This window comes from Rutilus rutilus (assembly GCF_951802725.1).
Source record: "Rutilus rutilus genome assembly, chromosome: 11".
Lineage (NCBI taxonomy): Eukaryota > Metazoa > Chordata > Actinopteri > Cypriniformes > Leuciscidae > Rutilus > Rutilus rutilus.
This window is the reverse complement of record NC_140216.1, coordinates 37,347,352-37,482,351: the sequence shown is the minus strand read 5'-3', so window position 1 is coordinate 37,482,351 and position 135,000 is coordinate 37,347,352. Positions and strand designations below refer to the sequence as shown.

General features: G+C 39.5%; 6 protein-coding genes and 1 pseudogene across 10 annotated transcripts in view; 5 read left to right on the top strand and 2 right to left on the bottom strand.

Annotated features, from left to right (window-relative positions):
* LOC311299504 (hyccin-like) overlaps positions 1 to 3,469 on the top strand; it is a 37,835-nt gene extending 34,366 nt beyond the window's left edge. For all 3 annotated transcript variants that reach the window (XM_084423095.1, XM_084423096.1, XM_084423094.1), the window contains exon 12: positions 1,858 to 3,469. The gene's annotated coding sequence lies outside the window, so the exon portion shown is untranslated. The remainder of the gene's footprint in view (positions 1 to 1,857) is intronic.
* On the top strand, positions 185 to 3,469 carry LOC311299510 (hyccin-like). Its single transcript, XM_084423107.1, has one exon. The coding sequence runs from the start codon at positions 1,707 to 1,709 to the stop codon at positions 2,421 to 2,423; it is 717 nt and encodes a 238-aa protein (XP_084279233.1). The 5' UTR covers positions 185 to 1,706; the 3' UTR covers positions 2,424 to 3,469.
* An 899-nt stretch (positions 3,470 to 4,368) lies between these two features.
* On the top strand, positions 4,369 to 15,363 carry tomm7 (translocase of outer mitochondrial membrane 7 homolog (yeast)). Its single transcript, XM_084423118.1, has 3 exons — positions 4,369 to 4,568; positions 13,467 to 13,515; positions 13,596 to 15,363. Exons 1-3 carry the CDS (start codon positions 4,466 to 4,468, stop codon positions 13,609 to 13,611), a joined length of 168 nt encoding a protein of 55 aa, XP_084279244.1. The 5' UTR covers positions 4,369 to 4,465; the 3' UTR covers positions 13,612 to 15,363.
* Positions 14,086 to 17,749, bottom strand: il6 (interleukin 6 (interferon, beta 2); the record flags this gene model as incomplete). Its single annotated transcript, XM_084423108.1, has 5 exons — positions 16,564 to 17,749; positions 16,279 to 16,475; positions 16,085 to 16,195; positions 14,485 to 14,628; positions 14,086 to 14,304 (listed from the first exon to the last, which is right to left on the bottom strand). Exons 1-5 carry the CDS (start codon positions 16,577 to 16,579, stop codon positions 14,086 to 14,088), a joined length of 687 nt encoding a protein of 228 aa, XP_084279234.1. The 5' UTR covers positions 16,580 to 17,749.
* A 12,117-nt stretch (positions 17,750 to 29,866) lies between these two features.
* Positions 29,867 to 102,039, top strand: LOC311299488 (rap guanine nucleotide exchange factor 5-like). Of its 2 annotated transcripts, XM_084423067.1 has the most exons (26): positions 29,867 to 30,157; positions 38,930 to 38,983; positions 41,861 to 41,967; positions 43,923 to 44,044; positions 45,937 to 46,099; positions 50,525 to 50,606; positions 52,403 to 52,451; positions 52,994 to 53,070; positions 66,365 to 66,493; positions 78,580 to 78,710; positions 79,316 to 79,416; positions 86,622 to 86,700; positions 86,920 to 87,064; positions 89,919 to 90,010; positions 91,946 to 91,976; positions 92,082 to 92,160; positions 93,095 to 93,244; positions 93,341 to 93,438; positions 93,958 to 94,080; positions 95,051 to 95,229; positions 96,568 to 96,658; positions 97,309 to 97,359; positions 97,467 to 97,554; positions 97,685 to 97,749; positions 97,850 to 97,904; positions 99,257 to 102,039. In XM_084423067.1, exons 1-26 carry the CDS (start codon positions 29,999 to 30,001, stop codon positions 99,373 to 99,375), a joined length of 2,619 nt encoding a protein of 872 aa, XP_084279193.1. In that variant the 5' UTR covers positions 29,867 to 29,998; the 3' UTR covers positions 99,376 to 102,039. The 2 variants fall into 2 exon arrangements, with proteins under 2 accessions (XP_084279193.1, XP_084279194.1); XM_084423068.1 differs by lacking the exons at positions 96,568 to 96,658; positions 97,309 to 97,359; positions 97,467 to 97,554; ... (1 more) ...; positions 97,850 to 97,904; positions 99,257 to 102,039 and adding an exon at positions 96,414 to 96,518.
* Positions 102,040 to 109,570: 7,531 nt separating this feature from the next.
* On the bottom strand, positions 109,571 to 120,691 carry LOC311299521 (E3 ubiquitin-protein ligase TRIM39-like; annotated as a pseudogene). The gene is made up of 7 exons (XR_014630312.1): positions 120,606 to 120,691; positions 119,914 to 120,449; positions 119,703 to 119,802; positions 119,344 to 119,567; positions 119,114 to 119,252; positions 110,553 to 110,579; positions 109,571 to 110,395 (listed from the first exon to the last, which is right to left on the bottom strand). The product of XR_014630312.1 is annotated as an E3 ubiquitin-protein ligase TRIM39-like (transcript).
* A 9,126-nt stretch (positions 120,692 to 129,817) lies between these two features.
* LOC311299513 (rap guanine nucleotide exchange factor 5-like) overlaps positions 129,818 to 135,000 on the top strand; it is a 10,241-nt gene continuing 5,058 nt past the window's right edge. The window contains exons 1-6 of the mRNA XM_084423111.1: positions 129,818 to 130,003; positions 131,181 to 131,271; positions 131,922 to 131,972; positions 132,080 to 132,167; positions 132,298 to 132,362; positions 132,465 to 132,519. Of these exons, the coding sequence (XP_084279237.1) occupies positions 129,927 to 130,003; positions 131,181 to 131,271; positions 131,922 to 131,972; positions 132,080 to 132,167; positions 132,298 to 132,362; positions 132,465 to 132,519 (427 nt within the window). The 5' untranslated portion in view covers positions 129,818 to 129,926. The remainder of the gene's footprint in view (positions 130,004 to 131,180; positions 131,272 to 131,921; positions 131,973 to 132,079; positions 132,168 to 132,297; positions 132,363 to 132,464; positions 132,520 to 135,000) is intronic.

Genomic DNA, 135,000 nt, shown 5'->3' with positions numbered 1-135,000 from the left:
ATTTAAATATGTATTTCTTACATATTACATTATATATTGTAAAGAGATACAATTATACTTGTTTATTATAATAATGAATTATTTAAATAAAAATGTATTTATTTATTATTCATCAAATTAAATGTTGTAATTCTATACAAGTATATTATTATTCATTAATTTTTTTAAATAAATATTTATTTTTGATTTATTAAAAAAAAATTCACATAGGGACAAATTAAAATGTGTTATTGTGGTGATTGACATTATATCACAAGCGTTGTGGCTCGTGCTTCTCCTGATCCTGGAATATTCCTGAAATCCTCTCCTTAACTTTGTGAATGTCCCTGTTATGTCTTAACACTCTTTAACACTCTTGCGTCTATTTCTGTCTAACTCGTTCCATATCTCTGTCTTATTCTCCATCCGATCAAACCTCCCGAACTCACAGCTAACCAATCATGGAAATGACCCGCACCGCTTCAGTCCCCGGCTCACTCAATCTCTGCTGCATTCAGAAAAGCCATTTATGAAACCTCCTTTTCCCACTTATCCACTGGGTTGCCAAGGGAAACGACCTCCCTTTAGATGCCCGAGAAACGAGACAAGACTGACAGGAAATGATGTGGTATGGACCTATAAAATAGGTTTCATGGACATTAGAGCTGATAAGTGTGTCAATTACCAGTATGGTTGCAATATATTGTGCATCCCAACAGAAAACATCAGAACTTCCTGTCAGTCTGTTCCTTCTCTTCTAGTCTGAGCTTCTGGTTTGTGATGTTGCACACTTCCTTCCTTCTCCCTAAAAACACCGGCCCTGCCGACAGCTCCCTCTGCTGAAACACCTGCTCTTGTTTCCCTGAAGACTCTTGAAGAAGGACATGTGTAGAGTTTGAGCTCTAGTGTTGTGTTTTCTCATCCGTCTGTCCCGATAACGCTCTGAAATCTGATGTTCTGGGAACATTCATGTGCTTTCTACATCCCTAATATCTAATGCTATGTGATGTCTGATGATGATTACAAAGATTTTTTAATCTCCACGAACTCCACTTTAGGACACCGTAATGTGAGTTTTAGGGGAAAATGAACTTAACTCTGATATATAAGTATGTACTGTATGTTAGATTACATTTTTTGATTTTCCTTTTGATTTTTGGGGTGAAATATGACCTAGATATTTCTTTGTGAGATTCAACCTATTATATATTGATAATATAACATGTATTATATAAAAATATAACATATATGTTAGTGTCAGCCCTGCATCTTAAAAAAATTAATTCTGCTGATTTGCAAAAAAGGCCTAAAATTATAGTTTAAAAAATCAATAAAAATGTTCCATCACAGTTTAATATTGTAAAATATGTAAAATATTAGTTTTACAAAACAAGTTTTTAGGGTAAACAATAAGGTTTCATTTGTTAACGTTAGTTAATGTATTACCTAACATGAACTAACCATGAGCAATACATTTGTTACTGTATTTCTTCATCTTTGTTAACGTTAGGTCATAAAAATATAACTGTTCATTGTTTGTTCATGTTAATATAACTAATTTTAACACATACAACTTTTAATTTTATTAGTAAATGTTGAAATTAACATTAACAGATGTCAAAAATCAGCTGCGAATTGAACAAATAGTTGTAGCTTGACTCATTTTTCTGGTAAATAAGAGATAATCCAAGACGACTTCACTTCACAAATGCTAGTCGGAAGCAAAAATGCATATATTTTGTTATATAGAGCGAAAACACAACACTTTTTGCAATCAGCAGCACCTCAAAACGAGTAAGAAACGGTTGGGTTGCGTGTATGAGATGCAGGGCGACTCTGGGAAGTGCTCTTCTAAAAGTGTGTTGTGTTGCGGCGCAGACGCAGTGGATCTGGGTTCCCCGGATGAGCTGACGGAGATCGCGGAGGTGGACGAGGGAATCTGCACCCAGGCGGCGGGAGCTCAGGGCCAGGCCAGCCCCCCCACCATCGTCATCAGCAACAGCGTGGGCGGAGCCTCGGTCGCCAAGCCCACGGGGAAGGGTCTGCGTCGTCTGACGGGCAGATCCAGCAAAGACAAGGAGAAAGAGAAGGACATGGATCAGCTCACGCGCAAGCAGGCGGCCGTCCGCGCCATGAGCGAGAACCTGGAGCTCCTGTCACTCAAACGCCTGACGCTGACGGCCAGCCAATCGGTGCCCAAGAGCGGCTCGCTCAGCCTGTCGCGCACCGCCAGCGCCGTCTTCTCGCGCTCGTTCGAGCAGGTCAGCAACGTGTTCTCCGGCGGAAACCAGTCGTCCAGCCGCGCGTCCAGTCCCACGGCCAATCACGCTCCTGACGGGGGCCTGCAGGACGAGGGCGTGGCCTATTCTGAGCACTTAAGCCCCGCCCACCAGCATCGGCAGCGCTCGCCCACCATCAGTATCCACGTGACCTCTGACCTGTGACCCTCTGACTACAGTAATGCGACTCTAACACACACAGGCACAAAACTGCACCTTACGGGAAAGTCGGTCTGTTTCTAGGTTTTATTTAGTTGTTTTCTGTCAGTTGTGTGTAATTACCAAAGTCATGTATTTTTGAAGTAAGTGTTTTTAAAGCAAACTTTAACTTTTTTCCCAGTTTGTTCTTCAAGGTATGAAGTCGATCCATGAAGTTTACATGCGATTACGAGCTGTGTTGTGTATTTTTTTTTTTTTAGATGCGTTCGAGAAAAGATCACACACACTGAACCGTGTGTGGTTTGAATTTACGTGTGCGTTCGCAGCTCACACGTCTTCTGCAGTTTCCCCCTGCTCTTTGTATCCCAGCATGCACTGGGCTTGAACCGAAGCCATCATTTCACACTGTTTCCATGGGAATTTGGACGCTCGATCACAAAAACCCAGAGTGGAATAAGACACCGAAACAAAACTGTGGTCGTCTTCGTTTACATTGTTTTTCATGCGCTATTTGAAAAGCAATATGCTTTGAATTGCTGTGTGTGAGGATGCGCGAGGCCATAAGAGATGCATTATGGGAGTTCAGCAACTGATGTCATGCTTTCAATGCAAAGCACTACGGCAGAGACCCATGAAACAGTGTGATTATAAGCCAGAAACCATTTCTTGATATAAAAATGAAAGAGAAATCAGTGTTTTTTTTTCTCGTTTTTTCTTGGACTAATTATAGCTTCTTTCTTTTCTCATTGGTGCATCACTGTGAGGTTGCATCAATATTTGTCTGGTTTTATCATGATTATATTTTGGAAGACATCTCATTGGAAGTGTTTTTGAAGAATTTTTTTCTGGTCATAATGGTTTGTGCTTTTAATTTGAAGTGGGTCCTCAATAACAGTGGTCGTGTCCGTATTCAGATTATTTTGAGAATGTGAATATTTTCTTGTGAACTGTAAATATTATTGTACTAAAGTCCTTTTTTTTCTTTTTTTGCCTTTCATCAACAAAATAACATGGTTACAGTCTCTGAAAATAAAGATTTCTATTTCAGCATGCCTCTAGATTTTTATATAGTTAATAATGTTTTTCGAATCAACTTTTAATGACAATAGATTTATTCCTTCTGAACAGTTTTGGAGATTAAACGATTGAACAAAAGTGATGTGTGAATTTATTTTGTATTCAAATTAAATGTCTGTTTGGTAACAACGGCTTGTGTACATAATTAATTACAGTTTTTAGGGTTGTAAAGTTCATGTTTTGATTATTTAATTTGATACTAATTTGATAATTCATGCAGTTATTTAGTTCTTTGTATTTTTCCCCAAACATCTTAATCTTTCATCATAAATATATAGTCCAATTGAGCTGAAACATTCAATATATTGTCAATTAATCTTAAAAGCTTGTATATGTCATATTATTATATAGTGTAATGTGTAATTATAAGAAGTGATAATCTGACTGGGATTCTGTTATTTTATTTATCTGTCATCAGTCAGTAATAGTAAACTAAATGATCAAAATGCATATATTTACATACATTATAAAATTTAATGTTAATGATGACTTTTTAAAATAAATATGCCTAATGAAATCTCTAAACTCTCTTTATTGAAGACCAATTTGTCAAACTGAAACACAAATTAACTATATTGAAATAATATCTCTTACTTCACGTAGCTCAAAACAATTAATGTAAGCTGCATATAATTCACTTAGAACATGTCGATGTTAAGATAAATAAACAATCTAGCATCACAATTATGTCCCCTCGAGTTACATTTAGCATGTCACATGTAAATAGTTCTCAAACGTGTGTATAACTGATCAAAATGCACATTATCTCGTCTCTGTCGGGTGTCTCGATGTCCCTTGTGTGGCCACTAGGTGTCACTGTGCCGCCTTTTTGCGACTGTCGCAAATCAGTTACCACAGAAACGCCACCGCCGCACACTTTACGGCATACACGTGGTTCCTGCGGTCTTCCGTGCCCTTCACTGCTCCACATCGGATCCAGAGACGATATTTGATCAAATCTGAGTGAAATCATGACCAAACTGAGCAAAGAGAGCAAGCAGCGGCTGCAGCAGGTGTTCCAGTGCGGCCAGTTCGTCATCCGCTGGGGCTTCATCCCCACTGTGCTTTATCTGGGTCAGTAAACCGAACAAATCATGTGTGTTTAACTCACATACTGTATGTTAAGGGTTTATGCATGATTTGTGTTTGTTTGAGGCGTATGAGTTTGTGATACACACACACACGTCTGGTTTACTATCTTTGTGGGGACTCTCCATAGACTTAATGGTTTTTATACTGTACAAACTGTATATTTTATCTCCTTACACTAAACCTACCCATCACAGAAAACTTTCTGCATTTTTACATTTCCAAAAAACTCATTCTGTATGATTTATAAGCTTGTTTACCCATGGGGACCTCAGTTAGGTCCCCACTGTGACACGAGTCCCCATGAGTCTGTGTGCATTCAGGTTGAAGTCCCCACCGGGATGCGATATTTTTTTTCCCAGGATGGTAGGGGAAGACTCATGAATATTCATTAGGGAAGTCATCCCTGATTGGTCTGATGACCTACCCCTAACCCCACCCCTAAACCTACCTGCCACTGGGGGTCTGATGACCTACTCCTAACCCCGCCCTAAACCTACCCGTCTTTGGGGTTAAGACCAATCAGGGATGACTACCCTAATGAATATTCATGAGTCTTCCCCTACCATCCTGGGAAAAACAATATCGCCACCGGGATAGAAAAACATGAACACACACACACACAGTATGAAGACTGGAGTAATGAACTCTTTTATCACAAGTTCTAATTGTTATGTTTTAATAAACGATTAGATTTTACTTTACGGACCCTCTTCATATCTAGAAAAGATAAAGATTTGACGGTGACTTGGACTAGCAGACAACACTGATCTCCCTAGCAACCTGCTGGAAAACCATAGCAACGCTCCCAGCACCTTAGCAACCTCCTAGCAACGCCCTACAAACTATTATACAACCTAGCAACCACATATCAACGCTCTGACCACAACCCCTGCGTTGTGGTGTTGAGTTGTAAGAAAGTCTTCATTGGGATTAATGTTTAATATTAAATGTGGGTAAATTAAATGCTTATTTTCACATTATTTATGCAAATTGAAACGTTTGAAAACAGATGATGTGCATTTTACATTGACAAAACTGATTGTAAATTTAAGGTGATTACAAAACACCACTTCTGTTGGCCAATCAGGTGTAATTACGGGCCAGGGATGATAATCCAAAAGTATATGATATATACTTCCATTTACATATAAATCCAAATGTAATATGATAATTATATTTCTATATTGACCTATTAATTGGCCTTGCTGATATATAATTTTATTTTTTCATGCTATTTTTCTGTTTTGAAAGCATTTGAGACGCTTTTGACATTTGACATCCCGATATCCCAGATAGACCAATTAATGGCTTGATTTTTGTCGGGTTTGAGATGATCGGCATTGGCAGGTTTGGAAAGACGTGACTTTTTGGGTTGAATCGTATCATATCTTGGGTGTACACCATCCTACAATTTCCTGGAAATGTCATTAAGAAAGGTTTCACGTCACTGTCCGAAGTCGCTGCAGGACGGTTCAGTTCCTCAGAATAAAGGGCTTCTGGGATGCGTGTGTTTATAATACAGAGTGACTGCATCATTTCTGATAATAATGATGTGTTTTTTTCATGTGCGGGGTCATGGAGTGCCAGAACACGCATCACTTCCTGCAGCTGTGATTTACAGTGTGTGATGCTCCGTCGTGATTGTGTTCTTCAGCAGACGTGACGGGCGTTTGGGTCAGCAGGGTTCAGAGGGCGTCTTCGTCCTACAGCTTCATCACGGTTAAATGTAAAATGAGGAAATGTTGATGAGGCTTTAGGGACTTGATAGGGATTTATTTGTGCGCTTCTTGTTCTACAAAAATTTGCGTCTATTTTTGGCATGATGGGAGACGTTTAGAGACAAATGAGATGCAAAAGGAAGTTGTAGATTTCTGCGTGTCGGCTAAACTGCCTCGCACGGAAAAGCCCCTCGAGTCTGAACATTAGCATTTCCAGAGGACATCATAAGCCTGCTAGATGAGACAGATTATTATACATAATATTACATATAATGGAATAAATACATTTAGAATAAACAGCTATTGTAAAAAAAATAGTACCTTCACTTAAATGGCAATGAAAATTACCTATTAATTGTCATTTAAGTGAAATTACTGAACTTAAATATACGAGCTTGATAAAAATGATCATTCTAGAAGAAAATTTCAGATGGCACTCAGAGGCTTTTGCATCTAAACTCTTCATATATAAAGGTAACACTTTGTTTTACAGTGTCCTTGTTACATATGTTACATGTACTTACCATAGTAATAACAGTAAATTATGCATAATTACATGCAACTAACCCTCATCCAAACCCCAATCCTACCCTAACCCTATAGTAAGTACATGTACTTGCTTAAAATGACTCCGCACTTAAAAATATAATTGCACTGTAACAATGACACCTTAAAATAAAGAGTAGCCTCACACACACACACACACACACACACACACAGGGGTTGGACAGTGAAACTAAAACACCTGGTTTTAGACCTCAGTCATGTATTAGTACGGTGTAGGGTTTCCTTTTGCGGCCGGTACAGCCTCAGCTCGTCTCTGGAATGACAGACACAAGTCCTTCACAGCGTCTAGAGGGATTTTGAGCCGTTCCTCTTGCAGAACAGTGTCCGGGTCAGGGGGAACCCGTTTTCTGATCGCTCCTCCAAAAGAGTGGCTCAGTAATATCGAGATCTGGTGAGGGTGCGGGACACGGGAGATGTTCAACTTCACTCTCATGTTCATCAAACCATTGTCACCAGTCTTGCTGTGTGTATTGGTGCATTATCATCCTGATACACGGACCAGTGTTTGAACCATCAGGTGCTCATGGTCCTCCAGAATGGTTCGGTAGTCCTTGGCACTGAGCTTGGCAGCACAGTCGGGAACGGCACAGCCTAAACCGTCACTGATCCACCGTGTGCTTCACTCTGGACAGTCCAGGTGTTGAGCCTCTTTGGGGCGTCTCTAACTCACACAGATGTGGGAAGGACAGTGAAGGTGGACTCATCAGAGAACAATACATGTTTCACATTTACCCCTTTTCCACCAAAAAAGAACTGGTGCGGATCTGGTGCTGGTTTAAAGTTGGTTCAACTTGCGAACTTTCTCAGAACCTGTTTGTTTTTCCACTGACTAGAGAGCCCAGCGAACGACGTCGTTACGTCACTGTGTACGTTGCCATACGTCTTAGCTTTCCCAGAAACGCTTGCGGCAACTTCAAGCATAACAATTGCAATGTTGGACTACATCGTCTTTCTGCAAATGTTTCTCCTGGCTTTGCGATCCTATACTGGGGTCAGAAGAAGACGTTTAGAACGCATTTGTGCCGCTCGTCTGGATTACTATAGACGGAGATGACGTTCGAGAAGAAGTTCGACAATAACCCCGTCCCCGACATAAGCATGACGTGGTAAAAGAACGGTTCTAGTCCAGCAAAGAGTTGGTGCCTCTGTGGAACCAATTTTCCTGGCCGAGAACCGGTTCTTTGGCTGTCGAAACACAAAGAACTGGTTCGCGAGTAGGCACCGGCTCCGAACCGGCACCAGCACTGCCTTGGTGGAAAAGGGGTAATTGTCCACAGCCCAAGATTTGCACTGTTGGCACCAATGAAACGGGCGTTTGGCATTGGCACGAGTGACCGCAGGTTTGGCTATAGCAGGCCGGCCGCCAATATTGACTCTCTCAACCAGACGAACAGGAGAGTCGAGGTGTTCGTTTAATTCTGCGGTGAGTTGGGCTGCTGGGGTTTTATGGGTTTTTTTTGGACACAATCCGGTTTAGTACCCGTACATCCCTTTCAGACGGATCCCTAGTGCGTCGACATTTACTCCTGTTGGATGTGATTCGTCCTTCGTCAACATTACCCTGGATCGATTATCTCTCGATACACCACAAAGACCTGCTGTCCTGGTCACAGATGAGCCAGCGACACACACACCAACAATTCACCCTCTTTTAAGCTGATATGTCTCCCATTATGTTGTGTGGATTGCAATCTCTTCTGTACGGCTGTGCTGTCGCTCCGCTAATTCAGCGTTCACACTCGGCTCTTACTGATGGAATGAAGATTGGTGCATGAAACCTCCAACACTATATTGGCTAGAGTTTCAGTTTTTTCCCAACCCCTGTATGTGTGTGTGTGTGTATATATAATCATAAAGCCACAATTAGGTCTCTTTTCTCATAATAGTTTCAACTAAAATCAAAATTATTTAGCAAAATAAACCACTTCACGATAACATAAGAGGTTCTTAAATACCTCACAGTTGACGGCTAAAAAACGGCTAATAAAGCAGACTGCGCCAGTTATCGTACATGTAGACTCGAGTCAGCGTATGATTATCATGTTTATATTGTTTCACGTTAATGTTGATAAAAACAATAGGCCTAATATCCACAATCCACATGCTCGAGTGAGAAAACTCGGAGATTACTCGCGACTGCCGGCAGATTTTAAGTAATACGGCCACCGTAGGAGTTGAAGCGCCCTCGGAACGGGAGGGGCTAGAAAGCATAGATATCATATAATAAAGGCTAGATGTCTCGTCCGCGCTGCTGGCCAACGGCGGCCATCTTACCGCAGGGTGCTCGCTCACTCGTAACATGGTGCATGTACTTTTAAATAACCATAACTTGCTCAATTTTCAACCGATTTTCAAACGGTTTGGTTTGTTATCAACGTCAGAGATGTAGTTATGACACTGCATACATATGAATAATTATAACAATGGACTTCCATATGAAAGAATTATAGCCACGTTAATAACGTTTGTAAGAAACCAAACCGTTTGTAAATCCGTCAAGATTCCAGCGAGATAAGAGGATTTGTGTGCGTGCTGATCACTCACCTTAATTCACAGCTTCCCTGTGGCAAGATGGCCGCCGGTGATGCCGAAAGTGACTCCGCCATAAGACATCTAGCCTTTATTATATGATCTCTATGCTAGAAAGTAATATTCAGTTGGTAGTCATAAACAATTTCACCGCTAGATGGGAGAAGATCCTACACAGTGTAGCTTTAAAGGAAGCATATGTCTCAATTATTTTGCTATCAGATAATAATCATCTCCGCTCACTCGGGATACAGCGCTTGCCTGCAGTCATGAACGCAGTGATGGACAAGCTGTCTTTCCTCAACGACTGGTGTTTGGATTTCATGTGATTTCTCATCGTGGTGATGATATTATAACTCAGATTCATTAATTCATTTGATCAAAAGTAATTCCATTTTGTCAGATAATTTAGTAAGATAATTTTCATCATTTTTAAGTAATTCCAAACTTCGCGAGGCAGAAGACAACATTATGTGATCAACTACAGACAAGTTGTTAAACACGCTCCACAGCGCCACCCAGTGCATTTACTTATAACTGCGAGCTAGCGCTTTGGATCCACATGGATTTACTGCATTTACGACCAGCAAAACAATGTAGTAAAATTTTATTTTTCGAATAATAATTAAAGATCGAAAATTCGTGCACACCCTTAAAAGACTGCAGTGAAGACTGTGTGCAGAAGTTCTGTCAAACAGCTATTTCAAAGCGTGTTGCACAATAAAAGAAATGGAGATGAATCAGCTCTGACGTCTGAATTCTTTGGGATCGCGTATGTTTGGATGATGCTTTTGTTGTGTCAGTCAGACCAGTGTTGAATGAAAACGGGAAGAAAGTTCCTGCAACCCAGGACTTTTAGTTCTGTCCACTCCGGATCTCAGACGGATGTGAGGCGGTTTCATGAGGCCACTCGAGTCGACTCACTGAAGAGCTTCTCTGCAAGTTTCTGAGAACTGAGGAATCCAGACTTGCAAGAGAGAGAGTGCTGATGTCATCCTCAAACTCTAATGTAATGCCTTGAATATTGCCAAATATAGTCCTATATATCAGCCTGCATTCTGTCATTTGATTTTTGCCATATACTCAGTGTGCCTATACATGATGATACTGGCCACATCTTATGGTTGAATAGCAAGTGTGTCGAATCTGAAATCTACTGACCGTCCACCTTGATAATGTATATTATTTTAATGTTTTTAAATTGATAAATTATTGAATATACCATATACCCCCCCCCCCCCCCCAGCTATTTTGTGTATCTTTTATCATTAACATTTGTTTTTCATATATCAAATGTCATCTGCTCTATAGATCAGTGATCTCACAAAAGCTGTCACATTTTTTTATATTTCACCCCTAAATTCTAAATAAATTGCTTTAAGATTTTTTTTTCCCTTTTTTTTATTGCATTGCAAAAAAATAAAACATTCAATTGTAAATGATTCATACGTAATCGTATAATTTTCTGCTTAATTGGTCTATATTAGTTTTGCTTTTGCTGATTTAAAAAAAAAAGAAAACTATTTCAGTTATGAGAATTATTATTGATGATAAAGGGAATTGCAAAAACTAATTTTATGTTGTGTGTGTGTGTGTGTGTGTGTGTGTGTGTGTGTGTGTATATACAGTACCAGTCAAAAGTTTGGAAACATTACTATTTTTAATGTTTTTGAAAGAAGTCTCTTATGCTCATCAAGCCTGCAGTTAAAAAAAAAAAAAAAAATGTAATATTATGAAATATTATTACAATTTAAAATAATGGTTCTCTTTTTTAATATACTTTAAAATGTAATTTATTTTTGTGATGCAAAGCTGAATTTTCATCAGCAAGTACTCCAGTCTTTGGTGTCTTATGATCCTTCAGAAATCAGTCTAATATGATGATTTGATACTCAGTTATTATCAATGATGGAAACAGTTGTGCTGTTTAATATATTTTTTGGAATACTTTTTTCAGGATTCATTGATGAGTAAAACGTTAACAGCATTTATTCATAAAAACATTTCTAACAATATAAATCGTTACCATCACCTTTTATCAATTTAACGCATCCTTGTTGAATTAAAGTACTAATTTCTTTAAAGGAACACTCCACCGTTTTTTGAAATAGGGCTTATTCACTTTCTTTCCTACATTTAGATAGGTGGGCAAATGCATTTTTGTCTCAGTGCATGCATTGTTTTAGTTTGACAGGGTCGGCGCTAGCTTAGCTTAGCATAATGAATGGAATCCTTTGTTGCCAGCTAGCATGTCCTGAGTAAAAGTGAAATAAAAAATAAAAAAACCCCACCTAATTACTTCTTGTGGCCTGCGTATTCACAACAAGTACAAATAGTGATGCAGATTAACACTAGGCGATTTCCTAGGCAGATATTGACTTATATATTAAGGACTATATTAGGGGGAAGGACAGGCGAAGCACTGCTACTTGGGCGTGATATCTCTGCGCCCAAGTAGCAGTGCTTCGCCTGTGCTTCCCCCTAATATAGTCCCAAGTCAATATCTGCCTAGGAAATCGCCTAGTGTTAATCTGCATCACTATTTGTACTTGTTGTGAATACGCAGGCCACAAGAAGTAATTAGGTGGTTTATTTTTATTTTTTATATCACTTTTACTCAGGACATGCTAGCTGGCAACAAAGGATTCCATTCATTATGCTAAGCTAAGCTAGCGCCGACCCTGTCAAACTAAAACAATGCATGCACTGAGACAAAAATGCATTTGCCCACCTATCTAAATGTAGGAAAGAAGGTGAATAAGCCCTATTTCAAAAAATGGTGGAGTGTTCCTTTAAAAAAAAAAAAATATTGTTCCCAAACTTTTGAACGGTAGTGTATATTGTTACAAAAGATTTCTATTCTAAATAAATAGTTCTTTTTAACTTTTTATTCATCAAATAATCCTGAAAAAAGTATCTCAGGTTATAAAAAAAATATTAAGCAGCACAACTGTTTCCAACATTGATCATAAATCATCATATTAGAATGATTTCTGAAGGATCATAAGACACCAAAGACTGGAGTACTTGCTGATGAAAATTCAGCTTTGCATCCCAAAAATAAATTACATTTTAAAGTATATTAAAAAAGAGAACCATTATTTTAAATTGTAATAATATTTCATAATATTACTGTTTTTTGTTTATTTTTTTTATTTTTTTAACTGCAGGCTTGATGAGCATAAGAGACTTCTTTCAAAAACATTAAAAATAGTAATGTTTCCAAACTTTTGACTGGTACTGTATATACACTGCCGTTCACAAGTTTGGGGTTGCTAAGATTTTTTATGTTTTTAGTCTCTTCTGCTCAGCAAAGCTGCGTTTATTTGATTAAAAATACAGCAAATATTGTGAAATATTATTCCAGTGTAAATCAGCTGTTTTCTATGTGAATATATAGTAAATTGTAATTTATTCCTGAGATCAAAGCTGAGTTTTCAGCATCATTACTCCAGTCTTCAGTGTCACATGACCCTTCAGAAATCATTCTAATATGATGATTTGATGCTCAAGAAACATTTCTGATTATCATCTGTGTTGAAAACAGTTCATATTTCTGTGGAAACCGCCATACATTTTATTTTTCAGGATTCTTTGATGAATAGAAAGTTCAAAAGAACATAATTTATATGAAATAGAATCTTTTGTAACATTATAAATGTCTTTACTGCCACTTTTGATCAATTTAATGTGTCCTTGATGAATAAAAGTGTTAATTTCTTTAACTTCTTTACAAAAAAAATAAACATTCTTACTGACCCCAAACTTGTGAACGGTAGTGTGTATATATGTATGTATATATATATATATATATATATATATATATATATATATATATATAATTGGTAAGATTTTTTTTTTAATGTTTTCGAAAGAGTCTCTTCTGCTCAACAAGGCTGCATTTTGTTCAATGAAAAATACAGTAAAACAGTAATATTGTGAGACAATTTCAAAAATAACTTTTTATATTGTAATATATTTTAAGAGTGTTTACGCTAATGAATCTCTTCCATATTTCCATGGACACTTATTTACAGTTATTTCCCGGCATTTCTTTATTTCCCAGGATTCAAACGGGGAGCCGATCCAGGGATGCCTGAACCCACAGTCCTGAGGTGAGTTGTGTGAGTCGCACACGTGAAGCTCGCAGTGTTTCGCCACAGAGAGCTGAAGAAGATGTCGCTGTTTCTTTCAGTTTGCTTTGGGGATGAAGACGCTCCCGACGGCCACTACAGACCGACCCGGATCCTCTCACTGGAGTCTCGGGACACTGACTGCTTTGGATCAGGACGTAATGCTGGGATGTAAATACTCGGCTGTCTCATCCACCCCTCTATTTTTCCTTTTTATTTTGTTTTGCTTCTTCTAAAGCATTGTCTTGAGAAACACACACACAAATGTGACTGGATTGTCTTTGTTGTTTTTAATTTGAACAATCATTGTAAACAATCACAGGATGCGCTCAACGTTCAGTTTCAAATAAATTAAACTTGTAATAAATATTTATCAGCACAGATTTTCAGTGTTGTACAAATAAAAGTACAGGAACATAAATATTGCATTTATAAATATCAGTGTTGCACAAACAAGAATGCATAAACATTTACTTTCAATAAGTTAAAAAGTACAGACTCATAAATAATAAATTATCGTTCCCTGAATCGTATACTGCGATGGTCAATAAATCAGTTCTTGTCTGAGGTCCAGGGGCCGGCTCTCTTGCTGTCTTTCCCCCGGTGTCCACCCTTCCTTTTGCTCATGTAACTGATGGCTCTGCATGTGTCGATCATGACGTTGGTGTAGTTGAACAGGATGGAGTGGACGGTGGCCTTGCGTGTCCACGCGGATCTGACCGACAGAGGAGCGCTGGAGATCGGGTCCACCTGTCCTTCACCCACCTGGAGCTGGAGGTGGAAAGAAACGTTAAATACGAGTAAATGCATGTGCGTATTGTAAAGTGTTACCAAAACCTCAACTTTTATCAGTCATTTTAAAACTGTAAACTGTAAATGATGTCTAAAATAACGTCTAAGCCTCTTGGATAGGACGTGCGGACCGCAGATGTTGAGTTCAAGTGTGTGTACCTGGCTGTTAATGGCCTCCAGCAGTCGTTTGGTCCCGTGTTTGATGTCGTTCACCAGGGCTGAGGTCAGGTTTTCCTTCTCGATGTAGTTCCAGTTCTCTTTATACCACGTCAGGACACTGTAAATGCGCCCCAGACACCTTTCCTGAAACATTCAATCAAAACATTTCTGTCATGACAACTCTCTGAGTGTTCGGCATGTTAATGGATATGAAAATGTTGATATGTGGAGTAGATCTGCTACGCTAATACACACACGACACGCTGCTGTGAGCAAGTAAGACGGGTAATTCATGTATGCTATATTGTACGGCGTACATGAATTACCCGTAGCAGATCTATACAGGTGGAGCTGGGGAAGGGGGAGGGTTTCTGAAGCTGCTAAGGCAAATGCTGACCACGTACTTGAAGGTCGAGCAGCGAGCTCATTGGCTACTGATACAGCAGCAACCAATCAGATTGAGTTAGGGACCGATCGGCCTGCGTCATCTAGAGTTTCATGACAGAACTTATTTATTATTATACTTAGAAGAATTTATTACATGTGCTGAATAAAAAGATCTGACCAGCATCTTAATTTTTAACCGCATTTAGTTTGTGTAACGATATCAACTCGATTTTGTACGTTACTGTTTCACAAGGTGGCGATTTTGCATTGCGATTTTTCGGAAACGTACAGTTTTTAGAAGAAATAAAAGTTTAATTAGTGTGGCTTATGCTGATTTTATGAATTAGATCACACTGATTTGCCAAAATGTAAAATAGTTACGAATTGCCGTGAGAGTGTGTTGAACGATAATGGCCGTTTTTGTAGGGAAGGTGAGATCGGCTTTGTATATATTTGTAATAAAGCTACTCAGATCATGAAAATATGTTTAAGTTTTAGAAAAGAAAAATAACATTTTTAATTCCGTTATTTAAAAACATCTCCCGTTTTAATCTCATTATAGCCAATCATAAATGTTTGTGGAAAAATTCTGTTCTATAAAATACTTGGCTTGATCGTAATGATGATGGACTCGTTACAAATGCCATCAAGGTAACGCAAAGTACCAGTCAAACTTTTGAACGCATCTACTCATTTATTTTCCACAGTTATGACCAAAACTATGAAATAACACACTAAAAATTGTTATGGTCGATAAGTTATGACAAAATGTTTTTTTTTTTACATCGCTTTAACTTATTAAAGTTAAGCAAGTTTCAACTTTTTATAAGTTATACAAGATCCAACTCATTTTTAAAGTCAGTTTAACATAATTTAAGTTGAAATGACTTAAACATCCAAGATGATTGTACTTAAAAAGTGAAGGTAGTAACTTTATTTTATTTATTTTTTTACAGTGGGCTCATAGAAATACTAGAATTATATAGTGACTAAAAAAAGAGACATTCTAGCAAATGAAACTTAAATCTTCCTAAATCTGAAAACAAAAATATATTTACAAAGAATAAAAAAATTTTTTAAATTGTTTTTGTTAGAAACTACTTTTTTGTTATTATTATAATATGTTTTTTTTTTAAATGATGCTAGGGGACAGAACAGTTTCCCTAATGAAAGAATCAGCCCTGATAAATCACAAGCATGATAATGTTCTTACTGTGCTGAAGTTTCTGGACAGACAGCCGTCAGAAGGTTTGAGGAGAGGCGTGCTGGTCCTGACTCCTTCATACGCCGTCATATTCTCAGTTTCTCTGAAATCTCTCTCAAACTGCGGGTGGAAGAACACAAGGTTAGGGGTAAAGACAGTCAGCAGTACAACACACCTTTGTTTAATTCTGTATTCTAAAGCACCTGTTCGTCTCGAAGCGTCTTCACGTCCTTGTGTAGATCTCTTGCCATCAGATTCCACTTCTGCCGGTCGTTCAGAAGACTCTTCACGTCCACGTCCTGAACCTCATCTCCAGAAGTTTCAGATAATTCCCCCATGCTGCTGTACGCAGGCACTGCGTCCACGAGACGCATGAGAAGAGACAGGAAGAGCGCTTTGTCTGCAGAGAAAAGTGAGAGAGAGAGAAAGTGAGAAAAGATGTGTGACGGCACATGAGGATGTCCGACCGGTCTAACGCTTCCACTTACTCAGAGCTGACGGCATAGTGATTGCGAAAGTTTGTGTGATGTCTTCAAGCCAACTCGGGAGACTTCTCAACAGCACTTCTCAAGTGGTTTTTATACACAGGCTTTCAGGAGTTTCCACTTTTCAACCCGCCTTTTAAACAGATTTTTCATCATTTTGGAACGGGGAAAATCTGCCCTGATTTTCATAAAATGCACATTTTTATTTTGACTTTTTCCACCTCTAAACTTATAGGTTTCCACAAGTTTTTTTTTAAAACGATTGATAAAAAGCTTTTTCTGAATATCTGTATAGGTACAGAGACCTGGACAATGGGGCATGTTGTCACAATGATAACCTGCTGTTTATTGACACTCACTTTTAGTCATTTCAACTTAAATGACATTAAACTGACTAAAAAAATAATATTTCAATCTTGTATAACTTATAAAAAAAAGAAAATTGCTTAACTTATTTTGATGAGTTAAAGCAATGCACAAACATATGTTGTCATAACTTATTGATCATATAATATTTCACAGTGCTGATATAAGAATTTTTAAAAGCACAATTAGAGTAATTAAGATCTATTATGCATTATCAGCAATTAAAAATTTGGGAATCCATAAAGTGACACAAATTATAATAATAAAGTGACTATTTTGAACAAACAACTGTTAGAGAAATCAAGCATTTGTGACTAAACGTCTTAGTTACTGAGATACAGACATTGTGACAACTTGCCCCAGGCTCTGCTCACACTCTCTTAAATACATCAAGCTGCTTGACTGGAATCGATGGTTCCATGAAGAACCTTTAAAGGATCAGTTCACTTTCAAAAAAGTTTTTGCTGATAATTTACTCACCCCGATGTCATTCAAGATATCCATGTCTTTCTTTCTTCAGTCGAAAAGACATTTTTTTGAGAAAAAAGGGAAAACATTCCAGGATTTTTCTACACAGAATGGACTTCAATGGCAACCAACTATACCACTGTTCAAAGAAGGTTCAAATGTCCGTCTCAATGCAGCTTCAAAGTCTCTATACGATCCCAGTACAGAAATAAAGGTCTTATCTAGGGTGATGACGCAATGCGTGGCACATCTCAGAGATGGTACATGACGAGCATTTGTGGTTAAAAAGTATATATATATATGTATTTAGAAAATGGCTGATCGTGTACCGTAGAGACTTTGAAGCTACATTGAGACGGACATTTGAACCTTCTTTGAACAGTGGTATAGTTGGTTGCCATTGAAGTCCATTAAATGGAGAAAAATTCTGGGATGTTTTCCTCAAAAACCTTAATTCATTTTCAACTGAAGAAAGAAAGACATGGATATCTTGGATGACATCGGGGTGAGTCAATTATTGGCAAAACATTTTTTGAAAGTGAACTAATCCTTTAACATCCATGGAATCTTTCCATTCCACAAAATATTCTTTAGTTTTATTAAAGATGTTCTTCACACTAAGAAAAAAATATTCTTTTAAGGATTTTGGAACCTTTTATTTTTATCTTCGTAAATGGGTCACACTTAGCTTCCTCCCGGTCAAAAACGGACGAAGCCTTAAAATTTAACTTAATTTTTTCCCAGGATAACCAATCAAATATATTTTTGTTCTATAATATTTTCTGATTATTATTTAGAATTTTTAGAGTTTTTTATGATACTTTGCATTAATTATATAATTTTTATGAGCTATTTTTTCAATAAGAATTAATACATATATATATATATATATATATATATATATATATATTTTATAAATGCAACATTTCACATCAAAATAGAGTGCAGGCCTAAAAAAAGAAATGTTCAAGTGAGAAGAGCGCCATCTAGTGGCTTCAAAATATAGAAATATGTGTCATGTCCTATAACCGCCTATAGGCTGCCTATAGCTTTTTTATGTATTTATTTATTTTATTTATTTATTTGTTTTGCCATTCGGAAAGAAAAAAATTAATTACTAAGTAACCACTGTATGGAACAACACAAATTATATATCATTTTAAAGCTTATGATCTCAGCTTTTTAATGCATCTAATTACATTTATTTACTCCTAACGAGTGCTGAGTAATCCCTCTAAAACCGAGTGTACCGCCAGCACGCGCCAACTAGGTCATATTTGCACTCTTGATGTTTTAGAGTGTCACCCCTTTATTGCTGTGCACTTTTTTTCTGCACAGTGGCTGATTTGTAGTTTGTACCACCAAAAGTTTGTCTGAGTTTTCGTATTTTTTCGTATTTCCCATTCATTTCCTATGGCGGTCATTTCTGACCCGGAGAAAGCTAAGTGTGACTATTTTTTTACGACCCTTTAACATATCCGAATCATGTCCATGATTTTTTTTTTTGTGTGTTCACATAGCTAATACAACAAAAGTTACCAAGTGTCATCCCATTCCGATGAAGCAAAAAAAAAATACAAATTAAAAATGTAAAAGTTTTCGTCCGTTTTTGACCGAAGAAGCCCAGAGGGTTAAAAGTGTTTCTTAATTCTCTCTGGTTGTTTTTTTAAGTTTGCAGCTGTATGTCATAATTTATGTCATCCAGCAGCTGAGTTTGAATTAATATTTATATTATATAGTTTCAGATTATTTTAGTTTCTTTTATTGTAATTTTAAGGAAGTGACTATCCATCACAAATGAATGGGTTTGCAAATAAAAGAAATGAAAGTAAACAGTAGCGTGTCTCGGTCTTTTCCTTCTTTCCTTCTTCCTTCTTCATTTTGAATTCTGCTTTTTTAAGTGATCTCATTCTGTAATCTATTGGTTGTATATATTAGTTTAATGTGGTGGGGTTTGATTGGGCCTCGACGCCTCCGGTTAATATGCATGATGGTAGTGGCTTGTGAAACAGAGGATTCCCCTTCAGAAGGAGGGAAAAACAGTGTGAAGCTGAGGAGATGTTAAGACTGAGAGTGGGTGAGGATATTTCAAGTAATGGTGGAAGTTTCCTGGGTTTGCTTCGGCAAGGGGGGACAAAAAAATATGCCCTACTTTTATTAAATACTCTTATTTCTGGGTCTGTGGGGTTTTGGTGAAATTTAAATAGGTTGGATATTTGCTTTGTTAAACTTGAAACTATGCTACTTTTTTTTATACAGTTTCCCAAAATGTTTACGGGGCCAGTTAAGCTTTTATTTGTATTATTTTCAGTTTTCATTTTCACTTTAGTTTAAGTTTTAGTAATTTTGTTTTTATTTTAATATTTCTATATAGCTTTATATTTATTTAAATTTTAGTACTTTTCAACATTTCTCATTTTCATGAAATATTTTTTCTCTAATATTTATATTTTATTCAACTTTTTTTTCAATTACTGAAATGATTTAACAGTTAACATTAACATTGATGTAGGCCTACTTATACTATATATGTGTATCTATCTATCTATCACTGTAAAAAATGTTCATGATTTTAACAGTAAAAGACTGTAAAAATGCTACAGTGAAAAACTGTTAATTGGTTAACAGAAAGTTTCCTTACTATACACGGAAAATAACTGTGATAGGTCTAACGGTACATTTAATGTAAAATACCGTTAAATTTACAGTTTTTGGAAGTAAAAACGAACAAGTCACAAGTTACAGTGGAAAAACGTAAATTGACATTCCCACAATTCCCTGCGTGACACTTCACATTTGATGTATTTTTGTTGAAATAACTGTTTTCTTAGTTTTTTTATAATCAGTCATGTACATTAGGGTTTTGTGTTACATTTAATGTTGTTAAATGAATGTTTATTGTATTTTAAAATTTCATGTGTGTTACCATGATGGTGTTTAATGTGTGTGTGAATGACACTGTGCAGCTTCTGTGTAAATTAATATTAACTTTCTTGTGGAAGAACTAGGCTACTTGTGAAGGGCTTTGATTAATCATGTGACTCTCATTACTGCTGAGATTGTTGGTTTGTCAGTGTAATACTATGGTACAAAACAGATATCAACACTCAAACAAAAATGTTGAATTCACATGTTTAAAATGTTAAATTCACATGTTACTCCGTAAGTATGTTTACGGTTTGATGTGCTTTTTACAGTATTGTTCTGGTAACCACAGCTGCCAGTTTTTTTCCGTAAAAACAACGGGATTTTTTTTACAGTAATAAATGTGTTAAACAGGCCGAAATAAATATTTTTTTATTTTTATTATTATTATTATTGTTTTTAACTCGTCTCTCAGGTAATATTCCTTGTACCATTTCCTGTGTTGGCATTTTACTGTGTTTATTTCCATCATTGGTGCCAGTATCAGTGGGTGGTAATAGATGAGAAATGTGCAGTTTTGTACCATCAAGCAGTCAACATTTCTTTTCATAGTTCGTTTACCACAGTAGTAAAAACGTCCTGCAGCGGAAACCACTATTTCATGTTGTTGAGGTGTGATCAGTGATTCTGCAGAGATAACACGGGTCTTTGCATTACGATAATTCCACGAATGTTTGTGTTCTCAACGGATGAAAAGTGTTTCTTTTCTGAGAATTACTATCAGAATATTCTCCCTTGACCTTGCATTCCTCACAACCAATTTATCGGGTACTGGATCTGAATATTAATTCAGTTTATATAATGACTTAAACAGATCTTCAGATGTGGAGATTTTGCTCTTACACTTGATTTAGTTTTTCCAAGTCCTGTTAAAAATACTAGTGCAGCATAAACTTCCCAGCTTGTTGGTGCTGGTTGATGTCGTTTACTAACGAAACCAAACTGGTGGCGCTGGTTGACCAACCTAAAGAGCAACAGGATCTTGTTGGTAAAGATGATTATCTTATGTGGTCTTGATGGTTTAGGAGGTTGTGGAGGCAAAAGTATTTGTACAAGCCTGGCACACCCAAAACGCAACATACACTGGCCTTTTCAGGAGAGAGAATGAGTAAAAACCTATTTATTGAGGTTATTTCCCTCAAAATCTGACACATTCTTTGCTCTCTTAGGAGTCGGCATTTGTTGTGAGGTTGCTGTGAACTCAAACAAAAGGGTTTTCACAGAAATGCTTATGAAACTATAGATGTGCACTAGAGATATTTTCACATTTATGCTAAGACCTTTTTCCACAGAAATTCAGCATCTGATATGTGATTGTGTGGGTGTTTTTGAGATGCTTTTTGGTTTGTGAAACTCTGGGTTTTTTATTACTGCCATAGGTGATCACTGACAACACCGAATGTAACTCAAGAGTGCCATGCCACCACCACCACCACAAACACTGAGGAAAGTGAATCAGACCGCAATACTCCAAAACTAGACCACCAATTACACTTTATATGAGGGCTTTTAAACTGAGCAACTTTAGATTTTCCGGCTTGAGCAAATACCAGCTTCATCCTGCCTCCATGAGTTACACATGTGTCATGTCAAAGAGCTTATGATCTCTTCCGGTGCTATGAAGAAACAGTTTAAAGGTCAAGCCACGATGTCTAAGTTTTGCTGAGCTAAGCATTTTCTCCATTTATTGCCACAGCAGAAACTCTCTGTCACTTTCACTCATATTCATGCTGCATTTTACATCTGCAAGTCATCAATACAGGGTAGTGCAATCGGTGCTCATTCATTCTGCTGAAAGGGATAGTTCACCCGAAATTATCAATGTTTATTTGTGAATAAAAGCCTAAATTCAATCGGTTCATCATATAAAGTGATCAAGTCTTTTCAGAAAATTTGGACTAAACCACTCTATTCGAATGGATTAGTTTTACTGTCACTTTATGAACTTTCTGAAGTGTCAAAGTGTCAGTTTCGTGAACTGTCAATGGAGGGTCGGAAAGATTTCATCAAAAAGATCTTCATTTGTGTTCTGAAGATGAATGAAAGACTTACGGGTTTGGAACGATACGAGGATGAGTAATTAATGACAGAATTTTCTGTGAATTTTTGGGTGAACTATCCCTTTAATGAGGACTACAGCTAGAAAGATGTGAGGTGATTGAGGAATCGGACATTTGTAGTCCTATATAGCAAAGTTTTTAGCAACTTTTGTAAAAAAAAAAAAAATTTGACTTCTAAATTCACATTTGAGGATTGTTGTAATGTATAACAAAATGTGACAGACTTTTTACTCGTAATTCAAAACCCATTACTGAGAGAACCAAATTGTTGCAAAACAGCACTGTTAGCACTGTTAAAATTTTACATAAATGTGTTGAAAATTTAGTTTTTTCGTCTTACATAAGGATCGTTTCATCAAACATTTCAAACAGCAAGAACCCGCCAAAAAAGAAAGCGCGGTAGGTCAAAAAAAGTATTCACGCGCAGTAAAGGAGGTAACCATAGCAACAGCAGATCAACCGTTGGAGCGCTTGCCTTTTGGATCAGTATCTGACAGGTAACTTACATCGATAAAAAATTATAAGTAGGTTATTTTAGGCTAATTTTAAATCTAAAAAGTGTAAAACATCTTTAAGATAAGCAACTTTGGGCGTGAAAAGACGATTTGGGCTCTGCAAAACGAGTTTGAAAAGCTAAGACGTAGGCCGAAGGTCGATGTTCACTCGCCGAGCCAGATCACTAATCGTCAAGGGCTGGACAAAACCAGCGTGGGGAAAATACGACATTTTGCCAAATATTTTGCCAAATCTTTAGGACAAGATTGGGGAGATTTTCTCTGGTTTTGGTGGGTTCCCCTCAGATCTGCTCCACAGAGAAAATTCGGTGGATTCTCCCTCCCTGAAGAAGGGTATATTAGTAAATATCTAGGTTTGTCTGGTGGGTAATTGACTTTCAAATTACATATACCACAATTTCTTTCTTTATTCCAAGAACTTTAATTCTGGAACTTCTTTATTCCATTATTTCTTTGTGACTACAAAACCATATGTATATTGTAAATGATGGCATACTTACGGAAAGTTTTGGTACGGTTTTGTATGCTATTTTAGATTTAATGCAGAGAATGGATTCTTGTGTTTGTCTGAACAGGACATTTTACCTTCTGAGTCCGAATAAACGTAAGTTCTCTAAAGTAACCACTAGATGCCAGTAAAACGTCTCTTTACAGCAGTGGTTCTCCAACTTTTTTGGTAATTCTCCACTTCTGCCTCAACATGCTAAAGAAATAAAATGTTCAAATTTATTGAATTAACAAGTAGTATCAGTATAGTAACAAGTTATATCTAAATACAAAATAACTATCTACATCAACAGAAAGTTAAAAAATACACAGTGCAGCTGTGTCATAATTTGCATGAAATTCAAAAATAGAGAAAATAAAAGTGCAGCTGTGTCAAAATTTGTATCAAGTTCAAAAATAGAAAAGCAATAAAAGTGCCACTTTGCAATCTGTTAAAAAAAAAAAAGAAGATAAATCCATTTGGCAAGACAGGTCTATTTATCCCTGCATTAGTGGCTGCAATGAGCCTGTTTTGCATTGCACAATTTATTTATTGCCCACACTAGCCTACTACCCATCGGCGCGAAACATAGATATAGCTACACATATATCTATGGGCGCGAAAGTTTGTTCCGCTAATATTAATATGCCTTTATAGTCACACAAACACACACACACACATGCGCGCGCAGTCACTCTCTAGCGCACGATTCCGGGAGATTGGATCTCATTTGCGGGCGTCAAGGAGCCGCTATCAATATGTGGGAGACTCCTGGAACTTCCGGGACAGTTGGGATGTCTGGATAAAGATATAAAGGCATAAAAAGGAAAATTTCCTCCCGTTTGGCGCGCCCCACCTGTCACGTCTCTATTCCCCACCAGTTTGAGAACCACTGCTTTACAGTAATGTCCAGTTCAGCTTCCAGATTGTTTTAAACATAATTACACTTATTATGCTTTTTAAAGTTTAAAACCTGACTTTAATTTTACCTTTGACCTTTTGTTGGTCCTGGAACAATATTTTTGTCACAACATCAACTAAAATCAGCTCTAAGCAAAATCCGTCTGATTCATGGCAAAGATGCTGACCCGGAACATTTTCTGTGTGTTGGTACCAAAACTCCTCTCCTCTCCTTTTTGTAAGTTCTGGAGGTTGTGTTCTGTTCGAGAGCCATGGGCATTCTTCAATATTTAATCAAGGGTGTGTTTGAAGATCTCTGTCTGTGTGTGAGAGCAGTAACTGGAGAGGAGACGGTTTAAGATGAAAGGCTTTCTTCACTCTCTTATTCTCAGTCTTGCTTCCACACATGCAGACGTCTCAGCATCACACAGGCCTCCCACAGTTTGTTCGCTGACTGCGGCATGTTTCGCATGAAACTAGAGCACTTTCTCAATCTAGTAAGTTCTAATGTGATTGGATGACTGCACACAGCTTCCAAGAGCGAAGGCCCATGGGGTTTTTCCTTCAGTCTGTCTGGGGGAAAAAAAGTTGTGTTTACCCAGGATGAAATCTTTCGAGGACGAAATGGTTCCTGGATTTGCCAAGGTTAGTGACGTCAAATCACTGAAAGATACGTTTTTTTATGAAATATTTTGTGATCAATAAACTAGAAATACATGATCAGAACTGTATATCTTACTGAACTATTCTCCATGTTTGTACTAACATAACCTATTTAAATATATATAAAATATATCATGTGACGGGGTCACACAGGGATCGCTGAGAACATCGTCATGCTTTTACTGACTAAAAGATGCATTTAACAATATCATTAGCTGTAAAAGTATACCCCTATACATTTTAAGCTAACTTAAAAAAAAAAAATGTGTAGGATATATTATAGTTAAAAATGATGTGCCGTATTGTAAATATAACATTATTTGATATTGTATGGACAGTTGATGTGATTTTTTTTTTTTTTACTGTTTTCATGAAAAAATATTTTAATATTTTTAAAATAAGTAAGTTTTTGAGGAATATCATGGAATAGGCAAACTATATTCTAGACATTAATACATATATATATATATATGTGTGTCCTTTTCAAATATATACATTTTAACCTATAGTTTCTTTTTCAGGTCCATTTGTCATAAGGTAACTTACAGTTTTTCCATTTACAGTAATTTGTGATGATGTTTTACAGTGTAGATCGCAGCGGTCTCCTCCCATCAGGACTCTGAACACACACCGTGTAACAGCGTGGCATTAAACGGCCCTGCCATCACACACTCGGAGCTCGTGTCATTAGATCACATGATATCAGCGCTGAGGAGATGTGTAAATACTTCAACGGAGGGATTACACTGAGTATTTTTAATCATGATAAGCGTTTTCTAAGAATAGACTCTAGCTGTGTCTGAATGCAGTCGAACATAACAGCAGAATAACATGCAGATTATTCTCCCATAAGGGACATTGATTTTGTTAACAAATACGTTCTGGATCAAATGCAAATCCGACAAAATGATTCTATAATAGGATATACTGTAGGAGAAATATTAAAAGTCTATATTTTAGGGCTGTAAAATCGATTAATCGCATCTAACATAAAAGTCTGTGTTTACATAATATATGTGTGTATATAATATTACATATATAGCCTATATTATATATATTTCTCTGTGTGCGTGCCTGTGTATATATACATATACGCATATATATATATATACACACACACACAGGATATATGTATAAATATAGGTGTGTGTGTGTATACAGTGCACCCACACACATGCACAGATATATATATATATATATATATATATATAATATTATATATGCACACACACATATTATGTAAACTTTTCTGGTAGATCCGATTAATCGATTTTACAGTCCTAATATATTTGAATATATAATATTTAATATGAATACTTTAATATAAAAATATAATAAATTATATTTTAACATAATATTTATAAAACATATTTTATAATAATATCACTTTTGTTCCCATCAGGACCGTTTAGTTCACATATTATGAGTTTTAAACCATAATGGAGGCAGATCCAGTGTGATACTGTAGGTATGTTAGTATATTTATTATAATTAATAATTAAGTTTTATTAATAGTTTGAGTTTCTGTTAAAGTTTTAGTAATTTTGTCTTTTTTATTAGTTTTTTTTTTTCTTTTTTTTTTTCTATTATTCCTTGGCAAGAAATTATTCCTTGGCAACTAGCTGAAAATAAAATAAAACCTTTTTTTTTTTTTTTATGGTTTTCGTTGTCTGTAATAACCCTGGTCAGACCTGATTGAACACTTTTGATGAGGCTTTTTGTCTGGAGATCAAAAGCTGGAGATCAAGTTCAGCATCCAGAGCATCTCCACGTATCCCAATGGTAACAATTCTTTTTCCAATTTATTCCAGATTTCCTTTTTATTCTTTATGTTACAAATTCCCATAGAATTTCCAGTGGAATCCTGTACATAATCCTTAGAGGGTTTTTTTACCTCCATGTCATCAGATTGTTAATGTCTGTCTCTCTCTGCAGACCTTCGAGACTGAACACCTGCTTTGAATGTGCTGCCCAGCTTCCCATGTGGCTTTCTTGTCATCTAACACCTCTGTGTTACACCTGAAATTAGAGCACAGAGAGACACACCCACAACACACACATCACCCCCCAATGAACTCCACTGGGACACACACACACACGTGTCCTCCAGGCATATGCTCCATTCAGCCGTATAGAGGTGATCTTTCATTTTGACAGATCATCAGCTATTCTTTCATGCGAGATGTGGAGATACTGGTTTGCCGAGCACGACCATTCGCTTTTAACGTCTTCATAAGTCGACAGTGAGGAACAGGCCTCTGCTTTGCTGGCGAGTCTAATCTCGGATTAGACGACGGCTTTTTTTTCCAAAGTTGCGCTTCTGGATTGTGAAAGGTTTGCTTATTCTGAGAGCGTCCTGAAGATTTTATCTGGCTAAAGGGGGTGGCGCTGTTTCTGGCCCATCATGCATCTGTGAGCAGCGAGGACGCCTGCCAACTTGTGTCACGCTGGCTGTGGGTGTTGATGGATAACAACCTCAGGTGTCCGTCATCAAATACATGCCAAAGCACACTGCAAAATCAAAGCCCGACTTCTGATCTGACCTCAACGAAAAAAATGGCCTCAACATCCAAATAATTATTCTATCAATATCTATCAACAACTCCATCACACGATGCAGGAGAAACACCATGGGCCAGAGTTACTTAACAGGGCAAATTAGCATGAGAGCGCAACTCCAAAAAAAGCTCAGATGGAAGTGGAAAATTCTGCTGGTGATTTACAGACGACGTGCAAATTAAAGAGCAGCTGGAGCATTTCCATAATGACCAACACAATTTACAAATTAGCATCTGGTTTAATACATGCTTTTTTGGCCAGTAAATAATAGCGGAAATACCAGTAAATTGACCAGCGCAAACCTTAGTAAATCACATTTAAATACTCTGAAAGGGAAACTCCTACAAATGCATATGTAATAAGGTCAGCCGCAGAAATAACCCTGTCCACATGTTTCACTGTGTGTCTGAAGTAAATCCTGACAGTGTTTTTTTAACACCAAATGAGGGTTTGCATTGGCACAAGCTGTTGGTAAATCTGGCCTCTAGTGTTTTGCACAGAATCAGGGACTGTATGAACACCAGTCTTAAGAGACAAACAGCCTGATCAATACTTTAACACGCCGTAATGTACCGTCGCAAGAAACAGCACAGACCTGAAAATCAAATCAGATCTATTGATGTGAACTTCTGAACATTGATATTGATTTCACACTGATTCATTTATTCAGACAAATGGGTCATAGAAGACTCTAAGGACACAATGTCCCTCTGAATGTGCAATAATACAGTCAATCTGGAGCAAAATTCATGTTTATTCAAATATAAAACTGATCATTTAGAAGATTTCAGTTTGTCACACAGAAACGCAAAACAATGAGCCTTACAAAATAATACTAGTAATCTCTGCTGTATTGATTAATTGAATTGTTAACCCTGGATTTATAACTTAAAACTAAAGATTAGAGATGATACAAATGCAGTGAATTCCCAGTGATTGTTAACACGTGCGAATGGAAGTCTGATATTTACTGTGGGCCAGTCAGAAGATTTTAAATGATTCTGAGCGTCTCATTGATTTGGACCAGCTGGGAAAAAAAAATCGTTTTTTGGCTCGACTGTCTCTTAGAAAACACTGGGTAAGAATTATGCTAATGAGGACTATTTGAGGCCGCCCAATCAGTAAACTGCAGCACAAAATAATATTAATTACAATGACACACTGATCAATGGATCTTTAGTGCTAAAGTTTCATATCGGTGCAATAAAAGATGGGATATGTTTCCAGTACATGTGCATATTCATCTTCAGTGTTTTTACATTTTAATGAATGGGTATTCATATTTGACAAAATTGCCCCTCAAAATTAAATTGGATCAAAAAAGATCAATGGATAAACTAAATTATTATTTTTTTCATTACTAAATAACTTTTTAATATTATTAATTGTTATTAGTCCTGAAACCAATGCAACTCATGAGTGATGTCATGTATGGTTGAGTTGTCATTGGTCTTTAAGATTTAATGTCCAATCTATGCAAACTACTGTATTAAAACAGTTCTTGACATGCATGAATGATTTGATTGGTGGGAAGGACAAACTCCCTGACATGCCAATTACTTATAAATGCTAAGGTGTAAGTTTTATACAGCTATTGAACATCTAAATGTATAAGGTATCATGAATGATATTGTGATGATGGGGAAAATGTTGAGATTTCCAAAATCGCATAACTTTTATCTCCAACGTCAGCTAAAATGGCCCAATTTATGACAGTAGGTTATATATGTTTATGGTTCTTTTCATTATTTCTCAATTACATAGGAAAGAAATGATGGTTTAGAATATTTATATTATCAATAACCCAACGTAGAGACACTCATGCCTTCATGGCCATTTTATTATCAGTTAAAATGAGGCATAAAATTACAATTTAAAATAAAAGTCTAATTCCTGACCATTGGGAAAGCCACACATTGCCAATGTCTGTCTTAAGACAGGCTTGATTTTGGTGACATATTTCCAGTCAGAATGTTAAAAGACCACAGACAGAGCAGTTGGGAAAATACAAGTTTAATGCTTATATATTTCAAAAGTGGCACTTGTTACCTAATTTCTCAGTAGCCATATGTCCTCATAACGCGTGTTTACTTCGGAAGCGATTATCCTCAGAAGTTGGCTATAATGCAACCTGCCTTTAGGCATGTTCCTCTTCCATGATTCTCACGTGAAGTAAATATGGCCTAATGCATTTTAGTCCAAGTTTTCTTTTAGGTGCATGTTTCATATTAATGCAGATGTGTTTTTGAGTGTCCTTGTTTAGCCAGCGATGTGAGTGCATTTGTATGTGAGTGTATCCAGAACGTGTGTGTGTGTGTGTGTGTGTGTTAGTGCACGAGCGTGTGTGTGTGTGATCGCTGGGTGGAGCAGCAGTGTTCGGCAGGTCTCTCGTCTCCTCTCTCGGTTGAGCGGCTCATTGCGGCGGCTGGAGATCCATCGAGCGGCGGCAGAATGGGGTTCCGGTGTCCGTGCGCGTAAAGAGCAGGTGGAGGAGGATGATGGAGGAATCCGACAGCCTCCCCTGTCCCGCGGAGGACGGGCTCCTGTCGAGCTGGAGATGGAACAGAACCGCCAGGGATCAGGTCCAGATCAAGCAGAAGATCAGAGATCTGCCCGGATTATTAAAACACGGACTGAACCTGCGCAAAAAGAGCGTGAGTTACCAATGCATGATGAAGGATGTGTGTTTTCAGCATCCATACACCACCCATATCCACCACCATCACTAATATTATAATGTGAATGCACATTGCACAACCTGACGTTATGAGAAAACGTGATTGATGCGTCTTGTCAATGCATTAATTCGTTTATCCAAATGTCATTGATTATGAAGGAGAGGCTGGAATGTTTTTCTGTTTTTTTTTTTTTTTTCAGTCGTGGTATCTAAGGAAACAGAGATCCACATACACACAGTCAGGTACACAAACACACACCGGCTGGAACTTCCAAAAATAAAAAAGGAAAATGTTCAGCTGTTCGTATTTGCTGAATTTGATTAATAATATTTGCAATATTGCACTTATCAATAGTTTCAGCCTAAGTACAAATACATACGCTTTGCTACTGCTGTAAATTAATGCATGATCATTGAGAAAATGGTCATTTCTGTTTTTCACATTGGTGACTCATATCAATTTACCACAATTTTACTGTGGTAACAATAACAGGTAGAAACTGGTTACCATAGTAAATGTTGTAATGGCAGAATGATATTTTTAAAGCCTGCATAATATGTCAATGAGGGTGTTGACAAAAAAAAAAGAAAAAAAAAAGGATGATGTTTTTTTGTTGTTTTTTTGGACATGCTGCTATGGTATTACTGTGGTTTTTGGACACTGCCATGTATTTCTTGAAATACATTGTGTACCGTGTAAATACCATGCTGTATCTTGTAAGAGTGAACTGTAGGAAAATAGGCAGCTGATCGGCTATTTGTTGTATGAATATTGTTATGCAGTTGTGTAATATAGTCTGAATTTTGCATAATGTGATATTTTTAAAGGTTGTTGTTATTTAAAAAATACTCACTTTACAAAGGTTCTATTATGACATCACAATGCCTATGATTCTAATTAGAACCTTTATTTTTTTAAGAGTGACCATGTAAATATATGGTATTTATTCAAGTACATTGAACATTAGGTGCCATGGTCTCAGATACCATCATTTAACCATACCATCACAGTAGGTTTTTGTGGACTGTAAGGAAAGAGCTGATATATATTCTGTTTATACACTCCTGGCATGACAGAGGGGCTATTCAGAGCTTCAGAGGGTTGAAGACAGGAATTGTTTTGCTGGTTTGTGTGTGTGGGTGAATATCTCTCATTTGTATAAGGCCTGATTAATCATGAGGATGAGAGGAAAATCCACAGTGATCAATGAAGACTTTTGTAACTCTAACATTTTAAGAAATGTAGCTTTTGAATTATATTCAGTAACTTCTATTGTTGTTAAACATCGCTTGGTTCTACAGTGTTTCATCTCTTCGTCTCTGATGTGTTTTACCGTGAGGGCTTTTACGCCTTCGAACAGAATGTTTGGTTCGGGCTCATTTGACTCAAGTCATGCGCCCCGGGGTGATTAGAGAATTAAAAAATGAAAGCCTCATTAGCACTAAATGAGAAACAAATATTACACTCGTGACATTTGTTTCGTTGTGTGCTGCACTGACAACAGCTACTGGAGCATCAGTTCACCAGGTTCTTCTGCGGTAACATACGAAATACAATAAAAAAATAAAGGTTTCTTGAAGGCTTTAACAGCTGATGCTAAAGGAAGACCTTTTAGGCTGTGTTTGCACTTGTAGTTCGGTTTGCTTGGTTTGTTTAGTCTGGACCAACACATTTTTGGGGGGATTTTTAACACCAAACCTAAAGATGCCGAACCTAAAGGCATAGGGACACGTTCACAACCTGATTGGTCGGCTTTTATGACATATATATTGAGACGGAACTTACCAAACATCCAAAACAATGCTGCGTTCTGGGTTAAATGTGCTCGTTGTATGTGCATATGACAGTATTTTGACCAGCTGAGAACTCGTGAAGAGATTATAAAATGTGTAAAGGAGTCAAAACAGCGGCAGGAATCCCTCCGTCACACACACAAACACAGATCTGCTGTGAGGAGACGCGGTTCTGAAGTCTGTACTGTAACTGAGATGAAAATTGTGAGAATGTGAACAAACGTGAACGACGCTCGGGATGGTTGACAGTGCAGTGTTGCATCGTCGCGATAGTTTAATCCTTGCTAATTTAAGAATTCAAGTGCAAGAAGATGCGAAAGGGAACTCAATTCGTTTCTCGTGCGCTGTGTGAGAAGTTTTCCGTGTGCAAACATCCGAAGCGTGCGCCCAGAAAGCCGCGTCTCAGACAGCACATGAATACTGTAAAACTTCAAATAATAACCCGGGCTTTTATTTTCCCAAATCGCCGAACTGCACCGGCTTGTATTTGAGACAGGCGTCTATATGAGACAGGCCTTTAATTTAGTGTTGAGATGAGCATGACAGTAGGAGGTTACCAAATCTGTGTTTGTGTTTAACAAATCAGTTAATGTAAGAATTAGCCTACTATATTTCCGAATGTCTAAAGGGGGTCGCACACCAGACGAGAAGCGCAGCGCCACGTCTTTAAAATCCGAACACATTATTCTCTATGAGTGTACATTGTCTCAAATCGTCATTAATGTATATACTGACTTCACCCTGTGCTGCAATATACATTCAGTTTTACATTCATTTTCAGAAATCAGCTGCTTGAATGAAAATTGCTGATGTTATCGGATTTTCAGGTAATATTCTCAATTCATTCAGTTAACGGACGCTCTGAGGTAAAGTGAATTCAGACTGCAGACTAAGCAACGATTGTATTTAATTTTACAGTGCAATCACATGATCTTAATTCCATAATATCCTTAAACATAACTATATTGCTGGCCATAAATTGACAAAGTGCGCGTCCGGTGTGCGATACCTCGAGTTGTCATAGACGCGACGCGGCGCTGCGCTTCTCGTACGCCGTGTGCGACCCCCCTTTAGATTATTGGCAGCATAAAAAAACGAAACGATGTGACAGCCATGGGCTGAACAATACAAGTTACCGGTAATATCCATCGAGCCTATGAACTAGTTGCCCGAAACACATTAACAAGAAAGAATGAAGGCTACCCTGTAAAACAACTGCAATCATCTGATACAAAAGGACCCTTCATCACTATCATCATCACCGCGATCCTCAACTACAAGTTCATTGGCGAATTCCTCCTCCTCGTCGCTCTCCTCCACTTCTCCCTCTCCGGCCTCCGCTAACTCTGCCTGCCTAGCTTGTGCTAACAGCTCCCGCCCAGATGCGCAGGGCTCTCTTGCGTGCGCAATCTGCTTCATAGAACTGGCTTAAACAGACGATCTGACGGGTTTTAGAAGATTAAATACAACCCGAAACTAAAAAACAGACCGGGCCTCTATTTGAGACCGGCCTTTATTTATCCAAACCTGTAGCCACACCAGGCGTGTAAAAGAGACAGGTGTCTATTTGGGACTGGTACTGAATTGAGCTCTGCTTCACGTCTTCTTGTGCTTGAACAGATATATTCAAACTAAATTCTTGGCAAGTATCCTTGTAAACATAGTCAGGTGTATCTTAACTGAACGTAAACAGAAATTGAGAAATAAAACGCAAGTGTAACAGGTCCTTGGATTAGCTCTTAAAGTGACAGCAGCCTAATATTCCTGATGTTGTTTGTGTTGTAAATGTTAATGCCTTGAACAGAGGAATGGCTTTTTAAAACCAGCTCTGGTGATGTGACAATTCTCTGATGGGGAAGCTGCTCTTAATTTCATAGTCCTCATGCTGTGTGTGTGTGTGTGTGTCTCTGTGTGTGAGTGCTTCTGGATGTAATGAAATCTTAACGAGAAAGACAAGGCTTGTTTGATGTCTCCATCTTGCAGTGCACTCATCCAGAGCGACAGATTTATCCACACCATGCAAGAGAGAGGTGCATGAGCATGAGCGTGTGTGTGTGTGTGTGTGTGTGTGTGTGTGTGTGTGTGTGTGTGTGTGAGCGCTCTAATCTGAGAGTAATCCATTTCTGACACATAATGACACACAGACTCACTGCACTCTGGATCAGTGTGCACTACATCGTGAGTCAGGATGCTTGCATCCTTTCCCGTGTTTTGTTTCCCGTCTGTTCTCTTTCCCTCTCTTCATCTTACTCACCTTCTGTATTACATTTCTCCTCTGTCTTCTTCTTCAGACCCTCTCCTTCATGCATTTGTAAATACTCTCCCTCATCTCTCTCTCTCCCTCCCTCACTCTCCCTCTCTTCTAGAAGGAGATTGAAATGTGTCTGATGAATAAAAGTGTTTGTGAGTGTATGTGTGATACAGAACTAAACTGCATGCATGTTCTTTAGGAAATGTAAAATGTAAGTGTTTGCATAATTCGCCACCACAATCCTAGCGTGCTATAAGTGGCTGTCAGGGTGTTGCTAGGGGGCTCTAGAGTCTAGAGGGTTGCTAGGGAGTTGTGTGGTCTGGGAAGTTACTAGGTTGTTGCTAGCTTGTTGCATTGTAGGTGGTTGCATGAGTTTTTTTTGTTTTTTTGTTTTGTTTTTTGGAGGGCTTGTATTCTGGCAAGGCAAGTGTACCATATAACATATTTCATACACAGTGGTAAATTAAAGTGCTGCTTTAAGTAGACATGATAAAGTGAAATAAAATGCACATACATATTTTCAAGTATACAGAATAAAAAAATATATAAAAAAAAATAATACAGTTCAGTAAAGAGTAGAACAGTGCTCATTCAAGGACTGTAGTTAGGATGTCCCGGGTGTTCTAAGACTAAGTGGTTGCTAGGGTGATTTGGGTGGTTGCTAGGGTGTCCTTGGTGGGCGCTAGGGTGGTTGTGTATTTAATCAGTTGCTGGGGTGTTCTGGGTGGTTGCTTGGGTGGTCTGGATATTCTAAGTGGTTGCTAAGGTGATTGTGTTCTAATTGGTTGCTGGGGTGTTCTGGGTGGTTTCTATGGTGTTCTAGGTTTTCTAATTGGTTGCTGGGGTGTTCTGGGTGGTTGCTAGGGTATTCGTGTTCTAATTGGTTGCTGGGGTGTCCTGGGTGGTTGCTAGCGTGTTCGTGTTCTAATTGGTTACTGGGATGTCCTGGGTGGTTGCTAGCATGTTCGTGTTCTAATTGGCTGCTGGGATGTAGGTCGCTAGGTTGTTCGTTTTCTAATAGGTTCCTGGGGGTGGTTGCTAGGGTGTTCTAAGTGGTTTTTGGGATGTCCTGCCCTGGGTGGTTGCTTGGGTGTTTGTGTTCTATTTGGTTGCTAGGATGGTTTGGGTGTCCTGGGTGGTTGCTAGGGTATTTGTGTTCTAATTGGTTGCTGGGGTGTTCTAATTGGTTACCTGGGTAGTTGATAGGTCATTGTAAGGTGATTGCATAAAAAGTAATTCACGTCTTGAGCACAAATGGTGTGAGGCGAGCTGTGCACAAAAGTTTAATACTTCAGGTTAAGGGTTTGTTCAAATGACATTGAGAAGATAGGGATCATTTTGTGATTTATGAGCCGCAAAGGATGAGAAAGGTGATTTCATTGAAAGATTTTAAGTATGCATGAAGGACAAGAACGTCCCTTTTTATCTAAAAAACCTTTTCCACCTCATGCGTTTTCTTATCTCTGTGGCCCGTCTGCTCCATCTCCTATCCGAGCCAAACAGAGTTCAGCTCCTAGATCTCCAACAGCAAATCAATACAGTAAATCTGATACACACGCCGTCTTCAGAGCCCAGTCAAAACAAAGCCAACAAGCGTGCGCTCGGCCCCTGGAGAGATTCGTCTGCAGAGAGACAAACGCTTGCTGATAGCAGTCTGTCTGTGGACACCTGCAGGTCAGCTCGCGTCACGGAAAGCCACAGTCTCGGCCGATACCATCATCACAGGCATTCTCAGGAATTTCAAACAATATTCAGCCAAATCAACAGATGAATCTGTTTCTAGTATTTTCTATTAAGTTCTTTGATGTTAAACATGATAGCAGAATGGTAATGTTGTATCTTCCTGATCTGTTACGGCCTGGTTTGAGTGTTTGTGAAACCTGTTTAGAAATATTAATTTGTGGTCGAACAGACTTCTAACACTGAGTGTTGAAGTTAAGCGTTTGAATGATTCCTCAAATCTCTTGTCTTGTTGAGGAGAGGTGTGCTGTTACTTTACCAAGCTCTTAGACTTCTGACTTGTGACTGATGGATTGTAAAACAGGCTGAAGATTCCCATAGACTTGCATAGATATGTATATTTTAAAACATTGCACAGATGCATCACTAATTTATTGTGATACGCTTACCTTCAGAGTTGCATTGCCATATGATTTTAATGCATTTTAATGCTTTTTAAGATTTCTTTACTCAGGAGACTCATTGACGCTATTCAATGTGTCCTTATTCTATGACTTACATTTTTTATTGAGATTTAAATCGAATCTTAAAGGGATGGTTGATTATGATTTAACTTTTCTAACTTTAGTGAGTGTGTAATGTTGCTGTTTGAGCATAAACAACATCTGCAAAGTTACAATGCTCAAAGGTCAAAGCATATTTGCTTATTTCCATATTTGCTTTTAAAGAAATCACTTTTTAAGGACTACAACCAACGGCTGGTAGGGACTACACGACATTCCTCCCGGGTTAGTGACATCACTAACACTAAAATGTACATAAGCCCCGCCCCAGAACACGATTGATTGGTTATCAAGACAGAATATGCTAATCAATGACTAGAAGATAACTACACAAGCTACATAAATTCATCAACTAACCATTCAGAAATGTTGTCTACATGTTGTCACTTCTTCTTGAGTCTCTCCATCATTGTCTGACTCCAGTTTGAACATAAAAAGCTAAAAGTTTTTGAGATTTTAAGTGCATGTCTGGTTGAGTGCAAGCTGTTGAAGCTCCGCCCCCTGTGCCGGGAGCAGCAGCTCATTTGCATTTAAAGGAACAGAAACAATGCAAATGATAAAACTCCTATTATTTATGTTTTTGCTCATAAATAATAATACCAGTCCCGTGTTTCTTTGGAATATCCCGGACGAGCCCCCAAGTCTGTATATAGACGCATTATCCAGAGAAACTCATTTAATTTGGACCAGTAAGCAACCACCTAGAAAACCCGAAACCACAAGCATAATGTTTATTTTTGGAAGGTTAAAATGTTCTGCTGTGACGTCAGGCTGTAAACCCCTTCTTGATCTAGTTGAAATGTTTATTTTTAATGTTTTAAAGTTTAGCTTTATTGCTCAACAGATCTGAGATTGGACCAACCACTAGACCCGAGTGACCCAGATTACACAATGAAATTAAAGATATAATATGACTGTGACTACATGCAATTAACTTAAATAAGACAATACACACATGTAGAAGAGAAAAATTACCACGCAATCTGAAATATCTTTATGTATTCTGTTGAGCTCTTGTATAATGAGACAATGGAGACACAAGATAAAAGATTGGCTTGTAAAAGAATATGACACACAGAAGAGCGAATGTGGGCCACTCTAGACCGATAAAACTCCTTCTGATCAAAGTTCTGATCGTTATAATGAGGATCAAAGTCTTTGTTCCAGCTCTGTCCACTGATCCGGCTCTTCCTCGTTTAAGGAGCTCTCGATATGAAGGCCCGACACTGAGAGTTTGTCCAAATAAAACCTAACAAGCCTTCTTTCTAACAGAACGTCACTTTACCGAAGTCCGTTCCAGGCTGACATGATCACATGACTGCGCATGTTTGATATAAACTTATGTCATGCTGAGAGAGCATTATTAAGAAGAAGTGGAATGTCATTAAGTCCCTCATGTCATACACTGTGTGCCTGCAAAGTTTCTGCAAAGATGTTGCATTCACAATCAAAAAAGTACCATGGTATTACCCTGGGTCAATGTTATTTTAGTATTTTTTAAATGCTATTATAATATTTATTAATATTTAGTGCTTTCGAATTGATTAATCACAATTAATAGCATCTAACATAAATGTTTATGTAATGTGTGTATATATATATATATATATATATATATATATATATATATATACACACACACAAATTGATTTGACAGTAGTATTAATATTTTCAGTTAGCTTTCATTTTAAAGGTTTAATTTTAGTAATTGTTTTTTTTTTGTGTGCAATTGTTATTAGTTTTTTTTACTATTTCTATTTAGCCTTAATAAAATTTTTTTATAACATATTATTTACAATCTATTTTTAAATTATACTTTTTTTTAAATTTAAGTTAGTTGCCAAGGCAACTTTTTTATTCTAATTTAATTTTATGTTATTTTATTTACAGAAAATGTTGTAGTGACACGTTGTCGGTGCATTACCATGTTTTTTCTGGATGTCCATTATGGCAATAGCATGTTTGTTTGTTTTTTGCATAATATGAGATTGTACTGTAGTATTCTTTCAAGTACCATGGAGTAAACACAATGGTATATGCATGTGGAAGTAATTTAGTACCGTAGTATATTTCAAAATACCCAAAGGTTTGAACCCATTCACCTTTCAACGCACATCTAAAGGTTACCACACAATTTGCATGATGTATCGTTGTGCAGAGTCAAAACGAAACATGAAGAAATATGCATCTAGTTGTACAACATCAAAGGCACATCATGACATCCAGAAACATGGCACAATGTCACGTTTGAGATGGGATTACCTTGTAAAATCGCATTTCTGTGACTGTCTGCAGTGCTTTTCATGTGAAGGTCACGCCAGTGTTTGAACATTCAGAACATTTCGGCTGTGTTTGAAGGTTGTGAACATGTGGCGAAAGGTTCATAATGTTCAAGTGTTGAGTTTAACCTATTTCTTTTTTAATTGAGACACCTCTCGTTTCTCTCTTTATGATTGTGTAGCAGTCACCTGACACCATCCCGGGACCCAGCGCCGGCGTCACACCCAAACCCAAGGTAAGAAACGGCAACTGGGACAGTTTTCCATGGTCCACCCTGAATATAATTATTGAGAATCATATTCCATATGAAAGAAAAATGTTTCTCCTAAGACAGTAATGAGATTAAATGGAGTGCAAAAGGAGACTTTTGCTTCAATTTCCTTTAGGAATTTCAGAAGATATGTCTCAGCCTGAAGTCAGAGTTCTCGAAATAAATATTTCTAATCAAATTCATCCAAGACCAAGAATGTCAATGCATCATTTGAAGGGTCCTTATGTGCATTTCACACAGGCAAGCACATCATTTTCTGCAGAAAATCTAGTTTGCTCCTATTTTTTTCTTGTAGGAAATGTTTGGAGACACGTTTGAGATTAAATTTATACAGTAAACCAGTGTTATTTTTTATAATCTTATATACTTTTATATTTGAGATACTATTATTAATATTTTAATTAGCTTTTATTTTCAAGTTTAAGTTTTAGTAATTTTGTTGTGTTTTGGCATTTTTATTCGTTTTGGATTTTTCAATATTTCTGATTAACATGAATTAATTTTCATTTCAGCTTTCGTTTGAGAAATTTTAGTACTATCTATCCATCCATCGTGTTATCTGTCTATCTACCATATTATTTATATACTATTATAATATTTATTCATATTTTGTATTAGATTTTTATATATTTCACTTTTCATCTTGATTTAAGTTTTAGTAATTTTGTTTTGTGCTTTTGCCATTTTTACTAGTTTTTTAATATTTGTATGCAGCTTCAAATTTTTTTATTTCAGTTTTAATTTGAGTAATTTAAGTACTTTTAAGCCAATTGTTTCACTTTTAATTTTGGTTAACAACACTGCAGTAAACATCTGAGCATTACATTCCCCTTGAAAGCGTCTCTCTCACACACACACATGATGTTGTCGGTGGTGTGAGTTCTGTGATGTTAATCTGTGGATTTTCTCATGTGATTGTTCTCATCTCATTAGAATGGCTGAAGCTTCTTTTAATCCGCGCTTGAGCTCTGCTAAATGCTCAAGCTAACGTCTAATCGCCCGTGTGCAGCGCTGATGGGGTGTGTGTACAAAAGAACATACATCAGATACGGGATCAAACACATGAACGAGACAAAGCGCCTCTATAGGCCCTTCTGCTTTACAGATCACCACAGAACAATGAAAAAGTTATGAATATAGATGATTATCACTGAATAGAGATCATGATCTTTATCTGTTTTGTTTTTTTCAGTGAGCCCAGAATTTTTTAATAAAGCAATAAGCCACGAGAGAACGAGCATTACCCTGTAACATAATCCACCGCAGTTAAATCAAAAATCTTTTGATGTTTAATGTAGAGTTTTGACCAATGAGATTCCACTGTGGGCGGGACTATCTTGTATGACATCATATAAATGGAAACCAAGCGACTAGCCAATGTACAAGTTGTGTTAGGACCAATAATGAGATAATGAGCTAAGAATGAGAGCTTGTTGCTTTATCCCACCTGGTTTTACAGTGATTTTACCTCATCAATGGGTGTGCCAGGTCCCTATAATTGAGATATTTTGGTCAAATTAATATAAAGCACAGCCTTATTGCTTTAATAAAGTTCAAGAAATGTTCAATAAATAGCTAAATGTATTAATACTAATAATCTAACTGTTTTTTATTATCCATTTCGAATTTAGACTCTTTTGGTGTCGGTTGCTCTATGGGTGAAATGTCACGACCTGTGGTCATGACCTCTGACCTCATACGGGGCATCTGTGTGCTGAAGGTGTCGCTATGGATTCTGACAGTGTTATTAAACACGATCAATAATGCTGAAGGTGCTTTTGAGTGGATCAGAGAGGCCAGTGTTGTATTGATTAAAGTGAGTCGAGAGAGAGAGAGAGACAGATGGAACGAGAGGTTTAGGAGGAAGCGTTATGATATCAGATATGCAAACTGTGGATGTCAGCAGAAATACACACACATGCACACGGCAGTCACTGTGTCACTGTGTATATGTAGGTCAAATGTGGCTGAGGTTGTATTGCACTGTATTCTACTTATGTATTTTTAGTAATCAAGCTAAACACACACAGACACGCACACACACACACACACACACACACACTGGTTTCCATTTTTTATGGGGACTTTCCATAGACATAATGATTTTTGTACTGTACAAAATGTATATTCTATCCCCTAACCCTAAACCAACCCAACACAGAAAACTTTCTGCATTTTTTAATTTTCAAAAACCATAAAAAAAAATCACTTAGTATTGATTTATAAGCTGTTTTCCCCCAAAAAATGTCCCCACAAGGACAAGGATTTTGGACATTTTTGTGGGGACATTTTGTCCTCATAACGTAGAGTTTAACAGGACACACACACACACACACACACACACACATGCACGTATGTTTAATCTACGTAAACTTTATCAAAACACACTAACATTAATAAAAACATCCCACGGGACAAATATATTGCTCAATTATTATTCTTATTGCTCAACAGGCTTGCGTTTTCAATTATGATTCATTTAAGTAACTTAGTCTCAGATAATTCCTCATTGCATTTCTTGTGCAGTAATATCTACAAAATCAATCTGGACAGAAGCTTAGATCATTCGTGGAAATATAGATTTTAAACACAGTTAGAGACATCATTGATCAGATCTATTCTGCATCTCTAGAGGAGACACTTGTGAGATTTTGTCAGGAAAAACATCTAAAAAGCAGGAGCCTCTTCTATTGCTGTCTAGCTGAGATTTTAAAGAGATTTTATTTGTGCATTTTTCATTCCTGTGGATCTCATTATATTTCTGATTATTTGATAGCACCAAGCATCCACGCTACACCACGTCAACTCTTCATAATAATGTGAAATCTCTCTGTCTGTCAGACGTGTTCACAGAGCTTTCCCTGCGCTGGACGAGCTCTGAGAAACGTGTTTCTGTCTCACGGACCGTATCCAGCGAAAGACAAGATCCACCTCGCTCGCATCATCAGGTGACACTTTTATACACACTTTATTCAAAGATTTAATCAAGCTTTACATTTGATTAGAAACTGTATTCAGCAATGACCCGGTAAAAATGATCAAAAGTGACAGTGAAGACATTTATAATGTAACAAAATATAATTCAAATAAATGCTGTTTTGAACTTTCTGTCCATCAAGAAAAAGGTTTCCACAAAAATATGAAGCAGCACGACTGATTTCAACACGGATAATAATCATAAATGTTTCTTGATCAGCAAATCATCATATTAGAGGATCATGTGACACTGACGACTGGAGTAATGATGCTGAAAATTCAGCTTTGATCACTGGAATAAATGACATTTGACTATATATTCGCATAGAAAACACTTATTTTAAATTGTAATAATATTTCACAATATTACAGTTTTACTGTATTTTCGAGCAGAAGACTTCATTCAAAAACATTAAACAATCCTAAACTTCATCAATGCTGTACCAGTTGAACTGTGATATAACTTGTGTGACGTTGCAATCATGTTCATAAAACGCAGGATCAATGTAAAAGAGGGTTAAAGAGTGTTTGAGGGTCATCGTGTGTGTGTGTGTGTGTGTGGACGGTTGGGCTGAATCATCAGATGTCCATTATCGCTCTGGCAGATGGCCGCTGTCCAAACTTCACTCTGATTGGATAAAATCGTCCCGTCTGAAGGTGGAGTGTGAATGTGTGACAGAAAAACACAGAATCAGGGAGCTTTACATGCTTTTGAAGAACACACTCCAGATGAAGCCAATGGAAATGAGCTTGACTTAAAAATGCAAATCAGCGACGGCGTGATAATGTTACGCGGCATATCATATCAAAGCAAACGCAGTGAGAGTGTTGCAGTGATTTTGACACAATCTAAAAATGTGTTTTGCATTTTCTTCTTTTTAGTTTTAACCCCCTCCATTCACTAGAGACCGCCTTTCATGATCAGCCTTTTATTTGGAAATACTGTACTTCACATTACAGAAGTAAAATGAGTTGCAAACACTGCTTTATGTGGATTTTAACGGATGCACAAAGCAAAACAGCGACAGCAGCAATATGATTAAAACACTCAATACTCAAAAAATAATTGTAATAATTAAATCCCAATGAGCAATATTTTGTCCGCAAAGTGATGTAGTTCATTTAGCATATCTGCAGGCCGTTTATGGACGTCATGCAACATTGCAAAGCATTTTTTATTGGATTGCGATATTTCTGCTCCTCTGAGAAAATTGATTTATTGTGTTGATTCCCTTCAAAAGGTTTTTAATCAGTTGCATTCGTTTTTAGACTATTTAGGAAAAATGGATCATAAATATGTTATTTCGTTTTTATTTTATATTTTAATAACTCAAGTATGATTTTCTACATGAATAGCTAAAGAATCTTTTATAGCATTAAAAAACTGTGTGTGTGTGTGTGTGTGTGTGTGTGAGTGTCGGCTTTAATGCTGCTCATCCAGTTGGAATTTAGAGTCGTTTTATAATACTGTCTTGTGTTTTATTCTGCTAATGAAGGGACACTACCGTGCAAAAGTTTGGGGTTTTGAAAGAAGTCTCTTCTGCTCACCAAGGCTGATTAAAAAACAGTAAAAACAGCAATAATGTGAAATATTGCAATTTAAAATAACTGTTTTCTATAGTAGTAAAATGTAATCTATTCCTGTAATCAAAGCATGATTTCAGCATCATAACTCCAGTCTTCAGTCAGTCACATGATCCTTCAGAAATCATTCTAATATGATGATTTGCTGCTCAAGAAACATTTCTGATTATTATCAATATTGAAAACAGTCAAAACAGCTGCCTCATATTTTTGTGAAAACAAATTTTTTTTTTTTTTTTTGTGTCTGAATGAAAGTATTACATTATTTAAGCATTCTTCCTGACCGCACACTTTTGAGCAGCGAGAGTTACGTGTGTGTGTGTGTGTGTGTGTGTGCATGCAGGAGGAGTTATGTTGGAGTGGAGCTAGTCCAGTGGCTTCTGGAACAGTGTGTGTCGGTTCAGTGCCGCTTAATGGCGTCCCGTGTCTGGCAGGTGCTTCTGGAGCTGGGGATCCTGCACTCAGGTAACACACACCACTATAGACTATTATAGGGCTCGCTAATATGTTGAATTTGATTCGATTTTTATTTGTTTTCATTTTAATTTTCGTTAAAGATTTAGCCATTTTGTTGTGTTTAAAATTTTTTTTTGGTCCCACTTTATATTATGTGCCTTTAACTACTATGTACTTACATTTAAATGAAACATTTAATGCAATGCATGAATAATGCATAATACTATTTTTATTTTATTTTATATGAAATATATATTATCCAAAACATGTTCTATTCTAAAACGTCAAGGAAAATCAAAGCCATAAATCTAAACAAGTTGATATCTCAAAAAATGAGCTAAGTATTCAGTCAGATTTTGTTTGGGTGCAGTACCAAACGTTTCCACTTGATGAAATTCGTTTCCCATTCATTTCCAATGCAGCCATTTTTGACCATGAACAGTACAAGTGTGACTTTCTTTTTTTCAGGACTATTTAACCTTTTCGAATCATGTCCATGATCGATCAAAAATGACCGAACAGCACCATTGGGTTATTTCTTTTTTAATTTTAATTACATTTTATGAATTAAGCAGCTTGTAAACATACTTTATCAGTAGAATTTTTTTTTTAAATTGCCTATTAAAAATGATGGTATTAAGCAATCATTTAAGACATTTTCCTTATATACCGACCGTACAATCTTTTTTGCATAAAGGGTTCTATAAAATGTAGTCAAGAACTCTAGGGTTTTATAATGAACCCTACTGAAACTTCCTCTCTAAGAATGTATAGAATTGAACATGGCATAGAGTGCAATATAGAGCACACTGCGTGAAGTACTGTATCCCCAACACTGTAAAGTGTGAAGAATCAACTTTGATAGCAAATTGAGTTGTTCAGCCGTGATGTAAATTTGTAGGTCACCCCAGAAGGCTCATTCACCGTGGATTCCCTCTGGAATTTCTAATGGGTTTTTTAGGGAATCATTTTACAAATTCCACTGGGAAAATTGTAATTCCGTTGGACTATAAACTTGGAACGGCTCTATATCAACCACACACACATCACATCATACTCGCACATGGTTGAAGGAAGAACAAGAAGATGAGCAAGTTTCAAAAGTCTTTAATAATCCACTTTGAAGGGCAAACAAAACACAACCTCTAACATAGACGTGACCGGACAGATGAACACTGAAAAGACTGCAACTTAAATACAAAGCAAATGAGGGAAATAATGACACCTGTGATGATAAATTAATCTCCCTGACAACTAAAGAGTGGCGGGAAACTGACCAAAAGAACACGTGACTGAAAATAACAAAAACTGCACAGTTTTCAGCTAAAAACGTAAATCTTTGTATGTGTTTTGGCCGTTCATTTACACGACAACAGCGTTTTTGGTCCCTGAAAATGCGAACTTTTGAAAACAGGTTTCAAAGTGCACGTTTTTTGAAAACGGTCTCCGTGTAAACAACAAAAACGCGAATCTCTGAAGACCATGACGTCATGCACATGCGTATTACGTGTTCAGTCTATAGTGTTTCATCGCCATCTACTGGCCTGGCAGCAGAATACAGCGTTTTTTGTCGTTTTCGCGGATCCGTGTGAATGTGGATCGTTTTGACAATGTGCGCGGAAAACTCAAAGGAAAAACTTCTCAGTTTTAAGCATATCGTTGTCGTGTAAACGTACCCTGAAAGTCCATGAAAATTAAACTAACTAAACAGAACTAAATTCTGGATGCAGAAACAATTTTCACTTTCTTAATTTTCACAGAAATGGCTAGTAAATGTAACAATTAATTACAAAAAATAATTGAAATTCTGAAGTAGAATATAAAACGTATAGTTTTATTTGCAATTTCAAAAATATATTTTTGCACTGCCTGCTGAAAATCCCTGTCTGTCTTCCCTTCAGTGGACCAGCGGCTGGTCTTTGAAGACTCGAACACGTACTATCAGTTCTCGTTTGAGGAGTGCGACGCTCAGGGCTGTGAGTTTCGCAACGAGGAGGAATGGCAGAACGGTGTCCGTCTTCTTCTGCAGCTCGTCCCCTACGTCCAGTTCAGGGTCGTCAGTCCGTAAGTACAGCCATCATGCATGTGACATGCTAACTCTGTCTGTTAATGTGCTCAGTCAGTCAATATGTACAGAATGCTACTGTACTACTCATGTTAATTTTGCCATATGTACTGTATATTGTGTGCAGTATGTAAACTTTCTATATGCACAGAAATCCAGGATTAACGTGCAGTATTCAGATAGTTGTCATTGTCTCATATCATGTATTATTTATAGAAATAGTATGCAGTATATACTGTGCAGCGCACTAGTCTCCATGTGTCCGTCTGTTTGATTTGGATGCATCAGGAAACCGATTGTTCTCTTGACCTTTTGATTTGGTTTTTCCTTGTTAATCCTGTTTAACCACAAATCCTTCTCAGGAAGCAGGAAATAAAATATGTTGGTGTTTGCTTTGTGTGAGAGTATATAGGCTCATGTATATGAGCTTTAGAGGGGTTTTCATCTTTGCTAATCATTTGTTTGATTTTGTTATACGACTGATCAAAAGTTTGGGTTCAGTAAGATTATTTTTTAAAAACCTTTCTTATTATCAATGTTGAAAACACTCACTCTTATTCATCAAGGATGCATCAAATTGATCAAAAGTGACATTTATAATGTTACAAAAGATTATATTTCAAATAAATGCTGCTCTTTTGAACTTTCTATTCATCAAAGATGCCTGAAAAATGGGTTTCCACAAAAATAAATGAAGCGGCACGTCTGTTTTCAACATTGATAATAATCTGAAATGTTTCTTGAGCATCAAATCATCATATTAGATCATGTGACACTGAAGTCTGGTGTAATATTTCTTAATATTACTATTTTTGCTGTTTTTTTTATAAATACAGCCTTGATGAGCATAAGAGACTTCTTTAAAAAATAAAACATTAAAGAATCTTATCGACCCCAAACTTTTGAATGGTGTTGTATTTCTGTATATTACTATCATAAAAGAGTTTCCACAGGTGATGATTTTATTAAAGAGGTTCAGGTGGATGATTTCCGTTCCCCTCCTCCTCTCAAAATCCCAGTTTAGCTCCAGGACTCGAGGCCTTTGACATCAAAAACAAAAAGATGTGTATCCTTTTTTAGAAGAAGATAAGCTCAAGTTCAACATTGTTTTCCCCTGTAGTCCACGACCAGCGTTTGGGTCATTCACTCAACCTCAATTCGATTGAACTAAGCTGTGTGTAGATTAAAGCTTTTGATTGGCTTAAACATGTCTTTGCGAAAGATGATGGGATTGAGAACGTGTCCATCCTCTAATGCCTTCATCGCTTCAAGTGTGTCCGCGGCGAGATTTGATTCAGGCCGTTCTGTTAGCAGTGAAGGACGAGGTTGATATCGCAGAGAGATGTGAACCGCAAGATTCAATTTGAACGGACAGCTGATGTCATTTTCAGGAAGGTGAACATGGGATGGCGTCCCGTGTCCACGGCAGCGTTTTCCCCCTCGCTGACGGAATTGGAAGTGACACGGTTTGGCCTCGGTGACACCAGACGGGCGAGCTGTTTGATCCCGTTCGGCTTCACAGAGCTTCGCTTCGACCCCAATCAGCCAGAATCTCTTCGCCCCCTCGTTCCTCATCCGAGAGTGTATTAAACCAGAAATGAGATCCTCACGCAATAGCCAACCAAATGAGATCAAACGAAAAAAAGAAACTCATGCAAGTTTGCTGATATTACCCCGTACAGCCTCACGGCAAAAGAAAAGTTCTAGTTTGCCCGAGTTTCTGACTGAGATTGCTTTCTGAACTGAACGTGATGAGGAAAAAATACTGGATGCTGCAGAATAATGAGAAAGAAAAATGAATAGACAACATGTCTTTTTATTGTGCTGTCGCTGGCTGCATGCAGAAAACACAAACAGCACGACCAGTGCAGTTCGATTCATCCACGAATCACTCTCATGAGCATTGCTTTATGAATCATCAATAACACTCAAGGAATCGATTTGGATCAGACTAATGAATTAAAGGGATAGTTCGCCCAAAAATGTAAATTCTGTCATTATTTACTCATCCTCATGTCTCGTTCCAAACCCGTAAGACTTTCGTTCATCTTCAGAACACAAATGAAGATCTTTTGGATGAAATCTGAGAAATTTCTGTCCCTCCGTTGACAGATACGCAACTACCAGTTTGACGCTTCAAAAAATTCATAAAGAGATCATAAAAGAGATCATTTTCCCCCAAATACTTCTGAATGGTTACACTGGTGGGGGAAAAATTGGTGTAGAAACAATTTTCACTTAGATATTGCTATTAAATTTCACAATTGATTACAAAGTGACTGAAAATAATACTGTGTGAACTCAAAATTCTAAAGTGGAAAGACTGAAATAGTGTTGTCTTGTAAAACCTGCTCCAATAATGTTTATTTACATCTGTGTAGTTACAGTATTGACTAGACTGGTTAGGTTATTATTCTGTAGAAACAATTTAGTTATTGACACCGTTGTAATGTTTTTGGCACACATGACTTATATTATTATACCAGGGCGAAAGATGCAACATGTAAAAAAAGATGGTGAAATGAGTCTGACTTTTGTGTGGTTTTGTGTGAATGTGATTGTGGTTTCTGGTGATTTGTGTGGTGCTGGTCTCAAAAAGCCCTGAAGCTACAGGAAGAGGACGGCTTTTAGCCAAGATTGTTTGGATACAGCCTCTCTTTCAGCCACCCACACGCACACACACACACACACACCTCGTGCCGCACGGCTCATTTGCATGTTATTTGAATTTTATCTTCATCTCTGGTGAAACTAGTAATGGTTCTGTGGGCTGAATGAGCGTGCATTTGCGTACAGTATGTGTGTGTGTTTATGTCTACATTTGCCTGTGTGCATTTGAGTGTGTATATGTGAGCGTGTCTGTGTTCGCATGCATGTGTGTGTGTGTGAATTGTCCTCTCGTGCAAGCGTGCCTGACTCATTTAGAAGTCGCCGTCATTACGAATCACTCGTGGAGGTAGAGAGAGAGAGAGAGACGAGGAGGAGAGATGCGTCGTGTGATGAAAGCGTGTCAGTCGTGTGATGAATGGACTGACGGTGGAGGAGAAGGAGGGAAACTTTGGCCCACTTCTCAAACTCACTGGCCCAGTTTAAGCTGCGTGATATGGAAGAATGTGCTGGAGATTTCCTCTTTACAACTGTTTTGTCCCAGATTATAGCAGTTTTCAGTTTGTTCTGCTCATGTCGTGGTTTATACATGCACAATCTGCTCTTAAAATGTACTTTTTAAATCCCCAAGGAGCCGTAAAGCTAATGCACAAACACTATTTAGTAACAGTAAAATGTTCTGAAGAACATATAATGAAAAAATCAAGAGCTTTAATTCAATTATTAAAGAACAATATAGTAACTCAAGAACCCTAAGCCGCCAAAAATGATTTTTATTTTGAAGTGTAAGTGTGGGGTGGGGATTTGATCATTAAGAATGGCTTATTTTTGCATGCATGCTTACATGCATTTTAAACTTCCTATACCACATGCCAAAAGCACAGTCTGAGCTTGATGTGTGTCTTGGAGCGTCATGTGTAATGCAGTGCACCACCAGCAGGAGGCAGTAGAGAGCAGAGAGGGCTTGGAGTGTGCTTGGAATGGCGTATTTCTGTTCAGTATGCAATATGTAAACTGTGCACAGTATGTGCATTTTCTGTTGGCATGGAGGGAATACCATAGACATACACTACAACATTTGCCAAAAAGTGCACACTGCATCCCACAATGCATTGCACTCGCCTTGACCTTCCATTTCCAAAGTGACGAATTAAGCAAAATCAACCACATTTTTTAAAACGATTGATTATTTGATCATATTGACAGCAATTGAGGTAATTTTACACATAAATGGATTAAAAAGCACATTAACAGGATGCATTCTCTGAATTTACATGCACGATATAATATTCATTAATTGCACACTATACAGTACACTAGTATTCACAGATAGGTACACTGTAAAAAATTATAAGTTGTAAACAAATATTTTTGGAGTGTGTTTTACAAGAAAATACTTTGTGCTTGAAAATATCATGTTTATTTCAATGTGTTACTTTCCGTAGTGCAAATTTACTAGCAATTTCTGAGTAAAAACGGTTTCTACACCAGTTTTTTCCAGTGTAGTACACTAGTATTCATGTCCCAAATGATGCCCTTGCCATCGCCTTCCTTCAAGTCCTCAATCTGGTGTGATAACAGCGTTTAGCCTGTCAGTAGGAATCCACATCAGTGCACACTGGCCACAGTTGTGTGTCGAGGGCACTTCTGAAAGCTGGGACGCACATCAAGTGCGCCATTTGGGACGGGGCCTGTTTTGAACATGACATCTGCTTCTTGTCTTACAGAACATCACTGTCACAGAGGTCAGCTCTCACGAGACAGCCTTGCATTGTCACTTCAGAGGTGTTTTATCAAGTGTGTGTGTTCTCTTGCAGACCCGAGGAAGACCCCGACAGAAAGCGTGATATCTGCAGTGAGATTCTCCAGATGAAGGCTCTGGAGAGACTCACGTCCACGGTAAGTGTGTGTGTGTGTGTTTGCTGACCCTTGTGCCAGATCCCCGACTCCATGTCTTCAGTCCCCTGGTGTGTGTAAATATCCACTCCAGCCTGAAAGAATCTCATCCATCACACGGACACTCGTCTGACACCAGCAGACAGAGAAACCATCCATTTAACTAAGCGCTCGCTCTCCAACAAACACCATCGCTGTCGGGCTGTTTACATTATTCAGGGCTTCCAGGATTTCTATCTGGAAATCACAATTTTACAATTTTAAAAATATCATGGGATTTAAAAAAAAAATCTTAAGTCATGAAATGTACATTTATCTATAATTTTTTTTTTTAATATGTATTTGAATATTTTTTTTTAAATATTATATGTTTTACTTATGTTTATTTTTTACAATTTTATATGTTTTACTTATGTTTATATGTTTTAATATATATATATATATATATATATATATATATATATATATATATATATATATATATATTACATTTTATTTTTATAGTTCTAGAAATATTTTAATACAGTATATATACTGTATATATAATGTATTAACTTGAAAAATAAAATTAAAATGTAATCTCTCTCTCTCTCTCTATATATATATATAGTAAACCATACAAACATAAGCAAAACATAATATTAAAAAATATATAAACACAAGTAAAACATATAATATTTAAAAAAATATATTCAAATACATATTTTGGTTACAAATTGCTCATTGATTACAGATTTTTGTGACATTCCAAAAAGTAATATATTACAGTACTTTACATTGTTTATCATTATGGAAAGTAAAGTATTGTCAATATAGGGAAAATTACTCGTTTTAGTTACTTTTTCATTACTCTTCCCTATTGTTATTTTGCTGAGGTTATCTATTTTATTTACTTGAACTTTTTTTTTTATGTTATTTTTTTTATGTGTGAAAGTGTTTGACATAATTTGCACATAATACATCTGTCTCTCCTTTTTAAAATTCAGAATAACTTGAAATTTTCTAATTGTGAAAATTATTCAATCAATTATTTTGTACGTCAGTAAATGAAATACACCGGTAACCATAAACATCATAATGCATTTCCCAGAACACATTGCAAAAAAATCATAATTTCGCCTTCACTTTTAAAATAAAGCTTCTTTATTGGCATCTTAAGGTTCCATGGAGATCCTTTAATATCCGTGGAACATTTCCAGTCCACAAAAGGTTCTTTAGATTATTAAAATGTTCTTCAAACTAAGAAAAAATGGTTCTCTTAAGAAAAGTTCTTAGTTGAACCCAAAAGTGAAAAAACAAACCAACTTTGCAATCTTTATTTTTAAGTGTTTTATATAAGCTGCATTGATGAAAAGGTCTGGATGAAAACTTTTAAAGCAGCTATACAGATATGAAATCAGCATAGACTGAACACATAAAACCAGCCAGTAGACTGTGTGAATTAGTGGTTAAAGATCAAACTGGTAGGCCCGAGTGTGTCGCTAAACATAGAGGCAATTCCCTCTTTACTGTAAATGTTGAATCAGTCTCCAAACGAGGCGAATCCACACAGCTGTCCTCCGCTATCCCATGAGTCTCTGCTGTCTGAGTCTGGCTGCTTTGGGATTCTTTTTGTGTTTTTAACAGCCGTGGATTTGCTGTGCTCTAGAGATCTTCACACACTCACACAGGCTCATCGTCTGCTTTCTGTTCTCGCTGTGGGTGAAAGACGAGCTCATTTGCATGTAGAATAAAGTAAAGACGCTGTTCTCTTGTGCTTTAACCGGATTACAGTCAAAAACTGATGTGTTTTTCTACAGGTGCAGAATGAACTTGCTGCTGCTCTCGCAAGAAAAGCCAAGAAATCAAGTAAGACGCTTTTATATTCATACAGGGATCATATCTGACTGTTTTTCTGACTGCTTTGTCAAGGTTTTTACTCCCATAATTAATAGTTTTTAATGACCATTTTCCACCATTTCTCTGATCCGTACAATTAAAATGGCTATTTTAATTCCTGCTCCGCCTTAAGAATCATCCTGTATTGTGATTGGCTAACGTATATGAAATGTCCGTTTAGTTTGTGATGCTCTGGGCTTCAGTAACAGTGGATGCTGATCATCAAAAAGTCATTGCTGGTGTGTAAAGGGGATGTTAATGTTTATTCATGTGTTTTTCATTTTTAATACAAGCTGTTTTTGTAGTTATTTCCAGTCTTTTTCAGTTCTGAAACTGTGTTTTTGTAGTACAACAACTGCTTTATTTCAGAAGGTTTACAATTATTCATGATATGACCCTTTGATGTTATTTTTTTTAGATACGATTTTACAGCAAGATGTGCGTAGTTGTTCAGATGGTCAATGCGTTGCGAATGTATTTGTGTTTTCACATTTGTGCTGCTCTTACTCTAGTGTCAGAAGACGAAAGCTCAGAGACATCAGACATTTCTCCACAAGAAGCCCCGAAACCCACTGAAGACAAAAGCAAGGTGAACACACACACACACACACACACACACACAGACGCACATGCTAGCACACACACACACACACACACACACACACACACACACACACACACACACACACACACACACACACACACACACACACACACACACACACACACACACACACACACACACACACACACATGTCTGGTTCACTATCTTTGTGGGGATTCTCCATAGACGTAATGGTTTTTATACCGTACAAACTGTATATTCTGTCCCCTTACACTAACCCTACCCCTAAACCTACCCATCACAGGAAACATTCTGCATTTTTACTTTCTCAAAACAACTCATCCTGTGTGATTTATAAGCCTTTTGAAAAGTGGGGACCGCTGGCTGGTCCCCACAATGTAGGTGATCTCAGGTTTTACTATTCTTATGGGGACATTTGGTCCCCACAATGTAATATAAACAAGGGCACACATTACGCACACACACACACACACACACATAAAAAAAAAACGCCCACAAAACCTCTCGCAATACAACTTTAATATAGTAGGATGTCCTGTTACTTTATCCTCTACAGTAAAAGACCTGGGTGTTATATTAGACTGCAACCTGTCTTTTGAAAATCATATTTCATATGTTACAAGAACAGCCTTTTTCCACCTTAGAAACATTGCTAAGCTACGTAATATGCTATCTGTTTCTGATGCAGAAAAGTTAGTTCATGCATTCATGACCTTGAGACTAGATTACTGTAATGCTTTATTAGCTGGTTGTCCTGCATCCTCAATAAACAAGTTACAGTTAGTCCAAAATGCAGCCGCTAGAGTTCTTACTAGATCAAGAAAATATGATCATATAACATCGATTTTAACATCACTACATTGGTTACCTATAAAGTCCCGTATTGATTACAAGGTATTGCTACTGACTTATAAAGTCCTAAACGGCTTAGCTCCAGTCTATTTAACGGATCTTCTATCGCCCTATAATCCATCGCGCTCTTTAAGATCACTTAATTCAAGGCTTTTGGTCATACCTAGGATATCCAGATCCACCAAAGGAGGGAGAGCATTTTCACATTTAGCTCCAAAACTCTGGAATAGCCTTCCTGATACTGTTCGTTGCTCAGACTCGCTCTCCCAGTTTAAAACTAGATTAAAGTCGCATCTCTTCAGCCAGGCATTCATATAATACTTTTAATCTTACAGTTCAAATTACAATCCGGCCTCTAGTTAATAAACGCCAGAGGAGAACTGGCCCCCGACTGAGCCTGGGTTCTCCCAAAGTTTTTTTTTCTCCATTAGGTCACCTGATGGAGTTTTTCGGTTTCTTGCCACTGTTGCCTTTGGCTTGCTCAGTTGGGGATATTATGGGGATATTTAATTTGATTTTATCAGTCAATAAATTCCACTAGAAACAAACCTTGTTGTATTATTTTAATTTAATACTGTGAAGCTGCTTTGATACAATCTGTATTGTGAAAAGCGCTATACAAATATACTTGACTTGACTTGACTTGACTTGACATACACACGCTCACATACACACACACGCACATACACACTCACGCAAACACACACGCACACAGACGCACATGCTCATACACACACACACACACACAGAGGCACATGCTAGGATACACACACGCATACACACAAACACACTCACGCACACATACACACTCTCGCATACACATACTCACACACACACACACACATGTATCTGAATTCCTTTAAATATGCCGTTTTGCCCACTATAAATCTTTACCATAAATACATACATAAACAAGCTGTTTTAGGCTGCTTATACCGTCACTTTAGACATGGTCAAAATACGTCATTTTCATTATTTTTATGATTGCACAGGATTTGTTCGCAGCGGCTTAAACTACGATGTTTTTCCGTGGACAGTCAATCGTCACTTGTTGGCCATTTTTAGCCTCAGTAAAGCCCCTGATGTTTTTCCATGCTAGAATTACATGGAAAGCGGAGGCAGACACAACTACAATATAGCGACTGATGAATTACATTAGTTGGGTTGCTTTTTATTCAGCATGCTTCATTTGAACATGCTACCATATATAATGCAACAGGCATTCCCGTCATAGATAATACAGCGTGCCATGAGTCATAAATAAAAAGTAACAGGCAGATAAATGAACAGTAACATTAATAATGTAACAGATTTTCTCAGTAAAAAGTACATAAGGGATGTAGAGAGGTGCAGGAGTGACGTCGGCTAATTCACCGCCGGTTCCTTTCAGATATTACTTTGCGGTTTTATAATGGGGTGTTTGATTTATGTGTAAAATAGAGGCTGTGGTGAACATAACTTGACAATACTTTTTAAATTGTTTTATTATTTATTACATGAAACCATCACAGCTGTGTAGGAAAATTAAAGGGTTAGTTCACCCAAACATGAAAATTCTGTCAGTAATTACAGTACTCTCCCTCATGTTGTTCCAACCCCGTAAGACTTTCATTCATCTTCAGAACACAAATGAAGATATTTTTGATGAAATCTGAGAGCTGGCTCACTCCTCCATAGGCTTCTCTGTAATTGAAACTTGCCGGCCCAGAAAGTTAGTAAAGACAATGTTTAAAATAGTCCAAGTGACTACAGTGGCTCAACCTTACGTTTATCAAGCGACGAGAATACTTTAGTGTAATAGCGCAGCGCTTCTGGGTTGTACGTCAGAACGTAGGCTCCCTATTGGCCGACGCTGGTCATGTGTGTGATGCTGGCCAATAGTGAGCCGGCGTTCTGACGTGCAACCCAGAAGCGCTGCGCTGTTACACTACGGTAACTCACTCAGAGGAACACACAGAAGGAAATGAATAGTTGAATAAAGTCGTTATTTTTGTTTGTTTTTTTGCGCACAAAAAGTATTCTCGTCACTTGATAAACGTAAGGTTGAGCCACTGTAGTCACTTGGACTATATTAAACATTGTCTTTACTAACTTTTCAGGGCCGGCAAGTTTCAATTACAGAGAAGCCTATGGAGGAGTGAGACAAAATTAAAAATATCTTAATTTGTGTTCTGAAGATGAACGAAAGTCTTACGGGTTATGAACAACATGAGGGAGAGTAATTACTGACAGAATTTTCATTTTTGGGTGAACTAACCCTTTAAGGGCTGAAATCATGCTAGCAAATGTTAGCAACTTGCTAATTCATGCATCAGCAATGTGTTAAAATATAATAGCAGCATGCTTAATCATAGCAATGTGCTCTTCTGCTCACCATAGCTGCATTTATTTGATCAATATTACATTAAAAACAGTATTATTGTGATATATTATTACAATTTAAAATAACGGTTCCCTTTCGTGGTCACTCCGAGTTACGTCGGATGACGACGATTGGGGGGTTTCGCTTAGAAGCCTATCACCTTCGAGTATATAAAACGAGCCAATGGCAATGAAATGCCATGGGTCTGCGGAATTTGCATAGCGTAACTCCGCCCGCCGCAGGGGGTATATAAGGAAGTACGCTGCACAATGCAGACATGCTTTCGCTTCGGAGCCGAGAACTTCTCCACTCCTGCAAGCCAAAGATTCTGAGTTAGTCTTCTCTTACCTTCGAGACGAGCGAGCTCTCCGGTGTTGGTGTGACGGCGATTTCAGCGAGTGCACACTTCCCTGCTGATCTTGTCAGTGATCTGACAGTTAGTGTGATTTCTCCCTGTTCGCTTCAACATCCGCGGAGTTTTCCTCTCACAAAAAGAGCATTGCATGTGGCACGTCTTTTTAAAGATGTCTCGCCCGTGCACTTCTGGTTGTGGTCGCGATGTATTTTCTCCTGATGGGCACAATCTCTGCTTAGCGTGTTTGGGCGTTGATCACGCTGAAGCAGCGTTTGTGGATGATTCATGTTCTCATTGCGGGAACATGACCATCTCCATGCTGCGGTCGAGACTCAATGAGCTCATCAGAGCGAGAGTCCCCTCATCCACACCCCGATCTACGGTCTCCCCGAGAGGCTGTACTTCGGCTGGTGGCCAGGGTGACCTGAGGGTATCTGTGTGGGACAAACCGCCGATACGTCCACGGTCCACACACCCCTCTTCAGCATTGGTACCCGCGAGCGTGCAAACCGAAACCGCCGGTCCCTCTACGGAGGCCCCGCGCGTTTCGTTTGGCGTTCCACAGGAGGATGCAATGTCGATCACTGCATCACAGGGTGGGCATGAGTCCTCGGGAAGTGAGGATTCGGCTGTGTTGCCGCCCTCGGGCGTGCCAGCATTGCCCGAGTCTGATCCCGAGCTGACTGCCATGCTTTCCCGGGCAGCCGCGGCCATTGGGCTCGAGTGGTCCCCGCCGCCCGATCCAGTGCGCTCGCGGCTGGATGATTGGTTTTTGGGAGCGGCCGCTGACATTCGTCGCCGCCCAACCCCAATACCATTCTTCCCGGAAGTGCATGAGGAAGTCACGCGGTCCTGGAAGGCTCCCATGTCTTCCCGCGATCGTTCGTCGGCTTTCTCCGCCTTTCCTCCCCTCGATAGAGCTGATGCTTGTGGGTACACTGGGATTCCCACGGTTGAACGTTCTGTCGCGATGCAGCTGTGTCCGGCAGGCGCTTCATCACGTGGTGATCCTAAGCACCCGTCCAAAGCCTGTGGATTCTCGTCCACTCTCGTGGCGAAGTCTTACAGTGCGGCGGGACAGGCAGCTGCCTCTTTGCATGCCATGGCCATTCTGCAGGTCTACCAGGCCCAGATGCTTCGTGACATGCACGAGGGCAGGACAGACCCAGGGCTCGTTGATGAGCTGCGCGCCGCCACCGACCTCGCTCTCCGAGCGACGAAGGTGACCGCGCGCTCCCTGGGTTTGGTGATGTCCACAGCTGTGGTCCAGGAGAGACATCTCTGGCTGAACCTGGCTGATATGTGTGAGCCCGAGCGGACTCGTCTGCTGGATGCTCCCATATCCCAGGCCGGCCTTTTCGGCGGTGCGGTCGAGGATTTTGCCCAACAGTTCTCGACCGCCCAGAAGCAGACTGAGGCTATCAAGCACATTCTGCCCCGACGCTCTGCTGCTCAGCCGTCGGCACAGAATCCTCAGCCTGCTCGCCGCCGAGGGCGCCCTCCCGCGGCCGCCCCTCCCGCACGGCCCCAGCAGCAACCTTCACCCGGGCCGCGTTGTGGAGGGAGCCGCAGGCAGGCGCCACAGCCCTCTCCAGCCCCGCCGCCCGCTAAACGCCAGGCCGAGCGGCGCTCCTGAGACGGGCTGCTCAGGGTTGGCTTCAATTCTGTCCCAGGAGCTGGTAGCAGGGCCACTCCTTCCCCCGGTGGAGGGCCGGGGGAGAATCTTTTGTTCTCCACTCCCCGCTGCTCGTCCAACGACGAGCAGTACTTTGATGTGGTTGAAGACAGAATTGAATTCCCCAATCCTGAGCCGACAGAGTCCGAGGGCCGCAGTGCGCGCCACCCTCGGGTCCCGCCACTGCCGCCCTCCTCTGTCCCAGAGGTGTGGGATGACAGCACGCGCCGCCCACGGGCCACGCTCCTCTCATCCCCCTCTGTCGCCAGACCCCTGCCAGAGCACGCCCCCGTGGGACGCGCGCCCTCCCCTGGCCTCCTCTGGCAGGACGCGGTTAATGACCGTGCCCCCGCACAGGGCCGCTATGCCACCCTCGCCGGTGCCGGTCATTCCGCCTCGCTGCCCCACCGACGGTACGTCTGTGGTTCGTATGACCCCGCTGGTGCACTTTCTGGAGGCCTGGCTAGAGCTTCCCAGACTGTCCCGCTGGGTCGCGAGAACCATCAGGCTCGGCTACGCGATTCAGTTCGCGAGATCTCCTCCCCGCTTCAGGGGAGTCCGCTTCACTATGGTCGGTGGCAATGCCCCTGTCATGAGAGCGGAGGTCGCCACCCTGCTGGCGAAGGGTGCGATCGAGATTGTCCCTCCAGCCGAAATGAAGTCCGGCTTCTACAGCCCTTACTTCATTGTACCCAAGAAGTCCGGTGGGTTACGGCCAATCCTCGACCTGCGCGTCTTGAACCGCTCCCTTCACAGGCTGCCATTCAAGATGCTCACGGCCAAACACATCCTCCAGTGTGTGCGGCCGCAGGATTGGTTTGCAGCGATCGACCTGAAGGACGCCTACTTCCATGTCTCCATTTTTCCTCGACACAGACCGTTTCTACGGTTTGCTTTCGAGGGGCAGGCATACCAGTACGCGGTTCTCCCTTTCGGGCTAGCCCTGTCCCCTCGCGTCTTTACGAAGGTCGTCGAGGCAGCCCTTGTTCCCCTCCGGGAACACGGGGTTCGCATCCTGAACTATCTCGACGACTGGCTGATCCTAGCTCACTCTCGAGACCAGGTTTGCGAACACAGGGACCTAGTGCTCCGGCACCTAGTCCGTCTGGGCCTTCGGGTCAACTGGGAGAAGAGCAAACTCTGCCCCGTGCAGAGGATCTCTTTTCTCGGTATGGAGATCGACTCGGTCGCCATGTGCGCGCAGCTTACGAGCGAGCGCGCGCAGTCACTGCTGACTTGTCTTCGTCAGTTCGAGGGCAAGAGTGCGGTTCCACTGAAACTTTTTCAGAGGCTCCTGGGGCATATGGCATCCGCAGCCGCAGTAACGCCGCTGGGATTGCTTCATATGAGACCGCTTCAGCTTTGGCTTCGCGATCGAGTCCCGAGGTGGGCATGGCAACACGGCACGCTCCAAGTCCCAGTGACTCCAGCCTGCCGTCAGACCTTCACCCCGTGGGCGAACCTCAGTTTTCTACGGGCCGGAGTGCCCTTAGAACGAGTTTCCCGGCATGTTGTTGTATCAACAGATGCCTCCAACACGGGCTGGGGCGCCATGTGCAATGGTCATGCTGCCGCGGGCTCCTGGACAGGACCCCAGCGCCTTTGGCATGTCAATTGCCTCGAGTTGCTGGCTGTACGTCTCGCCCTGCACCGCTTCCATGCGCTGCTCAGGGGTCAGCACGTACTAGTCCGATCAGACAATACCGCAACAGTAGCGTACATCAACCATCAAGGTGGTCTACGCTCCCGCCGTATGTCGCAACTCGCTCGCCACCTCCTCATATGGAGTCAGAAGCATCTGAGGTCGCTTCGAGCCATTTATATCCCGGGACACCTGAACCAGGCGGCCGACGAGCTGTCTCGAGTTCGGCCTCTCGCTGGAGAATGGCGACTCCATCCCCGGACGGTTCAGCTGATTTGGGATCAGTTCGGCGACGCACAGGTAGACCTGTTTGCCTCCCACGACTCGTCCCATTGCGACCTGTTTTATTCCCTGACCGAGGGCACGCTCGGCACGGATGCACTGGCGCACAGCTGGCCGCGGGGCCTACGCAAGTATGCGTTTCCCCCAGTGAGCCTTCTTGCGCAGACCTTGCGCAAGATCAGGGAGGACGAGGAGCAGGTCATTTTGGTTGCCCCGTATTGGCCCAACCGGACCTGGTTCTCCGAACTAGTACTCCTCGCGACAGCACCTCCCTGGCCAATTCCTCTGAGGAAGGACCTCCTTTCTCAGGGACGGGGCACCTTATGGCACCCTCGTCCCGATCTTTGGAACCTCCACGTGTGGCTCCTGGACGGGACGAGGCAGGTTTGAGTACCCTACCACCTGCGGTGGTGGCTACCATCACTTCCGCTAGAGCATCGTCCACGAGACATGCCTATGCGTTGAAGTGGAACCTCTTCGTCAACTGGTGTTCTTCTAAACATCAAGAACCCACGAAATGCCCGATCAGTGTCGTGCTTTCCTTCCTGCAAGAAGGGTTGGAGCGAAGGCTGTCTCCCTCCACCCTGAAAGTGTATGTTGCCGCCATTGCCGCACATCACGAAGCAGTTGAAGGTAAGTCTCTGGGAAAGCACGACCTGATCGTCAGGTTCCTGAGGGGAGCGAGGAGACTAAATCCTCCTCGTCCTCCCCTCGTTCCCTCTTGGGACCTCTCAGTGGTTCTAACTGCCCTGCAGAGTGCTCCCTTTGAGCCTTTGCAATCAGTGGAGCTTAAGTTCCTGTCAATGAAGACAGCGCTCCTGGTTGCATTGGCCTCCATCAAGAGGGTAGGGGACCTGCAGGCATTTTTGGTTGACGAAGCGTGCCTGGAATTCGGGCCGGCTGACTCTCACGTGATCCTGAGACCCCGGCTTGGATATGTGCCCAAGGTTCCTACCACACCCTTTCGAGACCAGGTAGTGAACCTGCAAGCGCTGCCCTTGGAGGAGGCAGACCCAGCCTTGGCACTGCTCTGTCCAGTACGCGCCCTCCGTGCTTACGTAGACAGAACGCGGTGTTTCAGGACCTCAGACCAGCTCTTTGTCTGTCATGGTGGGAAGCTGAAGGGAAAGGCTCTCTCAAAGCAAAGGTTATCTCACTGGATAGTGGATACCATTGCTTTGGCATACCAGCAGCAAGGTCGTCCGTGCCCCCTTGGTGTGAAAGCCCACTCCACACGTAGTGTCGCTTCCTCTTGGGCTCTAGCGCATGGCGCCTCGCTAACAGACATTTGTAGAGCTGCAGGCTGGGCGACACCCAACACATTCGCGAGATTCTATAATCTCCGCGTAGAGCCAGTTTCTTCTCATGTACTCGCTTCAACCAGCCGGTGCTAGATTCTGCTCAGGTGTCTTCGCTTGCTCGCCATTCCTCTCCACGGACGGGATACGTGCGATTTTCTTCTCAGGTGAGTCTGATAAGCTCTGAGTTTCCTCCAGCACTGGTGACGTCAACGCCTGAGTTATGCCAATCTGCCATAACGCAGCTTTTGCGCTTGACTAGGTGCCTCCATGTGCATGGTCCCCCCTCTGGGCGACCCCCACATGTGTATTCCACTGTAAGTCTCCTTGTGAGCGTGTGTCTTTCCCTTGGCAAGCCACCTTGCCACCCCTGGGGTTTAAAATTCCACCTGCGGCTGGACACCCCAGTGATTCTCCATATGCATCCCTCTGGGTCATATGTGTATTCTAAGTCCCCCCCATCAATGGCTGGGCATGATTGCATATTTCTCTCTGGAGATATGCTTCCCAGTGTACCTTGGTATCCCTGTGTTAAGTAGGACTCCTTCGTTCGTGCTAGTCTCACAACAGGGAGCTCAGACTTACGCAGGGCACTGGAAGACAGCCGAGGTGGCGTGATTAGACTGGAACCCCAATCGTCGTCATCCGACGTAACTCGGAGTGACCACGAAAGGGAACGTCTCGGTTACGGATGTAACCCTCGTTCCCTGAGTGGGAACGGAGACGTTACGTCTTCCTGCCACTTCCGCTGTACCGCTGAAAAACGCCTGGGGCCAGTCTCGGCTCCTCAGCGAAGGCATGTCTGCATTGTGCAGCGTACTTCCTTATATACCCCCTGCGGCGGGCGGAGTTACGCTATGCAAATTCCGCAGACCCATGGCATTTCATTGCCATTGGCTCGTTTTATATACTCGAAGGTGATAGGCTTCTAAGCGAAACCCCCCAATCGTCGTCATCCGACGTAACGTCTCCGTTCCCACTCAGGGAACGAGGGTTACATCCGTAACCGAGACGTTTTCTATGTGAATATATTTTAAAATGTAATTTATTCCTGTGATCAAAGCTGAATTTTCAGCATCATTACTCCAGTCTTCAGTGTCACATGACCCTTCAGAAATCATTCTAATATGATGATTTGTTGCTCAAGAAACATTTCTGATTATCATCAATGTTAAAAAACACTTTTTGCTGCTTTAAATTGTACCGTTTTTACTATATCAAATAAATGCAGCAGAAGAGACTTCTTTCAAAAACATTGAAAAATCATAATTGTTCCAAAGTGACATGTGGTGTTTTCCCCAAAATAACCTATGAAAGGAGATTCAAAGGGTCACAGATTGACGTTTGGCTTTTCACACGGTTATATTCTCGTTCAGACATTCGCTGCCGTGTTTGAAGAGACACGAGGTTACATGTGCGGTCATGTTTTTTTCATAAAGCGTGTGTGAGGGAGTGGGCAGCAGTCGAGGCCCGTCGGCATCTTCAGACGGAGGAAACCTCTTTCTCCAGATCTAAATGATTCATGGGTCGGATCTCGGTGGCCACACACACCCAGGAGAACACTCTAATGGTCTTGTGTAACGTCTGATGTGTTGTTGTCCGACAGGAAGTTCGTTGAGAGTGTTGTGGTCGGTTTGCATCACCATATCAACCTAATGAAGTTCACAGGGAGACGTTGTGCATGTGTGTGTGTGTGTGTGTGTGTGTGTGTGTGTGTAGTGAAGCAGGGTAAGATCTGATTAGTTCTCCTCTGTGGTTTCCATCAACCCAGAGTCTGGACGCTCGTTAGCTCATAATTACAGTCAAGGTAATAACAGCTCTCTTTATCTTCCTGCCGTCTTTAGTTTCGTCTGTCAGCTCTATAGATTCAGTTGTAGTCTCAAACTCAATATACATTCGCTGAAGACAATACGAGTCATGCTTTGCCCTGCGAGCCCGTTTGCAGGATATACTTGCTTTCCCGACAGCTTCAGTATATCTTACAGAACTGAAGTATTATAATATGATTCATGCGCTTTCTTATAGCGTGAGATGAATGTTGTGGATATTGTGCTGTTGCATTACTTCTTTACAGTTTACTTACACACAGATATTATTGGTATGATTATTGCGATATTAAATATTAAGTTAAAACAATTAGTTGAGTTAAAAATATATTATTATTTTATTAATTAAATGTAATGTTTTCATGTTCTTTTGTGGCATTAGTTCTTTACAGGGATGCACAAGGGTATTATTGTGTGCTATTATTGTCATATTAAGCATTATGTAAAAATAATTGTATTGTTAATAAATGTATTTAATTATTTTATTTAAAAAAATAAAATAAAAAAATTAATTATGAATAGAATTAATTATTTTTAATGAATTAATTCCTTAAATTATATTATATTATATGATAATTTTTTTGGTATTATAATGTGTTTTCTTTTTCTATTATTGCATTAATTTTTTACAGTTATGTAAAGATATTAATGTTATTATTATATTGTATATTAGAATATTAGAATTATTATTTATTTTATTTTAGGTTTAAATGCCACAGAAACAGCTATTATATTGCTGTATTAATTAGTTAGTTAATGTATCGTAATTATTTATTTTTTTACAATTTATTATTATTTTTGTTTAATTCTATTTTTGTATTCATTTGATCTGTTTTTAAATGCATAATGAGTTTTCACTTTCATGCAGTAATGCAGTGCATTTCAGATAAACTCTTGAGGTTTCATTTTCACAGAAAAGGGAAGGAAACATTTGAGTCAGAAAGCATGAATGCAGAATGAAAGTTGTCTTCAGCAATGCAGTGCAACACTAATACTGGAGTGTGTGTGTCTGGCTTCAGGCTTTGGGTTTATTTCGAGTATGAGAGCTAACATGATTTTCTTTAGCTAACACAACTAATTATCATGGGTTAGATCTTAAACTTCCTCTTTGAAGTAGCTGCTCCCCTAATTACTGTGTGGGTGTGTGTGTTTGGTCACGTGATCTTTGAGAATTAATATATGAGCTTCACGATTACCTCAGTGTAACTGGGCTAAAGGAGCGCAGAGTTTATCATGTCATATTCATGAGGACGAGCACCAGCTCGCGCTTTTTCCGTCTCTGTTGTTCTGAATGGCAGAGATGTTTTTACAGCGGTGTGTGTGTGTGTGTGTGTTTTGGTCCTGCCCGCGCCGGTCTGGGATGGTTTTGTGTGTCAGGGGTATTGTGGGACGGTGGTTTACCTCAGAGGAAACACACGGCGTGGTTTCAGCCAATCCAAACACAGCGCTGAGTAAATAACTCTGATGATAACTGACCGTGCCTCGCTAGTGAGCGCTGGTGTGTTCAGGGAAGCCTCTATCTGCTCGTGATAGTGCACATGTGTGCTTCAAAAGACCATTGTTATTTCCCAGTACATCTGCTTTCTGAGGAAGCTGCGTTCTGACACGGAAGAAAACTAGCAAAAGAGAATTGGCAGAATTGCCACTTAATTGCAAGTTTACATCTTGCAAATCTGACTTCTTTTCTTGCAAATCTGACTTTTTTTCTGGTGATTTAGACTTATTTTCTTTTATTTTAGACTTTTTTTCTTTTATTTTAGACTTTTTTTGTGATTTAAACTTTTTTTCTTCTGATTTAAACTTTTTTTCTTCTGATTTAAACTTTTTTTCTTCTGATTTAAACTTTTTTCTGGTGATTTAAACTTTTTTTCTTCTGATTTAGACTTTTTTTCTTCTGATTTAAACTTTTTTCTGGTGATTTTGACTTTTTTTCTTTTATTTTAGACTTTTTTTGTGATTTAGACTTTTTTTCTTCTGATTTAAACTTTTTTCTGGTGATTTAAACTTTTTTTCTTCTGATTTAAACTTTTTTTCTTTTGATTTAGACTTTTTTCTTCTGATTTAGACTTTTTTTCTTTTATTTTAGACTTTTTTTCTTGTGATTGAGACTTTTTTTGTTTGTTTTTTACTTTTTTCTGGTGATTTCGACTTTTTTTCTTCTGATTTTGACTTTTTTTCTTCTGATTTAGTGGAATAAAATAAGTTTAGGGTCAGTAGTTATTTATTTTATTAAAATAAATTAATACTTTTATTCAGCAAGGAAGCAATAAACTGATCAAAAGTGACAGCAAAGACATTAATAATGTTACAAAATAATTATATTTCAAATATTTGCTGTTCTTATGACCTTTCTGTTCATCAAAAAAATCCTAAAATAAATCTTTCAACAAAGATATGAAGCAGCACGACTGTTTTCAACATGGATATAATCAGAAATGTCATATTAGAAGATATGAAGTCAAATCATCATATTAGAATAATTTCTGAAGGATCATGTGACACTGAAGACTGGAGTAATGATGCTGAAAATTCAGCTTTGATCATGGGAATAAATTATATTTAAAATATATTCACATAGAAAACAGTTATTTTAAATAGTAAAAATATTTTTCATTATTACTCTTTTACTGTATCTTGATCAAATATTACTCAAAAACATTTAAAAAAATCTTACTACCCTCAAACTTTTCCATCCCTTAACCTAGTGGAAATGGATTTAAATACAAAGTATGATTGAATGTACTGTATGCAGCCATTCCTCTAGCCCCGCCTCTTTATGGGCGGAGTCACACAGACACGCCCCTCTCTCTCTTTCAAACACACTCTCACATGCGTTTAGAGTTTCTTCCAGAGGAAACTTCCCACAGTCAGGATGAAGGAGAGCATGGATCCTGCGGTTCACACACAGTAGTTCCCGGCCGTGTCTGGACTCGATCTGGAGTGTGTGTGTGATGTCGTGGGGTTGTGGATTAAAGTATCTGTTTTCTCTGCCTCCGGTTCTCCAGCAGGCGGGCGTCTGCTCTCTCCGAGCTCCAGATGACTTCTCCCGCCTGGAGATGGTCCAGCGGCTGGCCAAAGACGGGTATCGCTTCCTTCAGAACCAGAACTACCGGCTCCCGGACCGCTCCGCACAGGTACACCAGCGCTCGCTCTGACCTGCGTCTGTCGGCATAGCAACAGCAGGTCATGGGTCAGATTAGGAGGTCACCATATCCACTTGTTGAAGTGTTTTTAAAACACTTTCAGAGTCCCATCTTCTAAAGCTCATGGGTAATGCACTCTTGTAAATAAAGACTCAAACAAGCTGATGTCACAGGAGAGCAATTTTAAGTTACATAAAGATTGACTGATAATTTTCATATTTAAGTCTCTGATCATTTTTTATTTTTAGGATTTTGGCACCATTATAGCTAAATCATAATTAGACTACAGTGTAAATCTATAATAATTATTAAGAATATTTTATTATTAGTATATATAATGAGATACAGTTACATTAGTAATATTGTTATTATTATTATTATTTACACCATTGCATTCATACAAATTTGTTTAGCAAAATAAATCATGACTATGTATTTACAATAATAAAAATGTATATGTTACAGTTATATTATTATTATTATTTACACCACTGTACACATTTTGCATAATAGAATAAGGAATAAATAATTGCACAATATTAGCAATAATAATAATTTATATAGTTAATAATAATAATAATAATAATAATAATATTAATAATAATAATAATATATAAGTTATATTATTATTATTATTATTATTAATATTATTATTATTGTTGTTGTTATTTACACAATTGTATTCATACAGATTTCTTTTGCAAATTAAATAATTGCAATTTATTGAAATAATATGAATGTTACAGTTATATTATTATTATTATTTACACCTTTGTATTAATGCAAATTTTCATTGCAAAATAAAATAATTACAATATATTTATTATTATTATCCTCAATAATAATCATAATAGTAATAATAATATTAATAATATGGTACAGTTATATTATTATTATTATTGTTGTTATTATCTACACCATTGTTTTAATGCACATTTATTTTCCAAAAATAAATAATTTCAATATATATTTCTTTTTTTTTCCCTTTTTGGGAGTTATGCCTAACTAACTATTAAGCTTAAAATGCTACACATTTCTCACTACTAAAGTCAGTTTATCTGTGTTTTTAAGAGTATGAGATGGTTGTTGGCTCTTCATGTCTGCTCTGATGTGTGTGTTTGACCCGTGTGAGAGTGTTTAGTGAATCCTAGCGTAACGTGAAGCTCACTGATGGCGTCTGTGAGGACGGAGCTCAGTTTGTGAGTCCCTCTGAAGTGATTAACACTGTGCTCACTTCTGAGTGAACTACCCCTCAGACAGGGTCATTCTCTGCTGTGTTCACTTCTGAGTGAACTACCCCTCAGACAGGCTCACTCTCTGCTGTGTTCACTTCTGAGTGAACTACCCCTCAGACAGGCTCACTCTCTGCTGTGTTCACTTCTGAGTGAACTACCCCTCAGACAGGCTCACTCTCTGCTGTGTTCACTTCTGAGTGAACTACCCCTCAGACAGGCTCACTCTCTGCTGTGTTCACTTCTGAGTGAACTACCCCTCAGACAGGCTCACTCTCTGCTGTGTTCACTTCTGAGTGAACTACCCCTCAGACAGGCTCATTCTCTGCTGTGTTCACTTCTGAGTGAACTACACCTCAGACAGGCTCACTCTCTGCTGTGTTCACTTCTGAGTGAACTACCCCTCAGACAGGCTCACTCTCTGCTGTGTTCACTTCTGAGTGAACTACCCCTCAGACAGGCTCACTCTCTGCTGTGTTCACTTCTGAGTGAACTACCCCTCAGACAGGCTCATTCTCTGCTGTGTTCACTTCTGAGTGAACTACCCCTCAGACAGGCTCACTCTCTGCTGTGTTCACTTCTGAGTGAACTACCCCTCAGACAGGCTCACTCTCTGCTGTGTTCACTTCTGAGTGAACTACCCCTCAGACAGGCTCATTCTCTGCTGTGTTCACTTCTGAGTGAACTACCCCTCAGACAGGCTCATTCTCTGCTGTGTTCACTTTTGAGTGAACTACCCCTCAGACAGGCTCACTCTCTGCTGTGTTCACTTCTGAGTGAACTACCCCTCAGACAGGCTCACTCTCTGCTGTGTTCACTTCTGAGTGAACTACCCCTCAGACAGGCTCACTCTCTGCTGTGTTCACTTCTGAGTGAACTACGCCTCAGACAGGCTCACTCTCTGCTGTGTTCACTTCTGAGTGAACTACCCCTCAGACAGGCTCATTCTCTGCTGTGTTCACTTCTGAGTGAACTACGCCTCAGACAGGCTCACTCTCTGCTGTGTTCACTTCTGAGTGAACTACCCCTCAGACAGGCTCATTCTCTGCTGTGTTCACTTCTGAGTGAACTACCCCTCAGACAGGCTCATCCTCTGCTGTGTTCACTTCTGAGTGAACTACGCCTCAGACAGGCTCACTCTCTGCTGTGTTCACTTCTGAGTGAACTACCCCTCAGACAGGCTCATCCTCTGCTGTGTTCACTTCTGAGTGAACTACCCCTCAGACAGGCTCATTCTCTGCTGTGTTCACTTCTGAGTGAACTACCCCTCAGACAGGCTCATCCTCTGCTGTGTTCACTTCTGAGTGAACTACCCCTCAGACAGGCTCACTCTCTGCTGTGTTCACTTCTGAGTGAACTACGCCTCAGACAGGCTCACTCTCTGCTGTGTTCACTTCTGAGTGAACTACCCCTCAGACAGGCTCATTCTCTGCTGTGTTCACTTCTGAGTGAACTACGCCTCAGACAGGCTCACTCTCTGCTGTGTTCACTTCTGAGTGAACTACCCCTCAGACAGGCTCATTCTCTGCTGTGTTCACTTCTGAGTGAACTACCCCTCAGACAGGCTCACTCTCTGCTGTGTTCACTTCTGAGTGAACTACCCCTCAGACAGGCTCATTCTCTGCTGTGTTCACTTCTGAGTGAACTACGCCTCAGACAGGCTCACTCTCTGCTGTGTTCACTTCTGAGTGAACTACCCCTCAGACAGGCTCATTCTCTGCTGTGTTCACTTCTGAGTGAACTACCCCTCAGACAGGCTCATTCTCTGCTGTGTTCACTTTTGAGTGAACTACCCCTCAGACAGGCTCACTCTCTGCTGTGTTCACTTCTGAGTGAACTACCCCTCAGACAGGCTCACTCTCTGCTGTGTTCACTTCTGAGTGAACTACCCCTCAGACAGGCTCACTCTCTGCTGTGTTCACTTCTGAGTGAACTACGCCTCAGACAGGCTCACTCTCTGCTGTGTTCACTTCTGAGTGAACTACCCTCAGACAGGCTCATTCTCTGCTGTGTTCACTTCTGAGTGAACTACGCCTCAGACAGGCTCACTCTCTGCTGTGTTCACTTCTGAGTGAACTACCCCTCAGACAGGCTCATTCTCTGCTGTGTTCACTTCTGAGTGAACTACCCCTCAGACAGGCTCACTCTCTGCTGTTTTTACATATGCATCAGGGTTGAGCATTCATCTTTTAGATTAGCAAAAGTTACGGCTCAGATTTTTGTCTGTAATGTGAGTTTAAAGGGATACTCCACTTTTTTCGGAAATATGCTCATTTTACATCTCCCCCAGAGTTAAACAGTTGAGTTTTACCGTTTTAGAATCCATTCAGCCGAACTCCGGGTCTGACGGTACCACTTTTAGCATAGCTTAGCATAGATCATTGATTCTGATGAGTCCAGTAGCATTTCTTTCAAAATGACCAAAGAGTTTCAATATTTTTCCTATTTAAAACTTGACTCTTCTGTAGTTAAACCGTGTACTAAGATCGACGGAAAATGAAAAGTTGCGATTTTCTAAGCCTATATGACTAGGAACTACTCTCATTCCAGCGTAATAATCAAGGAACTGTGCGGCTGTACCATGAGTGCAGCAGGCGTAATGATATGACGCAGCGCCTGAAAATAGGTCTAATAGGTTAGACAAACTTAGTCCCGGTCACGTTGGAAGAAGTTACCGAGCTGGGGACTATTTTCAGGCGCTGCGTCATATCATTACGCCTGCTGCACTCATGGTACGGCCGCACAGTTCCTTGATTATTACACTGGAATGAGAGTAGTTCCTAGCCATATAGGCTTAGAAAATCGCAACTTTTCATTTTCCATCGATCTTAGTACACGGTTTAACTACAGAAGAGTCAAGTTTTAAATAGGAAAAATATTGAAACTCTTTGGTCATTTTGAAAGAAATGCTACTGGACTCATCAGAATCAATGATCTATGCTAAGCTATGCTAAAAGTGGTACCGTCAGACCCGGAGTTCGGCTGAATGGATTCTAAAACGGTAAAACTCATCTGTTTAACTCTGGGGGAGATGTAAAATGAGCTTATTTCCGAAAAAAGTGGAGTATCCCTTTAAGCTTGCAACAAACTCCCTGAGCTAAGAAAACCCTCTATTTTATATGTGATAATTTAAAACGTAACATTATAATTATAAATAACGAATCACCACTAAGACTTGAGGGGTTTGTTGCATCTTGAAAGTATTTCTGACTAAATCCCTGAGTAAATGCCTACTTTTCACGATCCAATCAACTCCTGCTGGATAAAATCAAGCCCCGCCCCCTTTCCCCCTAATTTTTATTTATTTGTTCTCTCAGAGATGCATCATATCAAGGAAATAAAATGGATTGTAAATGTCATTTCGTTGTGGAAGTGTTGACCAGAAGTTGTATTTATAAGCGTTTTCGGTTAAAACTTTATTTTAAGGTGTCATTGTTACAGTGTAATTATATATTTAAGTCCTGAGTAATATTAATTAACTACATGTACTTACTATAGGGTAAGGGTTTGGTTGAGGGTTAGTTGCATGTAATTATGCATAATTTACTGTTATTACTATGGTAAGTACATTTAACATATGTAACAAGGACACTGTAAAATAAAGTGTCACCACGTTTTCCTAATCAGCATAAGCTGTTGTTGATGAATTAACCCCTTCAGGGTTTAGAACCACAACCGGTCAGTTGTTTAACCCCTTCTAGGCCACACCAGCCCATGTTAACGAGTGCTGTCTCTGTCTGATGCGGTGTCGGACATCTGAGCCGTTCAGGATTGGTGCTCTGGTGTCACTAGCGGTCACTAATCACACAAATCACTGAAGGTGTGGCGATCTCACTTCCTGTCATTGAGCCACAGTTGCCATGGTGACACAGTGTACGACTACAGGCGCCATGCAATTGAAGGAAGAAATCAAGTAGAATACAATGTAACAATAAATAATAAACTGATACATTATTTCAATTACAGTGTTATTTTAGTAAAATTGATAAACTATTACACTATTTATTAATATTTTGAATTCGCTTTTATATTTATATTTTCAGTTTCCGTTTTAATTTAAGTTTTAGTAATTTTGTTATGGTTGTGTAAGTTTTATTAGTTTTTGTTTTCTTTAATATTCCTATTTAGCTTGAATGAACTTTCATTTTAGTTTAGCAATTTTAGTACCTCTGAAACTTTATTAATTAATTTTCTTTTTTTAAGTTTGTCTTTTATCTAATATTTATATTTTATCTTTATTTCACTTCGTAATTTTTTTTTATATAAATACTAAAAGGCAATTTAAAGTCATTATTGTGTAAAATGAGAAAAGCATCAAATAGACAGACAAACAAATTGTGTAAGAAAGAAATATTTTATTTGATTCAACATAGAATTTATTACACATAAACGTTTAGTTTTTTCAGAAGATGCATCTGTATTGGTATTTAGATACATTTACAGGCCAAAACAGTTTGGTTACCAACATTCTTTAACATTTTAATTTAAAATATCTTTAATTTTTATGTTCCACAAAAAAAAAAAAAAAAGTCATACAGGTTTGAAACGACACAAGGGTAAATGTAATGTAAATGTAAAGAAACAAAACTTTCATTTTTGGGCAAAGTATCCCCAAAATATTAAATGAGTATTATTATTAATGAAATGAAACTCTAAATAAGAAACTAAAACTGTTAGTAGGTGGTGGTAAATGTCTACACGAGTAAGTCATTGAATCATCCATTCATTCATTCGATTCGTTCAGACGGCTGATTCATTCAGGAATGAAGCAAATGGCTCTCTTTAAGAATGAATCATTGAATCGTTGGTTCACCCGATTGATTCGCTCAAAACGCTGATTCATTCAGAAACTAAACACCGCTGTGGTGCTCATAGACACACAACTCTGCCTTTAATATTTTCATTGGCAAAATTGAGCGAAAACAGACAATATTATGTCTAAAATATGACACAATATTAACTTCTTATTTATTGAACTGTTGAATAAAATCAATATCACATTTGCCCTCGAGCTATTCGGGACAAAAACAGCACTCGTGTGATATTGCTTAACTATATCATGACATAAATAGGAGACAAAAAATCATACAGAGGCATTTTTGCCCTGATATCTAGAATTTTAGAACTGCATTATAGGCCACATCAGGCAGGGAGTATTAAAATGAATTATGAATCAACAAATTGATTATTGATTCCTTCATTTTATAGTTAAGTGGCACTCCTCGCCTTCCATTACGCACACTGTCGGCTGCAAAAATGCCCCAAAAAATGTATTGACATAATCCAGCTCATGTTTACATTGGACAGAAGTGTTGCATTGTTTCTTTTCCCTGTTCATGAGCTTATGTTTTTATCACAGACTCCAGAGAGGCCTTACGTAAGCCAGGGTGAAGTCTGAACACACACATTCGTTCATACATCTCTTTCCTAAAGGGATCTTTATGAAGCTTTTGTAATCAAATCATTTCCAGAGTTATATAATGAGATTTCCTTTTCCGGATCCTGTATAGAGACCAAGGGTCGTGCTGCGACCTAAGGTGGAGTTTGTGTGTGTGTGTGTGTGTGTGTGTTTGGGGTGTTTTGGTCCTGTTTCATTGTTTAGAGTAAAGATCGTGCTCTTTGGTTTTTCCAGGAACATGGGAGTTTTCTGTGCAACTTTTTGGTATAATTAAGGAAACAAAGCAGCGCACACTATCGTACTCGATCACACACACTCTGCGCAGAAACACAGGAAAGGAACACAGAGTGCTTCCTCTCGCCTTGGCTTTCCTCTGTGCTCTGCGTCAGCGAGGTCTCGGGACTGGATCTCCACCCAGCGTGAGAACCGACCTCAGCCGAGGTGGAGACGCTGCTTAAACACACACTTCTGCCTGATAACTGTCATTACTGACGCCTGTAGTCTAACACACCTGCTCGTGTCCTCCCTCATCAGCTCATTTGGCGGGTGAAATTGTTCCAAAAAAAAAAAGAAGATACATGTGAAGTCTCTTCTGCTCACCAAGGCTGCATTTTTTTGATAAAAAATACAGTAAAAACAGTGAAATTGTGAAATATTATTACGATTCAAACGGACCATTTTCAGGGCTGTGAAACGATTAATCGCGATTAATCGCATCCAAAATAAAAGTTTGTGTTTACGTAATATATGTGTGTGTACTGTGCATAATTATTTTGGATATATAAATACACACACATGCATGTATATATTTAAGAAAAATTTGTTATATATAAAATATTTATATTTATTTATAATACAAATTATATATATATATATATATATATATATATACAGTATATATAGGCAACTATTTCTTAAATATATGCATGTATGTATATTTATATATACAAAATAATTATGCACACACACATATATATTATGTAAACACAAACTTCTATTTTGGATCGCGATTAATGAATGAAGATGAATAGAAAGTTCAAAAGAACAGCGTTTACTAGAAATGGAATCTTTTGTAACATTATAAATGGATTTACTGTCACTTGTGATCAATTTAATGCATCCTTGCTGAATAAAAGTATGATTTTTTGTTCAAATATTTTAAAAATAAAACACTAAAAACTACAATAAATCACATATAATGGACAGTATGAAAAAAGTATTACTAAAATATTAAATGACCGATATTAATGTGATTTGCTAAAGATTAGATTTAACACTGTTATTATATTATTAGCGTTTTTTTTCTGCTCAAAAAGGAACATGTTTGGAAAAGAACGTTTTCAGGAGCCGAAGAACTGGAGCACTTTATAAAATGCACACACTGAATGCAATGCAAGATGCTTTGAATAAAAGCGTCTGCAAAATGCATAAACGTACAGTAAGCGCGAGAGAAACAATAAAGCAGGGAGAGGCTTGGATGGTTCGGTGGAGATCAGGTGATGCTGTAATATCCCGGAGAACGAGGGATGGGGTTTTCCAACAGGAAGGTCTGGGTTCATCTGTCTACTGTGGTTATGACATAATCTGGTTTAGCTGATGGTTCTGGGTGAGCACTGAACCCTCATTACATCTGAAATACTGTTCTCTGATTGGTCAGTCTCATCATTCTGTGGTCAAATATGATGGCATTATGACGCCAAACTGGCATATTCATCATCACATGCTCTGGAAGCATACTTTACTTATTATTTTATTAGTATGTGCCTGCAGATCCTGTGAGAAACGTTCACAATGTTCCCGAAGCACATTCACCTCTTTCGTTCCTCTGTTACGTAACGCTCTCACTGCCAGCTTGATTATAAAAATATTTTTTTTTTTCCCATGAGCAGACAAGGCTTTTATGGCCAAAATCTGTGTGCATAGCTGACATTGAAATGCAGTGTGTGTTCAGTGTGTCCGTACTCGTTCCTCAGTGCATTAACTCCCCCGAGAGACGCGGGCTGATTTTGGAAAGGCTCGAGAGGAACACGGGACGCAGCAGATAAACTATTTGTTATCGTTTGCATCGCTAACATTTTTCCCAGCCGCATCTGGCCTGGTGTTTGTTAATGTAGGTGTTTTTCCGTGGAACTGCAGGAAAATCCTATTAACGTTGCTTTTTCTAAACACATTTGCAGGGAGAAGCAGCGCAGGCTCCATCTGATAGCCGCGCTTGTTTTGGAGTGATTAGGGAATGTTTGGGAAACGTTCCATGTTTGTTCCGGATTGAATTATTTGTGGTCAGACTGGGGAGTATTTTTGGAATGTTCAGACGTTTTATTTTGGAATGCCAATTCCGGTTAAGTAACGGCGAAAACTGACCTTGATTAAGAGGTCAGAGGTCATGTTTTGGACCCCACGTGTCCGTCCGTCCGTCTGAGTGCAGATAATCCATGCGTTTCCCTTCCCGTGGTCTGGTGATTGACAGGCGGCTCCTGCGGCGTCCCAGCATCCCTCACTCTACGGGAGAGCGGGTGAAATGACCAATCATCAGTCAGAGTCTCTGAGGCCCGAGACAGGCGGCGTTCTCTCCGCTGAAGGTCGTTCAGGGATGGAAGCGTTATGTGTGTGTGTGTGTGTGTGTGTCTGAGTTTCAGTTGCTAATGGATTTAGTATATTTTAGTGAACATGTTCCGGAACATTTCGTCCTGGGTTTGGATGCCTGTGGGCTGTTTCAACACGGTTACGTCGATAGCATTGTACGGTTGTCATGTACTGGGGTCAGTGTGTGTCTGAGAACTGATATTTCTTACATTTCCATGGATTTTGACCCGTTAAATGGCTTGCGCACAGCTTTCTTTCTCGTGTTGATGTTGAGGAAAGGAAGTTGGGTTGGGAAAAGAACTGAAAGACTTGTTCTCTTTTTAAAATAGCTAACATTCAATTCAATTCACATTTATTTGTCTAGCCCTTTTCACAATGCTTATCGTTTCAAAGCAGCTTCTACATTACAACTAATAGTGTTTAGTTTACATATTCTCATTTCGGTTGCACTTTATTTGACAGTCCTGTTCCCCATGTACATACTTTATGCTTATTATAGTAATTGCAATAACTGGGTAATAACTAGGCACTAACACTGAACCTACCCCTAGTTAACTTATATTACCCATTACTTTCTTAGGTAAATACACTGTAAGTACACGTACTGTAAAATAAAGTGTAACCCTATTTTTGTGCAAAATTGTGTTCAGCTTTGTACACGCTCACACACTTGCAGGCAGTTTGTTCAGATGACCTACTTTGAAGTCCTGCATTGGTGCATGTCATCACCTGTGTGACTCCGCCCCCTGCTCGCAGACACGCCGTGTGGGCGGGGCTTATGATCTCACTCACCTGTAAAGGTGCTCAGGCAATGAGTGAGTCATTTCAGCGGACGCACGCTTGGCCACACACACCGCCACACACACATCTGTCTGATAAAAGCCCTGTTTAACAGCAGATGTTCATACTGATGACACCAGATTTAAAGACACCTGGACTGATATCATATTTAAAATTACCTGCAGTCATTGTGATTTATTAACGCAAAACACTGATATAGCTAAAAATGTATTCAATATTTATATTTGTGTGTTTGCCCTGAAATTACAGCAAAGGCTTTTTTTTTTTTGCAGAATCATTTCAGTAACAATCTGTAAAAAATGATCACTATCTTTTCTATGATTGGGGTCAAAAGTTTTTTTGTTGTTGTTGTTGAAAGAAATGAATACGTTTATTCAACAATGAAGCATTAAATTGATCATAAGTGACAGTAAAGACATTTTTAATGTTGCAAGAGATTATATTTTAAATAAATGCTGTGCTTTTGAACTTTCTATTTCATGGTTTCCACAAAAATATGAAGCGACACGACTGCTTTCAACACAGATAATAATCAGAAATGTTTCTTGAGCAGCAAATCAGCATATTAAAATGATTAAATATCATTCATCCTTGTGTGAAATAAAACCTGTTTGGAAAATATTTTAAAATAGATTTATTTCCCTCTGTGTTTTATATTTTGCATAATATATGCAAATATATTATTTACTAAGTTAATAATATATTAACTTACTTTTTTTTACTAAGAATAATGTGCATTGATGAATCAGATATTCACTTCTTGATTTTATAGCAAAATTACTGCGATCATATGTGATTATTCAAGATGCCACCCAGCCTTATTTCAGAGTCGAACATGTTTTTTAAAAATAGTATTTAGTATATAGTGTTTAAAGTATTCACACCTGCAGGCATCAAGACTATAATAAGAGCTGGATTTCACACACAAAACCATCCAATGCGACGGAATGCATCTGAAGTGTGTATTGAGTTCACACCTGTGAATCCGGCAGGTGTGTGTGTGTCTGTGTGTGTGAAACATTTCAGATTTTCTTAATCCTTTTCCTGCCTTTCATCTTTCTCAAACGTTGCTGTCCAGACACGTCTAAAAGTGCAAACACACACACACACACACGTTCAAATTACTCTGTTATTTAGAATGGGCTAAAACAGGAACAGGCCGTATTGATGAAGCTTTTCTGTGTGTTTGATTTTGGGTTTTATCCAAGTGGCACACAACCACAATACTCACACTATTTTTGCATTATTTACAGCGTGCATTTTTAAATATTAGCAAATCCTTCCAATTTTCTTGTGATTCTGCTGTATGAATGTGACTGTAATGACTCTCGTTTCTCCCTAATGACGAGCTACTTAATTGAAACAGAGAGAGAGAGAGTTTGAGCAAGTAGAAACTTGTCGGATTTGATGACAGAAATACACGTTGTGATTATATTTGCATGCAAACCTGATTGGTTTTGATCACACCCTTTGTTTTTGGATAGCTTGAGTCTGTTTTTACAGTTTGCGTAGTTTGTGACTGAATGATTTGTGAATGAATGTCATTCCAAACTTGTTTAACTTTCATGAATCATGAAATGAGAATGTATGAGGAATATCTGAACTGCTCTTTTCAACATAATTTGCCACCAATGTCCAGAAATGACAAGAAAGTATTGTAAAAACAACATTAAAACTAATTCAAATGACTTGTACGCTCTATTCCAAGTCTTTTAAAGTTAAAAATGGCACATTTAAAAGTTAAAAGTGATTTATAAAAATGTAAGTTTAGGTCAAACAAGTCTGAATTGAAGCCGCTGTTCACTAAAGATCTTGATATTCGCCCTAGTTTTTCTTGGCAATGTTCATGAGAGAAGTATTAATGAATAATTGAATGATTGAATGTCAAATGATTCAGTTCACATAGCCAGTCTTAATGATAACAGAATGTTCACATTTGAGAGAACTCATCCTGAACTATTATGCCTAAGTAAGAAAACCCTGTGTTTTGATGTGTAATTGTGTGTTCTCTTCATGTCCGCCGTGGATCAGTACGTGATCGTGTGTGTGTGTTGATCTCTCAGGCGCAGGGGGAAAGTGTGGTGCGTGTGTGTCTGAAGGAGAGGGGCCAGGACGTGCTGGTTCTCCAGCGAGTCCCATCAGATCCTGCGTCTCCACAGTCGGCCGGAGTCAAAGATGACGACGGTGATAAGAGGTGAGGCCACGCCCCCTTATCTGACCCCTCCTCTTCTGTTTACATATCATAAGCCCTTTCATCCTCCAATCAGAGTCTTCCTCTCTCTTCCTAACGCATTCCTGATGTTTGCTTCCTCATTACGCTGTCAGCAGGGCTTTTGACAAGCCATAAACCTGCGTGTGCATGTAAACACACTCGTCGAGTGTTTTGTGCTGCACAGAGTTTGTCTGCAGGTCGTCCAGCATCACATGGGGGAGTCGGTCCTCTCTCCAACCCTGACACGTACTCCTGCGCTGGGCATGACGCGACACACGTGTCCCTGCTGGAATGGACGGCAAGACTTTTGTAAAACTCGTCACTCTGGTGCAAGCAGAAGAGGATGATGATGATGATGATGATGATGAGGAATATTGGAAATGCAGCAACAGTCTGGAGGATGAAGATGAAATACCCACGTTTAATATTCCTCATTTTCGTTTCATTGACGATGATGATGAGGATGATGAAGATGAGGATGATGATTATGTGATAAACAGACAGCGATGGAGCGGCTCTTGTTCTACGTGTTCCTCCTCTGATGAAGAGTACCCATGCGATTCTTCCTCTTCTGCTCTGTCCGACAGGTACGTGGTGGTGTCCGGGACGCCCCACAAGATCCTGGAGCACCTGCTGAGTGACCTGCGTCTGGACGAGCACCAGGGGGCGGCGGAGGGCAAGGAGGCGGGTGAGTGACTCCAAACATTTTACCTGTGTAATCTGAAGCATTTTGATGAAACTGAGGATTCAGTGGGAAATAATGTAGTTTTATTCATCAATAATTAGTTGATTTTAAATTTCATTTTTAATATATATGCTGTATATATTTTTTTTAAATATAATATTTTATGTATTAATATATATTAAGTGTTTATATCACACACACACACACACACACACATATAATTTGTAATATTTAATATTTATTTAATATAATATGACTGAACAATCGATTGATATAGTCACTTAACGAATATATATATTCAAAACTTGTTTTGTTTATTGTTTTGTTCCAGATAACTTTAAAAAAGAGTTTTTCCCATTAAGCTATTAAATCTACATTTTTAATTCTACTATTTTTGTATTCATATGAATTATAAATGCCATATAATTGTTAAATATTATTGTTATAATTATTTGCTATTAATATATATATAGATATATATATAGATATATATATATATAAGTTAATAACAACAATTAGAAACGCTAAGAAATTTATGTGTATTTTAATTTTATATATATATTTTTTTTATATAATTTATATATATATATATTTATAATATAATATATATATATAATATTTATAATATAATTTATATATATATTTAGAATATTTATAATATAATTGATATATATATATATATATATATATATATAATTTGTAACATTTTATATGTATTTAATATAATATGACTGAACAATCGATTAATATAATCACTTAATGAATATATATATTATGTATTATTATTATTATATTTATGTTCCAAGTAAGTGCAAAAAAGTTTTCCCCCATTAAGCTACATGAATAAATATCCATAGCAATACTCCTTCTGGTATAATTATGGCGTTCTCTTACCAACCTAAACTAGTTGGCTAAATAACATTGGGTTTAATGTTGTAACAGTAGCAGCACAAGTGAGAAATATTACTCTTACATCATTTCCTGTGATCTCCGTGGTCACTGGTCAGATCCGATCTCATAAAGCATTCCAGCTGTCAGTTATTTCACAGCGTGGCGTGTCAGAACGACTCCAGAAATGAATGTTTCTGGAATGCTTTGTGTCTTAATGCCGACAGGGTTTTCTTTTGCTTTCTGTTGTGTAGAGTGTGTGTGCCTCCAGGTGTGTGTGCTCTCTGAAGAGACGCCGCTGCGTGTGAAGCCGAGTTTCTGAGGCGGTTTTGAAGTTCTGCCTGCAAAACCGATTGATTTGTGCCGAGTGTTGGTTACAGTTACTCTTTTTACTCTTGCGAAAGCATAATTATTCATGAGTGCATTTGCACACAGTGTAATGTTTGCAGGCGGAGGGCTGATAGCATGTGTGTGTGTGTGTGTTTAGTTTCTGAAGGTCAGATTCCCAGTCTCGAGTCTAGTGTTCGACTGGAAAAGACCCTCTCTGAGACGTCCGGAGTGATATATAACATCTTTTTATAGGAAAGAAGTTTAAACATCTTCACTGAGAGTTTTTAATGTTTGCATTTAATCAAAGACACCAAATGAGCAGAAAGATGCTGTGGGATGGTGTGAGGTGAGGAAGAAAACAGAGAACAGCAACAAGATAATGAGTTTTTCTGTGTGTGTGCATGTTTGTGCATGCGTATATCGTGTGTGTGTGTGTAATTCAATGACCCTTGTGTGGTGAATAACACACCCATAGGCGATAAATTAGCCTCACAGTGCAGTGCATCCTGGGTAATTACCGGTGTGTTGGCAGCTGTGTTTAGCATTCAAATGTGCGTCACGCTGCTAAGGAGAGAGAAAGGCTTTTTACCTTTTGTTAAATGCCAACAGTCTCACTATTTCCGCCCGGATCACTGCAGACGTGTGTGTTTTGGTGGTAGCTTCTCATTAGACGCCCGGTCGCCTTCAGATACTGGTATTAGATTGACCCGACTCGCCGTGCGTCGCCTAGAGCGGTGTAAAGTGTCAAACGGTGTATCATTTCTCCAGACTCTGAGTCAGTGTTTGTGTTCAGACCTGCGTCAGTGTTCAGTGATAATTGTTCAGAGACTTCATGAGAAATCGTGTTCCTGCTTTCCCGGCGGGAAACCAGCAGTTCAGAGAAGCAAAGGCATCAGTGGTATTTTTAGGAGAGAGAGGTGTGAATTTAATCATTATGACTATGAATGAGGCTAAAATCCAGATGCTTTTGCTTTCTTGGGTGTTGCAAACTCATATTTGATGTAAAGAAGGGCTTTTAAGGGTCAGTCTGACTGCAACAACTAAACCTTGAGCCATCTCCATATAGGGGTATTAACAAATAGCTATATATACAGAACCGATTATAAGGTTGCACAATATATCGAAATTATCGAAATATCGCAAATGTATATATCGCAATATGCATATCGCAACGGCTTGCAATAACTGGGGTCATGAACAAAAGACGAAGAGAAAAACACTCACTGCTCTTTGGCTGAATAACTTTTGTAGCTTTAATAAGAATCAGTGTATATTTGGGTGGTCCTTATCAAGTCCAATTTTTTTTGTGTGCAAAATGTTAGTGTCTTAACCTCTTAAACTGTTCCTTTTAACTTCAAAATTGGAAATATGCAAAAATGTTGACAAAAAATATGATATTTAGAGGTAGCTCAATCATGTGGAAGATTGCCTATGTTAAGCATTATTGTGATATGCAAGTAATATTAAAAGTTGCTGCAAATGAACTACATTTTATTGAAATCAGAGCAACACTGGCATGACGACAATGACAACAATCTCAAAAAAAGCACAAAGTTTTCAACAATCCCTCATTTCTGATGCTCAGCAGCCAGTGTTGACTTTCTGCAGTCTGGATAGATCCGTCGGTGATCTTCCACCACATGAAGGAGAAACTGCAATTGTTCTTCAGAGTGTGTGAGATAGCCATTGTGTTCTTCAATCAGAGCCACTCCTCTCTCGACTACTTTCATTGCATGTATGGTTGCTTGTGCCTCCTGATAATCTGCTTGATTCGGCCAAAGTTCCGGGTCAATTTCTAGGAACGTAATGTACATTTTTAAATTTTACATAATTTACGTAATTTTTAAACCAAAACATGTGCTCTAAACCCAAACAATAACCGGTGATCATCAATAGAAATATGTATTGATTCCACCAGGAAAGGTAAATCTGCTAAAACGGGTCATGGATGGATTAATTTGGATTTAGTTTCTACAATCAGTAAACTGAGATATGCATCTAAAATACATATTTAGGAATATATAGAGCATATGGAATATGTGGAGATTTTTTGGGGAATTTTACTAGCCAGGTACAATACCAATTCAAATGATAGTTTTTTACGAAAACCATCAAAATCTCAGAAAGTTTAAAGCTATTGAGCTGCCAGTAATTATTATGTTACTGCCATAAAAATTGGCATGCTGTATTTTCTTATATAAAGGAACAATTTGAAGGGTTAAGAGCATGACAATTGGAGACTTTAAAAATAAGGACCACCCTAGTGTATATATATATATATTTAATTCATAGTGAAAGTAAGCAGTGTTTTATTTTTACATTTGATTATTCAGTTTCTGCTGTTAAATAAACCTAATGTGAGGATAACCTGAACCCCTAAACCCCGTGGTTTACACTGATATTAAAATTATTATTATATTATATATTATATATTAACTTTTTACGCCACAGTAAAACACCGCTGTTCACTTTCAGAAGTTTAGGGAAGTTTTCTCGTCACAAAAAGAATGTGAAACGCGTATGTAATTTTAAATATATTTTAAAGATAATTTAAGTGTATTTTATACATTTTAAACATTGTCGTATAGCATATCGAATATCATATTATTTAATGAGTTATCGCATATCGCACTTTTCTTCAATATCGTGCAGCCCTAACCGATAATCTAAATCTGCTTTTTAATCGGTTCGGTAACCATGTAGAATTTTGATTTAAAAGTCAGTCATTAGGGATGCACACTATATCAGCCACCATATCGGTATCAGCCGATATATGTTCATTTTTAATGGTATTGGTATTGACCCGATAATAAATTTTTGTCGATATATTAAAGCTGATAAATAATGGATTATTTCTTTCAGATGCGCACTGTTCATCATGATGGTTTTGAATTGCTTGAAATATGATTGGAATCACTTCGAAAAGGAAAATACATTGACGTGCAGCGCAAGTCCGTCATATAGGTTACATAAAACTATAATGAGAATTATAATTATTATAATTGTGTGCTTGGGACGTGGCTTTTAATGGTGAGACTTTGGTTTTTGTAATCATGCTCTCAAAAATTATATAAAAATTTGGATTCAGATTTATCGGCCAATATATTTCGGTTATTGGCTTTCAAATATAAAGAATTATCGGTTATCGTATCGGCCAAAATTTTTATTTCGGTGCATCCCTATCAGTCATAGTGCATATCTTCACTGACGAGAAGAACGACAACAGTTTTTTATATTTTTGTATTTATGTAATATTAAATAGTAAAAAAACTATTATTTAGGACTGTGAGAAAATATTTACACAATATTTACTCAAAATTAAAATTTTTGTTATTTATATTGTTATATTTATGTAATATTGTAATTTTTTTGTAGTCAAATACAGTTTCTTCCAGTGTTTAAAAACAATAAAAGAATTATAAGTATATTTTGTATAATATTTTAAAATTTTCTTTGCAAGTGGGTTGAATTTATTATCAGTATTTTACACAATATCTGCTCAAAATAAAACAGTATTTATAAAAAAAAGTTATTTAGATTTTTATATTTATGTAATATTGTAATGTTTTAGAGTTAGTAAAAATGTTAGTAAAATTTTATTTTGTAAAATTGTATTCATAATACATACATATTATATATGTACATATATATATATATATACACACACATAAAAGTGATAATTGACAGAATGTAGATGATTTATGATGATCCTAACAGAAAATGTTTTCATTTGCGGAATGAATATTTTTATTTAGTTAACCCTTATGTGCTGTTGGGGATGTTTTCATCCACTATGGGGTATTTTTGAGTCTTAATTTGGCCATAACTTTCTCTGTGTTTCAGCAAATGGAATGATTTTTGGTGACAAATATTATTTTGACACATATTTTGGGAAAATGCTTTGAAATTTTTCAAAAACTCAACAGTACACTGTGGGCAAATTCACTACCCTTTCGTTATGTTTCGTGGCTGAAAACACCCACTACTTTGAACTGCTGTAAAAATGTATCAGATAACACACACACACACACACACACACACACACACACACACACACACAGAGACACTTTATTATGCTATTATACGCCATATAAACTCCATATAACTCCATGTAAAAGCCAGAAACTAAGCTTTTTTTTTTGCACAGGCCTATCTAAAGGGTTAATGGTGCCATCTGGTTATCAACAGTAAAAATGACAAATTTTACCTCTTCCCAACAGGGAAAACCACCAACAATCAAAAATGCATGATTATATGGTGTCATGGCTTTGCAATCAAAAAATGTGGTTATAATGGAAGTCAATGGGGCAAAAACAGCCACGAACAGTAAATGAGGGAGAAAAAGTTCAAATCTGATGCTGCACAAAAACTACCAATGCATCAAAACCAATGTTGTTTCTAATCTTTGACATGTCCAAGACTGTGATAAAAGGTAAAAAAAAAATCCAGTCCACAATCACATTTTATATTGAAAATCAGTCATTTTGTGTGTTTTTTTTCCCAAATCAGTGACATCATTTACGAATTTGGCAATTAAAGAGTTAAAAAATTTAAACATTTAGTAGTTTTGAGCAGGACTGAGGATGATTAATAGATTTATGCAAAAAATTAAAAAAAAAATATTTATCTGATACATTTTTACAGCAGTTCAAAGTAGTGGCTGTTTTCAGCCACGAACATTACGAAAGGGTAGTGAATTTGAACAATGCACAAGGGTTAAGATCATCATAAATCATCTACATTCTGGCAGTTTTTCAATAGATTTACATATCACAAATACGTTATTTTTTAGTATGAAATGAATTCCATATAGTACGCGATTGGCTAACTGTGCTAGAAGCGTCTAAAGACAGTTTGAGTTGAGTTAGACAAAGTGATCAAACGTTTGGTTTTGACTGTGACCTCTCTGAAAGTCACTGTATAATTCACACATTTCATCCCTCCTGCGTCTTCTGACTCTTATTCGGGTCTGTCTCTCAGCAGTCGGTGGAAATAGAGCGATGGATTGTGGGCCGGCGTTCTGTTAGCACAGGCAGTCGATGATAAAAATGGAAATGAATATTTATCAGCAGACGCAGAGAAGACAAACAGAAAGGATGAAGGGAGATGAAGAAGGGGTTTGTGGGTTTTAGTGGAATGCAGTGCAGAAAGTCTTTGTGGTTTGAATATTTTTAAATGGATTTTATTACTGCCAGTAACATTTCTACCAGTATTACATAATATTTACATAATATTTTTATTTTTTATTTTTTTTACATTTAAATTTTTTATTTTCTACAATATATATATATATATTATTATTTAGGACTGTGTATTATTTAGGACTCTATTATTTAGGACTGTGAGAAAATATTTACGCAATATTTAATATCAAATTTATATCAATTATTAATATCAATATCAAAATTTTAAAAAGTTTTTGTTATTTATATTGTTATATTTATGAAATATTGTAATGTATTATTTTTGGGGTACTGTCTATACAATTTCTACCAGTGTTTAAAAACAATAAAATAATTATAAGTATATTTAGTATAATATTTAGACATTTTCTTTGCAAGTGGGTTGAATTTATTTTAATCTCTATTTGTATTTTATATAATATCTACTCAAAATAAAACAGTATTTAAAAAAAAAATACAAAAAAAAAAAATATATATATATATATATATATGCCATTTTTGTGAGGTAAGACACATTTCCTCAACAAGAAACTCTACGGTTCAGTGCGTAGCCTCAGGGGTTTGTTCAAATCACTAACCCCTAGTATGAGCACTAGTAATAGTGACGCCTGCCTCATCAAACAGCACTAATTAACCCCACGCTCATGAATCTCATTAAAGTTCTCATTAAACATGCCTTGCAGGAGAGTGAACTGTAGATCAGCTGACGGTCTGCTTAATTGTGCTAATATCTGCTGATGATGGGAACAGCTTTAATCTATCTGGATGCGGTGGTCCATCATGTTTTACTGTGCGCTTGTCTTTCAGAAATGCTTCTGGACGACTTCTTGTTGACGTATCTGGTCTTCATGTCCACCAGTGAGCTCTGCCAAGCCCTGCTGGGACAATATCCTTCCCCATCACTGCAGCGTGCTCACAAAAACACTCACTGTAGCATGCTTCTGAAATGCCAGATGCAGATATATTGTGTATGTTGTATAGTTAATCAGTACGGCCTTGCTATAGTCGCACATAAAGGCCTAAAGTGTGTGTGTGTGTGTGTGTGTGGATTCAGTCGAGGCTGTTTGCACAGAGAGTCTGTTATGAGTCTTTAACCAGATCTCACCTACTGTACCAAGCGCTCCCGAGGGAAGGAGGAAGGAAAGGAGGCCCTCTTCAGGAAGAGGAAGGTCCTGCACCTGGTCTCCCAGTGGAGCACTCTCTACAAGGACTTCCTGCGAGAGGAGGAGAACGTCAAACTCTTCATGAAGGTGATAACACTGATGTATAGCATTTATGAGTGGAATCTGTGTGGTGGAAGTATTACGGATGTGATTTAAAAACTGGGTAAACCGTCTGTCTTCTGCTGCTGTTGGTGTGTTGGTTTCAGTATAGGTCATCTGATGCGTTTTCAAAAGCAGATACGAAACCAATGTAATGCTGATTATTTAATAAAAGCTAAGAGGTGAAAAATTAACAGTTATCTTACAAAATATTTATTCAACATTATATATATACATAATATTTACAAATATTTACAAATATTTTTTAGTCTATCAGGAAAGTTTGTACTAGTAATTTACACAGTATTTACTCAATAAAAAAAAAAACATATATTTATTTTAATATTTTAAAATATTTTTTTCAAGACTGCCGGTGAAATTGCCACCAATTTTACACAATATTTACTAAAAAACACATTTATACAATGTTTTAATATTTAAAATATTTTTATTCAAGTCTATCTGTAAAATTTCTACAAGTTGTTTTACGCAATATTTACTCAAATTGCTGTATTTATATATTTATTTAATATTTTAGTATTTTAAAATATTTTTTATTTAAGACTCAGTAGTATTTCTACCTGTATTTTACATATTTACTCAAAATTTAGACTCATTAAAATTATATCTATGTAATATTACATAGTTTTTTACACAATATGTACTCAAAATTAAAAACGATTTTGTATTTATGTTTTTATTTATATAATATTTCAGTATTTTTAAATATTTTTATTTAAGACTGTCAGTAAAATATCTTCCTTTTATTTAACATATTTACTAAATTTTAATTTAAAATATTTTTATTCAAGTCTATCTGTAAAATTTGCACAAGTTTTTACACAATATTTACTCAAAATGTAAAATATTTTGTATAAATAATAAAAATATTTTATATTTGTATATTTATATAATATTGTAGTATTTTCAAATATTTTTTATTTAGTACTGTCAGTAAAATTTCTACCTCTATTTTACATATTTACTCAAAACAATAAAACAATAAAAAAATAATATTTATGTAATATTTTAATATTTAAAAAAAAGTGTCAAGGCTGTCAGTAACTATAAGAAGCATTTAGTTGCCTGAACCTGCAGTGAAATGTGTTGTGATGATCTGTGATTGTGTTAAACTCTCACTCTGTGTGTTTGCTAGTTTAGTTTAGCGCCGGTGACTCACACACTCACGGCTTCTCCTCGGGGATCGTCTCGGCCTCATGTCAGGACTTGAGTGTGTTTAATGGCTTTTCACATGTTCAGTCCAGAAAACATCTTTTCTGCCTTCTGCTCGTTGCTCAAGGCCGCATGCAGATGAAAACACTTCAGAAAACACACTTCAGGCGTCATTAAAAGCACTAACCACCATGTGTTCTCTGAAACTGAGTGTTGTAGTACGTAGAGGTTTTTGTGTGTCGATGTTTCAAAGATTTCAGTCTGTCATCTTCAGGAGATTAGAGACACACACACACACACACACACACACACACACACACACACACACACGCAGCACAAATGTACATCTTGTTCTTACCTGCTTTTGTCTCCACCCACTCACACACACGCTCACGCAGTGTTTCCATGGCAACTGTAGTGTCATTGCAGTGACGAGGATGTTTCACGGTCGCCGTATAGATCATTACATGGAGCGTTTCCCAGGTGATAGTTGCCTGGTAACAGGCAGAATTGGGGGGGGGGGCGGGATGTGATGGGTCAGACACACTCACAGCGGACGCTCCAGGTTACCGGCTCAATTACACACACGACACACACCACGCTCAAAAACATTCACATTCCATCAAACGCTAAGAACAGATGAGAACAGATGCACATGATGCTGCTGAGACACTCTGTGTGTGTGTGTGTGTGTGTGTGTGTGTGTGTGTGTGTGTGTGTGTGTGTGTGTGTGTGTGTGTGTGTGTGTGTGTGTGTGTGTGTGTGTGTGTGTGTGCATGAATGTGGATGTAGGTGCTGTTGTTTTACAGCATTGAAACAGTGAAAGTACATTGTTTCCTCACTGTATCTGTGTACTGACATTATCCAGCATGCATTGAGGGAGTGTACACCATTAAAACATACATTCCCAGTGCATGCTGGGTAATAAATCTTCCCTTTACTGCCCAGCATGGACGCAAGGTCAAGTGCCGTTGCAAAAACACACAGTCTCTCATATACACACATTCGGTCGCCACCCAGACGTGTTTTCCCACAGAATTCTGCTTATAGATATATATATATAAATATATATAATTTTTTTTTCAAACCTGTAACTGGCAGTATTATAACAAAAATTTGTTCATTGAAATACAGCTGAAATAAAACAAAATATAAATATTAGATCAAAATATTAAAATTAAAGAACTTAAAGAAAAATATATAAAAAACTAAAACTAATATAAATCATAAAAGGACATAACAAAATTACTAAAACCTGAACTAAAATTAAAATGAAAACTAAAAGTATAAAAATAAAAGCTAATTCAAAACATTTATAAATTCTAGAATAGTATATGAATAGTATTAAAATATCTCTGGTAACTGTTGAGTTGATCTTTATTTAATGATATGGAATTTCCTGGTATTCAATGTGCAATGGCCATATATAAATCTTATTCAAGAGTATTTAAGAAAGAATATATGATAGAGTTGTTATTGATTTTTGTTGTTCTTGTATTTTGTGTTATGTTATTACTTAATATAGTATATCATCATAGTAGGCGGTTCTGCTGTTGAAGTATAATCATCCAAATGGGAAACGTCATCGGCTGATTCTGAAAATTAAAAATGGCCAAACGTCCACTAATCGATCAGTCCACTAATATAAATGTGTGGTGTGTTCCTGCAGTCTCTGTATCGATACGTGCTGGAGGACGTGTATGAGTTCCCCACGCTGGAGAAGGACCTGAAGGAGTTCCAGAAGCTTCTGCGCCGGAGACAGTGAGTCTCACATTTGCCATTTTAATTGAGACATTTTGAATAGTGAAGATCACTTCAACTTAATTTTGACAGATGTGGCCCTTACAAGTAAAGCGAATGCAGATGAGCACACACACACATCTCGTGGCTCTCTTTGAGCTCCTTACGTTCGTCAGTTCATCAGCTTAGCCTCGTGAATTGAGCTTAGCATGGACACGTTCCCGTTCGGGCCGGATCCTCCCGCTGCTCATCCTCGGGGTTTGGCAGGCGTATGTTCGTAATCCCACTAAATGAGGTGCCGGACTCGGAGGTGTAGTTATGACTGCCGTGGGGGGCGGAGTTACGCTGTGCTCACTCTGATTGGCTCCCCGAGCGGCAGAAGGGTAATTGGGCGTAACGTGTGTGAGATGAATAAAAGAGGGAAATGCTCAATAGTGTCATTGATGTCACTGAGCGTTGAGAGTAAATGGAGGATTGATTATTTAATGATCTCACGTGTATTCTTTAGCGTTTCATAAGAGAGATCTCAATATTGTCTCAGACTGTGCCAGATTTAGAGATGTCAATATGTACTCGTACATTTCTCATCAAGTTAATTTGAATGTATTTAATATCTCATTTGTTTCTCCTGGACAGCAACAAGATTGAATTAAAACCTTTGCTTGAGCCCTTTTTTTCTATGGAGTTTCATAGGAGATCAATATTGTCTCAAACTCTGCTCATATTTGGAATTAAAAGTCAGTGATGTCAGTATGGACTCAAACACTTCTCATCAAGTGCATTTGAATATCTTTAATATCTCAATCATTTGTCCAAGAGAGCAATGTAATCAGATTGTCACTTTTGTTTGAGTTTTCCTACTTTTGACCTGAGAAACACACACCAATAGTCTCACGTCTCTTTTAAAGTTTCAGAAAAGATCTCAACAATGTTTCAGATTGTTCTCAGATTGGCTTAAAACAACAAATTCTGCAATCCCAAGTCAAAGACAAAGACCAATCTGAGCTGTTTAACTCCCGGTTAACTTAATTAATCTGAGCTGTACATTAATTGTATAGCTCTATACTAATAACTGCTTCATTTGTGTCTATTTTCATTTCTTTTATTGGACTTTGGAAGAAACATTTGAGACAAAATTGATATTTGAGTCTCCTGAGCTCTAAAGGAACAACTTCTGAACCCAATCATCTTACTTTTGTGACCCTGGACCACAATAACCAGTCACATGGGTCAGATTTATACATCATCTAAAAGCTGAATAAATAAGCTTCCATTGATGTATGGTTTGTTAGGATAGGACAAAATTTTGGCAGAGATACAACTATTGTAAATCTGGAATCTGAGAGTGCAAAAAAATCGAAACATTGAGAAAATCTCCTTTAAAGTTGTGCATTTATATTCACGATTGTGCTGCATTCACTCACAAAAATAAACGTTTTATATATTTTCGGTAGAAAATTTACTAAATATCTTCATGTAACTTCATCTTTACTTAATATCCTAATGAATTTTGGCATAAAAGAAGAATCGATAATTTTGACCCATACAATGTGTTGTTGGCTATTGCCACAGATATACCCGTGCGACTCGTGACTGGTTTTGTGATCCAGGGTCACATTTGTCACAGGAAAAATAAATAAAGTGAGCGTTTTATTCTCCACAGAAAGGTTTTGTGTTGAAATGAGGGATGAGAAAATGATTCCTGCTGTTTTCCTGTTAAAACAAAACTTCTCCCAGACACAGTGATGATTTTGGCTTCCGGTTGAGAGCATCACTCTTCAGATGTAGATGTAGAGCGAGAGAGGAGTCTCTCAGGAGACAGCTGGCCCACACGTCTCTGACAGAAGTGTTGAATCTCCCGTCTCTCAGTTCTCTATTCACTGTCAGACTCACAGTTCAACAGACATGCATGTCTCCTAATGTGTCTCTAAGTTATTTCTCCCTGTTTTCCCTCAGTACGATGGACGACTACTCTCCACACCAAAAGGTGAGAGAAGAAATTGTGATTTTTTTTTAAATAAATTACCAAACAATGAAAATGATAAACCTGGTTTGTATTGTGAGTAAAGACATGAGGTGGCTGTCGTTTCAGAGTAAAGCGCTGTACCAGCAGCTGAGCCTGAAGGAGAACTGTGTTCCTCTCCGCGGGTCTCCAGTCGAGACCAGAGACGGTAATCAGTCCTCTCGTGCTGTGGGATTAGTTTCTGCACACATTTAACACAACATACTGTACACCCACATAGTTAAACTCTATGTTTTTGGGATAAATGTCATGAGGAAAGTAATTAATTAAAATTCGGAGAAAACTGTATATCTGTCTGTTATACACACACACACACACACACACACACACACACACACACACACACACACATACAGAGACACACACACACACTCACACAGACACATACACACGGACACACACACACACACACACACACATACACACACACACACATATGAATATGGATAATATATTCATTTTCTTTTTTAATTTTTGTTTTGATTGTAGGGTTAAACCTGACCTATTTGTATATTAATCTTATATTTTGTATATCATTTTGCATATTAAATTATGTTAAATTATATATTTTTTGCATTGCAGTGTAGGTGATTGTCAATGAAAAAAAAATTCGACTGCAAAACAAACGTCATAATGTAACAAAATTTTCTTTGTGCAAAAATACATTTATTATATATAATATTTTAATCATTTTAATGCAACATAATGTAAATCAAAATAAAATATAATAACAGATTTGTTTTTAGAAAAACAGTAATAGTACGGTACTTCATTTTCTTTTTTGCACATATAAATGTATTAAAATATAAATGTAAAATAAAGTATAATTGATTAAAAATTATAAATTAACAGAACTAAATTTTCTTCATGGAAAAACATATTTAAATAAATAATAATATTTAAAAAATATTTGTAATATAATATATGCATGTAAAAGGAATATAATTGAATATAGAAATATAAATGTAATTGCTTCATCTTTTGACTTTGGGGTGAAATGAATCCAGACATATTTTTGACAGTGTTCATGAGATTCACTGATTAAAATCCCCTCTCTTTCTCTGTGTGTGTGTGTGTGTCAGTGATGTGTCGTGTGTACGTGAGCTGTGACTCGTATCTCAGCATGCGTGTGAAGCCTTCAGTCGTGGCTCAGGAGCTTCTGCACATCGTGGCTCAGCGGATGGACAGATCTGAAGACGACATGATGCTGACGGTCCAGACGTACAGCGGAGGTTCATACACACACACACACACACACACACGCGACTCAGACAGAACCGTAAACACATCTACACACACACACATTCACTCTCTCTTCTGTGTCACAGAGCAGCGTGTCCTTCAGCCTCACGACAGTATTTACCCCGAGTCTCTGGTGGCGCCGGGCAGACTGATCGCCTGTCGGAGAGACCTCAGCGAGATCCTGGTAGAACAACTCTCAACTTTACTGTGTATCTGTGTTCCACCAATTAACAATCAAAGTAAAAACAATATTAGAAGAAAAATGCATATACATATCAAATATGTGACCCTGGAGCACAAATCCAGTCACAAGGGTATTAAATATTACAGTACATAATCTAAAAGCTGAATAAATAAACGTTCCATTGATGTGGTTTGTTATGATAGGACAATATTTTTGGCCGGGATACACAACTATTTGAAAATCTGGAATCTGAGGGTGCAAAAAAATCGAAATATTGAGAAAATCGCCTTTAAAGTGTCCATTTATGTTCACGATTGTGCCGCATTCTTACTCTGCGTTCTTCCATAACCAGGATTTCTTCAATAATTCCAAACCATTGTTTACACTTGCCAAATTCCTAGTTATAGTTTTTTTGCAAGCCACAAGAAGAATCTTACATACATATTAGGAACTATGCCTTTAATATTTTCCATAAGTAAAAACTGAGTGCTCTTCTGTGATGGTGTGTGTGTCTCTCAGCCGCCTCTGACTGAATGTCCTGAGTTGGGACAGAAGGCGGTCAGACTGCTGGGGATCAACACGTGGGACGTCGCCGTGGCTCTCACCAACTTCGAGTGGAATCTCTTCAACTCCATCCATGAGGTGAAGCTTCTGTCACAGCAGGACATGTTCACATGAACCCTGTTATGAAGTGGAACGAGTTGAAATGATCGTCTGCGGGCCAGAGATGCTGTCCGTAGAGCTCATGTTGTTTTTCATCTTAAACCTCAATGACTAATACTTACGATGGCATTCATATTTGATAAACATGTCCTTTATACATTAAGCTCATATTGGAGTTTTTACAATGTTCCGCTTTAAAAGAACATCCTTTAATCATTTACACAATAACTCTTCCAAAAACATTCCTATAATGAAATGGAATGTTTCTAAAATGTTTGTAAGATATTACACTCCCGTTCAGAGGTTTGGGGTCGATAGGACTTTTTAATGTTTCTGAAAGAGTTTCTTCTGCTCACCAAAGCTGCATTTATTTGATCAAAAATACAGTAAAAGTAGTATAATTCTGAAATATTATTACAATTTCAAAATGACTGTTTTCTATGTGAATATATAACCAAATGTAATTTATTCCTGTGATCAAAGCTGAATTTTCAGCATCATTACTCCAGTCTTCAGTGTCACATGATCCTTCAGAAATCATTCTAATATGATTACCTTTATTATTATCAATGGTGAAAATTAATCAGTGGTTTTGCTGATTCATATTTTTGGGGGAAACCGTGATTCTTTGATGAATAGAAAGTTGAAAAGAACAGCATTTACCTAAAATAGAAATGTTTTGTAACATTGTAAAAGTCTTTACTGTCACTTTTGATCAATTGAATGCGTCCTTGCTGAATAAACGTATTAATTTCTTTTTTTTAAATCGTACTGAGCCCAAACTTTTGAAAGATATTGCACATTTGCTCTTTTAAACCACACGTGGACACATGTATCAGCAGATGAAGAGCCTGTGTGATGATGCTCTCTCTCTCTCTCTCTCTCTCTCTCTCTCTCTCTCTCTCTCTCTCTCTCTCTCTCTCTCTCTCTCTCTCTCTCTCTCTCTCAGCAAGAGCTGATCTTCTACACGTTCAGTCGTCAGGCCAGCACTGGCCACACGGTGGCGCTAGAGTTCCTGCTGCAGCGCTGTAACGAGGTCCAGCAGTGGGTGATGTCAGAGGTGCTGCTGTGCCCCTCGCTCGGGAAACGAGTCCAGCTGCTCAAGAAGTTCATCAAGATCGCTGCTCAGTGAGTCTCCGCTCCGAGTGTGTTTGTCAGGATCCACATCTGTACTGAAGTATTAAATACAGGTTATTGCACAGACATGAATCAGAACGCACACTGGAATATACAGCTCTGCTTTGATCAACCAGTACCACTTTTTACGATTTTTTGTATCTTTAATAAAATTATTTATTAAAAATGTCAAACATTTTAGTAGTTTAGTTTATATTTTATTATTAAAACAATATAATACACATGACATATAGTGATTGTTTTTAAATGTAATAAAATAATAGTAAAATATAAAAAAATATTTTAGTTTACTATTTTAGTTTATATTTTATTATTAAAAATAATATTGGATTTTATGACAGATAGTCAGATACTGATTGTTTTTGTTTGATAAAATAATATTGATTTATTTAATATATTAAATATTTTATTAGTTTAGTTTGTTTTATCATTACAACAATATTTCCAACTTTTTCTGACAGATACTGATTACTCATATGTTTAATAAAAAATATTGATATATTAAAATATTACATTTTATTTAATTATTTTAGTTTATATTTTAAAATATAATAATACTTTTTGAGGCATATATGGGTTATTCTTGTGTATAATAAAATTAAATTGATATATTACAAATATAGAATATTTTATTTAGATATTATTTTATTATTAAAATATGATAATGCTGCTTTTATGACAGACAGATTATTTTTGTTTAATAAAGTAATATTAAATAAACATATATATCATATTTTTTCATATTTTAGTTTATGTTGTTATTTAACTACAAGAATACAATATTTTATGTTATTATCATTTCCAATATTTTTTGTTGTTATAATTGCTGTTTTTTTGTTTTTTTTTGCAATCTAAATGTTTGCATATTTATTTGTTTGCAAATGTATTATAGTTTTCTAATTGTTTCTGACTTGAGAATGAGTTAATGGTTTTAAGTTATAAAGAGCAATTATCAAACCAATATCATAACCAAAAATACTTTACCTGCTGTTTGTCAGACTCAAAAAAAAATCTATATATGATTTGATTCCATAAACTAAAGTTTGTCAGTGTCAGTTTATACCCGTGTGTGTGTGTGTGTGTGTGTGTGTGTGTGTGTGTGTGTGTGTGTGTGTGTGTGTGTGTGTGTGTGTGTGTGTGTGTGTGTGTGTGTGTCACATGCATCCGCCGCTCAGTGAACAGACTGTGTGAACAGATTATGTGCGGTTAACATCTTTATTAGTCAGTCAGAGAGGTTCTGGTATGATGTTTTATTCTGTGTGGGTGTGTCTGGAAGGCAGCGACTGACTCGTGTGTGTGTGTGTGTGTGTGTGTGTGTGTGTGTTTCAGCTGTAAAGCGCACAGGAACCTGAACTCCTCGTTTGCTATCATCATGGGTTTAAACACCGCAGCCGTCAGCCGGCTCAACCAGACGTGGGAGGTAAAACACTTCACACACTCACACATCATGCTCACCCTGTACTAACCAGCTGTGATGATGATGATGACACTAGTTTACTTTACAAACAATTGGTCTCTCCATGCGAACAGTGAACAGAGGCAAAATCACAGAATATACAATGATTAATGACGTTTAATATACAGTTTGGACCAACCAGCACAACATGAGAACTATAGAGATTTGAGGATTCATCGCTGGTTGCTCTGGTGTGAACACAGTTTAAGGGTGAACGAGTTAACGATACAAAAGTCAGCATGAAACCGAAGCTGCAATCGTCTTTTCTGCCCTATTGGATCAAGAACAAATGTGGGCGGGGCTTGATTTCGTCCATTGGGAATTGATTGGATGGTTGTGGTTTGCAATAGGCTGATCTCATGTGAGTGACAGGTTGCCCCGCCCACATCATCAGAGAAGAGAAGAGCTGCCAGAGGGAGGATAAAGTGATTCGGATTCAAGATCACGACAGCAGATGAATTTAAAAAATAATGATGTGCACGGATAAATCATTTGTAATAAACACTGCAATACTCCATTAAAAAAATAAGAATTGTCCATTTTGATTTCATAATGACTTTAAACAAGATGATGACTTTCCTGCTCATCAGTTTCTGTCGCTCTCTTTCCTGCAGAAAGTTCCCGGGAAATTCAAGAAGCTTTTCTCTGAACTTGAGCTGTTGACGGTACGTCAAACCCAGTCACATAAACATAAAACAAGCATAAATAGGGTTGATTTTGATTCCATGTCAACTTTATGATCATAAAGAGATTCATCCGTCTTCTTCCTCAGGATCCATCCATGAATCACAAAGCCTACAGAGACGCTTTCAAGAAGATGAAGCCGCCCAAAATCCCCTTCATGCCTCTGCTGCTCAAAGGTACAGGAGCCGCCCGCTGGTGGACAGGAAGTGATGTCACAACCACTCACATACACCACACACACATACATCGCATGGCCAGTGATTTGTTTCTTGGTCTCGTGATGTTGTGATCTCTGTTGGTTTTCAGATATCACCTTCATCCATGAGGGGAACAAAACATTTCATGATAATCTGGTGAATTTCGAGAAGCTGGTGAGTGTCCGTGATTGACAGGCTTCAGATGTGTTATCTTCACTGAGATGTGTTGTTGATGTGTGTGTGTGTGTGTGTGTGTGTGTGTGTGTGTTTTCAGCACATGATAGCCGACACCGTCCGACTCATTCGCCACTGTCAGACTGATCAGACAGGTCAGTGTGTCCTCCGGTCGAGTGTCCAATCACAAACATCATTTACATATGTCATGTTTTTACTAATCAAAATGAAAGCATCACATGGTTGATATTTCATAAGGTGTGATTAATATAAACACACATTATGCCTTAATATCAGGGCTTTTAAGTGATTTCTTTTGGGCATTCTGAGCAGAAACTGTATTTTTATGCAGATGTTTTGCTAAATAATATTTGCTAAATGTAATAAAAAAAAATAATTAAAAAAAAACTTGGTCTTTGCTTTAGTGAAAAATTATCAGAACAAAATCACATTATTAACCAGTGACCAGAGTTTAAAAATAATGTTTTAATGTTTTCACTCTGAAACAGTTTAAAGGGATTTTGGTTCCTGGTTTTGTTCCTTGAACCATTTCTCATCTCTGGTTATATACTGTATATTAATAAATATATATAATATTTCAGTTATTATAACAGTATCGGCCAATCTTAGTGTTTTATATCATTATTATTCTGATTATTAAAACAGTACAAATTTATCAGCTATCATATTGGTGATCAGCCATAAAAATACGCATTTACATATAGGTACATAAAAGGTAATAAATAAAAATAAATAATTATTATAAATATAATATGTTTATTTATTATCATAGCTGCTAATTATCAGCTATCTGGATATCTGTAATTATTTAGTTATTTTAGTTTATATTTTATTATTAAAATATAATAATGCTGTTTTTATGACAGAAAGATTATTGTTTAATATAGTAATATTAAATATATTATAAATACAGTATATATCATATTTTTTGAATATTTTCGTTTATATGCTAACTACAAGAATACAATATTATATATTTTTTATCATTTTTAATATTTTTTTGTTTTTGTAATTGCTGTTTGCTGTGTTTTATTTTTGTTGCAATCTAAAAAAAAATATTTTATAAAGTTTTCTGATTCTTAATCAGTTATTAAGTTATGAAGTTATTATAACAGTATCGGCCAATCGGCCAGATTTAAATCATTATTACTCTGATTATATTATATATATAAAACAGTACAAATTTATCAGCTATCATATTGGTGATCAGCCATAAAAATATGCATTTACATTCTAAAGTAAATAAAAGGTTTTATATATATATATATATATATATATATATATATATATATATATATATATATATATATATATATATATATATATAATTAGACACTGCTAATTATTAGCTGTCTGTATCAGGCAAAATGTCTGTATTGATGCATTGATAATTCAGTAGTAATTAATATCTCAGGTCATCGTCTCTCTCTTCATTAGAGCTGAGGAGAATAAGTCCGTTAACTCCATTGATTTCTCCTCTTCCCAGGAAACGAGCTTTCCCCGTGTGACAGCGCTGAGGTGCGATCCAGTGTCCATTACCTTCACATCATTGACAATCAGCAGACTCTGTTTGAACTGTCCCACAGACTGGAGCCGCGCGTCTGAGAGAGAGCTCACACACACACACACACACACACACACCGATTCCAGCTCCCAGCACTGACTGAACGGACACTGATAGTGGATATTAGTGTGTTTCCTCCTCCGTCACAGAGCTCTTTCACAGCCAGATGAGTGAGACCACAGTCCATCAGGACATCAGTCTGCCTGAACACACAGCCTGTGTTCTCTAGATGTGAATAAATCTTTATTTCTTAATGTCAAAAATAGATAATTGAGAAGTCGATAAAAGCTTGTTTTCCTGTCCACAGGAGAAGCGTAAACTTTTTCAGCGATGTTTTGTTGTAATGCTACCAGCATTCTGGACCATATTTATAGGCTATATCAATTTATTATTAGGACAGTTAGGGCTGGGCGATATTTTAATATTTTGATTTAAAAAATATATATATAATATATAAATATACTTTTTTTTTTCAGCCTTTTGAACATGTTCGGTATTTATTAGTATTTATATATTTGCTCTGAAATAGATTTGAAGGCTGATTTCTTTTAGTAATTTCAACCAAATAGAAATTATTGCCAGTTTGATTAAACATATTTAATGCAAGAAGAAAAATACAGTAAAAAAAATAACAACAACACATGTTTAAAAATTAAAAGCAATATTAACATATAAAAGACTGAGACTCGAGATTTCATGGAAAAGAATCAGAGAAGAAACTCAATGGCCAAATAAAATCATCACAATGTTGCTTCATTTTATAAATATGTGATATTTTATAAACAAAGCGTATATTGCCCGGCCCTACAGTGTAAACTCAGACTGAACGAACAAACACAACTGGTGTCAAAGGTCATGATGATGTCATATAGGGCCAAGTACTCACTTTCTACTGAATCTTGTTATGATGATGTTAAGTTTCCTCATATTATTTAATGTTTCCAGTTTGAGCTCAGTCCAGATGTGACACAGCCAGTCTTTCCCACGACACGCCGGTGACTGAAGCTTTTCTGAAGTGTAATTTCTACAGTGACCTGACAGTATTATTTCACAGTCATTATTTCTGGGTCCGTTCGGTGGTCGAGGCTCTTGAAGATGTTCGTTTCGTGCAGTTTTTGCCCTTCACTCGCTCTCGTTTGGATACAGTCGTTTATATTTGCAGTTCTGAAGCTCTGGTGTGAAACTCGTTTCAGTTTGAACGAGATTTTAAAGTGACATGCATGCATATTGTATTTGCACTTACATCTTTGTTTGTACATTATCGTGTAAGAATGTATATACGTTTGTAAATGTAAAGAAAAATAAGTTGGGTCATTTGCAAACACACGTTTCTGTGCCAAGCACTATTATGGGAGAGCAATGCAATATGAGAGGATTTTAATATTGTGAAATGTTTTATAAAAGCCTTGAACCCCGATCTGTTCTGACGTGATGCGATCCAGTGCACAGAACAAAACTACTTCTAAAGTGGGATTTGATGCCAAAATCTGAGTTGATTACATCACTTGATTTCTCGATTTGTTTGATTAAAGGGAATTATGGATTTGTAAATGAAGAGCTCAGGAAAGAGTTCGAGTTTTTAGGCCACAGACGTCTGAATCTGAGCTTCATCTGTTTCCACACTGACACATTTTGTTCACAGACGTGCGAACATCTCACCTGAACGTCCTGTGATAGACGACACAGAGCTTTTGTTGATATATATCTATAGCACTTGTGTTATTTTGTGTTTGACGGGATGTTTCCAGATGTGCAGAACAGATAGAGATGATGATGATGATAAAACATTGGCTGTCCGATGATTTGGTGAATCTCACAAAAAATGTCTGGGTCACGCATTTCACCCCGAGGAGTCATACATGAGAAATAAAAAACATCCTTTATTTTATTTATTTACATTTATTTTATTTTATCAAATTATATTAAGTACAACAAATATAATTTAATTATACAATAATAATATAATTATACAACAAACAGAACTGCAAGGTGTGTTTAAATGTGCTTAATTGTCATGAAAATAATGTCACAATGCGAGGAAAATTTTTAATTAGGTACTTAAAACCTATTTAATTTTATTTATGTCATTATAAAATAGTATGAATCATATTTATGCAGTTTTGTAAAAAAAAAAAAAAAAAAAATTTTATATACTTTATTTCTTTTTTTGTTGTTAAATTTTGGGGTGAAATATGACCTACAAGTTAATCATCTCATTTTTTACCTCAAGACTGCTCATAACTTTAAGTAAGTAACATAAGAAAGTAGACTGGACTAGCCCTAACTAATTTGGTCAGACTAGATCTTCAGATTGAGTCTTAACTTGGTGATTTCTGACAGTTTTTGTGAGATTCTCTCGGGTAAATGAAGTATTTTGAGGTTTGCTGTTCTCCTAAAGCTTGTGGATTGTGGCTGATCTTGTGCTGTAATGGATTTGAATAGGGAAGAAACTGGACTGACCTGCCGTCGCCAAAAGCAGGACAGAAAGCCACTGAGATTATGAACATTTATGGGGTGTTGTTGTAATCTGCAAATGTAAATATAGATATGCTCTGAATATAAGACTTAATGTTAAAAAAACACAGAGATTCAAAGCAATATATTTACAGTCTGTTGCTATAGAAACCACACACGTCTTTTCTATAACCTGCATTTTTACAATAATGTTTAAAGGCAAATGTCAATAAAAGATTTATGTAACATTACATGCTGTCTTAAATGAATTATTGTTATTATTATTTTTATTTTGTGAATTATCTCTCATTAATTCCACTGTCTTTTGTTTGCATAATCCAGATTTATTTATGTTTAAGAATAATGCTTCTGGGTCCTTTATTAATCACTAGTTCATTCAAGGTGTAAAGGAGCGTGTTTTAGACTGAAAACAGCAATGAACACTTTAAATATTGAGCAAAAATGTTTAATTCTTATCACAGCACAACCTCACCACACACACACTACATTAAACAGAGTTTAGGAATAACGTCTCGGTGACGTATGTAACCCTAGTTAGTCCCTACTCAGGGAACGACGAATGGGGTTTCGCTTAGAAAGCCTCTCACCTTCGAGTATACAAAACGAGCCAATGGCAAGAAAATGCCATGGGTCCGCGGAATTTGCATAGTGTAAGTCTGCCCCATGTCGTGGGTATATAAGGAAGTACGCTGGCAACATGCAGATATGTTTCTTCGTTGAGGAGCTGAGATTGAACTCAAGCGTTCCAGCGGTACAGCAGAAGTGGCAGGGAGACGTAATATCTCCGTTCCCTACTCAGGGAACGAGGGTTACATACGTAACCAAGACGTTCCCTTTCGTGGTCACTACAAGTTACGTCAGTGACGACGAATGGGGTTCCCAGTCTAATCACGCCACCTCTTGGCTGTCTTCCAGTGCCCTGCGTAAGTCTGAGCTCCCTGTCGTGAGACTGGCACGGACAAAGAATTCCTACTTAACACAGGAATACCAAGGTACACTGGGAAGCATATCTCAGTGGAAATATGCAATCATGCCCAGCCCGAAGGGGGGGACTTGGAATACACATATGACCCAGAGGGGCTGCATATGGAGTATCACTGGGCTGTCCAGCCGCAGATGGAATCTTTCAACCCCAGGGGTGGCAAGGTGGCTTGCCAAGGGAAAGACACATGCTCAGAGAGGCTTACAGTGGAAATCCCCAGAGGGGGAACCATGCACATGGAGGCACCTAGCCAAGTGCGAAAGCTGCCGGTGGCATAACTCTGGTGTTGACGCCGACAGTGCTGGAGGAACTCAGGGCTTATTAGGCTCACCTGAGGAATATCGCATGTATCTCGTCCGTGGAGAGGAATGGCGAGCAAGCGAAGACACCTGAGCAGAATCTAGTACCGGCTGGTTGAAGCGAGTACATGAGAAGAAACTGGCTCCACTCGGAGATTGTAGAATCTCGCGAATGTGTTAGATATCGCCCAGCTTGCAGCTCTGCAGATGTCTGTTAGCGAGGCGCCATGCGCAGCCCAAGAGGAAGCCACACTCCGGGTGGAGTGAGCCTTCACACCAAGGGGGCACGGTCGACCTTGCTGCTGGTAAGCCAAAGCAATGGTGTCCACTAACCAGTGAGACAACCTTTGCTTGGAGAGAGCCTTTCCCTTCAGCTTCCCACCATAACAGACAAAGAGCTGGTCTGAGGTCCTGGAACACTGCGTTCTGTCTACGTAGGCACGGAGGGCGCGTACAGGACAGAGCAGTGCCAAGGCTGGGTCTGCCTCCTCCGAGGGCAGCGCTTGCAGGTTCACCACCTGGTCTCGAAAGGGAGTGGTGGGAACCTTGGGCACATATCCAGGCCGGGGTCTCAGGATCACATGAGAGTTAGCCGCCCCGAATTCCAGGCACGCTTCGTCAACCGAAAATGCCTGCAGGTCCCCTACCCTCTTGATGGAGGCCAATGCAACCAAAGGCAAGGCAATGCAAAGAGCAATGCAAAGAGCATGGAGGCAATGCAAAGAGCGCTGTCTTCATTGACAGAAACTTAAGCACCACTGATTGCAGAGGCTCAAATGGAGCACTCTGCAGGGCAGTTAAAACCACTGAGAGGTCCCAAGACGGAACGAGAGGAGGGCGAGGAGGATTCACCTCGCTCCTCTCAGGAACCTGATGATCAGGTCATGCTTTCCCAGAGACTTTCCTTCAAGTGTATCATGATGTGCGGCAACGGCGGCAACATACACTTTCAGGGTGGAGGGAGACAGCCTTCGCTCCAACCCTTCTTGCAGGAAGGAAAGCACGACACTGATCGGGCATTTCGTGGGGTCTTCACGTCGGGAAGAACACCATTTGATGAAGAGGTTCCACTTCAACGCATAGGCATGTCTCGTGGACGATGCTCTAGCGGAAGTGATGGTAGCCACCACCGCTGGTGGTAGGGTACTCAAACCTGCCTCATCCCGTCCAGGAGCCACACGTGGAGGTTCCGAAAATCGGGACGAGGGTGCCATAGGGTGCCCCGTCCCTGAGAAAGGAGGTCCTTCCTCAGAGGGATTGGCCAGGGAGGTGCTGTCGAGAGGAGTACTAGTTCTGGGAACCAGGTCCGGTTGTGCCAATACGGGGCAACCAAAATGACCTGCTCCTCGTCCTCCCTGATGGCTCACTGGGGGAAAATATATTTTATAACAATTTATAACAATAAAACATGTCGCAATGCGACGAGTTGTGGGAGGCAAACAGATCTACCTTTGCGTCCCCGAACTGATTCCAAATCAGCTGAACCATCTGGGGATGGAGTGTCCATTCTCCAGGGAGAGGCCGAAGCCGAGACAGCTCTTCGGCCGCACGGCTCAGGTCTCCCGGGATATAAATGGCTCAAAGTGACCTCAGATGCTTCTGACTCCATATGAGGAGGTGGCGGGCGAGTTGCGACATACGGCGGGAGCGCAGACCACCTTGGCGGTTGATGTACGCTACTGTCTCGGTATTGTCTGATCGGACTAGTACGTGCTGACCCCTGAGCAATGCACGGAAGCGGTGCAGGGCGAGACGTACAGCCATCAACTCGAGGCAATTGACATGCCAAAGAGCATGTCCATTGCACATGGCGCCCCAGCCCGTGGTGGAGGCATCTGTTGATACAACAATATGCCGAGAAACTCGTTCTAAGGGCACTCTGGCCCGTAGAAAACTGAGGTTCGTCCACGGGGTGAAGGTCTGACGGCAGACCGGAGTCACTGAGACTCAGAGCCCTCGAACTAATGAAGGCAAGTCAGCAGTGACTGCGAGCGCTCAAGTCGATTTCCATACCGAGAAAAGAGATCCTCTGCATGGGGCAGAGTTTGCTCTTCTCCCAGTTGACCCGAAGGCCCAGACGAGCTAGGTGCCGGAGCAATAGGTCCCTGTGTTCGCAAACCTCAGAGTGAGTTAGGATCAACCAGTCGTCGAGATAGTTCAGGATGCGAACCCCGTGTTTCCGTAGAGGAACAAGGGCTGCCTAGACGACTTTTGTTAAGACGTGAGGAGACAGGGCTAGCCCGAAAGGGAGAACCGCGTACTGGTATGCCTGCCCCTCGAAAGCAAACCGTAGGAACGGTCTGTGTCGAGGAAGAATGGAGACATGGAAGTAGGCGTCCTTCAGGTCGATCGCCGCAATCCTGCGGTCGCACGCATTCAAAAATGCGTTTGGCCGTGAGCATCTTGAACGGCATCCTGTGAAGGGAGCGGTTCAAGACGCGCAGGTCCAGGATCAGTCGTAACCCACCGGATTTCCTCGGTACAATGAAGTAGGGGCTATAGAAGCTGGACTTCATTTCGGCTGGAGGGACAGTCTCGATCGCACCCTTCGCCAGTAGGGTGGCGACCTCTGCTCTCATGACAGGGGCATTGCCACCGACCATAGTGAAGTGGACTCCCCTGAAGCGGGGAAGAGACCGCGCGAACTGAATCGTGTAGCCGAGCCTGATGGTCCTCGCCATAGATATCATATATAAACGCCAGATGTCTTATGGCGCAGTCACTTCCGGCATCACCGTTCGGCCATCTTGTCACAGTGAAGCTGTGAATTAAGGTGACTGATCAGCATGCACACAAATCCTCTTATCTCGCTGAAATCTTGACGGATTTACAAACGGTTTGGTTTCTTACAAACGTTATTAACGTGGCTATAATTCCAAATGCTTGAACATGTATGTTATAATTATTCATATGTATGCAGTGTATGTATGCAGTGTCATAACTACATCTCTGACGTTTATAACAAACCAAACCGTTTGAAAATCGGTAGAAAATTGAGCAAGTTATGGTTATTTAAAAGTACATGCACCATTAAACAAGTGAGCAAGCACACTGTGGCAAGATGGCCGCCACGTGCGGACTTCGACCTCCATTGGCCAGCAGCGCGCACGAGACATCTAGCGTTTATATATGATAGCTATGGTCCTCCCGACCCAGCGGGACAGTCTGGGAAGCTCTAACCAGGCTCCCAAGAACTGTACCAGCGGGGTTATGCGGACCACAGATGTACCCTCGGTGGTGCAGCGAGGCGGAATGACCGGCCCAGGCGTGGGTGGCATAGCGGCCCGGTGCGAGGGCACGGTCATTAGCCTGCCAGAGGGGGCCAGGGAAGCACCAGTGTTCCACGGGGCCGTGCTCTGGCAGGGGTCTGGCGACAGAGGGGGACGAGAGTGGCGAGGCTCGTGAGCGGCGGCACTGTCATCCACAGCCTCTTGGGGCTCGGAGAAAGGGGCATCAGTTCTTGAAATGAGATTCTCCCCCGGCCCTCCACTGGGGGAAGGAGTGGCCCTGCTACCAGCTCCTGAGAAGAACTGAGCCCTAACTCCAAGCTGCCAGTCTCGAGAGTGCTGCTTAGCCCGGCGTTTGGACAGCTAAGGGGCGGAGACGGGCAGTGCCGCCCTCCCGCATCCCCCTCCTGCTCAGGGCCGGTGAAGGCTCGAGGGGAGGAGCCGCAGGGAGGCGGCCTCGGCGGGAAGCAGACTAAGGAGACCGCACAGACGGATGACCGTTGGTGCAGAAGGCCTCAGTCCGCTTCAAGGGAGGATGAAGGAGGGAAAAGCTATAATTAAGGAAGCTTGCAATCGGATATGGCAAGGAAATTGGAAACTGTAAAACCAGAAGACATTTTTATAATATACAAAACATAGTAAGACAAAGTAAAATGATACAAAACTTAAGTAGAGAAGATCCGATCATTTTATTAAGACTAAGGATGGGCCATACAAGACTTAATTCTACACTGAACATAATAGGAAAACACAGTACAGGATAATGTGAAATATGCCAAGTGAAGGAAACAGTTGATCATGTGTTGTTATTTTGTCCTAAACAGGAAAGGAATGAACTTAAAGAGAACTATAGAACATAGGATGCAATGAATTTACAATCTGCATAAAACAAGGATCTGGTCAAATAATAAAGAATTAAATTTATTAAGAATAGTGGACTTAAAGGGTAACTAAACCCTAAACAAACTTTTTTTTAGTTAATGATCTGTAAGAATGGGGCTTTATTCGTGCTGTTCATTGATTTGAGTAACTTTTTTGACATTGGAAAATTCAACTGCAGTAGCCACCGTTCAACCTGAAGAGGGCAGCACTCAGATGTTTTTACACCATATATTGTAGAATTAAAACACTTTATACCCAAATGTCAAAAATGTTACTCGAATCAATAAATCAATAGAATAATAGACAAATTTCAACACACATCAGAAATCATGTAAAATCAACATCCCACAGTTTACAAATAAACCTGAGAGTCGTGTTGTGAATTCTTTCCTCTTCAAGCCTTGAATTTGTATTTGGTGTCATTTTATGTGTGCGTTCAAATCAAATAATTTCAAATAATTTTGTTTTGTATCATTGTGACAAAGTGCAAGTTGACAAAGTGACGTGTCTTTTGTTTTTTTCATCCAAAAAGGCATATGCAAACAAACCTGATAATTTGATTAAATGGTGGGAGTCATTATGTCTAGCCTACAATTAATGTTCACCATTATGAATTTGGATATAACATTCCCTATGTTTATTTTTATGGATAAACATTGGGAATATGAAACGTATTATTAAAAATACAGTTTTTTTTTTTTTTTTACCGTATCCGGTCACTTCTGACTGCGAAGATAACAAGTTGTACTCCCAAATAAGGAGCACCAGAGGGTTAAGATTTATATTATACTAAACTCTGAGTTCATCATCAAGTTGTCAGCTCAATATCATGACAATATATATATAATCAAAATTAGGACTAAAGATTGAAAGATTTTGTATTTTATTATCATTATTATCATCAGATTCATCTACATAGTGACTTAGATTTAATCAACTGAAAACAGTGTCTGTAAAGGTGTGAACCAAATGGCCCTTACAGACATATGACCCAAAGGTGGGTGTGAAACGACATTGCTCAGGGTAGATTGCAGTGTAGATCGATCTCCTGTGGGAGGTTCTAACAGTTTTACAGTTTTGTTTGTAGCCCTTTTGTCTTCATGTATAAAGTTCAGTCACACAGACAGAACTTTGGGTTAAGATTGTTGAAGGGCGACATGCTAAAATCGCTGCTGAAGGACTGCTACACTACAAACCTTCAATAAATTCTTCTCCCCACAAGAACTCTGGTCAAGCTTACTTATTTTATGTATTGGAGAAATTGAATACATTGGCAAGCAACCCAAACCACTGCTCGGCCAAATACACCAAAATCTAACAAGATGCATGATCAAGAATTAATATACCAGACATAGCACTCACAAAGAACAATTTTAACCAAGTAAACTAAAAACAAATCACTAAACAAATTAAATGTTAACATTTTAAATAACATATTTCCAGGTTTTCCTTGACTGTGTGAACCTCATTGTTTTCTCTGTATTTTCTGATTTGAAACTATAGCGCCACCTAGTGAACATTATCTACAGTAATGCTGTAGCTCAGAGGCCTCAGAGAATCTTAAAGTAATAGTTCACACAAAAAATAATAATTCTGTCATCATTTACTCGCCCCAAACCTGTATGAGTTTCTTTACTGTGACTGGTTTACTTTAAAGAGATAAAGTTTTCTACTCTTTCTCTCAGGACACAGAACAATGTGAAAAGACCAGAATATGTGACTAGCTTTCTATTTTTTCCTTCAAAACGATGACCTTATTTTATCACTATCTACTGTAAAAAGAAGCTGTGCTCAATTTTCATACAGATCAAAAGACATTAAACATAAACAGCAATATAAATAGGCATCTTTAATAGAATAATCTCTACTATGTCCTGATAGAAGGAAAATATTTTTATAATGTTTATTTTTTTAAGATAGGCCTACTCTATTATACGGTTTCATATTTGTATCTCTACTTCATATCAGCTTCATCAGATATTTAACAGTCCTATATTTTATTTGAAGATGTATATAACTGTATATCAATAAAAAATGAGCATTTAAATTAATCTGATGTGTGTTGAAATGTGTCTATTATTCTATTATATTCTTATGGTTAAACAATAGTTTTACCATGGGGCAAACATTAGACATTTGACATGGTAACTTGGTAATAGACCTACAATGTCTTCTTCTTCTTTAGTTTTTAGTTTTTACCATGATCATAATATCATGGTGTTTTGAAGATCCATAGTGTTGTGTATGAATATGGTAATAATCACACAGTGATATATATTGAGGAATTAACATCTGATTTACCACAGTATTATCACAGATCATTTTGTAATTGAAAGGGTAGAAACAGCTTTGATATACTTGATCAATTTTATCATAGTTTGGTTTATTTTGATGTATATAAAAACAAAAATACAGACACTTTCACTTTGTCAGGTTGAGATGGGAGAAAACAATGGCATGAATAATTATGAAAAGTTGAAAATAAAATTGTTAAACAAGCGTTATATTTTCACAATATAAATAGCAATTATAGCTAGAATTATAGATTTTAACAATGAAAAACTAATTATGAAAATATAGCAAAACATGTTTAGATTTGTAATTATATAAATCATTTTCATTGTGTATTTCATATTAGGGCTGTAAATTCATTTACTGTAATTGACAGGTGTGATGATCAGTGGAGTTGAGTTTTTACCTCCATTATTAGGGAACGGGCAAAAATATGGAAAGAGTTTCCCAGTGAAAGACTGATCAGTGAAAGAGTAGAGATGAGAGCTGGACTCCACATCATAAAAGGAGACCAGACCCTCCTCATAATCCACAAACACACCGACCCGCTGCGGCTTCACTCTCACACACAGAGAGACAGGAGGACCAGCACCGGCTTTATATTTATTCCCATTCCTCAGACCCACAGTCCAGTATCCATTACTGAGTCTCGCTGTGATCTCTCCCTTCCTGTCAATGGATTCTCTGGCCACTCCTAAAGTCCATTTAGTCTTTTCCTTCACCTGCACCTCAAAATAAAATCTCCCTGAGGAGAATCCCTCCTTTCCCAGGACACTTACACAGTAATCAAATCTCTCTGGTTTCTCTGGGAGTTTCTGTCTAATGTCTCCATATCTCACTTGTTTTCCATCATCAGACAGGATGAGTTTAGGATGAGCTGTATCAGGATCCAGAGTCACATCCACTGAAAAAACAGAGAATATATAAATCACAAATTCACAATACAGATATTTAGTGATGATGTGTGTAATATGTAATCAGTGTTTAATCATACTGTCGGTCAGTGATGAAGCTGTGAGTATCTGAATGTAATCTAGTGTAGTGCAGACAGCACACTGTACCTGCATACTGCTGTGTCCTCTTCAGTTCTGTAGAGACACATGACAATAAAACACCATCAGATCTATGACATGTTTATGTGTGAATTATAGACAAGATTTAAGGTTATATTTAAAGAATTGTGAACAACATCATGTTTTATCTAATCAATGTTTCTCTGCTGATATTTAGAGAATCCCTGAACTCCTATTGTGTTTGAGCTCGAAATATTCCTCCTTTTTAGAACATCTTTGGGAATGTTTTGTGAAACATTTTATGATATTTTTATTTGATATATTTTTATGCTTAATGTTATTCATCTCAGTTTTGGAGTGTATGTGGTTATTCAGCAAAGAACAAAGCCCAGCACTGCGAAGCTGTTTGAACTTCAGGTCAGAAATATTCCTCTAAAAATTAACAAATTTGCGTCTTAAATTCATGATGTCTATGATTTGATTTACTTCTGCTGAACTGATTTTATCTGACACATAATCACAACATTTAGATGAAACAGCTGAAAAGACTGAAAATGTCAGAAAATGAATGTTTCTTTTAGGGCTGTCAATCGATTAAAAATTGTAATCGATTAATCGCATGATTGTCATGAGTTAACTTGTGATTAATCGCACATTTTTTTATTTGTTCTAAATGTGCCTTAAATTAATACTTTTCAAGTTTGTAATACTCTAATCAACGTGGGCATGGATAAATATGGATGCTTTATGCAAATGTATGTTTATTATTGAAACCATAGTCAACATAGAGCATGAAGACCAGACATGTTTCAAAGGTCATAGATGTTTTTCAGAGAACTTGTTCATGTCTATTAGACACATGTAGAAAGAACAAAGAAATACCAGGTTCCCTTTCGTGGTCACTCCGAGTTACGTCGGATGACGACGATTGGGGTTTCGCTTAGAAAGCCTATCACCTTCGAGTATATAAAACGAGCCAATGGCAATGAAATGCCATGGGTCTGCGGAATTTGCATAGCGTATCTCCGCCCACCGCAGGGGGTATATAAGGAAGTACGCTGGCAACATGCAGATATGTTTTCGCTTCGGAGCCGAGAACTTCTCCACTCCACGCAAGCCAAAAAATCCTGAGTTGTCCTTCTCATTCCCTTCGAGACGAGCGAGCTCTCCGGTGTTGGTGTGACGGCGATTTCAGCGAGTGCACACTACCCTGCTGATCTGGTCAGTGATCTGACAGATAGTGTGATTTCTCCCTGTTCGCTTCAACATCCGCAGAGTTTTTCCTCTCACAAAAAGAGCATTGCACGCGGCACGTCTTTTTAAAGATGCCTCGTCCGTGCACTTCTGGTTGTGGTCGCGATGTATTCTTTGCTGATGGGCACAATCTCTGCTTAGCGCGTTTGGGCGTTGATCACGCTAAAGCAGCGTTTGTGGATGACTCATGTTCTCACTGCGGGAACATGACCATCTCCATGCTGCGGTCGAGACTCAATGAGCTCACCAGAGCGAGAGTCCCCCTACCCACACCCCGATCTACTGACTCCCCAAGAGCTAGTACTTCGGCTGGTGGCCGGGGTGACCTGAGGGTGACTGTGTGGAGCACACCGCCGATACGTCCACGGTCCACACGCCCCTCTCCAGCATCGGTACCCGCGAGTGTTCAAACTGAGACTGCTGGTCCCTCTACGGAGGCCCCGCGTGTTTCGTTTGGAGCTCCAGCAGAGGATGCAATGTCGATCACTGCATCACAAGGTGGGCATGAGTCCTCGGGAAGTGAGGATTCGGATGTGTTGCCGCCCTCGGGCGTGCCAGCATTGCCCGAGTCTGATCCCGAGCTGACTGCCATGCTTTCCCGGGCAGCCGCGGCCATTGGGCTCGAGTGGTCCCCGCCACCCGATCCAGTGCGCTCGCGGCTGGATGACTGGTTTTTGGGAGCGGCCGCTGACACTCGTCGCCGCCCAACCCCAATACCATTCTTCCCGGAAGTGCATGAGGAAGTCACGCGGTCCTGGAAGGCCCCCATGTCTTCCCGTGATCGTTCGTCGGCTTTCTCCGCCTTTCCTCCCCTCGATAAGCATCAGGCTTGTGGGTACACTGGGATTCCCCCGGTCGAACGTTCTGTCGCGATGCAGCTGTGTCCGACAAGCGCTTCATCGCGTGGTGATCCTAAGCACCCATCCAAAGCCTGTAGATTTTCGTCTACTATGGTGGCGAAGTCTTACAGAGCGGCGGGACAGGCAGCTGCCTCTTTGCATGCCATGGCCATCTTGCAGGTCTACCAGGCCAAGATGCTCCGTGACATGCACGAGGGTAGGACAGACCCAGGGCTCTTCGATGAGCTGCGCGCCGCCACCGACCTCGCTCTCCGAGCGACGAAGGTGACCGCGCGCTCCCTGGGTCTGGTGATGTCCACAGCTGTGGTCCAGGAGCGACATCTCTGGCTGAACCTGGCCGATATGCGTGAGCCCGAGCGGACTCGTCTGCTCGATGCTCCCATATCCCAGGCCGGCCTTTTCGGCGGTGCCGTCGAGGACTTTGCCCAGCAGTTCTCGACCGCCCAGAAGCAGACTGAGGCGATCAAGCACATTCTGCCCCGACGCTCCGCTGCTGCTCAGCCGTCGGCACAGAATCCTCAGCCTGCTCGCCGCCGAGGGCGCCCTCCCGCCCCTCCCGCACGGCCCCAGCAGCAGCCTTCATCTGGGCCGCGTCGTGGAGGAAGCCGCAGGAAGGCGCCACAGCCCTCTCCGGCCCCGCGGCCCGCTAAACGCCAGGCCAAGCGGCGCCCCTGAGACGGGCTGCTCAGGATTGGCGCTCAATTCTGTTCAGGAGCTGGTAGCAGGGCCACTCCTTCCCCCGGTGGAGGGCTGGGGGAGAATCTTTTGTTCTCCACTCCCCGCTGCTCGTCCAACGACGAGCAGTACCCTAATGTGGTTAAAGACAGAATTGAATTCCCCAATCCTGAGCCGACAAAGTCCGAGGGCCGCAGTGCGCGCCGCCCACGGGCCACGCTCCTCTCATCCCCCTCTGTCGCCAGACCCCTGCCAGAGCACGCCCCCGTGGGACTCGCGTCCTCCCCTGGCCTCCTCTGGCAGGACGCGGTTAATGCCACCCTCGCCGGTGCCGGTCATTCCGCCTCGCTGCCCCACCGACGGTACGTCTGTGGTTCGTATGACCCCGCTGGTGCACTTTCTGGAGGCCTGGCTAGAGCTTCCCAGACTGTCCCGCTGGGTCGCGAGAACCATCAGATTCGGCTACGCGATTCAGTTCGCGATATCTCCTCCCCGCTTCAGGGGAGTCCGCTTCACTATGGTCGGTGGCAATGCCCCTGTCATGAGAGCGGAGGTCGCCACCCTACTGGCGAAGGGTGCGATCGAGATTGTCCCTCCAGCCGAGATGAAGTCCGGCTTCTACAGCCTTTACTTCATTGTACCCAAGAAGTCCGGTGGGTTACGGCCAATCCTCGACCTGCGCGTCTTGAACCGCTCCCTTCACAGGCTGCCGTTCAAGATGCTAACGGCCAAACACATCCTCCAGTGTGTGCGGCCGCAGGATTGGTTTGCAGCGATCGACCTGAAGGACGCCTACTTCCATGTCTCCATTTTACCTCGACACAGACCGTTTCTACGGTTTGCTTTCGAGGGGCAGGCATACCAGTACGCGGTTCTCCCTTTCGGGCTAGCCCTGTCTCCTCGCGTCTTTACGAAGGTCGTCGAGGCAGCCCTTGTTCCCCTCCGGGAACACGGGGTTCGCATCCTGAACTATCTCGACGACTGGCTGATCCTAGCTCACTCTCGAGACCAGGTTTGCGAACACAGGGACCTAGTGCTCCGGCACCTAGCTCGTCTGGGCCTCCGGGTCAACTGGGGAGTGAAACTCAAACTCTGCCCCGTGCAGAGGATCTCTTTTCTCGGTATGGAGATCGACTCGGTCGCCATGTGCGCGCAGCTTACGAGCGAGCGCGCGCAGTCACTGCTGACTTGTCTTCGTCAGTTCGAGGGCAAGAGTGCGGTTCCACTTAAACTTTTTCATAGGCTCCTGGGGCATATGGCATCCGCAGCCTTCAGCTTTGGCTTCGCGATCGAGTCCCGAGGTGGGCATGGCTACACGGCACGCTCAGAGTCCCAGTGACTCCAGCCTGCCGTCAGACCTTCACCCCGTGGACGAACCTCAAGTTTCTACGGGCCGGAGTGCCCCTAGAACGAGTTTCCTGGCATGTTGTTGTATCAACAGATGCCTCCACCACGGGCTGGGGCGCCATGTGCAATGGACATGCTGCCGCGGGCTCCTGGACAGGACCCCAGCGCCTTTGGCATGTCAATTGCCTCGAGTTGCTGGCTGTGCGTCTCGCCCTGCACCGCTTCCATGCGCTGCTCAAGGGTCAGCACGTACTAGTCCGATCAGACAATACCGCGACAGTAGCGTACATCAACCATCAAGGTGGTCTACGCTCCCGCCGTATGTCGCAACTCGCTCGCCACCTCCTCATATGGAGTCAGAAGCATCTGAGGTCGCTTCGAGCCATTTATATCCCGGGAGACCTGAACCAGGCAGCCGACGAGCTGTCTCGGCTTCGGCCTCTCGCTGGAGAATGGAGACTCCATCCCCAGTCGGTCCAGCTGATTTGGGATCAGTTCGGCGATGCACAGGTAGACCTGTTTGCCTCCCACGACTCGTCCCACTGCGACCTGTATTATTCTCTGACCGAGGGCACGCTCGGCACGGATGCACTGGCGCACAGCTGGCCGCGGGGCCTACGCAAGTATGCGTTTCCCCCAGTGAGCCTTCTTGCGCAGACTTTGCGCAAGATCAGGGAGGTCGAGGAGCAGGTCATTTTGGTTGCCCCGTATTGGCACAACCGGACCTGGTTCTCCGAACTAGTACTCCTCGCGACAGCACCTCCCTGGTCAATTCCAGGTATATAAAATGAGTCAATGGCAATGGCCTTGGTATATTCCAAGGACCTCCTTTCTCAGGGACGGGGCACCCTTTGGCACCCTCGTCCCGATCTTTGGAACCTCCACGTGTGGCTCCTGGATTGGACGAGGCAGGTTTGAGTACCCTACCACCAGCGGTGGTGGCTACCATCACTTCCGCTAGAGCATCGTCCACGAGACACGCCTATGCGTTGAAGTGGAACCTCTTCGTCAACTGGTGTTCTTCAAAACATCAAGAACCCACAAAATGCCCGATCAGTGTCGTGCTTTCCTTCCTGCAAGAAGGGTTGGAGCGAAGGCTGTCTTCCTCCACCCTGAAAGTGTATGTTGCCGCCATTGCCGCATATCACGACACAGTTGATGGTAAGTCTCTGGGAAAGCACGACCTGATCATCAGGTTCCTGAGGGGAGCGAGGAGACTGAATCCTCCTCGTCCTCCCCTCGTACCCTCTTGGGACCTCTCAGTGGTTCTAACTGCCCTGCAGAGTGCTCCATTTGAGCCTTTGCAATCAGTAGAGCTTAAGTTCCTGTCTATGAAGACAGCGCTCCTGGTTGCGTTGGCCTCCATCAAGAGGGTAGGGGACCTGCAGGCATTTTCGGTTGACGAAGCGTGCCTGGAATTCGGGCCGGCTAACTCTCACGTGATCCTGAGACCCCAGCCTGGATATGTGCCCAAGGTTCCTACCACACCCTTTCGAGACCAGGTAGTGAACCTGCAAGCGCTGCCCTTGGAGGAGGCAGACCCAGCCTTGGCACTGCTCTGTCCAGTACGCGCCCTTCGTGCTTACGTAGACAGAACGCAGTGTTTCAGGACCTCAGACCAGCTCTTTGTCTGTTATGGTGGGAAGCTGAAGGGAAAGGCTCTCTCAAAGCAAAGGTTATCTCACTGGATAGTGGATACCATTGCTTTGGCATACCAGCAGCAAGGTCGTCAATGCCCCCTTGGTGTGAAAGCCCACTCCACTCGTAGTGTGGCTTCCTCTTGGGCTCTAGCGCATGGCGCCTCGCTAACAGAAATTTGTAGAGCTGCAGGCTGGGCGACACCCAACACATTCGCGAGATTCTATAATCTCCGAGTAGAGCCAGTTTCTTCCCATGTACTCGCTTCAACCAGCCGGTACTAGATTCTGCTCAGGTGTCTTCGCTTGCTCGCCATTCCTCTCCACGGACGGGATACGTGCGATTATCTTCTCAGGTGAGTCTGATAAGCTCTGAGTTTCCTCCAGCACTGGTTACGTCAACGCCTGAGTTATGCCAATCTGCCATAACGCAGCTTTTGCGCTTGACTAGGTGCCTCCATGTGCATGGTCCCCCCTCTGGGCGACCCCCACATGTGTATTCCACTGTAAGTCTCTTTTGAGCGTGTGTCTTTCCCTTGGCAAGCCACCTTGCCACCCCTGGGGTTTAAATATTCCACCTGCAGCTGGACACCCCAGTGATATAGAGCTGAAGATCTTTGCCTGAACCCGACGGGACCCGACGGGTTTGGTCGGGTTCGGTCTTAATTTCTATTATTTTACACGGGCTCGGGCCGGGCTCGGGCTCGCGCTTCGGGTTGCGTGGTAAATGAGCGGTCAGGTGATGTGTTTAGATTAGCGTGAAAATGGATCTTGAGGTGAAATGGAGGCTGGTCTCTGGAGGACTTATTTTATTTCTTTGTTCCAACTTCCAAGTGGCCTCTAGCCTCCGTTAGTCATGAATAAATGATGTTAAAATTTTTATAAATTACTCCTTTTTTTTACGAAAGACAAAGGTGCTGTGTGCGTGCGTCTCTTTTTTTCTTTCTCTCCCTTTTCCGCTGAGTGGTGCGTGTGTCGGCTCGCGGTGTGAAGCGCGTGTCCGCGCTATTCTCCGACACTCTTATCACTGCTGATAGACGGCCTTTTGGACAGTCGGGCTGTAAACGGGTTCGGGCTTTTAAAAAGCTGTCAATCAAAATACTTGTCGGGCTCGGGCCAAACTCTGTCGGGCTCGGGTCTTTTCGGGCCGAACTTTTAAGGCCCGATTACAGCTCTACAGTGATACCCCATATGCATCCCTCTGGTTCATATGTGTCTCTCAAGTCCCCCCCTTAATGGTTGGGCGTGATTGCATATTTCTCCTGAGATATGCTTCCCAGTGTACCTTGGTATTCCTGTGTTAAGTAGGACTCCTTCGTTCGTGCTAGTCTCACAACAGGGAGCTCAGACTTACGCAGGGCACTGGATGACAGCCGAGGTGGCGTGATTAGACTGGAACCCCAATCGTCGTCATCCGACGTAACTCGGAGTGACCACGAAAGGGAACGTCTCGGTTACGGATGTAACGTTACGTCTTCCTGCCACTTCCGCTGTATCGCTGAAAAACGCCTGGGTCCAGTCTCGACTCCTCAGCGAAGACATATCTGCATGTTGCCAGCGTACTTCCTTATATACCCCCTGCGGTGGGCGGAGATACGCTATGCAAATTCCGCAGACCCATGGCATTTCATTGCCATTGGCTCGTTTTATATACTCGAAGGTGATAGGCTTTCTAAGCGAAACCCCAATTGTCGTCATCCGACGTAACGTCTCCGTTCCCTACTCAGGGAACGAGGGTTACATCCGTAACCGAGACGTTCCCATTACTTCTCTTTCTTTGCACTGACCAATTAACACAAACATGTTTAGATTTTTGCATGACAGGGCAGCTCTTCTGGAAATGCTAAATGTACATTTATTATTTATTATTAGGCTACATTATAGTTTGTCTCTCTCTGTGCCCATTTTGATGAAGCTAAATTCTCAATAAAACTGTTTTCATAGGTATATTTTACTGTTTCTGTTGTCAAACAACGGAATGAATATGAAATGGTGACTGAAACGCGACCCATTAAGACATAACCAGCTCTCCCTTCCAAGATGTTAATCTGCACAATAATCCTGATAATCGAGCCGTCGTCTGATGAAATCAAATACATATGAGATAAACACAATATCTGTTTTGCGATTTCGGCTATACTTGCATGTAAAATTAGAGAAGCAACATCATATCTGTGTTTACTGAATTAAAGCGCTGCTCCTCTCTCCAGCGCGAGACGCAGAGAGAGAGCGAGAGAGAGAGAGGAGCGAGAGAGAGAGAGAGAGAGAGAGAGGCGCGCGCGCGTGCTGGGAGAGCAGTACCGGCGGTACCGGTAGATTCTCAGAAACTAAATAAGGTTTGGGCGCTTTGTTGAAGGGAAAAAAAATCGCTAAATGGGTCTGCAATGTCGCTAAGTTGGCAACACTGTGTATCTCCATTTCTCCAACTAGGTTTTGGGCCACGGGTCAAACAGAAAATACGCGCTGCGTTAATCGAGCGTTAAAAAAAATAGTGCCGTTAATATGATTTTGCGTTAACGCGTTATTAACGCGCTAACTTTGACAGCCCTAGTTTCTTTATGTTGTTTCTCATCTAAAAGTGTTCACAGATTTACTAAAGCCTCAAGGTTCTGGTTACAGTGATGAAGCTTCTAGTACAAGATGAATTTACTGCATGTTTTTTGAAATTAGAGATGAATATGACCTGCTCTCTTCAAGAAGAACTGTGATGATAATGAGACACAAACACATGATCACACACTTGTCTTATTTCAGCTTTAACAGACTCATTCTTCATTACTGATATTAAAAGATGATAAATATATGTATCTGTACAGTGTATTTGATATTGTCGTACCAGTTAGCGTGAGTTTCTCCTGTAGAGAGTCCTGCAGTTTAGTCAGAGCTCTCCTCAGAGTCTCCAGACTCTCATCAGTCTTCACACTGATCTCAGACCAGTTCCTGGTGTTTCTAGAGCTGCACAGGGATGAGTAAATCTACAGCAGGAGAGAGGAGAAATCCTTCAGCATGGGGAGTGTTATGGTGTCATATACTGCATTATCATTGATCAGAGAGATGTTGACTGACCTGTAGGAGGTGGAGGTGATCTTCAGTGTGTGAGAGCTGCTCCAGCTCAGTGTTTCTCATCTTTAGCTCAGTGATCTCCTGCTCCAGCTCTTCAATGAGCTCTTCCTCCTGTTTCTCTGCTGCTTTCTGCTGCTCCTCCATCATCTCCAGCAGTTCAGTCTGACATCTCTCAATGGAGCGGATGAGATCAGTGAAGAGCTCCACACGGGCTGCTTTCTCCTCCTCTGTGTTTCTCTGCTCAACCAGGACAATCAATAAATGATTAGCTGTATTGTGGGCATGATGCACAGTTAATATTACAGAGTACAGACATTAATTATGTCTAAATTCATGTGTCCAGCAAGCAAGTAAGCAACCACAATTACTCACTTTCCTGACTTCTGCTGAGTGTTTGATGTCTTGAATCTTCTTGAATCTGTCCTGGATCTTCTGCTGTGTGTCTTGAATTATCAACTGAGTCTATGAACATAGAAAATTTGATTGATGGAATGACATGATGAGGATAACAATGACAATTATTTTAATTTATAGGTGAAATATTTGAGTATTGTTAGTCCTTTTAATACTCACTTCTTCTAAAGAAACAGTGTTGTGGTTCCTGTGGTCTCCGTCAGTGCAGGACAGGCACAGGATAGTCTGATCATCTCTACAGAACAGCTCCATAGGTCTCTCATGTTTCTGACATATATAGTCCTCCAGATTACTCACAGGATTGATCAGTTTGTGTTTCTTTAAACCTGCCACTCTCGAATGAGGCTCCAGGTGAGTTTCACAGTAAGAGCTCTGACACACCAGACACGACTTCAGGGCTTTCAGCTTTCTTTCCTCACAGACGTCACACAGAACTTCAGCTTTTTTCTCAGGACTTTTCTTTTTATAGTGATCTACGAGCTCTCGGAGTGTGGTGTTAATCTTGAGATCAGGTCTGTGCTTGAATGTTTCTTTACAATATGGACAGTTGCAGGTCTGGCTGTTGTCCCAGCACTTATTCAGACAGGTCTTGCAGAAGTTGTGTCCACATGGAGTGCTGACTGGATCATTGAACACGTCCAGACATATAGAGCACTGAAGCTCCTCAGTCAGTGGACCGCTGGAGGAAGACATCGCTGGAGAGAGAAATGATGAAGATAAATCACCCGCATTAGTTTAAAGTCAAAATCTTGTTGAGAGAATGTCCAGAATGTGCAGAGCTTAATTCTAACCAATGCATGGCTATTTTCAAGATAAAATATAAGATAGATTTGAGGGGGTTATTGACTCACATGGAGGAACACTCATACTCCCTTTCCTTTCTCGTTTTTTTGTTGATGGTGGGAAAGATTCTGCCATTTTTTCACCTCTTTATTCCGTTTCAAGGCAAAAGAAAACAATAACAGAATAATCTTAAATAGGAAATAATGTTCACATTAAAGGACAGCACAGATAACCTTTCCCCCAAAATTAACATATGTTTTGTATGGCCAAGAGACATTTAATTTTGATTTAAGTAAATGTGATTTTCAGCTGCAGTTTATTTTAAATGAAATAGTTTAGTAAAGCTATTAACAAATTGTATTAACAATTCTGATACCATTTCAGCGCAGTAAACATTTGTAGGAGAAAAGTTCCTTTCAAAACAGTGAGTGTCATAAAAAACTAAACATTTGGTGTTGATATTAAACGCAAACAATTTTAACATAAACTTCTTTTGAAAATGTTTTTTGACAAAATAATCTGATGTAAGTATTATTTCATCTTGCCAAGTGTGTCTGCATTCAGTCATACTTTCTTCACTCTTCATAAGGTGTTTGACACATTTGTGCACAAAACTGTGTAACAGGTTCAGCAGGTTTTTCTGTCAGTGTCTGTATAAGGGTCATTTATGCTTCATGTTTCTTTAGTCTTTATGTCATGTGACAAAATTAAAGAAAGCCCAAACTTTGTGTCACAACCAATCAAATAACATTAAATACAATTCTGATAGCTACCATTTCAGTGCAGTAAACAACTAAAATAGTTGAGTGAGTATTTGACATGATTAAACCCTTGGGAAGTTGCATAAACAACTATTATGTTAAGACTAAAGAACCAAATCACAGTTATTTAGGGGTTACCGGTCTTACTTTTCGGTATCAAATTAGACCAATCTATGTTTTCATGTATCTGGCTTAAAAAAGTTATGAACAGTCTTAAAGAAAAACATTTGATTAACTTGTAAGAGTCTTAGCAGTTTATGCAAACAGACCCTGGTTCTGTTCAACTTTTGTTTGACATAAACCTACTAAACCAGATCACTTCCATTAGAAACCTGTTCAGCACAATCTCTCTTATATTTCTATCTCTTACCTGTGAGGATCAGATGTGTCCACAAGACTCTTTGAACAGATCAATAAATATTCTATTGTTTAAAGAGGTTGATCATTTCAGGCGTCCATATTGTTGTTGATCAAGTTGTTTTCACTTTCTCTGAATCTCTCTGAACTACAGTGATGTCAGAACTCCTCCTGTATTCACACATTTGATTAATGTGTTATTTGTTTTTTTCTCTTATGACAAATCCTTTCATAAGGAATATAACTTAATTAATCTGCTTCTTCTGTTAGCGAAATTTAGTATTCATAAGTGCAAATTTGGAGGAAACAAGCCTTTATTTTTCATTTTAAGAGCAGAAATTTTACACTACCTAGACACAATATTGGGTTTGAAAAATAAGAAAACTGCAAAGTGCGTTTCAATCTGTAGCCTAAATATTAAAAAAAAATTGTTTAACTTTTAAATGTGTCACTGTTGTATGCCTTTTTGTGTTTGTTTATCTACTTTACTCGTAATTCTTAAAATCCATTCATCCATCCATCTTCTACCGCTTATCCGGGACCGGGTCGCGGGGGCAGCAGTCTAAGCAGGGATGCCCAGACTTCCCTCTCCCTAGACACTTCCTCCAGCACAGGATGCCCTCCACAAGATGCCGCGAGGGACACAGTCGAATGCCTTCTCCAAATCCACAAAGCACATGTGGATTGGTTGGGCAAACTCCCATGAGCCCTCCAGCACCCTGTAGAGGGTATAGAGCTGGTCCAGTGTTCCACGACCGGGACGAAAACCACACTGTTCCTCCTGAATCCGAGGTTCTACTATCGGCCGGATTCTCCTCTCCAGTACCCTGGCATAGACTTTCCCAGGGAGGCTGAGAAGTGTGATCCCCCTGTAGTTGGAGCACACCCTCCGGTCCCCCTTCTTGAAAAGAGGGACCACCACCCCGGTCTGCCAGTCCAAAGGCACTGTCCCCGACCGCCACGCGATGCTGCAGAGGCGTGTCAGCCAAGACAGCCCCATAACATCCAGAGACTAGAGGTACTCAGGGCGGATCTCATCCACCCCCGGTGTCTTGCCACCGAGGAGTTTCTTGACTACCTCGGTGACTTCAGCTTGGGTGATGGACGAGTCCGCCTCCGAGCCCTCAGCCTCTGCTTCCTCAATGGAAGACGTGACGGCGGGATTGAGGAGATCCTCGAAGTATTCCTTCCACCGTCCGGTGATATCCCCAGTCGAGGTCAACAGCTGCCCACCTCCACTGTAAACAGCGTTGGTAGGGCACTGCTTCCCCCTCCTGAGGCGCCGGACGGTTTGCCAGAATCTCTTCGAGGCCGACCGATAGTCCTTCTCCATGGCCTCACCGAACTCCTCCCAGGCCCGAGTTTTTGCCTCCACAACCACCTGCAGTTCGCTTGGCCCGTCAGTACCCATCAGCTGCCTCAGGAGTCCCACAAGCCAGCCAGGCCCGATAGGACTCCTTCTTCAGCTTGACGGCATCCCTTACTTCCGGTGTCCACCACCGGGTTTGGGGATTGCCGCCTCGACAGGCACCGGAAACCTTACGGCCACAGCTCCAAGTGGCCGCGTTGACAATGGAGGTGGAGAACATGGTCCACTCGGACTCAATATCTCCAGACTCCCTCGGGATCTGTTCGAAGCTCTGCCGGAGGTGGGAGTTGAAGATCTCTCTGACAGGAGAGACGTTCGGCCAAACGTTCCCAACAGACCCTCACAGTACGTTTGGGTCTGCCGAGTCTGTCCAGCTTCCTCCCCTGCCATCGGATCCAACTCACCACCAGGTGGTGATCAGTTGACAGCTCCGCCCCTCTCTTCACCCGAGTGTCCAAGACATACGGCCGGAGGTCGGATGAAACGACCACAAAGTCGATCATCGACCTCTGGCCTAGGGTGTCCTGGTGCCATGTGCACTGATGGACACCCTTATACTTGAACATGGTGTTCGTTATGGACAAGCTGTAACTAGCACAGAAGTCCAATAACAGAACACCACTCGGGTTCAGATCAGGGGGTCCGTTCCTCCCAATCACGCCCCTCCAGGTGTCACTGTCGCTGCCCACGTGGGCGTTGAAGTCCCCCAGTAGAACGACGGAGTCCCCAGTCGGAGCACTTTCCAGCACCCCTCCCAGAGATTCCAAGAAGGCCGGGTACTCTGCACTGCCGTTCGGCCCGTAGGCACAAACGACAGTGAGAGACCTATCCCCGACCCGAAGGCGCAGGGAAGCGACCCTCTCGTTCACCGGGGGGAACTCCAACACATGGCGGCTGAGCTGGGGGGCTATAAGCAAACCCACACCAGCCCGCCGCCTCTCACCATGGGCAACTCCAGAGTGGTGAAGAGTCCATCCTCTCTCGAGGAGTGTGGTTCCAGAGCCCAAGCCGTGCGTAGAGGTGATCCCAACTATCTCTAGTCGGAATCTCTGAACCTCACGCACAACCTCAGGCTCCTTCCCCGCCAGAGAGGTGACGTTCCATGTCCCTAGAGCTAGATTCCGCGTCCAGGGATCGGGTTGTCTAGGCCCCCGCCTTCGACTGCCGCCCGATCCACTTAGCACCGGCCCCTTACGGTCCCTCCTGCAGGTGGTGGGTCCACGGGAGGGTGGCCCCACGTCGCTCCTTCGGGCTGAGCCCGGCCGGACCCCATGGGGGGAGGCCCGACCACCAGGCGCTCGCATACGAGCCCCAACACCGGGCCTGGCTCCAGGGTGGGGCCCCGGCTGCGCCATACCGGGCGACGTCACGGTCCTCGTTTTTTTTTGCATCATAAGGGTTTTTGAACCGCTCTTAGTCTGACCCGTCGCCTAGGACCTGTTTGCCTTGGGAGACGCTACCAGGGGCATATAGCCCCAGACAACATAGCTCCTAGGGTCATTCGGGTACTCAAACCCCTCCACCACGGTAAGGTGGCAGTTCAAGGAGGGATTCTTAAAATCATAAAAAAAAATTTTTTTAAAAGAACCACGTGGCTGGCAGCTAAACTTTAGACATGTGTTTCATGGTGAAAAAAGAAAATCATCAAGAAAAAAAATGTTTGATTTCATGAAATGTATTCTTTTTTTTAGAAGTCTTTATAGTTTTTTCCTTTTATTTCCCTCTGATCTGTGCGGTAAGTAACCAAATAATAATTTCGTTGAAGTAATGAAAACCATTTTTGGCTTTATATCTATAATGTTAGGCTAGCTATTACATTGAATATAGTGTATAGTATGGTTTTCAACGGGGGCGTTCAGAGAACAACAGGTGTAAAGAAAAAAAAGTAAAGCGGCCTTGCACAATGAGTCAGTTTTTTCGTATTCGTGATTCGGTGGCTCTGAATAGAGAATTCGTTCCCTAGATTTAGCAGCACATATAGGCTATTACACAGCGTTTTTCCTGAAATTATTGTTTTTACAGTAACTTCATCTAACGTCATTCGTCTCAAGTTCATCAAAACATAGCCAATTGATCGTTACTGGAATCGCCATGGTTAGCACTTATTTCTGTAGTATGGCCGAACAGCGTAGATTATTCATAAAGTCTCACATAAAGGAATACACATGACACACCCATACTCAGAATTTCTTGAACCAAGGAAGTTGTAGAGGAAAATGAGACCCAGGGAGCTGAGGAAGCTGTTGGATTAAATGAAGAAAATGACAACCAAATTGAGGAAAGTGTGATTGTGAATTATGAAATAGCAGGAACGGTTGTAAACAATGTAAGGAGTGAAGATATGGAACATGTTGCAAGTAGTGGAGAAAATGATGTTGGAAGTAAAAGTGAGATCACTGGTGATGCAGAAATGAGAGACGAAGATGCACTTTCTGAGTTTTCGGACATTGGGTCACAAGTGATAGAAGACATGTACTCTTTAGAGGAAATTAATGACTTTCTTGATATAACATTTGGTAAAGTTGTAGAGGTAGAACATTTTTTTTCCAGATGTGGACAAATTTATAAGATCAGTGTTGTGGCTGCAAAAAAACAGTGAGCTATGAAGTTTTGGATAAAAAAAATATTCCGGCTGAAAAAGATGATAACGAAATTGAGGAGAAGAAAAAAAAAATTGACATGAACAAATCACAAGTGGTGTTCTTACTCTGTGCTTTTTCTTTTCAGTTTCTGTCTATTTCTTATTTCTCTATATGGATGTGTGGAGAGTGGGATCATTAAATATTAATAGAGGTAGGGACAAGAATAAATTAGCACAGATTTCAGAGTTTTTAAGAATAGAAAAGGTTAATGTTTGTTTTTTACAACACTGATAATGAAGTTGAATGGGGATTATGGTGGAAAGGAAATTTTGCCTTGAGTCATGACACAAGAAATAGTGCTGGGGTAGCTATTTTATTTTTTGAAAGTGTCAATATTTTAAAGGTAGAAGTAATTGTTAAAGGAAGATTACTATTAACACAAACTGAGTAAAAAGGAATAGAATCTGTATTTGTTAATGTTTATGCTCCTAATAATGGTCCAGAAAGGCTGGAATTTTTTATGGAATTACGAAATGTGATCGTAAACATGAAAATATCGAAAATATGATGATAATGTTTGTCTAATACTTGGAGGTGATTGGAATTGTACAATAGACTTTGTTGTTGATAGAAATGGAGAAGAGCCCCATAATAAGTCAAGTGATGCATTAAAAAAAGTTATCAATGAATTCCAGTTAACAGATGTATGGAGAATGAGAAATGAAGAAGTAAAGCAGTATATGGTTAAGAGTGGTTGATAATAGAATTAGTGGAGCGAGATTGGATAGGTTTTATTTAAAAAAAGACATGGAACAATAAGGTGATGAATACTTTTATTAGACCTAATGGTTTTTCAGACCATCACATGGTTATATTAGATGTTAATTTGAAAAAGACACTCAGATCTAATTATTACTGGATTTTTAACATTAAGTTATTACAGGATTTTTTTTTTTTTTTTTTGTGAATTTTTTTTATTGTTCTGGGATATTTGGAAATTGAAGAGAAATTCATTTGAAAACCTAAGCCAATGGTGGGATGTGGGCAAGACAAATATAAAAATGTTTTGTCAAACCTATGCTTTCCACTCATCAACTATTTTGAAAGCAACAGTGAAAGCTTTACAAAATGATATTGAGTTCATTGAAAGACAAGTTGTGTAAATAATGATGAAGCTGTAAATTGTAATGGGTTAAATAAGAAAAGACAAGAGCTGAGCTTTCTCCTACATGAGCAAGCAAAAGGAGCATTGATAAGAGATCAAGATACTCTTCCATAAAAGAAATGGATGCTCCAAGTACTTTCTTTTTTAACCTTGAAAGAAAAAATGTTCAACAAAAGATGATGTGCCATCTTCGTCGTTACATCAGATCCTACAGAGATGAGGAGACTGGCAGGAGACTTTTATAGACAATTATAAAGAGCTGAGAGTTGTGACATTGACTGTACTGAAGACTTGCTTAAAGAGTTACCTCAGCTTGGAGAAAAACAAAAGCAAGCATTGGACGATTTAATCACATTTCAAGAGTTCACAGAGGCTATGAGGCAACTATCTAAATTCTGGGACCTAATAGGACCAGATTTATATGAAGTAATTTTAGAATGCATCAAAAATAATTCACTTCCAATAAGTTGTCGTCGAGCAGTTTTGTCATTGCTTCCAAAAACTGGAGACCAGTATCTCTGTTGTGTCTGGACTATAAGATTTTTTCGAAGTGTTTAGCAAATAGACTAAAGCACTGTCTGGATTTGTTGATAAAAAATGATCAAACATATTGCATTCCTAAGAGATCTATTATAGATAGCCTTTTCTTAGTGAGACATAATTGATTTTAATCAGAATAATAAGAATGATATAGGAGTGCTGTCATTAGATCAAGAAAAGGCGTTTGATCATGTTGATCACGAATACCAATTTAAAGTGTTAAAGAGTTATGGATTTGGTGATGTTTTATTTCTTATATTCAGTTGTTGTACTCTAATGTTTATGTGATGGTGAAAGTAGGGGGTGGTTTAAATGCTCCAACACCGGTGACAAGAGGCATAAGACAAGGTTGTCCAAGTTCTGGACAATTATATAGCCTAATTATTGAAACCTTATTATGTAGGTTGAGGAGGAATTTAAATGGAACTTTAATCCCTCATGTTAATGGTCATTATAAGGTGGTTTTATCAGCATATGCAGATGACATTACGGTTTTTATTACAGGACAAGAAGACATTGAAATTTTTACAAAAATTATTGAATTATATGAAAAAGCCTCCTCTGCTAAGGTTAATTGGACAAAAAGTGAAGGATTTATGATTGGTAAGTTGGAAAATTTTCCAAAACTTCCAGGAGGGTTGCAATGGAGAAAAGACGGACTAAAGATTTTAGGTGTTTTCTCTGGAAATGAACAATTTCAAAAGAAAAACTGGGAGGGTTTGATAGAAAAGGTGTCTGCCCGATTGTCGAAGTGGCGATGGCTATTACCACAATCGTCATATCCAGGAAGGGTTCTGGTGGTAAACAATCTGGCTGCTTCTGTTCTGTGGCATAGGACTGTTGTCATGGAGCCACCAGAAGAGTTGATCTCCAATATACAAAGGACAATAGTGAACTTTTTCTGGGATGGACAACATTGGTTGCGTGCTGCAGTATTATACCTACCAGTACAAGAGGGTGGCCAAGGACTGGTGGATGTGAGAAACAGAATCCGTGCTTTTAGGCTACAATGCACAGAGATTTCTGTATGATAAAGATGTGCTTTGGGGAAAAACTGCAAGTGTGATCATGAGGACAGTTGGTGGCTTTGGACTTGATAAACAACTATTTTTAATGAAGCTTGAAGAGATTAACCTGTCTGAGCTCACTGTTTTTTATAGAGCTATGTTGCAAACATGGAAAACTGTTATAAAAACAGAACGGAGTATGGACAATCTGGAACTTTGGGCACCAGAGGAGCCACTTTTTTTTAATCCGCTGATTCAAACTAGACTGCCGTCTTCTGTGACTATACGACAATGTTTATTAAGGAATGAAATCGTAAAGCTGGATCATTTATTGAATGAAGATGGATGGAAATCGATTGATGTACTTCAAGAAGCAACAGGCTTGAGATCTTCACATCTAGTGTCAAAGCTAAAGGAAGAAATCTACAATGTACTACCAAGTGGATACAGAACATTTATTGCACAAAGACATGAAAATGCCCAGGACATGGGGAATAATGTGCAGTTTCCAGAACTGGTCATTTCTCCAGCAATAAAGGAGGATGAAGAAGAACTGGTGGATGCCATTTTATCCTTCAAGAATCCTCAGTTTTATTCCTTTAAAAGCATGTCAAAGAAACAACTGTATAACGTCACAGTAAAAACAACCCATCAAGACTCTTTGAGAAAACAAAAAGTTTCCAAGTGGCCAGATTTGTTGAGCCCAGACTTCCTGATAAGAGACAGGTGGAGAGCCCTATATAAACCCCCTGTAGAGAAGCGTTCGGGAGATCTGCAGTGGAGGATTATTTATGGGCCGATAGCAACAGACGGACATGTGGCACACCTGAATACAGCTGTAAAGGGGGACTGTCGATTCTGTGGGGAAAAAGAGGATTTGGAGCATTTGTTTTTGAAGTGTGAGAGATTAAAAGGCATTTTTAAAATGCTTGGGAGCTGGTTTAGGAAATTTGATGAGACTTTTTCAGATAATGTGTTTATTGGAGGAATAAAATTTACATTTTCAAAAAAAAAAAAAAAAGTGTTTATTAAATTACCTGATTGGAACGGCTAAACTGGCAGTGTGGAAAACACGGAAAAACAAAGGTTTACAATTGGCAACTATAGATCCTGAAGAAATGTGCAAGCGGCTTATAGCAGGGAGGCTTAAGATTGAATTAGCATATTATAGGTTGACAAATAATTTATTTGGTTTTTGTGATATATGGTGTGTTAATGAAGTGTTATGTATGTTACATGAGGATCAATTTGTTTTAAATTTTTGAAAGATGTTAAAGGGAGTTTTTTTAAGGAGGTTTTATAATAGTAAGAATGCAAATATATTTATAGTAGTGGTTATATTGTTGAAAATTGTGAAGTAAAAATTTATAAATAAAGGTATTGTTAAACCTCTCTCTCTCTCTCTCTCTCTCTCTCTCTCTCTCTCTCTCTCTCTCTCTCTCTCTCTCTCTCTCTCTCTCTCTCTCTCTATCTCTCTCTCTCTCTCTCTCTCTCTCTCTCTCTCAGCAAGAGCTGATCTTCTACACGTTCAGTCGTCAGGCCAGCACTGGCCACACGGTGGCGCTAGAGTTCCTGCTGCAGCGCTGTAACGAGGTCCAGCAGTGGGTGATGTCAGAGGTGCTGCTGTGCCCCTCGCTCGGGAAACGAGTCCAGCTGCTCAAGAAGTTCATCAAGATCGCTGCTCAGTGAGTCTCCGCTCCGAGTGTGTTTGTCAGGATCCACATCTGTACTCAAGTATTAAATACAGGTTATTGCACAGACATGAATCAGAACGCACACTGGAATATACAGCTCTGCTTTGATCAACCAGTACCACTTCTTATGACTGATAATGATTATTTTTTGTATCTTTAATAAAATGATATATTAAAAATGTAAAATATTTTATTAGTTTAGTTTATATTTTTATTATTAAAACAATATAATACTGCTTTATTACATAGTGATTGTTTTTAAATGTAATAAAATAATGTTAAAATATTAAAAAATATTTTAGTTTACTATTTTAGTTTATATTTTATTACTAAAAATAATATTGGATTTTATGACAGATAGTCAGATACTGATTGTTTTTGTTTAGTAAAATAATATTGATTTAATATATTAAATATTTTATTAGTGAGTAATAGTTTCATTACAACAATAATTGTATCATTACAACAATAATTCCAACTTTTTCTGACAGATACTGATTACTCGTATGTTTAATAAAAAATATTGATATATTACAATTTTACATTTTATTTTATTATTTTAGTTTATATTTCATTTAAAATATAATAATACTTCTTTTTGAGGCACATATGGGTTATTATTGTGTATAATAAAATTAAATTGATATTACAAATATAGAATATTTTATTTAGATATTATTTTATTATAAAAAAAATTATAATACTGCTTTTATGACAGATTATTTTTGTTTAATAAAGTAATATTAAATATAAATATAACTTTTTTTCATATTCTTGTTTATATGTTGTTATTTAACTACAAGAATACAATATTTTATATTATTATCATTTCCAATATTTTTTGTTGTTGTAATTGCTGTTTTTTTTTTTTTTGCAATCTAAATGTTTGCATATTTATTTGTTTGCAAATGTATTATAGTTTTCTAATTGTTTCTGACTTGAGAATGAGTTAATGGTTTTAAGTTATAAAGAGCAATTATCAATCCAAAATATCATAACCAAAAATACTTTACCTGCTGTTTGTCAGACAAAAAAAAAAAAAAAATCAATATATGATTTGATTCCATAAACCAAAGTTTGTCTGTGTGTGTGTGTGTGTGTGTGTGTGTGTGTGTGTGTGTGTGTGTGTGTGTGTGTGTGTGTGTGTGTGTGTGTGTGTGTGTTTCAGCTGTAAAGCGCACAGGAACCTGAACTCCTCGTTTGCTATCATCATGGGTTTAAACACCGCAGCCGTCAGCCGGCTCAACCAGACGTGGGAGGTAAAACACTTCACACACTCACACATCATGCTCACCCTGTACTAACCAGCTGTGATGATGATGATGACACTAGTTTACTTTACAAACAATTGGTCTCTCCATGCGAACAGTGAACAGAGGCAAAATCACAGAATTTACAATGTTTAATGATGTTTAATATACAGTTTGGACCAACCAGCACAACATGAGAACTATAGAGATTTGAGGATTCATCGCTGGTTGCTCTGGTTTGAACACAGTTTAAGGGTGAACGAGTTAACAATACAAAAGTCAGCATGAAACTGAAGCTGCAATCGTCTTTTCTGCCCTATTGGATCAAGAACAAATGTGGGCGGGGCTTGATTTCGTTCATTGGGAATTGATTGGATGGTTGTGGTTTGCTATTGGCTGATCTCATGTGAGTGACAGGTTGCCCCGCCCACATCATCAGAGAAGAGAAGAGCTGCCAGAGGGAGGATAAAGTGATTCGGATTCAAGATCACGACGGCACATGAATTTAAAAAATAATGATGTGCACGGATAAATCATTCGTAATAAACACTGCAATACTCCATTAAAAAAATAAGAATTGTCCATTTTGATTTCATAATGACTTTAAACAAGATGATGACTTTCCTGTTCATCAGTTTCTGTCGCTCTCTTTCCTGCAGAAAGTTCCCGGGAAATTCAAGAAGCTTTTCTCTGAACTTGAGCTGTTGACGGTACGTCAAACCCAGTCACATAAACATAAAACAAGCATAAATAGGGTTGATTTTGATTCCATGTCAACTTTATGATCATAAAGAGATTCATCCGTCTTCTTCCTCAGGATCCATCCATGAATCACAAAGCCTACAGAGACGCTTTCAAGAAGATGAAGCCGCCCAAAATCCCCTTCATGCCTCTGCTGCTCAAAGGTACAGGAGCCGCCCGCTGGTGGACAGGAAGTGATGTCACAACCACTCACATACACCACACACACATACATCGCATGGTCAGTGATTTGTTTCTTGGTCTCGTGATGTTGTGATCTCTGTTGGTTTTCAGATATCACCTTCATCCATGAGGGGAACAAAACATTTCATGATAATCTGGTGAATTTCGAGAAGCTGGTGAGTGTCCGTGATTGACAGGCTTCAGATGTGTTATCTTCACTGAGATGTGTTGTTGATGTGTGTGTGTGTGTGTGTGTGTGTGTGTGTGTGTGTTTTCAGCACATGATAGCCGACACCGTCCGACTCATTCGCCACTGTCAGACTGATCAGACAGGTCAGTGTTTCCTCCGGTCGAGTTCACAGACATCATTTACATATGTCATGTTTTTACTAATCAAAATGAAAGCATCACATGGTTGATATTTCATAAGTTATGATTAATATAAACACACATTATGTCTTAATATCAGGGATTTAAAGTGATTTCTTTTGGGCATTCTGAGCAGAAACTGTATTTTTATGCAGATGTTTTGCTAAATAATATTTGCTAAATGTAATAAAAAAATAAAAAAACTTGATGTTTTATATCATTATTATTCTGATTATTAAAACAGTACAAATTTATCAGCTATCATATTGGTGATCAGCCATAAAAATACGCATTTACATATAGGTAGGCCCAGAGCCGTTAAATATGAGAGTTGCGACACGCTTTGATCTCGCCGCCACGCGGTCACGTGGTTCATGTAGCTCTGCATAGTTCCAAACAAATCCGCGTTGCCTATGATTTTAAGCGGGGCAGACAGCAGCAGGTATATTTGCAGCAATTATCGGTAAATATTGACGCATAATGTACATTGCTTATTACGGTGGCACTTAAATGACTTACATACAATATCATTTATTTTCTGGAGAGTAGCAGAAACACAGCATTACAGTTTTTCTCGATTGCTTAAACACTATAACCAGGCTTTTGAACTAAAATTTCAAAACCATAATGCCATTTATCAAAAAGCACACCCATTTCACTAAACTATAAACACTATTCCCTGTTTTGACACATGAGTCAAATTTGTTGAACTGTCACTGCAAAACTCTACACACAAATCCCTTCATTTCTCATTGCCTACACCATGTTGTCATGTATAAAGCACTAGCACTCAATATTGTTCACTCAAGTCAGCACAGCTTCAGCTCAGTTAGCACACAATTACCCAGGTGGAAACACTAAGAGTCAAAATTTAACACACATCAATCAGATCCTTCAATAGATAGATAAAGGGGCCCAAATCAGTTTATTGAGTTTTGGAACAATGGATCCAGAAAGACATGAAGGAAGAGATCGAGGAGGGATAAGGAGGAGGAGGAGGACGACGACGAAGGACAAGAAGACAAGCAGTCTCAGATGAAATTCAAGCCACTCTAGTTGCCCATGTCTTTGTCAATGGTATGACTATGAGGGAGGCTGGGCTATACGAGTAAGGCCAAATATGAGTCGCTTTACTGTCGCCTCGAGAACCTTCAGGGAGGTGTGTGGTGGCAAACAGAATTCTATCACTGAATAAAAGACAAACATTTCCAATAGTCTTTGATGAGGTTTATTTTCTGGCAAGAAAAGGCCAGCAGTCGTACAGTCACACAGAGTGGCTGCAGAGTGTAACAGTGAAGGTTGGCCATCCTTCATCCTTTATAGTCCTATTGACTCCCAGAATGTTATCTTTCTAGGCAAATGATGGTATTTCAACCATACGTGGAACATTCTTAGACGTGTTCATCATATTGTCTCCTTGAGTGGATCGAGGCCCTCCTGTCACCTACTAACACTCTTTACCATTCCAATACAATTCCACATAGAATAAGGTTTTGTGTGTGCTCTTTTACTGTCATATGATGGTCACACACATCTTACTGTAAGTAAGTAAATACTGTAAAAAAAAATTAGAGGAGAGAGTAAAAAAAATATATAATTTTTTGTGTGTGTGTGTGTGTGTGTGTGTTGTACTGTGTAGTACATGAATGAATAAAAATGTGCCAATGTATCCATTGGTTGTGTCTTTTGTGTTCATCATGTGAAAAGGTTTGTGAGGCGGGGAACCACAAGTAACATAACTTACCAGTTTTGGAAATGTTGTTTTGAATTTATTGCACCAGTGTGTTAGACTATGTTGTAGTGTGTGTGATTTTGAGGGCTTGTGTGTCCTGTCTGAGGGCAAAGTTTGGTTTTTCAGCAAGAGTGAATGGTTTTGAGTGTAGAGCTTCATTTTGACCTGAAAATAGGATGTTTGGGGAATTGGGTGAGACGTTATGTATTTGTGTTTACTGTTTTGAGAATATGAGGCATAGTTTCAAGAAATGTGTTTAAGCAATCGAGAAAAACTGTAATACGTTTTTGTGTTTAATTTTGGAAGGAAATTGGGTGCTCCCATAGCGTAGAATACATTTACACCAACAACAACCATTTGCAGCAGATTTCTGTAATGATGGAGAGACGGCATTATCGTTAGCAGTGTGGTCAGTTGAAATTAAACTGGAGAAATGGTTAATGAGTGGAATAACTATGTTAACGGGATTCATTTCAGTATACATTTACATGTAAACATACTGTACACAGTTATGCATGTATTTGTGTGATGAATGGTTTGAAAGGATCTAGGGGTACGTACATTAGCCATACTAAAATGAATCCGAATCCTTTAACAGTAATGTTATGGATCATATTTAGGAACATGGTTATTTCATTCAGTAACCATGTCTCCAGTCACACACGCACACACATGTATATATGTTTGTATATAATAATAATAATAAAATACAT

Bases quoted from the DNA above. Each gene is read 5' to 3' on its own strand.
- LOC311299510 (XM_084423107.1), top strand. From the start codon at position 1,707: ATGCATATATTTTGTTATATAGAGCGAAAACACAACACTTTTTGCAAT.
- tomm7 (XM_084423118.1), top strand. From the start codon at position 4,466: ATGACCAAACTGAGCAAAGAGAGCAAGCAGCGGCTGCAGCAGGTGTTC. The intron at 4,569-13,466 runs GTCAGTAAACCG...TTTATTTCCCAG, and splicing joins CCCCACTGTGCTTTATCTGG to GATTCAAACGGGGAGCCGAT.
- LOC311299488 (XM_084423067.1), top strand. From the start codon at position 29,999: ATGATGGAGGAATCCGACAGCCTCCCCTGTCCCGCGGAGGACGGGCTC. The intron at 53,071-66,364 runs GTGAACACACAC...CCGGTTCTCCAG, and splicing joins CCACTGAAGACAAAAGCAAG to CAGGCGGGCGTCTGCTCTCT. The intron at 66,494-78,579 runs GTACACCAGCGC...TTGATCTCTCAG, and splicing joins TCCCGGACCGCTCCGCACAG to GCGCAGGGGGAAAGTGTGGT.